Here is a 144,179-nt window from a genome sequence, read left to right as displayed (position 1 = left end):
GTGGGTCTTTTTGAGAGGGAGTGGGGAAGGGGCAGAGAGGGAGGGAGAATGAGAATCTTAAGCAGGCTCCACGCCCACGCAGAGCCTTACACAAGACTCAACCTCACAATCCTGAGATCGTGACCCAAGTGGAAATCACGAGTCAGATACTAAACCAACAGAGCCACCCCATGCCCCCATGCCCTTTACCTTTTTTGAAGAGTAAAATTACTACAACAGCAATGAAGATTATTGGAAATTTTTTTCACCTCAAAAAGAAAAAAATCCTCTCCCCACCCTCTGTACAACCAACACACGCACAATTTCACATAGCCAAATTCTTAGCACTCGTTTAAGATACTATCAGTGATCCACACCAGTGATTAGGTGACTAGCTGCTCTGCTTTTATACTCTAGCCAGATGCAGTGGAAAGGCAAGACTTGGAATTTGAAGAGAGGAAGAGAAATGCAAGGGCGAAGGTACAAAGGCACCTCAAGATGGGGGAAGTTATGTAAAGGCCTAGTTCGTAATCCTGCTTAATGTCTCTTTCTACATATTTTAACTTAAACTCAATTAGTCAGTTAGTTAACATATAATGTATTATTGGTTTCAGAGGTAGAGTTTAGTAATTTATCAGTCTTATACAGTGCTCATCACATCACGTACCCTCCTTAATGCCCATCACCCTGTTACCCCATCCCTCACTCCCCTCCGCTCCAGCAGCCCTCAGTTTGTGACCTATGATTAAGAGTCTCTTATGGTGTTTCTCTCTCTCTGATTTCGTCTTGGGTTTTTTTTCCCCCTCTATCTACATATTTTTGACCCTCATTCCCATGATCTGAGATTCTCAGAAGGAATCTCTCCACGGGGACATGGAGCCACTTGAAGATTCCATTTCAGTCATCAAAACTAATGCTGGTGTGTACTATTTGTTGTGAAAGGGAATTCAGAACATTGAGATGTGTGATACAACAAAAAAAGATGATATTATACACACATATCTCCCACATATAAACAGTCTCTTGAGCTAACTTTGTACATTTTTGGACTTCTATCAGTTTAGAAAATTAACCTAGCATACGAGAGGCATAAGTCTACATGAAACAAATTCAGTTTTAAGAGTTTAAATCTGTGGGATCCCTGGGTGGCGCAGCGGTTTGGCGCCTGCCTTTGGCCCAGGGCACGATCCTGGAGACCCGGGATCGAATCCCACATCGGGCTACCAGTGCATGGAGCCTGCTTCTCCCTCTGCCTGTGTCTCTGCCTCCCTCTCTCTCTCTCTCTCTGTGACTATCATAAATAAATAAAAATTAAATTTTTTTAAAAAAAAATAAGAGTTTATATCTGCAAAAACATTGAAATGAGGTGGGTTTTTTTTTTTTTTTGGATTTTATTTATTTTAGAGAGAGAGACGAGTGAGTTGGGAATAAGGAGCAGAGAGAGGGACAAGCAGACCCTGTGCAGAGCCCAACTCAGGGCTCGATCCCAGGATCATGACCTGAGCCAAAGGCAGACACTTAATCGACTAAGTCACCTAGGTACCCCAATGATTATCCTTCCATACAACTTTTCCTTGCAACTCATTCAAAATGTTTCCTTGTGATAGATTACTAAACATGTGTCCAGAAGATACATAACTACTCATATCCTTAACAACATATGTTCAAATTATTTTCCAAGTTAAAAATGATGCCAAGCTATAATCCCTACTGGCAGCCCCTATCAGCACCGACAGCAGGGTTTTTTTAACTTTAAATTTTGCCAATTTCATATGTAAAGAAATCTTGTTTTCATTATTCATTTCAGTTAATATTTATCAAGTACCACCATACACCAAGGATAGCTGCCGGCCTTGGACATACAGTAGTGAACAAAGGACCTCCCTGTGGAGCTTTCATTCAAGGTGGGGATAATAATTGAGTTAACACAATCTTGAGAAAAAAGAAGAGCTCTGTAGAAAAACAGAGCAAGGTAAGGGTGAACAGTGAAAGGGTAGAGGCAATAACGACACTTTAAGTAAAGGATTGGGGAGAGCCTTTCTGGTAAAGTCACATCTGAGCAGAAACCCATGAAATGAAGGAGAAAAAATGGGGAGAGAGTATTCCAAACATAGAGGATAGAAGCCCAGAGGAGAGAAGCAGCCTGTTTTGGTCAAAAAGCATCACAAGGGCCAATGTGGTAGCATGAAGCTGATGAGGATAAGAGATGGAGTAGACCAGGGCCAAGACACACCATGACATGGAGGGCCTTGTGGACCATGTGGATTTTGTTCTAGGTGTTATGGAAAGCTGTTAGAGAGTTATAAGCATTAGAGTAATCTGATCTGATTTAGATTCTTAGCAGATCATGCTTAAGAAAGCAAAAATGTATACAGCATTGTATACAGCATTCTGCTAACTGTGGAAAGAAATGAATATGTTGGTGAATACACAGGATAACACTGGAAAGAAATGTAAGAAACTCGTTGCCTCCGGAGAAAAGAACTGAATGAGATGGAGGACAGGAAAGGGTGAGACTCAGTTTTCACATTATTTATTCTATTTGGATAATTTTAAAATTTCATTTTTTTTAATGTTCAATTAGAAAGCAATTGAACCTTGTGTTTGTATTTCCTATTGCAGAGAAACAACTTCCAGCCCCTCTGTGAAGACTTACCTGTAGGGAACAAGACAAAGCAAGGAGACAAGATAGGAAGCTGTTATGGCAGCGCAGGAGGGAAGATGGAAGCCTGGCCTGGGGTAATGAATTGTGGTGCAGGTGTGGAGAAGAGATCAGATTCGGGATATATTTTGAAGGCAGACAACTGGCCAACACACTGGATGTAGTGGTGCGAAAGTAGAGAAGTCAACAATGACCTCTGGACTTGGGCCCAAAACAAACCATGTAGAAGATGGAGCCATGCAGAGAGTTAGGACAGATGTAAGAGGATAAAGGATGGTAGGTGGCCAGGGTACAAACCAAGAGGGTACAGAGTTCCAGAATCCAAGTGAAGAGAATATTTCAAAGAAGAGCATGAGATCAACATCAAATATTGTAAATAGGTCACATGAGGTGAGGGCTGAGGACTGATTTAGCCCAATGAAAGGCACTAGTCACTTTGACAAGAGCAGTTTCAGTGGAGAGCTGGAGGCAGAAGTCTGATTGGAATACATTAACTGCTCATAATTTTGTCCTATTTTTTCTGTTGAAGCTTTAGTATATTTTTCTCAAGGAGCGTGAGGAATTCTGGATATGTTTGTCATATTTATGGTAAATGTTTCCCTGGTTTATCATTTATTTTGATATTTTAAACTTTTAATATTTCTTGCCAGATTTAGATATTTACAAACATTTATAATTGCTTTTAGAATTAGTCTTTGACTCTATGATGCAGTAAATATGCACCTATATTTTTCTTCTTTCTTTCACTTGTTCATATTTCAAGTTTAATTTGAATCCATATTAAGTTTATCTGGGTGCACACAATCAACATACCAAGTTTGTTTAATAAAATATCCATCTAACTTTATTTTATCCCCCAAAGAGCTAACAAATTGTTATTGATGAGCAATTATTTCTTATCATACTACTTAAAAATATCATATATTATGGGTTGAAATGTGTTCCTCAGAAAGATATGTTGAAGTCCTAACCCCCAATACCTCAGAATGAACTTATTTGGAAATGGGATCATGGCAGATGTAATTAGTTCAGATGAGATTACACTGGAGTAGGATGAGCCTTTATCCAATATGACTCGTGTACTTATAAGAAAAAAAGGAACAGATGCAGAGAGAATTTCATCTGGAGGCTGAGAAACAAAGGGAGAAGATGGGCATGTAAAGCTAGAGGCAGAGATTGAAGTCATGCCATCACAAATTACGGAACACCAAGGGTTGTTGGCAACTATGAGAAGCTAGGAAGAGGCAAGGCCAGATTCTTCCCCAGAATATTCAGAGGGGGGATTTCCCTGCTGATAGCATGACTGCAGATTTCTGGCCTCCAGACTGTGAGAGAATCAGTTCCTGTGTTTTAAGCCACCCAGTTGTGGCTCAGCAGTTGAGCGCCTGCCTTCGGCCCAGGGCGTGATCCTGGAGTCCCGGGATCGAATCCCACATCGGGCTCCCTACATGGAACCTGCTTCTCCCTCTGCCTGTGTCTCTGCCTCTCTCTCTCTCAATGTGTCTCTCATGAATAAATAAATAAATAAAATCTTAAAAAAATAATAAGCCATCCAGTTGATGGTACTTGGGTACAGCAGCCTTAGAAAACTGACACACCCTCTTTATCATATATATAAAATCCTTGTATCAACTAATATCTGCCTCTTGGCTCCATTGATTTATTATATCTATTATTATACCAATGTCATGCTATTTGTTAAGCTTTTTACATTTATTTTAATGTTTAATCCTTTTCTTTCTTTTATCTTTTCTGAATTTTCTGTCATCCCCCAAATTATTCTTCAGAGTGTTTTCTTTTTAGAATGAATGTATCAAATCCTGTTTCCTCCAAAACACAAACCTAATTATTTTTACATACACAGTGACTTATTACTTAACAAAAATTCACAATATGATTACAGTACATAATAAAACCTCCAGCTCATTTGAAATACAATTTAGATTTTTAAAATTGATTTGCAGGGATGCCTGGGTGGCGCAGCGGTTTGGCGCCTGCCTTTGGCCCAGGGTGCGATCCTGGAGACCCGGGATCGAATCCCACGTCAGGCTCCCAGTGCATGGAGCCTGCTTCTCCCTCTGCCTGTGTCTCTGCCTCTCTCTCTCTCTGTATGACTATCGTAAAAAAAATTAAAAAAATTAAAAAATAAAAAAAAATAAAATTGATTTGCACTTAACAATTCACATTTATTGCAGAAGACTGGACCAATATGTGTTTTTAAAAACAACTGTAGATTTTAAAGAATAGTGACAAAAATTATATTCCCTATAGTGGAAGGAAACTGCTTTTAAATAATAATAATGTTATTATAGTTGATAACAATGCATGTGTCTTTAACTTCCACATCATTTAAAATGTCTAAAAATTCCTTACTGTCATTTACTTCAAGTAAATGATATAACAGACATTCTGCCTCCAGGATGTTTCTGCATTCACCACCACCAGCCCAGTGCCCCAGCTCCAATCATAAATGTTTTTCCAAAATCCCTACGCACCTCACCCAACTCCCCGCCCCCATCTTGAATGGTTGGACCCCACCAATTCTTCACCGGCCCCTCAAGTGTTAATAATACCTTGAAGCCCTGAAGCCACTCTAGTCAGAAATAATTTCTTCCTGCACTGAACTTGTCATTTGTCTATACTTCATCTTGCACTTAGCATGTATTGTGTAATAATGTTATCTTTTATCTATGTTCAAGATTTCCATTGTGATTTATTAAATCCCATTTGTTGAGCAATATTACATTATGTCCTAAATTTTTTTTAAATCAGACTCCTCCTAAATTTGTATTTCCAAATTACCTGTTGTTTATGTAGAAATCCACTATGAGAACTGGCCTCACCTAAGACATTTTTGTAAAGGGAAACACCCAGCATTTAAAATGCATCTTTATGTAGGCCAGGGTTGACCCCTACAGCTATTTTTCTACATACTACACGATACAGCATCAGAATTACAATGGTGTTTTCCAGTGTGCTTCGAACACCATTTCTGAGCGTGATAAAATAAGCACTGGGTAAAGGGTCGGAAAGACAAGATTCACATTCTGACTTTGTTTTAATCTTTTCTTCTCTGGGCCCCGATTTCTTCATCAGTATTGTGCTGTTATTGTACTAGATCACTGGGATTTTTCATTTTGTCTTGTTTTTTGCTTTGTCGTTTCTTTTGCTTGTTTTAATTGCAACCCAGTAAAGACTTATCAAAGAATTAAAGTGGAAGAGGGGCAATAGGAGTTGCCCTGGAGGGAGCTGAGGGAATGCACTGGAAGCCTGCCTCCTGGCCTTCCAGGCCCTCACAGCAGCCTCCCAAGCTCTTCTGTGGCTTGAACCCCAGGGTAGTTTCTGAGGACACATTTTGAAAACGTTTTAAACTAGGTCAGGGTTTCTTAAGCATCAGGCATACACATACCCCCTAATATTTATTTTGCCAGAATCAGCACCTACTACATGCTATTTACTCATTCATTCATCCGTTCAACAGAGACTTATTGAGGCCCTCCTCTGTGCTGGGGTTCCACGAAAACAAAGCCCCTCTATTGGTGGGGCGTGTAGGAGTGGGGGGTTTACACTCCATAGAGCCCTGTCTCACAAGGTGAGGAATCCAGACTCTAAATTCACACAGATCCAGATTTGTTCGGATTCAGACAGGTCTGCCTCCTTTCAACTGTTTGAATTTGGGCACGTTATTCAAATTTTCCTTGCTTTAGTCTGGTCTCCTGTAAAATGGAATTCCACTCCTATGGTGGCTGTGAAGAGGAAACCAGAAACTCCGTAGAAGTACCTAGTATGAGCCTCAGCACACGGCACTTCATAACAGCTGTTCTTTTTCTGACCTAGTTCCCTTTTCAACTTGAGTGATTTCTTTAGCCTCATCCTATCCTAAGCAAACAAATTTGATACCCTGATTACACATTTATAACCATTTAAGGATATATACACAACTCCCTTTGAAATGTTCTTCTTCACACCAAAAGTCATTATGGGTACCCTAGGGCACGTGTAACACATTCAGGAAGCATGGTGGCCCAATTCCTCCTGGCAACACCAGCTCATTCTCTGGGTGAATGCAGTGGAAGGACCTCATTTTCTCCCGCGTACTGCTGCCACTCCCATCCATCTTAAGACAACAGTCATTAGATGCTTAAGTATTGTGTGTTTTGTATCTAGGGGATGGCCTGCCCCTATTTCTTCAGCATCCAGATGATAATCAAAGCTACACAAGGTGTGATGAAACTACATCACCAGGTCATGCAGGCATCTTGGCAAAGACAATAAGCCAACATATGGAGAGATGGTAACACACTTCTATCCCAGATTGCTTGTGGAGGATTTTTGAGGGAGAGAGACAAGAATGGGGTTTGTGAAGTTGGCAATAGGAGCTCCAAGTTCAGATCACAAGCAAGGGCCCTTACATATACAGTTCAGATCTCTCCCCAAGGGCCCGAGTGCTGCCTAGAGAAGTCTGTAGTACTCTTTTCTTTCTCATTTCCCATGAGACAGGAGCTAGGGACTTTGCAAGGGCAGAGACAACTAGGGAATCCCAGGCCAGAGACCTTTGTAATGTCCTGTCGTGCCACCACAAGCAGACTCTCCTAGAATCCAAACCTTTCCTAGGACCTGCCTTTCCAACCCCCACCTCCTCCAACTACACACAAACTCTCTGTTACCACGACTTACCTGACAATTATGGAGGATCCTATGACAACCACACAGAAGTAGAGAATGTGAGAAGTAAACTCAGTAGTTTTCTAGTAATGGCAGTAGTCGCCTCTCTGAGTGATTCAGGAAGTCTCTACATGGACATCCAGTTTCTGCTTCAACACTAAGCGGAGACCACAGGCCTTCCCTCCCCCCACCACCAGTACAGCTTACAACCAGATTGGTGACCATATTTGGATGTAGTCAAGGATCTGCTGTAGTCCTAGCTTTGTCTATTACCAGCCAGTTGTGTGACACTGGACAAGTGTCACCCTCTCAATCTTACTTTCCCCTTTTGGAAATTGAGGCGTGTATTTGATGGGATTTCTAAGCTAGGATAATCCTATCCGTAGGTAGGATTTAACCAATCTATTCCAACCACCTCTCTTTTCCATGAGCCCTTTTTCCACTTGAGCCCTTCAAATATTTGACTGCAGTGCTCTCATCATCTCCTTCTCAGCAAATGTGCCCCTTCCCCGCCACATGTCCCTGTCACGCCTGGTTTCCAGATCCCTCTCTGCTCTGGTCACCCTCCCCTGGAAGGGGGCCAGCTCATCAGCTTGGTTCAGATAAGGGGCACAGCAGAGCCTGCCTGGGATTCCGTCCAGAGCACCTGCTTATTGCCAGAACCGAGACTGTCTGCCTCAATTAGAATATCTGGTCACCTTCCCTTGTCCCCTAATTACAGGCTTCACAGACACAAGGAGTTAGATTTAAAATATTCCCTGGTAAGAAAAGACAGAAAAGGTAGCCACCCAGACATTAATTGAAGGAAAGAGAAACATCAAGAAAACTCCTGCAATAAGTATCGTGACACTCCTAAGCTTCTCAGAGAGCCGCCGGGCTCTGACCCTACATGCGGGGAGAAACCCTCTCTTCTGCAGTTGAAGGAAAAGCACCCACCGGGCTAGTGAGCACAGCCAAGAAGATGCTGCTGCCACCCTGTGGCAGAAGCTATTTATATCCTCTCTCTGTCGATAGGACTTCACTGAGGAAATGGCTCAGTAAAACAGATCCTGGCTGGTTTTCCTAGCAGAGTCCTGACAGAGACAAAATTCATGGAGATAGCACACCTGGCCACATTCTCCATTCTTCTCATCTCCCAGACCACTGCCTTCTTCTCAGCCCTCCTTCAACAGGAACCAGATGCGAGCCATCACCTCCCCCCACACGGTGTGCACCCCAAGGTACAGGGCAGCAGCATCTGTGGCTGGCCACTTCTGACCCCCCAGGGTGTGGGGCAATTCCAGAACCACAGTGACTTGTTCCCTCTAGTCTCCTCGTCCCTACCTGAGGGAGGGGTAAGCAGGAGCAGTTTTCCTCATTATTTGCCACATCCCTCACCCTGGCCCGGGGCCTCTGAAAACCACCACTTGGAGCAAATGTCTTTGTCCTCAGTCTGCTAAGTGTGGTAAGGAAGCCCCTGAGGTCTGACTGCCATCTCTGCAGGGACAACGAGCCGCCCCCTACCTCAGCATTATGGCCCTATGACCGGTGTCAGGGAGGGTCTGCCTCCAGAGCTCTACCTGGAGACCTGCATGCTACGTGGGGACCCTGGGACACACAGCCACATATTCCTAGATGGGGCCCTCCAGATTCTAAGCCCCATGTGCCTGTCTCCATGAGGATCAGCAAAATCAGCTTTTCCCCTTACGAATGTGTCCCCTTTCCTCCCAAGTGTCCTACTGCAGGACCATGGAAGGTCAGGAGAACCAGCATTCAGGGGAGCAGGGCTAACCATGTAGACCTAGCCTAGTGATAATCCCAGGGACTGATTTCAGACAGTTTGGCAACCTCAAAATAACTTATTTTCCCCATCACTAGCTCACAGGTTCTATTAACTGAAGAAAAAGTTTGCAAAAAAGAGGAGGTAGTAAATTAATCAATAATAGAAAAATGCTATATCAGGCTTATTTTACAGCACAAAGCGATATTTACTGAAGTACCTTCTACAAAGAGAACTGTTGCTATCTCAAAGAGAGAAAAAGGACAAAAAGCTCCGGCTAAAAGATGATGAGGAGAAATCATCTAAACAAAGGGAGGGAAGGAAATACAAAACCAAATGGAACACACTGAATATTTGCTGCCTGGTCTGGAGTAGAGAATAGAACCACCCATGCATTATAAACCTGTAGTTTCTGAGAAGAAGGACTTGCAAACCAACCAGTTACCAAGCAGAGCTGCTCGGCCACATGCACTGTGCTGGCATGTGTCACAGGAAGTCACCCATGCAGTGGGGCCCATGCCTGGGGCACTATATTGGTCCCTCCAGCACAGTGGGGCACAAACAGCTATATGAAATACCTAGAATAAGATCTGGAACCATCCATGCCAAGCTGTGACTCTGGTTACCTTTGGGGGATGGGGGCAGAGAGAATAGGAATAGAGAAGGGTGATTAATGGAAATATTAACCTACAATGTTTTTTAAATGTTTCTTTGTGAAGAGAATGTATTCACTTATCCCATGAATAATTTTTAAATGCATTAAAATATACTACAAAAATCCTGCAGATGGGGCGTGGCCATAGGTTGCCCAACTGGGTTTAGATATCAGCTCTGTTGCTTCCTACTAGTGTCTATCTTGGGGCGAGTCACTAAAACCCGTGAGCCTCAGTTTCCTTGTCTGTAAAATACAGGCATTAATACCTAACTCCCAGGGTTGTCTTGTTGATTGAGACTGTAATAGGAAGTACTTGAAATTCAGTTGGTCCTACATAAATAATTAAGAAAATAGAAAGATGATTGCCCAGACCAGAGGTAATGCAGGCTTATGAGGATGGTAGGAAAGAAAACAAGAAGAGAAATACAGGAAGACATTTCAGAGACACAAAAGAAAATAAGATGATCTGCCAAGAAAACTGAGGTCTATAACCTGAAGCCTCCTTTCTTACCCCAGCTCACCTTCCCTAGATGTCTGCTTTCTCCTCTCAGGCTTCCAGAGCTGCTGCCACAGGAGAATCTGATGGGAAAAGAGCAAAGCAAATGGAACAGAATGAGTTTAAGACCAAATAAAGTCCATGGTAATTTTTAAAATATTTCTGTGTTGCATGGAATGAGCACTGGATGTTACATATGTTGGCAAATCAAACTTCAATTAAAAAAAAAGTATTTCTGTGTTGCAATCGCTATTTTGTCAAAGAACTTGCAAAGCCCCCGCTTTCTGTAAATGAGCAGGTGTCCCCATCCTGGAGACACTCCACTCATAATCCCATTCATGCGATAGCCTCCCTATCTCTCCCTCTAAGCCATTCTCCATGGGGGCAAATCACCCCCAAGAAGGCAATAATTGCTTCTTGAGGAACAAATATATATATATATTCCAGAACTATCTCAGGCAAGGGGGTAAACTCCTTAGCCCTGAAGCTGGTCCCTGACTCTCCCCCTCCCTTTCTTGCTCCCTCCAGTATATTATTAATTTAAAGGCTCAGAGGAGTGACAGGAGCCCAAATAAAATCAGGGTTCTGTGAGGAAGGAGGAAGGAAGGGATGGACACTGGTCAGACAAACAATGGAATCCACTTAATTACTGGCTGAAATGTTTCTGAGCAGTTTTATGAAGAGAAATGGGCTTCCACAATGTTCCTTCCATATTTTAATCGATGTTAACAAAGCAAATAGTTTTTTAAATTAGTTTTTTGATTATATTTATTTTGGCTAGCTATTTAATTTACACGCATGAAATATGGTTGTACCTTTTCGTGTTGTATGCACATTTTACAATATATTGTGGTCTCTTGTATAAACAAACTTTTTAAAAAAGATTACTTATTTGTTTAAGAGAGATAGAGTGAGTATGAGTGGGGGAAGGGGCACAAGGAGAGGGAGAAGCAGACTCCCTGCTGAGCAGAGAGTCTGATGATGACGATGTGGGGCTCCATCCCAGGACCCCAGGATCACAATCTGACCCAAAGGCAGACACTTAACAACTGAGCCACCCAGGGGCCCCCTATTTAAGCAACCTTAAATAAATCTTGGGGTTTTTCTCCAGGAGGGTGTATGGTCTCAGAAAAGAAACATGGATCTGAGAACTGAGGGACCAGGGTTATAGTCTTAGCTTTTCTGAGTTAAGTGGGTAACACCAGACAAGTCCTTTCCTCCCTCTGAACTTTGGTTTTCTTGGAAATAAGATTATCAAAGTCTCTTCCATCCCTAAGATTCAGTGTCTTGGGATATACTTCTACTATATTATAGATTATCAGGATTTGTGGGGTTTTACTTTTATCAGTGCTTTTGCTAAATATTTTGAGTCCTGTTTATAATTTTTTTGACATTGTGAACAGAAGTAAGCTCTCAATTATAATGGTATTTTAATAGGAAAATATAATCCATTTAACCATAAACCATGTCACATCATGGTTTCCAAGAGGGAATATTTGTAGCAACAGAAGAAGTCTGTTGGATATAGTTTTAATGATCACACTCAATCATTTAGATGGATGGATGAATGGACAGATGAACTGATGGATTGATAACTGAATGAACAACTGTTCTTGCTCTTATAAGTCAGATAAATAAAAAATAAAATAAATTAGAGAAAGAGTGAATGAGAGAAAGAACGAGAGAGCACACAAGTCGAGAGTGGAGAGGGGCAGAAGAAGAGGGAAAAGCAGTCAACCAGCCAAGCAAGGAGCCTGAGAAGGGGCCAATCCCAGGACCAACTGAGCCACTCAGGCAACCCCAAGCCTCCGACTCTTGATCTCAGCTCAGGTCTTGATCTCAGGGTCAGCCCCATGTTGGGCTCCTTGCAGGACATGGAGCATACTTTAAAATATATATATGAGATTTATAAGTGGCTACTAAAGAGTCTGTGTTTTATTTTTATGCACTTTCCCACATAAGAACAATAAATAAAGACACAAGCACAAATACTACACACACCTTGAGCCACTTACAAAGTCAGTAAAAGTTTTAGATTATTAAGAGGAGTGACAAATTGGGACGCCTGGGTGGCTCAGCAGTTAAGCATCTGCCTTCGGCCCAGGGCATGATTCTGGAGTCCTGGGATCGAGTCCCACATCAGGCTTCCTGCATGGAGCCTGCTTCTCCCTCTGCCTGTGTCTCTGCCTCTCTCTGTGTGTGTCTCCGGTGAATAAATAAATAAAATCTTAAAAAAAAAAGAGGAGTGACAAATTATCAATGTTTCTAACATGAAATTATCATCTAGGAGGATTATTTTGAAAGCAGTTTTCAATTTTAGCCTAATAAATTAACATAACCAAAGAGCTGTTGTCTTATTGTTTAAATATTCCCAACTAATATATGAAGCCTAACTGACAAAAGCGAATTCTAACATCCCAGGCTCAGAAACTCCAGGGCATGTGCTTCCTCAAGTCCCCATTCAGTTGAAGACCTCCACTGTCAACACTACCCTATGATTGTTGCTTTAGTGGCCACTTCCTGCAGCTGCCATCTGGCTGATTAGAAGGGGTAAAGGACTATAGTGACAAGCCCTCAGGGCACTACTCCAACCCTTTGGGAAACAGAAGGAAATGCTTGGGACTCTAATTAGAGACCCAGGAACCACTAATAAATAGTTCAAGCAGTCTCTAAGGGAAGAGGGTATGGGTCTGGAAGAAGAGATCCCTTCATGTGCCATATTCCACTTTCTCCGTTAGCGTCCTCCTTTCATTTTAGAAGAGTCTCTAGCTTTTTTGTTTGTTTGTTTTAATTACAAATCTGAGTGTCCAACCATGTCCCTATTATTAAGAACCTAAGAATATCTGCTCTGTGTCAGGCCCATGAATATTCAGGCATTCACTTATAAGTGACTGTTATGCATCAGGTGTGGAGTAAAATTCTGGGTATTTAAGACAAATAAGGTAAAATTTTGCCCTGAAAGTGCTTAAAACAGCTGATTCGATACTCCCTCCCCCCTGCCCCATGTTTACCTGTCTTTCTTTTTTTCCCATTTAATTTTGAATTTTAGATTACTATAGCCTACAGAATAGAGGCTCTGAGCTCAGACTGGATTTGAATCCTGGCCCTGCTTTTTATCAGTATGTGACTTGGACAAGCTACTTAATATTTCTAGGCCTCGGTTTCCTTATATGCAAAGTGGGGGTAATGATAGCTCCTACTTTGTAGAGGTGCTCAGAAAATGTTACATGAATCAGCTATGTTGGCTATTCTTACTAATACACCATATTCTCTTGAGCCATCAACAATTATCTTGCATTTCATCTCCATTAAAAATGTCTAACTGAGACCAAAAAGGCAACATTGGAATTGTCATACAATATCAGAAAGTGGCTGAAACACATTAATTGAAATTCTGATTATTTCTTCAATCAATAGAGAAGCTGAATGTTTCTTTACACATTTATTATCCCTTGTATCGAGGCAAGATTTTCTGAGTTCTCAGATGTGGGTGTTTCTTAACCTACTTTTGCGGATATCCAGGCAACCTCATTTTGTCTTTTTTAGAGAAGAGGAAACTTGTGCTTTCTTAAAAAATGGAATTATCTTCATTGTTCCCTCTGATTATAAGAGTAAGTCATGTTCATTTCAAATTTTTTGAAAACACAGCAAAGTATATATAGTAAAGCAAAAAACAAAAATCACTCAAATCCCAACTGAAATAACAACTTGGACTATTTATATATATATCTCTCTATGCATTTTTATGCATCTATAATTAATAAAATAGTAAAATATAAATTAACAATGGTTGAGAACTTGTCATGTGCCAGATACAATTCTTTTTTATTTTCTTTAAATTCAATTAATTAACATATAATATATTATTGGCTTCAGAGGTAGAGGTCAGTGATTCATCAGTCTTAGATAATACCCAGTGCTCATTACATCATATGCCCTCCTTAATGCTCATCACTCAGTTACCCCGTCCTCCTACCCTCTCCCCTCCAGCAGCCCTGTTTGTTTCCTATGATTAAGTGTCTCTTATGATTTCTCTCCCTCTCTGATTTCTAAGCAAAATAAGTCAATCAGAGAAAGACAATTATCATATGATCTCACCCATATGTGGAATTTAAGAAACAAAACAGAGGATCATAGGGGAAGAGAGGAAAAAATAAGACAAGCCAGACACTATCCTAAGCGATATACAGGTACTAACTTAATTTTCGTAATACCCCTGTGAGATAGGCTGCCAAGAGTAGCTCATTTTACAACTGAGGAAACCAAGCCACAGAGATATTGAGCAGTTTACTACTCATAGTCACACAGCTTTATAGCAACAGAGCCAGGAAAGGGTAGAGCAACGATTCAAAGCCAACCAGCCCGGCTTCTGAATTCATGCACTAAACCACTATGCTTATACTGCTTTTCCAAACTACACATGTTATTTTTACCTAAAAATATAATGAAAAATTCTTTCCAGGTTCTTAATATATATCTATAATTTAGTAATTTAATAATCCTAGTAATATTCCATCATATATATGTACTCATATTTTTATTTATTTATTATAGAATAGTATTTATTATTTATACCTTTATAGATATATATTTATATATTTAACAGACACCCTAAATTATTAAACATTTTGGCCATATACTATTATAAACAGTGACCATCAACCCTATAAACACAGATATATCCATGTCTAATTATTTCTTCAGGATAAATACCTGTAAGTAAAATGCCAGACCAAAGACTATTCATTTTTTAATACTTTCAAAGGTTGGTGCCGGGGATCCCTGGGTGGCGCAGCGGTTTGGCGCCTGCCTTTGGCCCAGGGCGCGATCCTGGAGACCCGGGATCGAATCCCACGTCGGGCTCCCGGTGCATGGAGCCTGCTTCTCCCTCTGCCTGTGTCTCTGCCTCTCTCTCTCTCTCTCTCTCTCTCTCTCTCTCTCTCTCTCTACTATCATAAATAAATAAAAATTAAAAAACAAAAAACAAAGGTTGGTGCCAAGTTGCTTTCCCTGAGACCTCTAGCCAGCAGAGTATGAGAGTGTCTGCTTCTCTCACACTTTTGCCAATACTGATAAAATTTTCCTCAGGCTAAGTGAAAATATCATTGCTTTTCAAATTTCTATTTCTTTGATTAATAATTGAATGGTTATTTTTTAGCTAATTGCCATTTATAATTCTTCTGAAAATTGCCTTATCTTGCTTTTTTCTAACATAGTTTGTCAATTTTTCTTATTGATCATAACTTGTATCTGTGTTTCAGTATCAACGTTTTGTCTGCTATTAGATGTTGAAATATTTTCCTCAGTTTTAAAGGATTTATATTTTCACTTATATTTTCTTTTGGTCTTCTCAGGAAGAGGCTTTTTAAAAATTCAGATTTTCATCCAACCACTACAGGTGTGGCTAAGAAGACTGACACCAATTAAGGAAAGATGCCAGTCCTTAACCAAACCAGGTAAAACTACCACTAAAGTTGAAGGCCCAAGATTTTTTTTAAATGTATGTAGTTATTTGAGAGAGAGCACCAGCAGGAGTAGTAGGGACAGAAGGAGAAGGAGAGAAATCCTCAAGCAAGCTCTTTAATCAGTGAGGAGCAGGAGCTGGGGCTCCATCCCAGGACCCTGAGATCATGACCTGAGCAGAAATCAAGAGTCAGACGCTCACCTGACTGAGCCACCCAGGAGCCCCCAAGACCCATGTTTTATGATACTTAAAACTCGGGGGAAAGCAAGTCATCAGGCTGATAGAGAAACAATTTCCCAGAGGACGGCCTGGAGGCTCAGCCAGCTGAGGGACTGGCGAGAGTAACGGTCTAATTAATTGATGAGACGAAACTGAACGGGACCACCTGGCTTCGAAGTCTGGGCTCAGCCACCGCCCAGCGCCTCTGAAGACCAAGGCCGCCCCTGCGCGCCCCGCGCCCCTCCCCGCCCCGCCCCTGCCCCCCCCCCCGCCCGCGCCCCTCCCGCCCCGCGCCCTGCCCACCCCGCGCCCCGGCGGCGCTCGCCCTCGCCGTGGGCGGGCTCAACAGCCCCGGGATTTGCTCGTGGTCTCCTCCCCCGCCAGGGAAGCCGAAATCGCCTGCGTGCCCGACTCCGCAGGTCAGGCAGCGTGTTCGCTTGTCGGTTCGGTTATTCTGCTTTGGTCTCTGCTGGGCAGTGGGCGCTGGCGGCGTCCAGGGCCCTGGCTCGGGGCCACCCGCTAGCTCTGGGGCGGGGCAAGATGAAAACGCAGGCCCCTCGCCGAAGGTGGGGGGGGGGAGGCTTTTTCCTTTTCCTCACAGTTTCTCTGTGGCCCTTTCGCGGTGGTTTTTTGCTTGCTTGCTGTTTTGCCACGTGGCGCCCCGGTCCCGGAACACGGGGACACCCGCAGGCGAGGTCCAGGCTGCAGCCCCGGGCAGCCGCCCCGCGGAGCGCGCGCCCCGCCCTGGGGGCTCCAGGCCCCGCGCCTGGCAACGCGCAGCTCCCGCAGGCCTGGACCGGGTGGGGGACGGGGACGGGCACCGGGGCAGGCTCCGGGCTCCCAGGCTATGATCCATGGGGCTGTTGGAGTGCCCTTAAAAGACGCAAATTCAGAGATAAATCAGAATCGCACGAAGGCCACGAAGCCAGCCCCGCCTTGGCTCATCTTTCTGCCCGCGCACCTCCCTGCTGCCGGAGCGCGGCTCTGCGTGCACGGTGCCACGTTTTATCTTTTTTCCTCCTCCCACACCACCCCAGCCCAGTACCGCCAAGCTGGCGGAGATAAGCACAGGCCGTCCGTCACGAAGAGAGACGTGCCTCTTGTGTGAGGTCGGAGAGGGCGCCGCAAGTGCTCGCCGCTTAATTACCGGGGGAAATTCTCTAGACCCGCTCTTCATACTATTCCTAGAACCGATTAAGCCGGAACCTTTCATTTAGATGCAACTTAAAGACTAAGTTGTATTGCAAAATACAAGCAACTACGGTACTGTATTTTAGCAGTTTAAATGGCTCCATTTGTTGAGTTTAAACAGATGACTAGCTTTCCAGAAATACACAGAGCAGCGCTTGGGCCTGCTGAATGCATAACAATGACAGCTGCAAAGTCACAAAGGAAGTACCATTTAGGTGGCATTTGCTAATGAGTTGTATTTGGGGAGAGATAAAAAAAAAAAAAGTTGTTAAAGTAATGACAGTCAAAGCCAAAATAGAAACCTTCTCCCCACCTACTTTATTTTATGAATTAACAGTTGAATTATCAGTTTGGAATATCATGTAGCTGGCATCAGCAGGGAGCTGGTTATAGCATTTCATAAGGGAAGACTCTGTCTCCAGACTTTGTTGACTTCTCTTTTAAGTGGAAATCATATACACAGGCTACTTTTATAATGGAGTGACTGTAACATTTGCTTTCTCTTTGGTAAAGACATATTAACAAAATAGACACATACACTTAAGAGGAAGCAGTTTCTACAAATAGGCAGAGGAGTTTCACAATTCCATTGAACATGATTTAAAGCAGTGCTAGAAAGATAATGATACTAATTTTAAATATTTTGTTCAGTTTTAAAGTTAGGTATCAGAATAAGGTAGAGTTTCATAAATTTTGAATTCAAGCAAAGATTTTAAAAATTAATTGTCATTGGGGGCGCCTGGGTGGCTCAGCATCTGATCTTGATCTCTGTGTGGGAGAGTTCAAGCCTAGTGTGGAGCCTACTTTTAAATAAATAAATAAAATAAAATTAGCTTAACTGCTTTTCCACCTAAAGAGCCTAATCTTAACATAGGTGATGTTGAATTGTGTTGATAATAATGTAAGCTCCATAGCAAACATTTCCCTGAATTCATACCGAGCTGTCACTTTGCTGATGAGAAGTGGCCTGTTGCTGAATGACACTTGAAATGTTCGTGTGTTACACACAAAATAAAGACACTTAGCAGTTTTGAAAGTGTGGAGAGATCATATACTCTGGATGAAAGATAACTGCATCATTCCAGCTCTAAGGACATTTTAATTTAATTTGAGATAAGTAAGCAACATCTGCTGCTAAAGCAGTGCAAACAGAAACCAGGGACACAGAAGTGACCTGCCCGGTCTTTATCTTAAGTCCTTTCTCCTTCTTCCAAATTGTACCCTTTCTATCTCCTAATCTTGACCTATTTTGTAAACCTCTCATTTTAATCTTAATCTTCATTTATTTCTTGATTGAAACCCTGAATAAATCAGCATGTCCAACACATCCACCACAAAAATGCTAGGTTCTAAATGTGGGAGTGAGAGTGAGTCAAAGCCCAGTGTATAACACAGTGGGGCCAGCCACTGTCAAAATGTGGCATTCTTTTGCGCCCTTTCAGTTATCCCCTATTTTCCTACTTGACCGGCGCTGCCTTCCTCCTCCTACTGTACTCCCTACATCCTACTTGAATATCCTACACCCACCCTTGCTCCTTTCATCCTTCCAAAGCTTCCTTAAATGTTCGTCATGCCCTATCCCAGTGATTCTCAAAATAAACATAGGTAGTATTGTGGGAATCAGTTCCCAGCTCTTCAGCATCCATATGGGCTTTTTATTGAGACCTTTCTACCTGAAAAAGAGCCTGTGGTCCAGGTGACCTTCTGACTCTCTGTTCCCATCTCCCCTTTTACAGGCATCCTTCTCTCACTTAAAAGAATGAAGGCACACTCTCCTCTACCAGGACTCAATACGTTTGTGGGCTTAACACTCTCTGAGGCAAGAAAGATAAAATAAATTTGAAATAGTAGTGTTGGTGTGGAGACTCTAATGACCAGTTAATAAATCCTTTTTGCAAGTCAAGTGACTTGATTCTTTTGAAAAGAAGCTGATAAATCATTAAAAATCATTTTCTCAAATCATGCTATGATTTTGTTAGAATATATCTTGGAGAAACAAGTGACTCTCTTTCAACCAAACTCTTTCTATTACCATCTACTTATTCAATGACCAAAATTTCTCAACAGGTCTATAAATAAATAAATATGATGAGAATTGGAGTTGAACCCTATCCTTTTCAACCATAAGTAATATTCATCTCTGAACATATGAAATGACTTTATAAGCACTCCACTTATCTCATTGAGATATACTTCTAATAGCATCTTATTTTTATATTTAGTAACTATTAACATTTGTACTATAATGATGTTGAGGACCCATTGAGTATGAATAATAATGGCACTAACTTAATTGCAGAAGAAAATCTTTACATTTAGAGTCCTGTGGTCAAAAATTAATTTTAATTTACATCCATATTTTTGTTGTGAAAATATATTTAAAACTTTAAAGCATAGAAAACACTAGGATAAAATTTCTATCAGGGAATAGAATAGAAATACAATTTCATAAGAATTAAAGGGGAAAAGGGTGTTGTAAAATTTTTCCTCACATATGCCATGTCTTTCTTATCACCATGTCATTTGGACTCAGTTAAATACATTGAAAATTACATATCAGGTTTATTTCAAATAAAATAAAAGTTTGGGGATCCCTGGGTGGCTCAGCGGTTTAGTACCTGCCTTTGGCCCAGGGCGTGATCCCAGGGTCCTGGGATCGAGTCCCACATCAGGCTCCCTTCATGGAGCCTGCTTCTCCCTCTGCCTGTGTCTCTGCCTCTCTCTCTCTCTCTCTCTCTCTCTCTCTCTCTCATGAATAAATAATTAAAATCTTTAAAAAAATAAAAGTGGAAATAATATTCTTTGCAACTATGTGAACTTAAGTCTAAGGTTTTTAGATATCACTTTAAACAGGTGCAAAGAATACACAACTTTTGAAAATTCTCTTTGGGGATATATAAGCAAAAAGTCGGAAGGCCATTGGACTGCCCTATTCCAATCTGCACCTCTTCCATCCCCAGTGTTACCATCCAGAACCTTCTGCTTTCAACTATGGTGCAGTGGTCAAGAGCACATGGTTCAGTCAGGAAGACCTAACCATAATTCCTGGGATACCCAGAGTGCAACACTTGCATTGACCTGCACTTGCAACTGAGAGTTTGCCTCCTTAACATCTGCGCCCTCTATGCCTCATTGCCTCACCCGAGTCCTTTCCACTTTTTACTGAGTAATCACAGTACATTATTTTGTTTATCTGAGCCTCACCGTTCCCAGTAACAAACAGTGAAAATAATGTTGCCTTACAGAGTTGCACAGGTAGGTTAACGTAGAGAACATGCAGAGTACTTTTCACCAATCAGATCAGGTATCAGTCCCAGAGGTTTGATGTTAGAAAGCCCTTGAAGAGGCACTATTTTCACACACATGCATGCCATCAAACATGTGTGCACACGTATAAACACACGTGTGCAGGTGCACACAGAAGAGGTGTTTCCTCCCACTGCCTTCTTGCCTCTACTTACACTGAGCTGTTGCCCTTTCTGTGCTCAGGAATGTCTTTATTTTTCAAAACCCATCTGAAAAGGGGAGGGAACTTGCAATAAGCATAGATAGAACCACCTAGTCCACATAATACTTCAAACACAATACAATATAACCTAACAGCATGTTCTCTATAAAGGCATCATTCACAAAAATATTAAAAGATGCAGGAAGGCTGGCTTCCACATCAGTGCAATGGATAAGTCTATGAGAAACCTAGTGAGGGTTTGGTAAATCTCCTTTTCCTCCCCTGCCTGCCTTAGTCCATTGGGGCTGCTACAGCAAAAATACCACAGACTGGGGAGCTTATAGACAATAGAAATTTATTTCTCAGAGTTCTGGAGGCTGAGAAGTCCTTGATCAAGGCATTAGCAATTTGGTGTCTGATGAGGACCTGCTTCCTGTTTCATCAATGGCTATCTTCTTACAGTCACGTCACCAGGTGAAAGGAGACAAGAAAGCTCTCTGGGGTCTCTTTTACGAGAGCATTAATCTCACTCATATGGGCTCTACCCTTATGACCTAAACACCTCCCCAAACAGCTAACTCCTAATACCACCATATGAGTCATTAGGTTTCAACATACAAATTCTAGAAGACACAGACATTCAGATCATAGCACTGCCCTCTGTTTGGGCTTGCCTGCAAGATTGGCTTCCCCCACCAAGCATCCAGTTACAGACACTGAGTGTGGTTACACAGGGCACAGTTCTGTACGAGATGCAGAGATGAGTAACAAAATGCTCACCTCCAAGTTAGCTTAAAATTAAGAGGATATATTTGATTTCTTCTCTGTGCTGCTTATTTTCTCTAGTCTCCTGACACCAAAACTGATATTTTTCCCAATAATATCCTGAGTCATGTCCAGAGTCGTAGAGCTGCTAAATTTCAGTCAACCCTGCTATGTAAGAGAATTTTCTTCACTCAAATATTCATCATTCACAAATGTGTTGGAGTACTTACTGTATGTCAGGCAACTATGTAGATGCAGAGAATAAAGTAAAGCCAAATAGGAAAAAAAAGGAAAAAAGATCTCTGCTCTCATGATTTTTTTTTTTGAAAGGATTGGGGTGGGGGAGGTATCTTTCTTAATAAAATTAAAACTCAAACCCTCAAGACTTAGGCAGCCAGGAAGATCCCAGCCTGCCTCATAAGCTATTGGGCTTTTTGCTGTGTTCTGTTACTTCAAACACCATTTACTCTGGCCTCAGGATTGTGTCATACCCCTTTATCTATAGCATTGTAAGGCCAGAGTACCCAAGCCAGCCTGCTGCCTGTTTTTGTAAATAAAGTTTTATTGGAACCCAGCCATGCTCATTCATTCATGTGTTGTCTGTGGCCACTTTTGCATTAAAATAGCAGAGTTGATAGTTGACAGAGAACATTTTTTGACAGGCCCACAAACCCTAAAATATTTACTATTCAATCACTTAGGAGAAAAGACCAACCCTAGTATAGAGGAGTAACCCAGGCCTACACCTTCCCTTAGCTCCCCCTAGCATATCTGAAAAAGACTCCAACTTTCTTTTTTCTTTAAGACTTTATTTATTTATTCATGAGAAACACAGAGAGACAAAGGTAGAGATATAGGCAGAGGGAGAAGCAGGCTTCTTGCAGGGAGCACAATGTGGGACTTGATCCCAGGACCCCAGGATCATGCCCTGAGCCAAAGGCAGACACTCCACCACTGAGCCACCCAGGTGTCCCAAGACTCCAACTTTCAAAAATATCTTACTAAATATTTTCAGAAAACAAAATGGAAATGAATACAGAGAATAGAATAAGCATACAAATATTCCGTCCCTGGACTTTGGTATCTGACCCTCTTGTGGTTGACTTAGCATAGCATGTTCTTCATTTCCTTAGTCTCTATAGAGCAACCCAGAGCTGCAAACTCATGATTTCCTCTCCTCCCAGCCTGATCCTTTGTGGAGACCATGATCTTGTGATCCAACATTTGGGAGTTACTTCCTGGGCATCTTAAGATTTGCTGGTCAAAACTTCAACAAACTCCCATTCCACAGTTTTCCAGGGACTATTTTCTCTCCACTTCCCATAAGCATTCACATGCTGCAGGTTTCCCTCTAATGACTGACCCAGTCAATGTTCCCAACTTTCAGAAAACGGTGTTGTGGGATCCCTGGGTGGCGCAGCGGTTTAGCGCCTGCCTTTGGCCCAGGGCGCGATCCTGGAGACCTGGGATCAAATCCCACGTCAGGCTCCCAGTGCATGGAGCCTGCTTCTCACTCTGCCTATGTCTCTGCCTCTCTCTCTCTCTCTGACTATCATAAATAAATAAAAATAAAAAAAATAAAAAAAAAAAAGAAAACGGTGTTGTCTAGGCTACAGAACCAACAGTATAAGAACTCATGATAAATACAATTTTCCAATTCAAGGGCCACTTTAACTGATAGAGAATGACGGTCAAGAGAAGGATGATTTTATCCATTTCTCAGCTCCCAACTTAAGAAGCCCAATCTCCTAGAGAATATACAAATTATCTGAGGAAATCAAATCTATGGATGGGCAATCATCTGAGAACTACATAAGACAAGTCCATAAATTAGTGGAGGTATAAATGCAGTCGCAGAGGTCTATAGTACCAAAGCAAAGTCAGAGGAATTGGAGGGAGAGACAAAGAATGTCTCTTTGAATGATTGGAATTTGGACAAATGTGAAAGAAGAACTGACGGGGAAGATCTGTATTACTAAGAGACCCTCTGCTAGCACTTTGCCTACCCTTAATTCTCCTCTCATTATCTCCTCCATACTAAATTATCTCAATAGCAATGGCCACATGATCAGGTGACAGAGGACCTGGTCACAGCTGCTGAGGCATTAATGGCTGTGTTTACTGAAAACAGAAGGAGAGAGAGAGAGAGAGAATTTGAAGAGATCTTAACTCTGTAGAGAAAAATGGGCTTTGGTAATCAGCAGTAAAACACATCTTGCTCAAATAATCACCCTCGTGTTCCCATTTTATTAAAAAGCACCCACTAGAAATGGAGGAATTCTGGAACTAAGTAGTAACTCCCAGAGGCCTTCTCTGATCCAGGCAAAATGAATTTTATAATTGTAAGGAAACTGCTTACAGATACTTATTTCCACAAAACGTACAGAATCTCCTCAGCATTGCATGTCCTCCATCGTTAACCATGTTTTCAGTGAGTTTCTTCAGCACTGGCTCATGAAATAAATTCCTTATAACTTAAATTGATCTAGACTTTGATGTAAAACAATAAATAGACTTATAAATAAAGATTAAATTTAGTCATTTGCTTTTGGATTTTTATCTTCCATTCTGTCTAGTATTTTGAAGAGAAAACAGATGAGGTCAAAAATATATTATAACTAGTGTTCAGTTTACTTCAAAGGAACAGAACTCTGTTTCTATGGGATTGTTGGGCCCCTACTCAGCATCATTTCATTCTAATGGGCACTGTCTTCTATCTTACAATTTACATTTAAATTCCAAATATTTTATTTTGATGCATTTCCAAAGGAAGATTCAGATGAGTTGTCTGTTTTTTTCTTTTAAGAGTAATATTAAAATCTCCTTCTATGTCACTCCTCTAGGAGCCTCATTTACATTTTTAAAAAGTCATCACCTTTGTTCTATCCATGGAGGTTTATTGAGGAGAGGGAGGTTGGAACAAGATGAAGGGGATATTTTCACCGGAGGAGAATTGTTCCCAGATGAAAAAGCTCGCAGAAATATATAACATGTTTCAGAAAAATTAAGGAGGAAAAAGCAAAGGGTAGGAAGAATCTGATCCTGTGGGTGTCAGACCCACCAGAGAGACTGCTCACACATGACATGTTTCAGATCACTTGACACAGTCACGCAAGCAACAGAAAGTTATATGGTTTTTAGTCTTCAGGTAGCAGAGAAATGATAATGTGGGTGGATAAGGAGAAGAAAATGAACTTCAACTTCTCATTTTTTATTTAAATTACTTTTGAGCTAGTTCTAGACTGCAGAGGAGTTGATAAGCCACCAGCTCACACACACACCTCCCTACTTTCCACAGCTATACCAAAGTGTTCCACAGACTTGCTGTAGCCACTCATCACTCACTCATATTTCATTCGAGGAGAGATTGGTCCATGTGGGCATCGTACTATGCCCTGGGAAAACAGATGAAAGAACAGTTTCCTGCCTCTGATGAAAAATTCAGACACGTAGGCAATCCCAACACAGAGCAGAATCTACAGATGCTATGAGCCAAGCACCCATCCCAGCTGGGGATGGGGTGTAGAGGATGAAGGAGACCTCCCCAGAGGAGGTGACAGCCAACTGTGTTTGGAAAGATGGATGGGAGCTGTGCAGGAAGGGGGAAGGACGCTTCTGGCAATCCCAGCTGTTCCCTCTCAGGACAGAAGACACGGAACGGAAACGGTAAGCTTGAACATGAAAGCAGAGCCAATCACAAAAGGTCTTGGAGGCTGTATTCAGAGTTTGGGATTTCATTCTGAAATAGATGGGAAGAAAAAAAAAAGAAATAGATGGGAAGCAAATACTAGGATTGTTAGGAAGAGAATGATCAGATTTGCACTCATGGTATCAGTGTTGTGCATAGGTTGCCACCTCCTCTCTAAATGACTCAAACCAGAAAAACCAACTAGGATAAAAGGTACAGCTAGAGCAGTGAGTGTGAGAACAGAGAAACATGTATGATTCAAAAGTATTTATAAGAAGGGAGGGTACCAAACATTTTGGTAGATTGGATGCCAGAAGTGATAGCTAAGGCAGCAGCAGAGATGCTGGTGCAACTCAGGGCGCAAGAATGAGGGGGCCTCCTGGAGGAGGAGAAGGGAGAGGAGGAAGCCACAGTGGTGGGCACAGGTGAAATGAGGTGAGTTTAATCATTGGAAACATCTCATGGACAACCAATCTAGGGCTAGAGCTCAAGAGACAGAGCAAGGTAGAAAGACACATTTGGCTGCCATGCAGGAGGTAGGAGAAGTCAGGAGGAGGTAAGATGGTTGAGGAGAGATAGGGAGCGCTGGAAAACACCTGCAGGTGAGGGACCCTGAAGAGGACACTGAGAAGAAATAGGCAGATGGGCAAAAGGAAAACCAGGAGAACAATGTAAAAGCCAAGGGGAAGAGTGTGTTTTAGAGAGAGAGTGACCAATAGGAACAAAAGGAAGGACTTGGCTTTTGTAAGTGTGACATCTCTGAGGATCCTGGAGAACAGCCTCAGTGGAATGGTCTGAGTAGAACCCAGATCTCAGTGACTGAACCCTCAGTGGGGGAAGGGAAAGCACAAACAGCAGTGCAGACTTAAATCTCAAGAGTCTTGACCTTGAAACAGCAAGAAGGAGGGACAAGAAATAGAAGGAGAGTTCAAAGGAGGAGTGTTGGGGGAGCAGGGGTGGGGGGACTTGAACTTTGCCTCAAGAATGTGCCATCTCCTACTTCCTGCCTGATGAGAACTCTGGAAGTAACCTAATCCAATTCTCAGGTTTTAAATAAAAAGAATGGTGTGTGTGCTTTAGGAGTTGGTGGAATGCTTACTCATGTCAGAAATTTTATGTTTTTCCTTTTATCACCCCAGAAGTCCTACAACACGGACACTATGATATTTTCTTCCTTAGAACAATTGAAGAAACTGAGTCAAAAAGGTTCACTGGTTTGCCCATGGCCCAGAGTTTGTAAATGGCAGAGCTGGAATTTGGTTTCAGGTCTGATCTGAAGTACCAAGGCTCTGGGAGTGAGAGAGTTAGCAACTCTCCAGTTATTTCACCTCTGGAGCAAAATGAAGCTTTGGTCAAGGTCATAGCCATGGAGTCAGGACCCAATGGTTCCACTGAAGAAGCAAAAACCACTTGGTAAATAAGCCATGTGAAAATCCATCTATTTATCTTCCTGCCACTTTAACTCTCATCTACACACCTGAGCACACAATTCTATTATTTTCAAACTAATTTAGGTATAGGAGGAATTGAGTTAGTTTTAGCACCCTTAGTGGCTGGCTCAGCATGCCAAAGGCTTATTACACAAACACCCTTCCTGAGTGGTTTCAGAAGAGCTAGCCTGGTAAGGAGATTTTTCTTCATTCTCTTTATACCAAGTTTCTTCATATATATTTTTAAATTTTAACTTTACTGATATGCAACATACATTCACAGTAGTGCATACACCCTAAATATTTAGCTTGATGAATATCATAAGATGAACACATCCATAAAACCGGCACCCAAATGGTTGACTTCTTTTGAACATTATTGTTCTTTGTTTCCACAGTTATAAAGCTTACTTGGAAATTCAACTCTCTACCTCACAGTGAATATAGAAAGGCTAGCTAATTATAGCTTTAACTGTAAAACACTTTGACAAACTTAAAGTAGTTAAAGAGCTGCTGAAATTGATTATAATGTCACATGGTTTCTACTTAAATTATTTCACCCAAGAGAATGTCAAACTGTTCTCATTAACAGATCACGAAAGAGATGTTTGAGATTCAATTTAATGGAGACTTGTGAATTTTTAAAACTGCTGGTGGCTTGTAACCTGAAATATTCCTGTTTAAGTTCTCTGAGTCAGCCCCGTCCCCTTCCCATAAATTTTTCTGCATTCTTTTTTCTGTAACAACGGGAGATTTTGTGCTTGAAAGTAATAGTGGCGCCTCAAACCTCTATGTGTTCCATGTTGGTCATATGGTTGGCTACCATTGGTCCTCAGCCACAATCCTTGGTTTTCAGACATGCTTCATGATGTTTTGTGCAAAGCCATATTCAGATTCTAACTTTCTCCAGGCATAGACCACCTTTCAGAGTCTGATCTTGTTCTAGGTCATTTCCAATCTGGAGGGGCATGGTTTGAAACAGCTCAGGTGATCTCAGGGTAGTAATGAGCAGGAAAGCAACTGGCCTCTTTTGAGGACTATGAGTCCACCTTTTCAAGGAGCAGGGGAGAGGGAAAATACTCTATGTGAGTAGGACTAGGTGAAATCTAGAGAATCCCTGAGTGAACAGTAAGAAGAAAATTTGACTCAACTGTGCAAGACTTTGGTCCCAGAAAGTCTATGGCACATCAGCCATTGTGGTTATTCCACAACCCTATGAACCAATAATAATGCTTCTTGTGGTGTGTGGAAAGGGTCTCATTTATACTAGTTATATTTACTCACACTTTGTAGCCAATCATTCCAGCATGACTGCGAATTGCTGCAATGATTTCTTCTCTTTCCAATTATTATTTTGATAAATCTAGGCATTATATGTAATCTCTGGGAAATTAGTTTTTCTCTTATTTGCTACCTGCCTGAAAGGTCTGGCTCAGAATCTCGATTTGTACTATCTGTAGACAGATACTCATTCCCAATTTATATGCCTCCAATCTCAAGCTTAGAGACTGAGGGAGCAAAATTAGCCCAGCTTTGGTAGTTACTGACTTTATCCTGCTTTAGAGCAAACATCTGTAGTTAGCAAATAAGAGTCTTTACTGTTTTGTTTTGCTTCTGATACTGGCTTATGTACCATTTTAGACTGTTAGTTCACTTGCTACATACATATTTCTTACTTTCTTAGAGATGATGTTAGCTCCTTGAGTGCAGTAGCTAAGTTTTACACTTCTTTGTATGTCTGAAGTGTCTAATACAACATATTGCAGAAGAAATATTTTTTTTAATTTTTATTTATTTATGATAGTCACACAGAGAGAGAGAGGCAAAGACACAGGCAGAGGGAGAAGCAGGCTCCATGCACGGGGAGCCCGACGTGGGATTCGATCCCGGGTTTTCAGGATCGTGCCCTGGGCCAAAGGCAGGCGCCAAACCGCTGCGCCACCCAGGGATCCCAGAAGAAATATTTATTAATTGGAAGTTTGGTCCAAGAAAAGGGAAAAACCTAATAGACCATATTAATATTTTTAAAATTTAGGAACATATTACCTAATTTTGATCTGTCATTGAAGTTATATAAATTCCTTTTTTTAATCTCTAATATCCCTTAACAAACCACTGTATTTTCACCTATTTTTAGCACTTTTGTATTTTAACCTTCATATTAGCTTTACAACAGTAGGTTATTCTGAATTTTGCTACATATTTACCTAAGTTCAAATAGAATTTTTCTAATGTAAACCACTGTTGCAGACAATGAATGAATCAACCCTTCACTAAGGTTGAGTATCACTCAGAGAGAGCCACACCTTTTCCTTAAGAATTTTAATAGTTTCAGAGAAGAACCAATCACAATCCATCTTAGAAAACGTAGGACTTTTCCCCTTTGGGCAGTTAACAAAACCATCGAAAATGAGCTAAATACTTCTCTACAAAATGTTTTAGATTATATTCTTATTCTCAGCTTTACCAATGTGTAATGTCTCAGAAAGACATCCTTTTATATATATCTGACAATGAAGATTATTCTCTCAGCAAAGTGCAACACCCCTCTTAAGCAAACCCATAAGAATGACATGAAGAGAAGGAATAAAAAATGTACTTCGGGATGCAGGCAAACCAACAATGTAGGCATTTCATTGACCTTCTCAGAGAAGAAAGTCTTTATAAATCTTGAATAGTGGTATTATTAAGTATTTCAGATGCAAAATACGAATCTGTTTTAGTAATTAAGAAGTCTGTTCAACACAAGTATTGGCATCTCATTTAAATAATTATCTAGTAGGGTATACTGCAATTCCATGTTGTATATTCAGAGTGTTCAATCAGGAGAAATTCTAGCCTGCTTAGGAATGTTTGTTAATTAAAAGATTTGGAGATTTAAGTGGAGTACCTCCAGCTTTGGGAAAATCCTCAAAATTAAGCCAATAAAAATTATAGCTCTTATTGTTCATCCAGAACTAATAGCATCCTTTGGCAGGCATCTGAATGCATCCTCAGCCACATAAAAGTAGCTCCATCAAATAGGCCACTTTTAGAAAGCCACCTTTACTATCCTTCCATTGTTGGATTATCCCTACTTGTCCAGCTTGGCTAGTTTCCCCAAGGATCTTTTTCCATTACTGAACCTGAAAACAAAATAAAGCTATTGTCCCTAAATGCCCAGCTTACATAACAATGACTTGCCCACGTTTGAGGACAACATAACTTGTAAGAGGTAAATGGCCAACTTAATAAAAAGAGAAGAATTAACTAGCTATCTGTGGTGTAATTTGGCTTTGATATTTTGACAACAATACAGTAGCAGGAAGTTCAGGAAAGATTTTCAGTGCATTACCTTTTCTCAAGGCTTGCCATGAAAGAGCCTGTGAATTTCTTCATTACAGGTATTTCTTTGATTTTCATGATAAATGTATTGTTGAAATTTAGTTTGGTTTAAACAAATAATTTTGAGGCATCTGGGTGGCTCAGTGGGTTCAGTGTCTGCCTTTGGTTCAGGTCATGGTCCAGGGTTCCTGGGATTGAGCCCCACATTTGGCTCCCTGCTTAGTGGTGAGTCTGCTTCTCCTACTCCCTTTGCAGCTCCCCTGGATTGTGTTCTCTCTGTCAAATAAATAAATTTAACTTTTTTTTTAAATAAATAAATAGTTTCAATAAGCCAGAACGTATTTTCACTATACCAGAAAGGATTCATGCGTTGAGCAAGCACTTACTAAGTGCCCACTAAGTGCTAGAAATCATAGTCGCTAGAAATACAAAGATAGACAAACCCAAGCCATGTTCTATGGCAGCTCAGTCTAGGGGACACAAACATAGATAAAAATACAACACAGGTTGAAGTCCCATAATAAGTGTTGAAGTAGAACCTTTTAGGACAGGCTTGAGGCCGTTGGACAGGCTCTTCAGATATGGTAATTTTCTACCTAGAGAAACTATGTTCAGAACACTTCTATAAAGGAAATCATTTATTTATTTTGTTAGTCCCATCTTCACATATTAAGCTTTAAAAAGTTAACAGGGTATACTCATTATTCTTAAAACTACCTTATTCTGAGCTCTTTGGTCATTTCAATTTTCAAAGAGGAAAATTGAGGCCAACTTGGGTAATAATGTGAATCTGTTGCAAAAACATGCTCATGGTTTGCAGTTCTTTACACAGCTCTTTAAATTCCTGCTAATGCAACTGGAGGACTTGGTAATTAGGTCTGGTTCCTGTTTTAGCAGTTAGCCAACTATCTTCTAAAAGAAAGGATCTTAATTTTTCTTATTGAAATATTAAACTAAAGAATTCTCCTGTACCAGGGCTCCTGGGTGGCTTAGTTGGTTAAACATCTGCCTTCGGCTCAGGTTGTGATCTCGGAGTCCTGGGATCCAGCCCCCCGTGTTGAGTTCCCAGTTCAGTAGGAAGTCTGCTTCCTCCTCTCCCTCTGCTCCCCCCATCTCGTGCTCTCTCTCTCTCTCTCAAATAAGTAAATGAAATCTTAAAAAAAAAAAGTATCCTTCTGCACCCTGAATTTCTACTGGATCCTCAAATAATATCCGTAGCCACATGCACCTTTTCCCCTTGCATTTGAGGTAATGACTTCATATTTTTCTCTTTATCATTGTGTATTAATCGGAGGTTCTCTTGGATCTGACTTAGATTGTGTTAGCTCTGGATACTTGCCACATAGCACTAATGCTATTACTACGCATCTTAGACATCTTTGGGGTCACTGGTTCACTCCTAAACCAACAAATTCTTCTATTGCCTTTTAAAAAAGCCTCCCATCTTAACAATAAGAAAACAATCCCATTATGAAATAGACTAAAGACCTTGACAGACACCAAAGAAGATATGCAGATGGAAAATAAGCAGATGAAAAGATACGCTACATCATATGTCATGAGGGAAATGCAAATTAAAATGAGATACCACTGCACACCTAGTAGAATGGCCAAAATCCAGGACACCAACAACGCCAAATGCTGACAAGGATGTGGAGGACAAAAACACTCACACATTGCTACAGAAATGCAAAATGCTACAACCCCTTTGGAAGGTAATTCAGCAATTTTTTATAAAAATAAACATATTATTATCACACAATCCAGCAATTCTACTGCTCGGTATTTACTAAAACAAATTGAAAGCTTGTATCCACACAAAAACCTACACAAAGATGTTTATAACCACTTCATTCATATTGCCAAAATTTCAAAACAACCAAGATGTCCTTCAGTAGGTGATGGATAAACTGGTACATCCAGACAATAGAATATTATTTAGGACTAAAAAGAAATGAGCTATCAAGCCATGAAAAGACACGGAAACTTAAATGAGTATTACTAAGTGAAAGAAGCCAATCTGCAGTGACTACATACTGTATGGTTCCAATTTTATGACATTCTGGAAAAGGTAAAACTAAGGAGACAATAAAAGGATCAGTGGTTGCCAGAGGTTGGAGGCGGGGAGGGTGGATAGAAAGGGATGAGTAGTGAGAGCCCAGAGGATTTTTAGCGCCATGAAAATACTCTGTATGATACCATAATGATGGACATCTGCCATACATTTGTACAAACCCACAGAAGGTAGAACAACTAAGAGTGAACCCCAATGTAAACTATGGACTTTGGATGATAATGATGCGTCAGTGTAGGATCATCAATTGTAACATCTGTACAACTGGTGAGGGATGTTGATAATGGGGAAGGCTGTGCATATGGGGGTGCAGGAGATACTTAAGAAATCTCTGTAACTTCCTCTCAGTTTCACTGTGAACCTAAAACTGCTCTAAAATATAGTCTAAAGGGGGTTTTCTGCTCATTCACCCTTTTCTGTGGCTCCTTCTTCCCTGATCCTCTTGGTTCACTTCTTGCGGTCTCTTTTCCTTCGTGTTATCCTGGTCTGTTGCCTAGCTTCACTAAGATAACTCAGTGCTAACTTAGTAGCTGTTAAGACCCGCATTTCTCCAATCATAGCATGACTAGTATCCCAGGGTGTCTTCTATTGTAAGACCCCATTAGGGAGACGGCTGGCCTCCAGTGGCTCCATCTAGTCATTTGCTATTTATTAGTTATATTGATCACCATCCCCAGAGGGATGACAGAAATCCTGGCACAGATATTAACTCCACAATACAGCATAAATTTGTTCATCCGCCAAGAGCTCTTTCAAACACTGTTCAAAAGATTAAAGAAAGGGCAGGACAACTTCACCCTCCATTTTTTGCCTGACCTATTTCTACTTTCCCTGTCTGAATTGTTAACAATGTTCTATATTATTTTTCAAGGCAAGCATCCTCAAAAAAAAAAAAAACCCAAAACAGAAGAAAGTTTCTTTATGAACATTTTTATTGGATTGAGCAAAGCAAGTCTCCTAAAACCTGACCCCATGGAGCCTCAGGGCACCAGGAGTGCTGGGCAAGAGCTCTTGTCTTAGGCAAGTAGACTTCCGAACAGCCTGCACCCAGTCATCCTGCCTCTTTGCTTCTTATTCCTTATCTGGCAGATTCAATTTGCAGCATTTTATTTTCCAAGAATGGCACTATAAGGAGACGAGGCTTACCTTAAAATAAGCTCTTAAAAGGAGCTTATAATCCACTGTAGTTTCCAATTGAATGAGAAAACTGAAATTATACTTTGATTTCATAACTTTGATTTTTTTTGTCAGTCAAAAAATATTTACTGAGTGTTAGTCTCTGTTGCAGGCACCGTGTTGGGCAGTGGGAAGGTGGAGGACAGATTAAGGCCGCTGAATGTGTGCCTTTGTGCGGTGAGCTATCTGGCCTGCTGTCACCCTTTTGGGAATCATCTCCCTATATGGTTATGGAATTGAAGGGGTTGGTATTTGCCTACAAAGTCATTCAGCAAATGAAGAAGGTAGTGCCATCCTATGATTACAGCAGCACTCTGGAAGGCCTAGGTAATATTGGGCAAAGTGAATTTCCCTTTATACCATTGCAATGACAGTAAGTGCCCATGGAAATGGCCACTCACCAAGTTGGTAATAACATTTATAAAATATATTGCAGATTTTGGAAGACAGCCACTAGGTGAATTGCAAAATAGAAAAGTTTTCCCTTTTTGCCTATCCAATTCATTTGAAAATTGAACATTATTCCTTAAAGAAAAATAAAGAACAAGCAATTTGAAGTGGATTGCTTATTATGGACTGTTTAAGGATAACTGGACCCAGAAACTATTGATGAGAGAGAATGGCAGCCCTCCGGAGAATTGTGCAATCAGTACGAAAACACTCAACAGATACCCAGGACTTTTTACTTGCAGTATTAACTCCCACTAATCCAAGACAGGCGTGCTATACAGCAGAGATGTATTACTGGTGGTGTTTTGTTATATCGCACAATAGATAGCACTCTAGACTCATCATAATTGCCTGGAAAGCCAGCACTAAGACCAATAGCACCCCTTACTCAGTCAGTAAGGGGTGCTATTGATACAAGAAAATACAAGAAAACACACACACACACACACACACACACACACACACACACACTATATGAAGCCAAATAGCCAAACAAAAAGCAAAAAATTTAATCCATTGTCCAGATAACCCTAAATTAGGTGCTCTGCATCAGAGCAGAAAAACATCAAGAGGATTGTGTTTTTTAATTTTTCAACTGAGGGCATTGGCATCAAATGATTAAAATCAAGCTTGTTCTCTTCTATCACACCAAAGAGAAGTCTGATCCAGAGGCGGGAATGGATCACACACATTTGGAATTATACCATGTGGTGGGACAAAATCAACCACATGCCCTTTGCTAGTAAAGTAATTGCTCTTTCTGTTGCATCAAGTTTATTTCATGAATTGTTTTTAGAACATTTCATTGAGGCAAATCCATTGTTACATTTTTCAAACCTCAAAGATCTACTGAATTTGTTTACAATTTGAGAAGGAATTTGATGAAAACAATGACTTCTTTCCTTTTGCTTTCATGTTCTAAAATCTTTTCTGCAGTGAAATAAAAGAAACAAATGACAAATAGGCATTACTCAGACAGCTAGGGGAAAATTGTTTTTGCTCTTTAGGACATAGCTGATATAATAAATTGACTGTTGGCATAAACCACAAACAAATTCTTTTTTTTTATAGTGACTGGGGGAACACATGCCTTTTATTGGTCTAAAGAGCATAACTAGTTAATAGGCTTGGGCAGAGCTCCCCTATCTGTCCTGGCTCCCATCTTCCCTCTCCTGGGAGTTTGTGACTCACCCCCAGGGGAGAAAAGTGTTCTGGACAGGGGTGGCAGACAGAGCCAGGATAAAAAATACAGAACTGGGGTCTGAAAGGGTATCATGGTGAAGTAGAAAACACAGAGTTATAAGATCATCCAAATAAAAAGTCCATCAGGGCATAAGAGAAGTTTCTCCACATGGGTCCCCCGCCTGCCCTTGCCAGGAATGGGAGGGGGCAGGAAGCTTTGGCTGGATATTTCCTACTGTGCCTTTTGTGCCATCAGCATCTCCCAGATGTTATCCTCAACTTCCCCCACACTCCGCTCCAGGTAGAATTTTTTCTGTTCTAGTTCTTTAATTTTTTCTTCTGTTATTTTCTGTTTCTCTAACAGTTGACTGTGAATTACCTCCTTGGACTAAAGAATAAACATTCTTCCTACACCTTCAGACATGTTAGTCTCATCTACCAAAGTCATAATCTGTATAAGATGTGCATGCTTTTTCATTCTGTTCAGCTGTTCAATCTGTATGTCTGCAAGCTTCACCTTCTGTTGAGTGTCAATAACTTTGGTTTGAAGTTCTGTGAAGGTCTTCTTCAACTCCAGATCCACGGGAGCCACCATCTTGGTTCACCCACAAACAAATTCTTACTTGAGTTCTGCTATAGAATATTGCCCTCACAGAAACACTCTCAGCTCTTTAATGAAATCAATGAAAAAAATTGAATAGTGTAGCTTATTCTTATATACAGTACTGTGCCTTCAGCAGTTCTATAAATTAAAAACAGCAGGTACAGGACATGTGGAATCCTGGCACATCACCAGTTATAAGCCGAGTGTTGGTCAAAATGACGGAGGAAGAAGTGGAAGAAAGAGAGCAAGACGAGGCCTTCCATCCTTGCCTCTTGTTTCTCATTCATGATCTTTCTCAGTGTGTGAAGTGAGTGGCAGTGTTTTGCTTAGAATACTGGCCAAGCTGCTGAACTACAAGGAACCCTGAGGAAAAAGCTCAACTTCTCTCTTGCAGTAGCCTGAAAGGAGGGGTAGGGTTAGTGGCAGAAACTCTGGCTCACGGGATCATTCAGGGCCCTCATTCTGAGTGCGCTCTGACATCCCTGAGCTCTGTCACAGCCGGGCTAGTGCCACATCTACAGTGGAGTGAGTCATGAGGCTGGAAAGAGAGGAAGGAAAGGACAGTAGGTTTCTTACCACTTTCTTACAACAGCTTTTTTTGAGACATCATTCATGTTCCACATAATTCACCCATGTAGTGCCCATTTCAATGGATTTTGGTATAATTCATTATTCATTTCAAAATCATGATAAAACATTGCTATGGACAGAAAATGTCCTCCCAAAATTTAGATGTTGAGATCTTAATCCCAGATGCAGTAATGTTTGGAGGTGGGACTTTTGGGAGGTGACTAGATTTGGATGAGGTCTTGGGTGAGGACCCCAAGTGAAATCAGTGCCCTTATAAGGGGATGAAGAGCCCAGAACTCTCTCTTGGCCTTGAAAGGACACAGTGAGAAGGTGACTGTCTACAAGCCAGCAAGCAGGTTCTCATCATGCTGGCACCTTGCTCTGGGACTTGCTCTGGGACTTGCACTCCAGGAGTGATAGATAATATGTTTGCTGTTTAAGCCACCTGCTGTGGTACTTTGTTACAGCAACCTGAGTTATATATATAACATAAAATTTGCCATTTTAACAATTTTTAAATTGGATAATTGCATTATCCAGTCCAAAGCTTTTTCATCAACAAGCAAGTTTCTTGTAACAAAATGATATGAACATTCTCCACACCCTTTTCCTTCACTTTCCGTTGGCTGCAGCTGACTACAGAGAGATAGGAGAGCAGTCCAAGGTAAGCAGCAGATGCCCAACTGAAGCACAGGGCACTCCGGTACTGAGAGGAAGAAGGGAGAAGGAATGCCTGGGGAAAACCGAGTTCCCACTGAAGATACTTATCTAAATCTTTGTCTTCTATTGCTTGAGCTATCATAACGAAATACTGCAGATTGGAGGTAGCTTAAAAACAACAGAAATTTTTCATAATTCTGGAGGCTGGGAGTCCAAAATCAAGGTCAGTAGGCAGATCCGTGTCTGGCATGCGCTCGATTCCTGGTTTACAAATAGCCATTACCTCTTTGTACCCTCACATGGCAGAGAGCAGAGAGAAGAGGCTAGCTCACTTGTTTCTTCTTATAAAGTCACCAATCCCACTTATGAGGGCCTCACTCTCAGGACCTAATTATTTTCCAAAGGCCCCTATCTCCAAATACCATCACATTGGGTATGAGGATTTCACATGAATAGGTGCAAGGGGGACCCACACGCATTCAGTCCATAACTTCTGTCTTCTACAGAAGTCCTAGCGACATGCCTATCCATGAGCCCAATGCGGGGCTCGATCCCTGACGCCTGGGATCATGACCTGAGCGGAAGGCAGCTGCTTAACCAACTGAGCCACCCAAGCACCCTCTTTGGATCATTTGTATGGGGTTTCTGGTTAATTTTTTAAAATTTTGGTGACCATGGGGAGCATTGCCCAGTTTGGTCTTTCAGATAAACTTCAGAAGATAATCTTTTTAAAGATTTTATTTATTTATTTATTTATTTATTTATTTATTTATTTATTTATTTATTCATGAGACACACACACACACACACAGAGAGAGAGAGGCAGAGACATAGGCAGAAAAAAGCAGGCTCCATGCAGGGAGCTTAACGTGGGACTTGATCCCAGGATCCTGGGATCATGCCCTGAGCCAAAGGCAAGATGCTCAACCTCTGAGCAACCCAGACGTCCCCGGAAGATAATCTTTAGGGTTTATATTGCCCTTTCAAGGAATGTTCGGTGAGTCTTTATCATCACTCCAGCCCTTTTGGACATAATTCTTCATGTATATAAAACCACTAATTACATACATTATACAGAAATATTAAAAAGAGGAAATAGACTGTTGAGAAATTGGTATGTGATATAGTCTTAACACATTTGTTGAGTCAATGCATAGATAATGGGTAGATAGATGGATGAAAACTAGTGTTGCAATGGGGACAAAATAGTTTTACTTTTCAAGTACATTTTCTTTTTAAAGCAAAATTAATTATCAAGTTGATATTATATCAGTTGGGAAGCGTTTGATTGAAAGAAAAAGAATGCCCAACTAAAAGTGACTTTAGAATAGGATTTTTTTTTCCCCTATAATAAGAAGTATGGACAGAGGCAGTACTACTGTTGTTAATTCAACAATAAAATGAAGGAATCAGTGAACAGGCTCTTTCTGTCATTCATTTCTTTTTAAGATTCATTTATTTATTTGAGAGAGAGAGAGAGTGCACACACATGTACGTGATGCGGGGGAGGGAGAGAATCTTTCAAGCAGATTCCCTGCTGAGCATGGAGCCCCAGGCAGGGCTCTATCTAACGACTCTGAGATCATGACCTGGGCCAAAGTCAAGAGTGGGGTACTTAACTGACTGACCCCCCCACCCCGGGCGCCCCTGTTTCCCTCATTCTTCTTGCTTCCTCATCAAATTGCCCTTCATCCTTAAGATTGTGTCCACTCTAGTTGCAAAATGACTACCATACTTTCAGACATCACATCCTTACCAACTGCATGCAAAGGCAGGATAAAGGGAGTTTCTTCTTATAGAGAACTTGCCCAGAATGCTTCCCTTGCACGTTTATTCATGTCTTTCACTAGCTGGGGTCACAGGCCCACCCCCAAAACAGTGACTGGCAAAGAGATGTGAGTCCACCATGATGGCTTTAGAAAAATGATGCTTAATCTGCTAGGAGGCTGGTCCACTTTCCCTAAGCACTTGCTGCCTTTATCTGAACAAATTTAGGGTTCTCTGTGTAAAGAAGAATGGGATAGGGGGTAGGGGGATGACAGGTGGGCAGGCAACCAACTTTGCATTAGTTATAAAATTTTCCAGAATAACTTTCTCCCTCTCCTTCTCTCCCTGGAGTGGAACACTAGAGGGAAGATATTCTAATAAAGCTGGCTTTTCCACATTCTAAGAAGTAGTGAATCATACTGGAGAATGATTGCTTTTTTATTGTATAGAACAGTTGTTCCCTCCAGTTACTTCTTGAGAAAAATATTGAGAAAACAAGGAACTGGGAGACTTAACTGTTTTCCTCTGGGAAATGGGACTGTTCTGAGAGTGGAGGGCCTTGCCACACAGCAGTAGGCAGCGCCCCAGGAGAGAGAGGGGGATGCTCAGGGACTCCAAGAGCAGGGACCTCTGATAGTGACTTTCAAATGTTCCTTTCTACACTGAAATGCCCTTATGATAGGTAGCTTCAAGCATTCAGTAAATCTTGTCAACTGCATCTCAATGCCAACTTCATAGTAGCAATACCTTGTGTAAAAACGGGAGTGCAGGAGCCAGCTGGGAAAAGCAGTCTGAATAAACACTCTCAGGCTAGCAAGAAGCATCCGTCCAGAATAGGCAAATCCACGGAGGCTGTAAGCAGATTAGTGATGGCTGGAGGCTGGGGGGACTGGGGACGAATGGCTAGTGACTTCTATCTAATGGGTACAGGACTTCTTTTTGGAATGATGAAAATGTTCTAGTGGTAATGGTTGTACAATTCTAAAAACATACTAAAGACTATTGTGCACTTAAAGTGAGCAAATTTCATGGTACGTAAATTGTATTTCAATAAAGTTGTTTGGGTTTTTATTTTTTCTTTAAGTGATCAAGACTGCAGCTGGGTGCAAGAAATAATCAGCTGCACTGAGCATATCCAATGAATCCTCAGGAACACCTGCGAAGGTCTATAAATCCCGAGGTTATATCTAAGGTGAAGAATGAGTTATTTTATTTGAATATTAAGAGATAGATTGACCCAAAAGGCTGGGTAGCCTGGGGATTCTGTTATAATAGCAACCGAGCCTTTCTTTGCTCTTCAACTGTTCTCTGGGTCCCTTAGTGCTTCACAAACAGAAAATGATTTATACATACACACATATATTGGTTGTTCTAGAAATAAAGTGAATCAGCAGAAAAGAATTAGGGATAGAGGCAGGCTCCCCACTGAGTGGCAAGGTCAACAAGCACTACAGCTGCTCATCACCACTTCAGCCTCATGGTGTCTGACTGGCAGTGAAACTTATGAGCACTGGAGCCAGCCTACCTGTGTTCACATGTGAACCCAGATGTACAGGTTACCAGCTCTGCGATCAGGGCAAGTTACTCAACATCACCATACCTCAGTTCACCCTTTGTAGGACTGAGATAATATTAATGCAAACCTTATAGGGATGTTGTGGGAATGAAATGAATTAGAACTTGTCAAACACTTAGAACCCCACCTATCAAATAGTAAACACTACATTTTTAAATTTTTAAAAAAGATTTTATTTATTTGAGACAGAGAGAAAGAGAGAGCAAGAGCGGGATGGGGAGAAGGAGAAACAGACTCCCCACTGAGGAGAGAGCCCTGCCAGGCTCAATCCCAATACCCTGAGATCATAACCTGAGCCGAAGACACGTTTAACTGACTGAGCCACCCAAGGGCCCCAGTAAGCACTACAGTAAAGGCATCAAGTAGTATTCTTTATAACAGTTTGCAATACACACATTCTCCTAATATCAGTGAATTTGTGAACAATGAATATAGGACTCAACTGAATTGTAAACTGAAGAGAAAGATGATAGATCTAACCTGGGTTATTTAAGACCATCGGGGATACACACATGCTAGAGGGTAATTTGCTAGAGACCTTGGAGGCTTATCTAATCCTTACTGGAGGGCAGGACAGCACAGCTTGTGTGGTGAAAAATCAAAAACAAAACCAAAGCCAATAAACAACCTCTTTTGGTCCTTTACTCTCCCTGTTGGCTGAGAACCGTTAATTTATGTTTGTGTCACTTGGGACTCTTTGGGTTACAAGTGGCAAAAATCCCAACTTGAAATGACAAAAGCAAATAATGACAACAACAAAAGGCTGTGCTGAATGGAACTGACAATCTGAGGAATAGTGCTAACTCAAGTGAAAGCTTAATTTCAGGGCCACATGAAGTCACCAAAACTCAGTTTCTCTCTCTTTCTACCTCTGTGGTCTACTTGAACTCTGTATTGTTTCCTTTCTGTTATACCTTTTCTTTGTGGTGAGATGGCAGCAGCACGTCTGCCCCACCCCACCCCATCCTCCTAGGTTCAAGTCTAGTAAGAAAAAAACACACAACTGAAGTCTTTCCAAAAGTACCCTTGCACGTCGTCAGTTCTGACCAGCTCCCATGCTGGAACTAATTGTGCTTCCAAGTAGAGGAACCCCTTTGATTGGATTGGCTGGACCACACACCAAGGGTAGAAGGATGGAATCAACAGTATCTGAATTACAGGAACCCAGAAGTGAAGAGGGGATGGTTCCCCAAGGGAGATCTGGGAGTTCATTTACCAGCCCTGCCTCCTGCTATCCTGCATTCTACTCTGCTCTGCTCACCAGCTTTCTTCCAGCCCTGCTGTCTTCCCCCAGGAACAGGACAGGACAGATTCGGAGAGGAATATACCCGGAATTGTTATGTGTGTAAGGGGTGGTGATGGGTGTGGCCAGGGAGAAGGTACCACTTCAGCAGATGCTATAACCAAGTCCAGCCTGGCAGACCAACCATGGTATCTAGGGGTGGAGGCAACAGATGAGTTAGGTCAGCAATTATCCCCAGAGATCAACATGAAAGTCATGGGTTTCATTGTAGGTAGTTGGAAGCATGGTCAAATACAACCCAAAAGTAGAAGAAATTTCCGTTATGTAGAAGCAAAGCACCCCAAAATGGAGAGGGGGGGTTGATACTAATGACAATTGCCAGGACACACCAGTCTGAATGTGCATGGACTCTTGCTCACAATGCACTTGAACTTGAAAGTTGCTCACGCTCACATGCAGCTGTCACCACGGCTTGGGTGCAGGAGTGCTCCGCATTCAACTTGAGGTGAGGGGGGCCAGGAGTTAGAAGAAGGGCCAGCAGTCTGGGATATTTTTATTTTCTTTTGGAACCTTCCTTAGGAATGTCTAGCTTCCCTTCACAACTTCTGTCTTCACAGAAATTGAGCAGGCTTTTCAAAAGTCTTTAGGCAAGACTTCTGGTTCCAGCTGTAACATGTAAAGAGTTTGGAAGTTGTCACTCTAATTTTTACAAGAAAATGATCAACCGACTGAAAATAAATGTCTTTTCAGGAACCCATGGGAGAATTGCAGTTGCAAGGTGAGCTGCCAGCCCCAGATCTGAATAGACAGGTGAATCCAGGAAGTTACAGCAGACTTTACCTGAAGCAGAAGCCATTAGAACTGTAATTGGTAAAAACACTTAAATAGTAAATGTTATGAATTCCCGCAGGCTGAATATGAACTATCATGACGGTGAGAAACTCCTAGGGCCCCAGAGGGGGGCACCCACACTTCATGGGTTTGACTTCCGGGAAACCCTGGCACTCTGGCAGAGGCAGGAAAAGAGTAATCATTGTGAAATATGCCCAGACTGTTCTCATAACAAAATCCTACTCTTCAGAAGCAAAGACTCACCAGAGCCTTACCCCATCCCAGGGAAAGAATTTCTCCTTTCTCCCACTGTAGGCCTCTCTGGCCTTCCTGTCTCATCTACAGGGAGAAAAAAAAGAAAAGAAAGACTAAGAAAAAGTTGTGAAGGTCACAACCCAGGGACATAGGTTAAATGTCCTAAAGGACTGAGATGTCATAATAAGATTGTAGAACACTTTCCCTCTGCTACCATTTACCAGCACACCAGTAATGCTCCAATATGATGAGAGTGGATTGCAGCTGAAAGTTCTGAGGTGCATCAAACTCTAAGGAGGAAGCCCAAAGACAGCAAAGAAATAAAAGCAAGGACACTGGAAGAATTTGAAGCCTCTGACACCCATGGTTTCAGCAAACATCAAACAGAGCACCTTGTAGCCATATTAACATGAAATCTCATACTAGAAGCTGATTTACCTCAGGTCCTGTTATCCCACACATCATCTGGTTTTCCAAAACAAACAAACAAACAAAAATGAAAGGCATGTTGAGCAGCAAGAACAAAACATGTCTAAGTAGACAAAGCAAACATGAGAACAAGACTCAGATAGGACACAGGCTTTGGAATGATCAGACAGGGAATTTGAAACAACTACAACTAAAGTGCTGATGAATCAGACGAAAAAAGCAGACAACATTCGAGAACAGATGGCCAGGTGAAGCAGGGAGATGGAAACTCTTAAAAACAATAGAAAGAAAATTCTAGGAGTTCCAAATACCAAAACATTGTGATAGAAATGAAGAATGACTTTGATGGGCTCATCAACAGAGTGGATATGCCCCCAAAAAACAACATATCAACAGAAACATTCCAAACTAAAGTGCAAAAAAAGGCATCAGTCAGTTGAGGACTTGTAAGTGTCACCCAGCTTTGGCTCCATGAAGCATCACTATTTATCCCACAGATGATTAGGCCCTCTGACAGCACTTTTTTGTTTGCAGGATGGCTAGTCTTGCAGAAGTTTAGGCCACTGCTGGAGCTCTGCTCAGCCATCCGCAGCAGCACACACACACCCTCTCACCTGCACATTCTGGGGAATGACTCCCCCAGTGTTTTGGATGATCTATGCCTCAAATAATAAGAGAGGGCTAAACAGCATTTAGGGGATGAGGCTAGCAGCAGGGGCAGCGTTGCGAAGGTCCGTCTGACATCATGCTGTGCTCCACAGACACAAACTCCAGTCAAGAAATAGCAAGTGAGTGTGAGGCAGGGCCTCCATTCTGCAGAATTGCTAGAGGAACAGATTATCAGGGCAGGGACCAGACACCCAGTTACATGCAAGGCGAGGACATAATCTCAGAGAGGAGACTCCAAGTTGTCTGAAGTAGGGCACAAGGACTGGGTCACTCAAGCAACAGTGGTGACTTCCATTTTGAGTCCCTCCCACTATCCTGGAATGCCTCAGAAAGTTCATTCCCACCGGACCATGGCAGAGCCCAAAGTCTGTAGTCTGTAGGTGGGCCTAAGTGCTACTGGCAGCGGAAGAAGGATTTGGAAGCCAGGCAACGCTTACCACCTGCTCATGCTCGCCTGTGGCTGAGCTCCAGGACTGACTCACATCCTGCCCTGCCTTATGACTTACTTCCTTCAGCCATGCACAGACACCAAGCTTTGTCCAAGCCAATGGGTCGACAGAACGTCTACTTCTGCTCTCCGCAGGTTTTTGCTACCTTTGCGCACTCCCCGCTATCCCCTCCCTCCATAAGTGCCTGTGATGGGTGCTTTTATGTGACAACCTGGCCAGGCTGTGGTCCCCAGTTGTTTGCTCACACAGTAGGTTAGTGGTTGCTGTCAAATCGTTTTGTAGATTTGATTAATATTTACAATCCGTAGATTTTGAATAAAAGAGATAACCCTCCATAATGTGAGTGAGCCTCATCTAATCAGTGGAAGGCCTTCAGAGCAGACTGAGGTTTGCAGAAGGAGCAATTCTGCCTCAAGACTGCCACACAAGGGACGCCTGGGTGGCTCAGTGGTTGAGCATCTGCTTTTGGCTCCGGGTATGATCCCAAGGTCCTGGGCTCCCTTCATGGAGCCTGCTTCTCCCTCTGCCTGTGTCTCTGCCTCTCTCTGTGTGTCTCTCATGAATAAATAAATAAAATCTTTAAAAAAAAAAAAAGACTGCAACACAAAAACCTTACCTGAGTTTCCCACCTGCCAACCTGCCCTACAGATTTGAGACTTACCAACCCCCACAAATGTCAATTCTCTAATCTCTCTCTCTGAGACAGATGACAGATAGATGATTGATTGGTAGAAAGAATAGAGATATGAACTTCTAGGTCCTGCTTATCTATATGTAAATTTATATAAATTATATAAATATATATCTTCTTGGTCCTGTTTCTCTCTAAGTGATAGTGTCTCTACACGTTTGTTGAGAGGAAAGAGTTCATTCTTTTGCAACAAATGCAAACCCACAGTTTTGGCCAAAAGGGAATTTCTACAGTGAAAACCAATCATGCTCTCCATTGCTCTGACAATGGTATTAACAAAAAAATGATATACTTTATTCCGCTTTGCCATCTTTCATTAATTCTGCTTCACAGAGGTGCAACAGGATGTGGTCTCCTGGCCTGTTGACCTCAAAATTAATTCTTATCTTTAAAGAGGTCATAATAGCCCTAGCCAACCATTTTTAACTACAGACATATGAGGGCTCATACATCCCAAATGGCTTGTAGAGGCACCTGTGGAAATGACGAATTGCCCACGCAACCAGCACCAATCACAAAGCACCACATTACACTTGCTCACCGGCTCATGAAGCCAAACCGATGAAGCTGAAACTTTCATTTTTTGACTTTGCTTTTTACTTTGTTTTTTGAAAAATACAGAAAAATATAGGATACTACCATCTGAGAGTCTCGCGAACATGCTGGCAAATAATAAAAGTGCCTTCTCTCAAGTTACCTCTCTGGAGGGAGCTGAAAGTACGACGTCCCTCTGGGTGCCCTCTTCTATTTCATCTCAGGCTCCGTATCAACTGATGCCAGCTGTGGTTGGCTTTCTTACTGCAGCGTGAGGCAGTATTTTATTTTACTTTATAAAGGTGTTCTTGACTGGAAAATGAGAATGCTTTTGTGGTCATTATTGTTGTTGTTTTAAAGTAAACTGCCATGCTAACTTAAGAAAGTGTCAATGGGGTGGCCCCTCCATAAGAGAAACCAGACATCACACACTAAAGACCAAGGCAAGCTACCCAGCCATGACAGAACACAAATGTGTCTAAAACAAATTTATAACACCATGTCTTTTAGCAGATCGACTCATACTTTTATTTTGACAAATTTAAGATAGAAAAATATCATAAAGTGAATATAGCAGTTGCAGTTTTTGAAACAGGGCTTGGGATGTGCAGCGTGACTCTAAAGAGCTAGCTCAACTGAATGGTCTCACTTCTATTTGGGCTTCAGTTAAGACCGAATTATTGGTTCAGCCTTTGCATTTGCTTGAAAAAATACTGGACACAGCAAAACTGGCTTTTCAAAAGGTTATGGCATTCAATAATAAATATGATGAAGCAATGAACCTAAACAACCTTTAAAACATTTTTATAATTACTAAAAGCCAACTTTAAGCTTCAGGTTTAAAGCTAAGAACTCATATATTCAAAATAGCTTTAGCATTTCCTACCAATATATAATAGAATAACAGAGTACTTATTTTTAAAAAAGTGAAGAAAAATTAGAGTAAACATATTTCAGATGACTAGAAACAGTAAACATCAATTCAGTATATAGGTGTGTGTATATATGTGTATATGCCCACATATATACATTATATGCACATATATACATATATATGTGTGTGTGTATATATATATATATATAATTTCAATAAGATACTCTTGCTCAGCTGGCCATAAGATCTGTAGTCGTAGCTGTCACTGAAGATGCACTGGGGTATGTCCTCGTTGAGCTTATTAAGTGCGGTCATCCTGTCTGTACTCCCTCTCTGGAGGGGCTGCGTCGAGGAACTCTTAGTACATGCAGACGTTTGGTTATGGTAACAAAGACATGGAATTCCCTTCCCTAAGCACCTTCACATTTGTTCGTCTCTGCCACGCCTCAGGGAAAATCACGCTAAATCATTCACACAGGTGCTAATTCTGTGGCTGTCAGCCCAGCTTCCTTCTTTGCTTCCCTTCCCCACTCCTCAAAGAATAAAATCGTGTGGCCCCTCATCAAAATACGTTATCTCTAACCTATAAAACAAGTGTATGTACATATATACATACATGCGTTTCCTTTTCAGGGACTGGGTAACTCCTCGTTATCTATCAAATAATCTTTCTTCGCGTACTTGGTTCCCCTAACCAGTCTCCACACTTGGAGGTAAGCATCCTTCAGTGACCTCTTGCTCACTTCCTGGGGGCCGTCCGTGACCTGCGACCGCCTAGCCGCCCGCGGGCCTCCTCTGGGGCTGCCCCTTGCCTCTTGCCCACTCTTGGGAGTGCAGCCACCTGCTCCCTTGCCACCTTCTGACCCGCCGTCTCCATCCTCCGCGGGCAGCTCCTCCATGACGAACGGCAGCTGATCTCCTCCACCTGGCTGCGCCTCCTCCCCCCGGGGCTGCGTCTCTAGGTCCTCGTAGTTGCTTTGCTTTCTGGTCTCCAGGAATTTGGCCACGCAGTAAATGATGGAGCCCAGGGTGTTCACCACCACGCCGGCAACGAACAGAGAGGTGGGCTCCACGTCGCTGAAGGCCACCATGCCCACTGTGATGGTGGCGATGCTCTTCACCACGCCCACGAAGCTGGTGGTCACCGCCGAGTTGATGTAGGTGCAGTGCAGCGTGGTGAAGTTCATGGCGCAGCCGATCAGGATGCAGGCCACGAAGATGCAGACCATGGCCGGGTCCTTCCAGCCAGGGAAGGCCCAGGCGCGGATAGAGTCGGTGCTGGCGAAGGAGAGGGCGACCAGCAGCGGGGTGGCCGACACGGCGATGACGTACTGCGCGGTGAGCGGCCCGTGCTCCGTGTCGGCGCTGGCCTTCTGGATGAGCACCAGGTAGGCGGCGTGCACCAGCACGGCCAGCACGCCCGCTGCGTACCCGACGGGGTCGCCGGTCAGGTCGCCGGCTCCTGGAGCGCGCCGAGCGGACCGCGGAGCCAGGGCAGGAGGGAAACAGAGAAGACACCGGGTTGGCGAGGGGGGTATTCCCTGGGGCAACGCGCAGGGTTGGTGAGTACGCGGGGTTCGCGTCCCAGCTCCGCCCGTGGGTCTAACACGGACGGGCCGAGTTCGGCCAATGCCCCGAGGCAGGCATAGTTGGAGGCGCCTTCCCGCCGCCTCCCTGGGGCGCCCGGCTCGCTCTGGCCCAGACAAAGGCCCAGGAGGTCCCCGAGGCGCTCCGCACCCGCACCCGCACCCGCACCCCCTCGGACCTCGGAGGGGCGCCGGCAGCAAGAGCGATCCCCAGCTAGCGCCCTCCAGCCCCGGGAGCGCCGCTCTCGCTCCGCCCGCGTGCCAGGGCTCGGTCCGCGCCGTCTCCCCTCCCGCCAGCCCTGCGAGCCCTGCCTCTCGGGGGGCTCCATCCGGCCCCCGCCTCGCTCCCTCCGCACCTCGCGCGGCGCGAGACCCCAAACGAGCCCTTGCGGCTCAAGCTTGGCTCGCGTCGTCCCGCGCCCCGCCCCGCGTGACCCAGGGAAGTTCGGGGCCCCCCGCCTTCCGACTCGGCCTGGGGACTCCCACCCCTCCCGGAGGAAGTGCCGCGTGGCGGAGAGGGGAGGTGGGAGGAGAGGGGAGGTGGGAGGGGAGGGGGGAGGGGAGGGGAGGGGAGGGGATGGCGGAGAGGGCGCTCCCGGGGTAGGCAGGGCGGGGGTCGGAAGCCAGGCCTGGGGGGCGGGGGCAGGGCTGCGATCCGGAGGAGGAGGTCGGAGCGCTGGGAAATGCACGGCGAGGCCTCAGAAGTCCCGTTTGCGAGCCGAGCGACCTCCCTTCAAGTCTCTCTCCGCCTCAGTTTCCCCATCTGGAAGTGAGGGCCTTGCACTAGGCGATCCCCGCAGTGTGTGTCGGGTGGGGTAGGGTGGGCCTGGGCCGGGGCCGGGGCCGGGGCCGGGGGCGGGGGCGGGCGCGGGTCCAGCTCACCTGCCAGGGCGGCGCCGCAGGTGGTGATGAGCACGGCCGCCAGCACCCCGGGCGAGGGCGCGCCGTTCTTGAGCACCAGGACGCCGATGAGCATGGTGACCAGGGGCAGGCAGCGCTTGAAGACCACGTACATGGGCAGGCTGAGGCCGCGCAGCGACCAGAGCGTGAGGCTGGACTGCAGCGTGGAGAGCACTGCGACCCCCGCGAAGGAGCGCGCCAGGCTCAGGCCGAAGGGGGGCACGGCGATGAGCCCCAGGCGCCGCAGCAGCTCCAGGCTCAGCGCCGCCGTGGAGCTGGTCAGGCACTGCACCAGGGTCAGGAAGGAGAACTGGTAGCGGCTGATGAGGAACTTGAGGAGGATGTTGAGGGAGCCCGAGAAGACCCCGTGCGCGATAGCCACGGAGATGCCCAGCACGCGGCCCCGGCACAGCTGCCGCATCGCGCCCGCCGCGCCGCGCCGCGCCGCACCGGCTGGCGGCGGAGCTCCGGGACCTGCGGGAGCAGAGCGGGGAGGAGAGCGGGGAGGAGGGCGGCGGGCGGCGGCGCGAGGGCGGCGGGGTGCCCGCCCCACGCCGCGGCGAAGGGCAGGGGGCGCCGGCTCCCGCGGAGCGCAGCTCGCGCCGTGCGTCCTCGCGGCTCGGCCGCTCCGCGTCCGACTGCCCCGCAGCTCCCGGGAGGCAGTGGCGAGGGCGGGGGACTCCGAAAAGTGGCAGGCGTGGGGGGCCGGTCTGAGAGGAGTGGCGGGAACCCTCGCGACAGCGACTTGTGAGTCTGTGACGAGCGGCGACGGGCTGTGTCCCGCGCGGCTTCCCGGTCTGGGCGGGCGCTCGGCCCCGGGAGGCCGGCGGACCCGCAGCCCCCGGGCACCCGGCGCCGCCCCCTCGCCTCCCGCAGGGCCCGCGGCTCCCGCTCGCCTCTCGGTTGCAGCTCCGGGCCCCGGAGGGCGGGTCGAGGGATCCCCGCGCAGCTCGATTTTGGAAACAGCAGCGCTCCGGGGTGGAGCCGCGTTTATTGCCGCAACAAGTGCCCGCGCCTCCCCGCCGCCCCCGCCCCCGCCCCCGCCCCGCCCCGCCCCGGGGCCAGAGCGTCCGCCGCCTTTCCCTCCGCGGTCCCTACCGCAGCGCAGCCGCGGGACCTTGTCCAGCTGCCAGCCAGGAAAGGGGGGAAAGTCGGGGCCAGCGGGCTGCGGGGCTCCCCGAAGCCCGGGCGCCAGCACCCCCACATCGGAGAAGCCCACGGCCCGCCCCCCCCCCCGCGGCGTGCTTTAGGGCGCGTTGGCTGGCCTCTCCCGGCCGCGAGCAACGCGCCCCCAGTCCGTGCGCCTCCCAGGGCCGGACCTGGGGGGTGGGGGGGCCGTGGCCTCCGGACCGCGGAGCCTGGGGCAGCAGGCAGGGGCCCTGGATCCAAGTGGGCAAAGATGTGAACTAAGCTTAAGAGCACAAGTCCCGGGACGGAGAACCCTGCGCCGTCCCGGGACCGATAGGCGCGGGCGCCGGGCGCACCGGGGGCGGGGCGTAGGCAGCGGGGAGGGCGCCCGGGCGGGCCAGGTGCAGGGGGCGTAAGGGCAGCGGAGGGAGGGCGCCCCGGGGCGGGCCACGCCGGGAGGTGCAGGGGGCCTAAGGGCAGCGGAGGGAGGGCGCCCCGGCCCCCCCGGCCCGGCCGCGCCGACGCTGGGGGCGGCTTTCCTGGATCCCCGAGCGGACCGCGGCCGGCGGGGCTGTCGTTGGCCCCTTTGGGGAGCAGACGACCCCTACCTCTCACCTCTCGGGGACCTGCAGGACCGGAGGGCTGTTCACTTTCCATCTGGCTAAGAGAAAAAAGGAAATTCTTATTTTCTGCGGGCATAAGGCTTCGGTGACCCTTCGCGCTGAATTTTTTCCCTGGAAAGGGACGCCCGGACGCCGAAGCTCAGCCTCGGTAAAGGGGTTCGCTCAGCCGAGTCACGCTAAGAGCCGCTCGCCGTTGAGTTTTCGCGCTACTTTAAAATTACGGACGTGGCCAGGGTTCGGGGGCGAGGAAGAGAGCTTGGAGTTGGGGCGCAGCCCCTCTCCCTGCCGCTCACTTCTCTTACCCACCCGCCCCCATCGGGACCCCGACCTCCTAACCCTTAGCCGCCGCCAGACCAACTAACACACAGGAACCATTTCTTTATTGATTCTACTGTTTTCTCCTTCATACTCCCCACCCCTCGCCCCGTGCTGAGCGCGACACTTCCAGCCCGGATATTGAAGCCGCGATTATTTTTGCCAGAGCAGGAAAATAATTTACATCAAGGACTGGCAGCATCGCCGCGGCCCTGATTCTGGGCCAGCTTTGCATGTGCTGGGAGCTCGCGTTGGTGGGAGCCAGTCCTGCCCAGGGCCCAGGAGGGCCACCTCCCTGGTCCCCCCAGGTGGATACGGACTGCAGAAAATGTTCGCAAACGGCTCAGTGTGTCAACTTTCCAGGAATAACACTGGAAAGCAACGTACTGAAACCCGTGATTCTGGATCCCTGGGAAATTCTTCGTTTTTGTTGCTAACAGCTATGGTTACACACTATTGTCTGTTCCATGGGCTCTGTTTTTCAAGGGATGTTCTTTCTTTAGGAAGTGGGGTATGAAGCCACAGGCCACATTATGTGTATGTGTGTAGTATAAGCATATGAACAAAGTATGTTCAGATTTAAAAAAAAAAACTTTGAAGATTAACTTTTTAAAGAAATCAGCAAATAACAGATTTCTGCTTCTGGGGACCATTCCAATTAAAGGATGGTTTCTTTAAGCCATCTTAAGTGAATACAATAAAGAACTGTCTACATAGACCTAGTTTTGGAATGATTCATTTCTGCCAGCAATTATAATTGCTTCCATTTGTGATACTAACATTAGGTAAAAGATTTGGGGCTGATTCAGCTATCTTACCCTTCTCATTTAGGCAAGAAAATTTAGCTTAATACTTGAAACCTACATTGGCATGAAACAGTTCATTTTCTCCACTTTATTGCATATAATTCTTTTCCATTAGGGCTTTCATTTAAAAAAAATTTAATACCATCTCTCTCACACCAATTTACTAGATAAGCTCCTAAAGAAAAATGGGAAAAACAAGAATACGATGTTTAGCAAGGTTAATTGAATAAGAATGTAGCTCTGCAGGTCAAAAAGCTATTTGACCTACAGGTATCAAGCTCCATTATCTTTGGAGCTATTTAATACATATTGATGGCATTAAATAAATCCTTTAGTTCGTTCATTTGGCAAACATACAGAGCAAGTATTCGGGGCCAGGCAGCTGGTTAGCCACAGAAAATTCAAAGATGAACCACATCTTAGGTCTTAGGGATTCACAGGTAGAGGTGAGGCAAACCATGCAAGAGATGCTTATGCAACAGTGGGTTCTTGTGGCATAAACAGAAGAGCAATAAAGAGGGCAATGAAATCAGCTTTTTCCAGAGGTAGCAGAGAAGACATCCTGGAGAAGGAAATATGGTTTTATTTCATTATTTTTAAGAGTAACCCATTCTCATTATAGTATGTAAAAGGAAAACAAACTTTGTAACAATAACTGAACATGTTACCTTCAGTATTCCCCACCCCTAACCCCACACCAACCCCACTAGGCAGAGCTGGCTGTTGATGCAAACCTTCAAGTTTTTCTTACGTATCTATTTATACATATTTATACTTCTTTTAAAAAAATGTTGGGGCTGAAAAAAATAAAATAAAATAAATAAAAATGTTGGGGCTGGATCCCAGGCTCCCAGGATCATGACCTGAGCTGAAGGCAGACATTTAACTGAGCCATCCAGGCACCCCTAATTTACTATTTTAAAAACATGGGCAGCCCGAGTGGCTCAGCGGTTTAGCGCCGCCTTCAGCCCAAGGGCCTGAATCCCTGGGATCCAGTCCCATGTCAGGCTCCCTGCATGGAGCCTGCTTCTCCCTCTGCCTGTGTCTGTCTCCCTCTCTCTCCCTGTCTCTCATGAATAAATAAATAAAATCTTTAAATAAAAATTAAAAAAAGGGATCCCTGGGTGGCACAGCGGTTTAGCGCCTGCCTTTGGCCCAGGGCACGATCCTGGAGATCCGGGATCGAATCCCACGTCAGGCTCCCGGTGCGTGGAGCCTGCTTCTCCCTCTGCCTGTGTCTCTGCCTCTCTCTCTCTCTGTGTGACTATCATAAATAAAAATAAAATAAAATAAAATAAAACATATTGTGGGCTGGTTAGCCTTCATGATATTTACTTCCTTGTATTCAGACCTTTGGTTAATCCCTCCTAAATTGTACCAGGGCTGGTCTATGTGACCAATAAGACACAGCAAAGTGATGGTGTCATTCCCTGAGATCAAGTTACAACACACGGAAGCTCCCATCTTGAATTTTCTATCAGTCAGTCTGGAGGAAGCCAGATGCCATATCATAGGGGACACTCAGACAACCTGTGGAGGGTCCCACATGGTGGGTATCTGAGGCCTGCTAACAATCATGAGTGACTTTGGAAGCTGATTCATTAGCCCCAGGGGAGCTTCAGATACCTGCAGACCCTGGTGACAGTCTAACTGAATTGTCATGACAAAACCTGACCAGAACAACTCAGCTACGCCATCTTTGGATTCCTATAGAGTTTTTTCCTTGGATTCCTATAGTTTCCTATAGAAACTCTAAAATAAGTGTTTGTTGTTTTAAGCTGCTACAGTTTGGGTGCTTGTTACACAGAAATAGATAACTATTATACATATTTATGACACTATTTTTTCATGTTTTTTTCATGTATTTTTTCTTTTTTTTCATGTTTCATGTATTTTTTCACTATTATACATATTGATAACACATAGTTCTACCTTATTCTTTTAAATGATTATTCTATAGTATAACCTTTCCTTCTTGAGACAGGCATCTAGATTTTACCAATGATGTAATGACTACTCTTCCACATTTGTTCTTACATATTCTATAAGTATTTGGGGGTGGGAGCACACAGGGAATTCTACAACAGGGAATTACTGGAGTCAACCAGTAATTTAAAATCTTTACTGCCAAATAGCCTTCCAAAAAGGTATATAACAGTACTCGTACCTTTTTTTTTTTTTAACGATTTTAGAACAAAAGAGAGCATGAGCATGGGGGTGGGTAGCAGGGTTGAGGGGGAAGGCCAGAGGGAGAGAGAGAGGGAATCTCAAGCAGTCTCCCCTCCAAGTGTAGAGCCTGCCCTGGGGCTTCATCCCACAACCCTGAGATCATGACCTTAGCCCAAATCAAGAGTTGGATGTTTAAACAACTGAGTTACCCAGGTGCCCCAGCAGTGCTCTCACTTTAATATTACATATTATCAATATTTTAGTGTTTGACAAACTGATAAGCAAAATATGGAATTTCATTTTAATTTGCATTTCTTTGTGGTCAATTAGACAAAGTCTAGGCACTTATTTTGAAGTGTACTAAATATTTGCATTTTTTCATGTTAATTATCTATTGATATCCTTTATCCATGTTTATGTTTGATCACCTTAGTGATTTTTGAAGGCTCTTTATTAACTGTGGCTATTAAACAGTCTGTTACATATGTTGCAAATATACCTTCCAATATATTTTAGCTTTGCTAATGGTGTATTTTGCTATTTTAATTTTTGTATTGCCAATCTTTTTCTTTAGTCATTTCACATGACTTTCAAATGATGTCAAACCAATTTACACCTGAAACTAATGTTAACATTATGTGTCAACTATACTTCAATAAAAAAATAAATGAGAATTCACTGAGCCAAGAGCAGGACAATCCAGGCACGTTGGCTGCATTGAACAAAGACAGAAATGAACACCTGCATTATTTATACGGGGAGTCTGTGAACACACCTGTGTTGTGGAGCACAAAGCTGGTGAAGCAAGGGTGCAGAGAGAGGAAGGGGCTAGCTCCAAAGGACCACAGCTGCCTGATTAGTGAGCTTAAACTTTTTTTCCTGTAGTCAATCCTATAAGCAGAGAAAGGTCTTACACTCAAATTGATGTAATTGGATTGCGTTTTTAGATCTGTCTCCAGCAGCTGTGTTGGGAAGGACGGCTCTGAGGGCACAAAACTAGAAAGACCCCTCATTTAGGGAGGGATCATCTGCTGGGATTGTCCACAGAAAACTTAACAATGGCTTGAACCAGAGCTATGCTGGCTGGATTGAAGGGAGAAGACAGAATGAAGAAGTATTTAGGGGGTCAAAGGGATGAGGATTTAAGGGATTTGTCTTGTAGTAGAGGGGTGGGGAAAAGGGAAGGAACAGGAATGGTATTTAAGTCTTAGCTTGAGCGCCTGGGTGGACAGCATTGGCAACAAGTGAGAAAGCATGTGCCAGAGGAGCCCATTGGTGAGCAAGACCAGTTAGTCTGATTAGAAGAAAATAAGCACAAAGGCTATGTGAGACCTGAATGGGGGAGGCAGGAAATACAGATCTGGAAGTTTTCAGTGAATACATGGAACTAAAAAATATTTAAGTGGATTATCTCACTCAAGAAGAGGCCTGCTAAGAAATTCATGAATTCATTTTGGGAAAGGCCAAATTATAGCCACATTGGTCAGTTAAAACATGCCACAGATCGAAGAGACTGTTGTACTGTTGGCTCTCAGCTTGGATCTTTCTGAGGGTGACATACCTTAGTAGGGTCACTCCAGACTCAGGGTCAGCGCCTCAGCAATTTAGACTTTGGATCCAGTCAAAGCAGATTTCACATTCCAGCTCTATGCTTATCGGCTCTTGGAGCCTTCATCTCTTTGTCTGGAAAACTGGGAGGACTTCCTTGTAAGGATATTATGTAAATCAAAAGGAATAACATAGAGAAATCATCTCACATTGTGCCCAGATCACAGAAGAGGTTGCAGAGGCAGGCAGGATGAAAGCTAAGTGCTCACTAGCCCAGAGACAAATGCTGTCCAGAGGCTGCCTGGCTTGTGAACTACCAAGTATTTAAAAATCTTGGGAATTCTCTTCCAGGAGAGAATCCAGCACCTTTCCTTCTGGTTCGCCAAATCCTGCTCTAGGGAACCCACTGGATAAACATTTACCCATGCTCTTTCATCCTGGGGGACTCTAAGAACCTGAGTTAAGGATTATGCAGTCAATGTCCCAAACCCCTCTAACATCCTCAATATCGAGGGGGAAAAAAAATCAAGAGAGACATTAGTTTTTAAGTCACAAGTATTTGTTTCAAAAGATACATGGTAGATTATTTTAACAAAATCTCTTGCATCCTAAAAGGAAAATAAGTAAGTAGTTTTATTTCATTGTAAATGTGATCTGGGTTAGGTATGTTTTTTAAAGACCTATTATAAATTCAGCTGATATATAGAACACCACTGTGAGCCTGCTTTTACTGAGCTGCACCTGGTGTGATGCCACTAGTTCTGGAGGGAAACAAGAAACGGCTCCATTAGCCTTATCATGACTGCTCTAAGGATGTGTTTGACCTCCTGATCCTTACATTATATTCCTATATTCATGTTAAGAAAGCAGTGTCCTCTTTCTGGGGCCTCTCAAAAACAATTTGTACTGATTGGTTTAAGAACTAAAAAGAGTTGTACTTTTCCATGAGTACATTCATTTAACAAAAAAAAAATTTTAAACAAATATTTCTTGAGCACCTTCTATGCACCACGTATAGAACCAGGGCCACGCGTGGGACTAAGACAAAGTCCTTGCCATTAGGCCTTGAGCACTGAATTGTGCACTCAAGCAGGCTTCCCATTTATGCTGCCAGGAGCAACTTTCTGGGACTTTGAGGCAGAGAAATTCAAGCCTCACTCCTACATAAAGCTTCTCTTTATGCTCCTTTTGTTCTTTTATGTGGTCTTGTTTTTGTATGTTGTAAGCTATCAACTTTATTCTAGAACAAGTAAACAAATATGTAATGTAAATACATAACTTAGATAATATACGTATATTCTAATTTTTGTGATTACTACAAATATATTTTGCTCCTTAAAAATGTTCAAAAACTTGTTAAAAATTTAATGACAATTTTTTCCTTTTATAACATTTTACTTTAACATTATATAAAAATATAAAAGCAATACAATGTTGATGGTTTTACCAATTTTTCCCTTTCCGCCTATTTTTTTTTTAGCAGATCATCTGCACCTAGGGAGTTTTCAAGGAAATTTAAAGAGGGTTATAGTATCACTTAGGGAGAGTTTCAAGGGTAACTGCTTGAAACTTTGTAGGACCTAAGACTTTTTGCCCAGTGACCAGTTTTTTAAAAAACATTTGATAGTAGAGACATAGGAAGAGAGAAATATAGGGTCAAGGTTATAGCATCTAAAAAGAGCTGAATAAATGTAAAAAACATAAGCTTTTAACTCACAGCATCCCATGTTCTTAAAACATGCCACTAGTCCTTGAGATAATCTCATTCAGTCTGTGTCAAGAACATAGTAGATGCTCAGTAAGTATTGCTGAATAAATCAAATCTATATCAGAGCCCTGTCACTGAACCACAGATACCTCTGTATTATATATAGTATTGTATTCATTTATAAATATTAGAAAAAGCAACCTTACTAGGATGTCATAGAATCATAAGTAATCGAGAAATGTAGTTTATTTTAATTTTTACCAACAGCAGTGATTATATTTTACATCAAAAATGACAAATTAAAAATAAAATATGTCACTATCAATATAATCTACAGATCTTCCATATTTTAATCCATTTTACAATACAGAGATTACATTTTAATAGACATTACAAGAGGTACTATAACATCAATTATTTCTTAGGACTGTTTTAAGAAATATTGCTTATGTACCAGGCTTAATTAGTGAACCACAGTCTTTATCAACTGTGTCAAAACTGATTTCAGGGTACATTTTCAAAAATTTGAAATCTGAATAGCACATAAAAGCATAATATCTAGGTTATGGGTAGTTAATTTATTTCCTATTAAGTAGCTCTCAACCAGTCTCCTTTGCTTATGACTGGGGGAGTGCATCTCAAGCAGGCATAGTAAGGCAAACAGGATCATATATCTTTATTGTTTCATCCCAAGCACAATCAGCCACCTAGAAAACAAAAAGCAAGTAAGAAGAAACATAATGTACCAACATTACAGATTGGCAGCAAAAGCCAAAGTCATTTAGAGTGGAAGTAGATTACCCACTGGTAAACATTTTAAATAAGAAGAAGGTCTAATTTTCCCTTTTTTTTTTAGGATACACTTCAGGGATTGTTTCTAATTGATTGAAGTTGACTGTAAGGATTTCCTGCCTCCCCACGACCTCACCCCAAAACTACATCATCTCCTGTATGTCCCAAGATAAATGCTGGAAAAACCCACTCCTAAACTGAGAACCAAGGCACCATGCTAGATATTGTGGGGATAGAAAGGAGATAAAGTACACCTCTTGCCTTCACAGAATGGTTCATTCAAGACCTGAGGTGGAAAATGCTCTAACAGATACTCTCAGAGGAGGGGCTATCTGAATCTAAGTGGGCTGGTATCAGAAGACTTCAAAAATGCTGTAGCATTCACCCTGGCCCTCTTTAGGGGCAGGCAAGGGAGACGAGGACATTCAAGTCTGAAAAGTCATGAAAACATGAAGGGAGGAAAGTCCATGGTGCTTAGGAACTGTGTGGTAACTGTGAGTATAGCGATGTTTCAGAGTATTATAAGAATATATATATAAAAAAAAAGAATATATAAAGTCAATTATATCTCTATATACTCTATACAGACTTAAAAAATTAAAATTAAAATATTCATTTAAAATAGTATCACTTAACAAAGTACTTAGTAACATATTCAATAAAAGACATGCAAAACAGCCACATAAAAAATGAAAACACTGCTGAGATAAATTGAGGAGGCCTAAATAAACAAGGAAGTATGTTCATGGGTTCAATATTGTTCCAAATTTAATCCTCCCATATAATTTATAAATAATTCATGATCTCAGCAGGCTTTTTAATGAAGATGGACAAGATGACTTTTAAAGCTTATGTGAAAATTCAGAGGACCTAGAATAGCCAAAACAATCTTGAAAAAGAACAGCAAAAATGTACTTCCTAGACTACCTCACTCGAGATTTACCACAAAAACTACAGTAATTACAACAGTGCAACATTGGCATAAGGATATACAAGAAGATTAAGGAACAGAACAGAGATCAGGAATGACCTCACAGCTGGACAACAGCTTTACATCCAATGTACAAAAACAATTCAACAGGGAATGGGAAGTCTTTTCAACTAATGGTATTGGAACTGAATGTCCATAGGGGATAAAAAATGAACCTCAGCCCCAACTTCATACCATAAACAAAAATTAACTTTAGGTTAATGAACCTAAGTATAAAAGCTAAAAGTATAAAGCTTTGAGAAGAAAACATAGAATATATTATCAATCTGAAGATTAGTAAAGATTTTATAGACAGGACACAGGAAGCAATAACCACAAAAAATTGTTAGGTGCAATCAAAAATAAAACTTTTGCTCATCAAAAGACATTGTTAAGAAAATGAATAGGTAAGACACAGAGTGGGAGAAAATACTCCCAAAACAAATGCATCTGACATCTATCCAGAATGTATATAAAGAAATACTATAGCTCCATAATAAAAAGAAAATCCAATTGAAAATGGGCAAAAGACTTTACTAATAGACAAAACAAGACATATGACGAACAAGCAGATGAAAAATAAAATGTTCAACATCATTAGGCATCAGGGAAATGCAAATAAAAACTACAATGCGATTACCACATACACAGAATGACTAAAATCAGATAGACAATATCGAATGTTGCCAGATGTAGTGCAGATATAACTTGCGCACATGCCTGGTACAACCACTTGGAGAAACTGGCTGTCTCTTATGGAGTTAAACATATACCTATCTTTAAACCCAGTAATTCTACTTCTAGAGGTTTATGCAAGAGAAATGAAAATGGCTTTATGAAACAATGTATAGCAAGAATGTGTTCATAGCAACTTCATTCACAATAGTACAAAACTGGAAACAACCAAAGTATCCCTTGACAAGAGAAGATAACAAATTGTAGTACATTCCTACAACGGGAATGCTGCTGAGCAACACAACAGAGGGAGCTACTGATAGGCTCAACCACGTGTACAAATCTCACAGACATTAAGTTGAGTGAAAGGAGACAGAAACTAGACTCCTTACAGGGCATTCGATCATGTATGTTCTAAAACAGGCAAAACTTAATCTCAGGTTAAAAAAAATTAGGGCAAATTTTTGTTTTGTTTTTTCAGATGGAGGTAGAGGTGGGGATAGGGAAAGACTGGGAAGAGACAGAAGAGAATTTTGGAGGAAGATACAAATGTTCTATATTGTGATGGGAGAAGATTACACGGTGTACCTGTCTGTCAAAACATATATCTAAGATTTGTACACTTTGATGTGTGTAAATGACACACATAGTAAGAAGAATAATGACATAGTAAGAAGAATAATGACAATAATAATAATAACTGAATGGGAGTAGGACATGAGTAGAATAAGAAATAAAACAAGAACGCTGATAATTGTTGAAGCTGGGTAAAGGAAGGAAGTTCATTATCCTATTCTGTTTACTTTTGGTATGTGTGAAATTTTTCATAATAAAAAAATACCAAAAAAATGTAGACCATGGCAAGAGAGTTTGACTAAAGGTATTTGCACTCTATTTCCCACCCCTTAATGGTTACAAAGGCTCCAAGTTTCACAAGGGAACTCACAGTCTTCGTGGGCAGTCAAATTACCTGGCTGTCAATGAGTGCAAGAATCACACTGAGTGATCTGAACATATTAACTCCTTATCACTAATAGCATTTTAGACCAGAATCCAAGCTAGAGAGAGCAGTAGAGACCTTTTAATAAACTTTTTAATGTAAGCATTAAATACCAGACTCTTCGAGATCTGGTTGCCACCCACACATGCCAGTCCCGGCCTCTTGTTCATGCCTCTGTGCTCTTGTCCTTTTCCTGATCCCCTACCCTGAGTGACCTCTCTACGCCCTACCTTTCCCTCTCCCCCTTGCCTTGTTCTGCCTGGAGATGTACCTCTCTTTTGAAGAATCTTAAGCATCACTCCCACTATGAAGTCATTCACAGCACCTATACTATTCGACTATACTTATTATTGACATGTATGTCTTTGGCTCTTTGAGGGCACAGACCACGTTTTGCTAGAGCATAATAATGACTCCATATATATTAGCTCAAAGAGTGTACTTTGCAGATTAAGATTGCAGAGATTAACATTTTCTCATGTTCATACTGAAGTAGCAGAGCTGGAACCAGGACCTAAATCTGTTGACTCTGTCAACCAGAAATAGTGCCTCACAAAAGGCAAACTAACATTCATTATCTGCCTAATCCTACAGTTCTAAGTTCTTATATCATGGGACACAAAGACCATTATATTAATTTACCCCTGTCTCATCTATGTAATCTTTTCAAGTGGTAGGCCTTTCCATATGTTATTTACTCAGAACTTAAATAAGTAACAAATGTCAAGGCCAATGAATCAGATGTTCACAAATCTATGAAGTAATTGATAAAATCAAAAATAAAGATGAATGGATAAAGAAGACATGATATACATACACACACACACACACACACTGGAATATTACTCAGCCATCGGAAAGGACGAATACCTACCATTTATACATCAATGTGGATGGAACTGGAGGGTACTATGCTGAGTGAAATAAGTCAATCAGAGAAAGACAATCATCATATGATTTCACTCATATGTGGAATATAAGAAATAGTGAAGGGGACCATAAGGGAAGAGGGGAAACTGAATGGGGAAAAATCAGAAAGGAAGACAAACCATGAAAGAGTCTTAAATCTTGGAAACAAACTGAGGGTTGCTGAAGGGGAGGTGGGTGGGGGGATGGGGCAATTGAGTGACAGGACATGTGATGTGATGAGCACTGGGCTGTTTTTTTGTTTGTTTGTTTGTTTAGCACTGGGTGTTATACTGTATGTTGGCAAAACAAATTTAAATTAAAAGACATCCTAGTAGTTTTTTTTTTTTTTTTTAAAGGGGGCAGACCTGGTGGCTCAGTGGTTTAGCACCGCCTTCAGCCTAGGGCCTGATCCTGGAGACCTAGGATCAAGCCCCATGTCAGGCTGCCTGCATGGAGCCTGCTTCTCCCTCTGCCTGTGTCTGTGCCTCTCTCTCTCTCTCAGTGTGTCTCTCATGAATAAATAAATAAAATCTTTTTTAAAAAATCTTTCTTTTTAAAAAATAAAGAAATAAATTTTAAAAAACCTCAAATTGAAATGATATGTAATAATGAATAGTTGGTTCAAATTAATGCAAATAATATTTCTCCATTAACTAATTAATTAAACCCCAGCTAGTGCCACAAGTTTTAAAAAGCTTACAATAAAAAATAATAAGAGAAGAAAAGCACTTTACTAAACTAACAAAGAGGTGCCTGACTCTCCCTGGTAGGTGCAGTGGACCTCTTGGTAAGGAAAGATGACGGTCCTTGGCACGGGTAGGCAGGGCTCTCATTGATGACCATCTCAGTGGTCCCAGGAGGCTCTGCTTCCCACTTGATTCTGTGACTGAGAGTAAACGCAACACTTTCTCTTAATGTCCCCTACTGCGGCCCCTACTGTCCCCATCTGAGGCCAGGCTGAAAGACATAAAAAAAAAAAAAAAAAAAAGACCTGAAAAATAAGCATTAATGAAAAGACCAAAAGATAAGTAAAGTGAATGGCATGAAAATAAGCAATCTGCTTTACAGGATGAGACTGACTCATTCTCTAGCTGGTCAAAGTGAGGAATCTTTCCTAGCTCCTCTCCTACTTCTTCACAACAAAAGCCATCTTTCCATCCGTTCTCTGGGAATATCTCCTCGCTATGAAGACTCCTTCAAGGCCAGACTCAAGATCGAGAATGAGAAGAGATAATAGGGTGTCTCCTTTCTCAAGTACTAAAGATCATCTTTCTCAGTTTCAGTCTCCTATATAAAGACTCACTTCTTTGCCCATTACCTTGCTGTCAAGAAAAACTGAAAGACTTCAATCAGCAAAAAGACTGCGAGGTGTTGTTTCAGTGAAATGTTGGCACTGTCCTAGGGCCCCACAGGGTTACCTCATTCTATAGGGGTCCATACCTTTCATAGTCTTTGACTGGATTATTTTACAACTCTGAAAGTTATAGAAAACTGATAGTAATCAAATGATGCTCATTCATTAAAGTTGCAAATGAATGCTATCCTATGGAGATACAACTGATACCTCCCTTTGTCCCTCAGAAATAATTCCAAACATTACACTTTATTGCCTTGTGGATATTGGCTTGGCCAGTTCTGCACCTATTAGGTAAATTTACTTCAGTATTCAGTGATTACCTGTTTATGTCTGTTCTTCTGAGCTAGTTGTAAAATCTTACATGAGTTACATAAATATTTGATACAGGTTCATGATACATCTGTGTGAGAGTCATGATCCCTATTTTGAAAATTATCCTTTAACAGGGTCACATACCAGGGTATAGCTTATTGGCCTTAACATAGAAATCATTATTTCTGTGGAACATGATAACCCTTGCTTTCTCATAGGAGATAACACAGTAACAGAAAAGCTATTTCATTAAAAGACAAACATGAAATGGAAAGAATGGGCAGATAATTATGCTAGGAAAAAAAGCTAAGAATAATTGCTAAAATTGGACATGAAATTGAGCTCCTGGCAGCAAAGGTAAAAAAGGCAAACAATACTGTAAGAAACAACAAATATCATATCAATTTACCAGTTCATCAGAAGAGATCAAGTTTTTCCTAACGCTTGTCTGGCTGTAAGAGAAATATATAATAGGATTCCAATATAAAAGTCATTCAATGACAAAAGAGGGTTTTTACAAGAGATACAAAGTCATTCTTCATATGGCTGTTTTTAGGGGATCCCTGGGTGGCGCAGCGGTTTGGCGCCTGCCTTTGGCCCAGGGCGCGATCCTGGAGAACCGGGATCGAGTCCCACGTCGGGCTCCCGGTGCATGGAGCCTGCTTCTCCCTCTGCCTGTGTCTCTGCCTCTCTCTCTCTCTCTCTCTCTCTCTGTGACTATCATAAATAAATAAAAATTAAAAAAACATATGGCTGTTTTTAAAATAAACATCTCAACCCTCAAATAAGACAGAAGTGTACTATTCAACCATAGTTTCCTGAAAGCATTTCTATAGGGTAGCGGTTCTCAAGTATTAGTGTATGTTAGAATCACCTGGAGGATGTGCAAAAACACAGAGGACGGTTCCCCATCCTCAGAATACCCTTTCTCAAAGTGGGGTCGTGGGATCAGCTTCACTGGTATCACCTAGGGCTGATGTGCAGCCCGAGATCTTCAAATCAAGTCCTCAGACCAGATTCAGAGAGTCTATAAATGCAATATTTTGTGTGTATATACATTTGTGGGGAGGAGAGAGAGGATCAATCATTTTCTTTAGATTCTCAACCCGTGATTCCAAAAGGTTAATCCAAATCATTCCCCAGCTAGCATTATAATCACTTAGGGAACATTCTAAAATGCAACCAGAATTCAGAACCTCTGATACAGAACCTCTGATGTAGATCAATTTTCTTAACTGGGCTCTTGTCATGTGCAGGAATCTGGAGTTCTTTGGTAGTACCTTATATGCAGGAATTTTTTGCTGTTGACTAAACATTAAAAAACTGAATGAATGAATGAATGAATGAACAAAACCAAAATTTAGAAAGACTCAAATATTCTTGAGGAAGAATTCTCTTCCTTCCTTGAGGAGAAAGAAGAGGTTCATTTGCAACTAACATAATGAAAAACATCTTGGCCATATTTTCACATTTATTTAAAATCTAAGTTTCAAATCTAGTAGGTTGATACGTGATAGGAAGATAGTGAATTGGGAGGAGGACTAAGGGGGAAAAGAACATGACTGAACTATTTTAAAGACAAACACTAGCCCTACCTGAAGCATTCCTATACCCAAAGTTTATGTAGCTTCCTGATCCTGTTCTGCATAAGGCAGGATCCAGAATGTCTACTTAAAACATGAGAGAAAACTATATTAATCATGTAAGCTATGGTTAAAACCAATATGTTTGTTTATTTTTTATTTGATATTTGCACCCTGTTGCATTCTAAATGGGCTTAAGTGGTTTATAGATTAATGCACAGGGCCAAATAAAATAAATACAGACTCGAGGAAAAATGTCTGTTTTAAAGGGAATAAATGAGCAAAAGCTTTCAGGTATCAGAACCAAGCACATTACAACACCTGTAGAATAACTTAGGCTCTGTGCTCTTTGGTAACTAGGGAGAAAATGAAAGCATGTTGTGTAATATGGTTTCTGTTTTCTAACATTTTTTAAAAATTAATCCTGAATAGGATTTTCAGCAATTACATATCTTGGTCAAATCAGTATTCCTGGTTTTGTGTATAGGAAACCTTTAGTAAATATTGTTGAATGAATGAATGAATGAATGAATGTGTGAATCCATGTTTGAGCAGTGGTTTTCCTCCTTCAAAGATTTTTCTGGAGTAGAGCCTCACCCATGGTAAGGAGCACCTAGTTGGGTGTGAAGTCCAATATTCCTCTGCACTACAAAGCTATCTAAAATAGTTCATATATATACATGTATATTTATAGTAATCCATTTACTTAACAAATCCTGATTGAGCATGTCCTCTGTCGGAAGCATGCCAAGGACACTACAGTAAACATGATGGTCCTGATCTCTGATTCCACAGACCTGGAGTCTGGCAAAGAAATGGATAAAGAGACACTGACAATGCAGAGAAATAGGGACAAGGATGGAAGAATTATAGAGTCTAGTAGAAACAGGGAAGGGGTCACTATAACCAAATGTGAGGAAAGTGGATGTATTCAGGAAGAAATACCATCTAAGTTGTGGCTTCAAGGACATGTGTGCCTCTCCCAGATAGCATTTGGTGTTACTATTGTTTGTGGGGTGCGGAAAAACTAGAGAGAAGGAAAGTGTTCTGGGCAGGAGAATAAATAAGAATAAATGATGAACTAGAAAGTTCTAGCATTAAGACAAGCAAATTGCATTGAAACTCCTCCGATGAAACTCTTAATTTCTGGAGACAGGCTTCTTTCTGACTGCCATCTAGGGTTTCTTGAGGGCTGGCTGCCAAGGCCTACCTTATTTGACCCTCTCCCCAGACGGTGAGTATGCATGTGGCTATCACAGGGTGGGAACCTATAGGCTCTACCTCCTTTGCCCGAGGATAGTCAAGTGGAAAAATGAATCCTTTAACCTGCAAGACTCCACAGTAGTACATATCATCCCTATGTTCTCTGAATTCCTTTTTTTTTTAAGATTTTTATTTATTTATTCATGAGACACACACACACACACACACACACACACACACACAGAGGCAGAGACACAGTCAGAGGGAAAAGCAGGCTCCATGCAGGGAGCCCGATGTGGGACTCGATCCCGGGACTCCAGGATCACGTTCTGCACCAAAGGCAGGCACTAAACCGCCGAGCCACCCAGGGATCCCCTCTGAATTCCCTTTAATCCGACATCAAATACATATCTTTTCCTTAAAACTCAGAATTAAAGTTACCAACATTATAGGAAAAATGTTTTGTCACAATATTATATTTCTTCACTTAATGTAAAACTCCAAGACAGAATCTTCTTCATTACTATTTTTTAAATCTTCTATCTTATAGGTAGCAAACAGTAACTAAACTCAGAGGATAAAATTCCATGTAAGTTCTATTTTCAGTTCTTTCATTTTCACTTTTTTTTAAAAAATTATTTATTTATTTATTTTAAGATTTTATTTATTTATTCATAAGAGACAGAGAGAGAGAGAGAGAGAGAGAGAGAGAGAGAGAGAGAGAGGCAGAGGGAGAAGCAGGCTCCATGCAGGGCGCTTGACATGGGACTCAATCCTGGGTCTCCAGAATCACGCCCTAGGCTGAATGTGGCGCTAAACCGCTGAGCCACTGGGGCTGCCCTCATTTTCACTTTTAAGAACAAAACAAGTATTTCTACGTTTTAAGAAAAAGAACATTAATGAGAAATGTGAATTTCTCGCTACATCAATTCTTTAAAATATAATGAAGGCTTCTTGAAAAATAATAGAAATTTCTTATCCCTCTCAATTTTGTGGACAATTGCTTTTGCCCTTAGGAAACTTGTTCAATTTACTGTAATTATCTGTGTGACATATGGCCTTTTTAGCAAAAATGAACAAGAGGAACAGGCAGAAGGATGAAGAGAGAATGAAAGAAATCCCTAACAGTCATTTCTAAATTTGGAAAAAGCAGCCCAATTATTATGTTGCAATGTGTTAAATTATGGGCTAGAGAAAGAACATGTTTAAGCTACTCAACCAACTTACAGTAGGAAGTGACTACAGAGAAGAACATGGCTTATTATGTTAATGATTATGGAGTTTAAGTAAAAGTAAGGAAAGAGTTGGCTGATATGCTAAAAAAAAAAATCCTTTTCTTTCTTTTTCTTTCTTTCTTTCGTACACATTTATCAGGTAGTTTGAATTAATCTACTATGTACCTTGTGGCACAGAGCTGGCATTCCAATATTTACTGAAGCAAGAAAGAAAAGGAGAGAAGAAAGAGAAGAACTTGTCCTGGACTCTTAAAGGGAGAAATACTTTGTACTGGGGGAAGTGGGGAAGAGTGAGGGAAACAGTGGCAAACACATAAAGACGATAAATAACAAAATATAATTGGTATGTAACCAAGGGATTATATAGGATGGTGGGAAATAAAAGTAGAAAGCAATACAGATTATAGTGAATCTTGAAAGCAACATTAAAAATTTAGACTTGGGGTGCCCCGGTGGCTCAGTCAGTTAAGCATCTGACTCTTGATTTCAGCTCAGGTCATGATCTTGGGGTCAAGGTACTGAGTCCTGCCTCAGGGTCCCTGCTCAAAGGGGAGTCTGCTTGGGATTCTCTCCCTCTCCTTCTGTCCGTCCTGCTCCTTCTCTCTCAAATAAATAAAATTTTTAAAAAATAAAGGCCCTTGGGATCCCTGGGTGGCGCAGCGGTTTGGCGCCTGCCTTTGGCCCAGGGTGCGATCCTGGAGACCCAAGATCGAATCCCACGTCGGGCTCCCGGTGCATGGAGCCTGCTTCTCCCCCTGCCTGTGTCTCTGCCTCTCTCTCTCCCTCTCTGTGACTATCATAAATAAATAAAAATTAAAAATATATATTTATAAAAAAAATAAAGGCCCTTAACATAAATATATAAGTCCTTTATCTAGAATCCTGCACATTTTAAATTTTCATTCCTCTGTGTATCACACACAAATGTACACACTCGCACCCAGTTGCTGCCATGCAAATGCAATTTTTCCCATTTTATTTTCCAACTCGATTACTGACATCTTCATGGTATTCATTTTTGTACATTAATTTTTACTGATCTTATTGAACACATTATTTTTAATAAGTTTAAAGCTGATATTCTGGATTATAATGTTGATGATCATATGGAGTTTATATGAATAACTATGTCAATATTTCAACCCTTTAAAGATATTTCTAGCTCATTTTGTTTTCTTCTATTACCAATTGGCTACACCTTTTAGAACCATGTTGATTACCCCAGTGAAGATGTGAATTCTCATCTTGTTCCTACCTTTAACGAAGCCACTGATATATTTCAGGTCACAGGCTAACAAAGTCAGATTTGCATTATGGAAAGCTCTCCCCAGAGGCAGCACTGAGAATCAGTGGAATGATGAAAACAACTTAGAGATCAGTTGCAGATAATTGCAGCAACCATGGCAGAGATACTAATAAATACTTATCTAAGGCAGTGGAGCTAGAAGGAAATGGTCCAGATTGCAGAGAAACTGGTGAGGAGAAATTTATAAACTTGATGTCCACTTGAATTTTGGGAGACAAGAAAACTAGGATGACTTCTCAGGTCTGGTCCATTATGCAATCAATTGAGCAGGTAGGAATACCAGAGGAAAAGTAAGACATCTATTGCAACCACAAAGCAAATGCAATTGGATAAATGGGACAAGCATCATTAGCATATAATTAAGTGAACTGGACATTAAGGATGTCTACTTTTGTCAGGATGGTAAGGAAGAAACTGGAGATGAAGACATTTGGCAAAGTGGTAGGGAAGATGAGGTTAGCATGGTTAGCATTAAAGCAATAGGATAAGAAGAATTTTCTTTTTAAAAGTCTAAACTATATAGCTAAAGAAGAAGGAAGTCTGGGAAAAGGCTAACTTGGTTTTCAGGAGTTTCCTGGTGACCTTTTTGGGCTTAACTTCAAATGAATGATCAAAGGGAGAGAGATACAAGGGAGTAAAAAGAGAATGTTGATTCTGAGAGAGTAAAAGCAACAGGTAAACCTACTAACTCTTAATGTCTAATAATGGAAGAAAAGCTAAATTTCCTGGCAGCAAGATAGGACAGTGAGGGAAAGTAAGTTTTGAAAATAGAGAACAGAACTGGCTGAAGATCTGAAGCACAGTGTACATCTGAGGAAGCAAAGATCTGAATGAGGAAGCCACTGAGAAAATCAGGAACTCACTAGAAAGGGGAGAAACAGAAATAGAACATCAACATTGTGAGGTGATAGGGATGGAAGAAGGTACCCATTCTTGTCTAATTTTATGATTAAGTAGCAAGTAAGGTCAAACGTCCAGTGTTAAAGATACTGTGGAAAGCTGAAAGAAGCTGTTGTGGAGAATGGGCTAGAAAATCAAAACAGGGCAGCCCCAGTGGCGCAGCGGTTTAGCGCTGCCTGCAGCCCAGGGCGTGATCCTGGAGACCCTGGATCGAGTCCCATGTCAGGCTCTCTGCGTGGAGCCTGCTTCTCCCTCTGCCTGTGTCTCTGCCTCTCTCTCTCTCTCTGTATAAATAAATAAATAAATAAATAAATAAATAAATAAATAAATAAATAAATAAATAAATAAATAAATAATAAAATCTTTTAAAAAAAGAAAGAAAGAAAATCAAAACAATGTCAAACTAAGTTGAATAGGATCAAGAATACAGATGAAATTTTTGTGAAAAAGTAATTTGTAGTACACCAAGTCAGCATTTTTGCTTGGTTTCTCAGAAGCAATAACAATGAATAAGAAAGTGAGTGGTTCAGTATTGAGAACTGAGGAACCAAGGAAGCAGAGACTAAGGTGTCAGTAATTCTAGAAACTCTCATTGCAAGGGTTGTTCATGAAGCACAGCGGGTAGTAGACACAGGTTAACACATCCACCTTAGGGACACATCAAGATCCTATCAAGATCCTATCAAGTTGGGCCTGGGCATGTTTTACAGCTAGGGGAAAACAGGCCCTTATTATATAATTTTAAGCTAAAAATCACACAATCATGAAAGCATCGAAGAGGAAACAACAGAGACTAATGCCTGAGGACACTGGATGCTTCTGGCACATGTTCTTTTCGACTCTAAAGCTAGTCTTTGACAGATGCTGAAAATACCACCTCAGATAAAATGTGAAGAGGACTTAGTTATCTTCACTACCAATAATGCTAGTCTTTTTTTAAAACTGAATTTTCCAACTTCATACTGAGAATTGCAAAATATATTTTTTAAAAATGTATTTATTTATTCATGAGAGACACACACACAGAGAGAGAGAGAGAGAGAGAGAGAGAGAGAGAGAAGCAGAGACACAGGCAGAGGGAGAAGCAGGCTCCCGGTAGGGAGCCCAATGCGGGACTTGATCTCAGATCCCAGGATCATGTCCTGAGCCGAAGGCAGCTGCTCAACCGCTGAGCCTCCCAGGCATCCCTTGCAAAATATTTTTATCCACAGTCAGTCTGTAAAGCTGGTGTAAATACACCAGCTAAAATTGTGGGAACAGAGATTTGAATCACAACATGAGCTGAATTTTTAAATGATGCCTAATTTTTTAAAATTTCTTTATAATTTTATGTTTTTAATTGAGGTTAAGTATCATATAACATTACATTAGCTTTAGGAATACAATGTAATGTTTCAGTATACATATATATTGCCAATAACTTTTTTATGAAAATGTCAACAAAGTCAAAGTTACTTTTAAAAACACATCTATACAACTGGTTTAAATCATAACCAAATCTAAGCATCTTCCACTGAAACAAAAGGAAAATATACAAATATATATGTACATTTCTATTTTACATATTGAAAAATATATATACAAATATATATAATGTACAAAATTTCTATTTTGTATATTAAAAAATCTTTATAAAGTGCATATATGTTCCTATCATGGATAATCTAGGATATTCACTCATTAAAGATAATGTTACCAAGAATTTTAGGAGTCTAAGATAGAATTACAAATGTAATATAACCACAACTATGAAAAATATACAAACATATGGAAAATAATCAGTAGTTTTGGGACGAATGAGGGGCAAGATGTGGAAGGAAGCAGGAGAGAACTTTCTGCAATTCTGGTAGAGTTCTGTATCTTAACCTGAATGGTGGTTACACAGGATTGATCATTTCTTGATAACTTACTGAGCTGTTCACTTAAAATATGTGCATTTTCCAACAAGGATGTTCCACTTCAAATAAAAACTTCTAAAAAACAGACTGAAGAGAAAGATATTAATATGGTATGACAGGGATCCTTTCTAAAGTGGCAGGACCATGTATAATATTTTCTCTTCTGAATGTAATTTCCCAATTTCACCATGAGAAAAAAGATCAACTTTATTAAACATACAGAGATTATTTTTTGGAATGAACTAATAATGTCTACTTTAAAAAGATTAAAAAGAGAAATAAATGTTTCCTAGAAGGAGTATGTAACGATATGTAAACCTATACCCAGATTATAAATACTAAACTAAGTATCAATGAGCTTTCAAAGGAACAGAGTTGATATTGCAGAGAACAAAGTAAGGAATTCTAAAAATATATTAATACAGAAAATTCCAATTATACAAATGGGTATATTATAGGTCCAGAAACTCAGGCCTAAAAACAGAAAAAGGGTATCCAATTTAGAAATAATAAGGATAAGAAAGAAAAGAGAAAATGCCATGGCTGTATAAATCATGATCAGAAGGGAAAAAAAATCAAAGAAAATTTTTCTGAACTGAGAGCTAACTTCAGCCTGGTTAACAAAAGAGGGCATAGAGCATTTCTCAGCAATTATCCTCAAAGAATGACCCTAGATACTTATTTGTCAAGTTTTAAACCTTTAAAGACAAGATCTTATGTCTGTCAAGAAGAAAGGAGGTATAATATAAGAATGCTTTGGATCTCATTTTTCAGATCTCAAGAAAGAAGAAGCTAAAAAAGAAAAAGGAATTATAAATACAAGAACTCAGATAAATCACTTTTAAGAGAATATATTAAGACACAAAGACTTAAAGTAACATCAGCAAAGTCTTATAAACTGTTAAGATCACAAGAGACAACAAGTTTTTGAAAACAGATGGAAAGGTACATTTAAAAAGGTGGGAGGAAGATATTTTCTAGGAGAATAAAATATGAACAAAGGGTGAAAATAACATGTAATCAGTAAACTTGACCACATATGGTGAGAATAAAGGATAAATATGTCAAAAATAATTTAAACTACCAACTATATCAACAAAATGTTAATGTGATAGATTTTAAATGGTTACAAATTCTTTGCAGCTACCCCCATCCAGAAGTGGAATCTATTTTTCTCACTCTGTGAATCTAAGCTGACCTCATGACTTGCTTTGCAACAGATGGACTGCTGTGTAAACTTCTAAGTCCTGGAGACGCCTGGCAGCTTTTACCCTTGCCCTGTCGGAAATCTGCAACTGCTAAGTAAAGAAGCCTGGGCTCATCTGGAGACATGACTCAAGAAGACATACGGCATTGCACCCTAGATACATCAGTGAGGCCATCTTAGACCACCTAGCTCTAGCTAAGTCACCAGATGACTGGAGTCACATGAAGTACCCCAGGTGAGGCCAACAGAACTGCCTGGCTGAGCGCAGCCCAAATTGCTGACTCACAGAATTGTAAGCAAAGAAAAATGTTGTTTAAGCCATTAAGTTGTGGGACAGTTTGTTAGCAATAATACCTGAGATAAAGTAAGTGAGAGAAAAATAGGGACATGCATCAAGAACTTGATTTGTATCTCTCTACAAGGAAGTTTAATGCTACTTGGCAAAAAAATTAATACTACAAACATATCAAATGTTTATGTTAAAATGTGTTCATGCTATATATGTAAAGAAAAACATTGGTTGAGGTCATCATCTTAGTTTGAAAAAAAGTTTTTAAAGATAAATTTATAGGGAGAAGAGACAAACTCATCACTGAAAATATTATATGGAAAGTAATTAGATCCTAAATCTTAGGAGTTAGCCTCTTCTTTGAATCCCAAATCCAACAGTTAACAAAGTCTGGACCAAGTGAGTTTCTCAAAGTTTGTCACATATCTACCAAATTTAATCTATCTTTTAATTTGGATGTTTAGACCATTTAAATTTTTTTCTTAAAAAAAATAAAAATAAATACATTTTTTTCCATTTCCCTTTTTTTCTTCCTTTCTTTCTTTTTCTTTTTGCAAGCTCTACACCCAACATGGTGCTTGAATTCATGACCCTAAGACCAAGAGACACAAGCTCTATCAACTGAGCCAGCCAGGCACCCCTAGACATTTATATTTAATATAATTATTGAAATAGTTTAATGTGTCCTTGGCAAAGACTGACTGCTCTAACTAAAACTTCCCATACTACATTTAATAGAAATGGTACCTTGTCTTTTTCCTGATCTTAGAGGAAAAGCTTTCAGTTTTTCACCATTGAGTATGATATGGGTTTTATTGTATGTATAAGTAAGTATGATAAGGTTTTTCCATACAGGCTTTATTATGCTGAAGTAGTTAGTTTTTATAATCATCTCCATGACTGGCTTAAGAGTTATAGCACTTTTTCTAAAAATTCTTAGAGGTTAACATAGGGTTTAACAATAAATGTCTTAATTTATCACAATCTACCTTCAAATATTTTTTCACTTTACATATAGTAATAACTTTATAATAGTGTACTTCCAATTCTTCCTTCATTTATTCTTACCATACATTTTACTTTGCATATACTATGAACTCTATACTGTATGCAAATATATTGCATACAATATTTTTTGCTTTAGGCAAAAATTTTCAGAGTGATAAAATTAAAAAGTTTCTTGTATATTTACTTCATTTTTGCCATTTCCAATTATTTTATTTTTTCTTTCCTTCTTTCTCTCCCTTTCTTCATTCTTTCCATCTTTTTCCTTCCTTTCTTCCTGCCTTCTTCACTTCCTCCCTGTCTGCTTCTTTATTTTCATTTTGGTCTGGGTATATTTCTTCTGACACTTTTTGTAGCACAAGTCTGCTTCTAGCTTTAATTTGTCTGAAATTTCCTTACTTTCTCTTAAAAAAAAAGATTTTATTTATTTATTTGAGAGAGTTAGAGAGAGAAAGCACATGAGCAGGGGAGGAGGGACAAAGGCAAAGGGAGAAACAGACTCCCTAGCTCCCCTAGCAGGGAGCTAGACTCAGAGCTCAGGACCCTGGGATCATGACCTGAGCCAAAGGCAGATGCTTAACTAAGACACCAAGGTGCCCCCTTCATTTCCTCTTTATATTCAAAAGATTCCTCTTTATATTCTTCACTTAGTGCTTTAAAAAGACACTCCTCTGTCTTGTGGCTTGCATAGCTACTGATAAGAAGTCTGCTGTAATTCATATCTAGATGCTTCCTTCTGGATATGTTTCTTTTTTTTTCCTGCCTGCTTTTCATATTTTCTCTTTATCTTTGGTTTTTAGCAGTTTGAATATGTGTATGCCTTGATGTGTTGTTTTATTTGTTTAAATCCTGCTTGGGGTTCTCTAGGATTCTCAAACCTATGGTTGGGCTTTCATTATTTTTGGAAAATTCTAAATATTACATCTTCCCTATTTGCTCTCTCTTCTTCAGGACTCCAAATACATATATGTAAGAACACCTGATGTCCCACAGATGCTAGATGCTGTTCTCTTTTATTTCCCTCATTCTTGTTTTCTCCTTTTGTTTCAGCTTGGGTAGTTTCTAGTAACCTATCTCTAAGTTTCTAGTAACCTATCTCTAAATTCACTGATGAGTCTTCTGATGGACTGCATCTCTGATACGGTACCTTAAAAAAGTTACTAGTTTCATTTGATTCTTTCTTACATTTTTATCTCTTAGCTGAAGTCCCTCACCTGTTCACATATGTTGTCCACCTTTCCTACTAGATCCCATTTGTGTAGTAGCTGTGTCTTCTTCCTGTGCTCTGCCGCAAGTAAAACACCGCTGGTGTCCCATCTCTCCTTGGAAGGAGGTATCTGTCTTCCTTGGATTTTGGGCTACTGGTTTGCCCTATCTCAGCTTTCTGATGGGTTTCTAGAGAGTCTGACTTCTTATTTTTACAATGGGAATAATGCTTTTTTGTCTTTTTACATCTTAGGGAAAATTAGAATATTCATTCCTTTTTAAAAAAATATCTTCACTGAGATGTAATTTAAATACCATAGAATTCACCCATTTTAAATGCACAATTCAATGATTTTTAGTATCTTTACAGCACTGTTTGACTATTACCATAATAGTTTTAGAACATTTTCATCACTCCCAAAAGATCCTCTGTGTCCATCTGCAGACAATTCCCATTCTCATCCTCTACCCCAGATAACCACTAATCTCCTGTCTCTATAAATGTAAATTACACATTATACACTCTTTGCATCTAGTTTCTTTCAATAGCATAATGCTCTGGAGATTCATCCATGTTGCAGCATGTATCAAACTGTTCCTTTTTATTCTTGACTAGTATCCCATTGTATTGATTTACCACATTTTGTTTATCCTTTCAGCAGCTGATTGACACTTGGACTGCTACCACTTTCTGGCTAGGAATATTCACATACAAGTCTTTGTGTAGATCTACATATCTATATTTTCATTTCTTTTGGTTAGATCATCAAGAGTGTAATTGCTGAGACGTATGGTAAATTAACATTTAACTCTTTAAGAAACTGTCAAACTTTTCCAAAGTAAGTGCAACATTTTACATTTCTACCAGCAATACATGGGAATGCCCCCTTTCTTGAAATACTTTCTTCTTTGAATTTCAAACATACTATACTTTTGTAGCTTTTCTTTTACCTCGATGACCATTCCTTCTCAATCCACTTTGCTGGATTCTCTTCTTCCAGACTTCTAGAGTTTCTTCTGAGCCTCTTCTTCATTTATATACTCTCTAGATAACTTTAATCTGCCCCAAAACTTTCAAAACCATTTTTATGCCAAAAACTCCCAAATTTGTATCTGTTACCCTAAACTCTTTCCTGAGGTAGATAAGCCTAAATCTGTTTACCTAGCATCTCCATTTGAATGTCTCCTTCACAATGAAAATGAAATGAAATATTTGTGTGTATATGTATACACACATGGTATTTTCTTTATCCTTTCATCCATGATGGACACTTCATTGTTTTCATGGGTGGCTATTAAATAAATAATGCTGCAGGGAACATAGGGGTACATACATCTTTTGAAATGAGTATTTTCATTTTCTTTGGATACATACCAGGAAGTAAAACTGCTGGATTATATGGCCATTCTATTATTAATTTTTTTAAGGAAACTCCATACTGTTTTCTATAGCAGCTAGACCAATGTACATTTCCACCAATAGTTTACAAGCGTTCCCTTCTCTCCACAGATACACACACATATATATATGTATACAATAAAATTAGGCTATAAAATATGAAATCTTGCTATTTGTGATAATATGTTAAGAGAAATCAGACAAAGAAATACCATAAGATTTCAATTACATATGGAATTTTAACAAACCCCCAAACCAAAAAAGCAACCAAACTCATAGATATAGAGAACAGACTGGTGGTTACCAAAGGTGAGGGGTAAGGATTGGGAGAAGTGGATAAAAGGAGTCAAAAGATGGGGCAGCCCTGGTGGCTTAACGGTTTAGTGCCACCTTCAGCCCGGGGTGTGATCCTGGAGACCCGGGATCAAGTCCCACATCAGGCTCCCTGCATGGAGCCTGCTTCTCCCTCTGCAGGCTTCTCTCCCTCTACCTGTGTCTCTGCCCCCCTCTCTCTCTGTGTGTCTCTCATGAATAAATAAATAAAATCTTAAAAAAAAAAGGGGAGTCAAAAGGTGCTAACTTTCAGTTATAAAATAAATAAGTCCTGGGGATATAAAATTGTGCAGCATGGTGACTATAGTCAATAACACTGTATTCTATATTTGAGAGTTTCTAATAGAGATCTTAAAAGACCTCATCATGAGAAAAACATTTTTTGTCACTTTGTGTGGAGACAGATGTTAACTAGATTTACTGTGATTATTTTGCAATATATACAGATGTCAAATCATTATGCTATATACCTGAAATGTCAATTCTACCTCAATAAAGAAAATCCACAAATCAATTTCTATCATTCTTCTGCTTTTCAATCTCCAATGGCTATTACAAAGAAAATCAAACATAGTATGGTCTGCAAGTCCCTACACAATTTGGCCCCTGCCCAATTCCCATCACACTCTGCCTCATTCAGTAGGCTCGTCAAGCTTGTCTTCTTTCTGTCCTTAATAATACCAAACTCTTTACCACCAACGACTTAACTATTGTTTCCTCTGTAAAAAACATTCTTCCTTTAGATTTTTGGACGGTGGCTTCATTTCGCTGTTCAGCCATCAGCTCACATTTCGCTTTTCTAGGAGAGTCTTCTCCAGAACAGCAAAAGTACCCTATCCTTCTCTATCAAATTCGTCCAATCTTGAATAGCATTTATTACTATACGAAGTCATATTTTGGTTTATTATTTGATTTCTGCCATAATATGTAAGCTCCATGACAGCAGGAATCTAGTCTGCTTTGTTTAATGGTTTAATCTTAGTGCCTAGAACTATACCCAGCCTTCAAATATGAATGAGGGATCCCTGGGTGGTGCAGCAGTTTGGCGCCTGCCTTTGGCCCAGGGCGCGATCCTGGAGACCCGGGATCGAGTCCCACGTCGGGCTCCTGGTGCATGGAGCCTGCTTCTCCCTCTGCCTGTGTCTCTGCCTCTCTCTCTCTCTCTCTCTGTGTGACTATCATAAATAAATAAAAATTTAAAAAAAATACGAATGAGTGTATATTTTCCTAAAGCATCCTTTGCTTCCCTCTGTTTTAACATGTGTCAACGCTGTACTGTAATCACCTGTTCTGCACAGCTGTAGTAGATACTCAATAGATGTGACCGAATAAAAGAGAGAAGCAATGAATGTCAAAAAGCATTAAGAAAAACAGAAAAATAGAGAACTCTGTAATAATACTTCCAAAAGATTAAAAATACATTAATAAAAGATACAAATTCTTCAGTATTTCATTTGTATGACCTACAACACAGCAAAAATCATATAAAGTAGACTAAACTTGAAGAATGGGAAAAAACATAAAATTTAGTTGATAACTCTCAAGACTCAGTTTTTTAAAATATGACAAATAAATAAATACAGTTTCTTAAATTCTAATGTTGAATAATACACCATCAATAAGGAAGAAATAATTTCTTTCATTCTCAAGTACTAGCCATGCTCCCGCCTATCCCAGGTTCTATGATATACTATTACTTTTGCCTATTTATGATATTCCTCTGTCTCTTCACTAGTTAACTCATTTGTCAGACCTCAAATGAGCCTCACTTCCTTACAGATGTTTTATATAGGTCAAATATCTATTCTAATTATGAACCTTTGAGGAGCAACGTATTTCTCCTTGTTAGGCTTGTTGCAGCTGTCTTCACATTCATTTGTGAGATTAGTTGATACAATAGTAGACTAAATGCTTTATGAAAACAGGGCCCATGTTTACTTTCATTCCTCATTGAATCCCCAATATCTAGTACAAGGTCCAACATATGAAAATATCTGTGGAAAGAGTAAATGAATGAGAGAGAGTGGTTTTACTTTTAAGGTCCCTCCTACTCCCAAATTTTTGTCCCATTATGAATGAACTCAGTGGAGACTTCTAGTACAATTGAACTGTATATTCTGCCATTGAACCTGATGCTTATTTAGAGTTCAAAGACTTTTGCTTCTTCATTCCTATTTGCTCTCAATAGCAACTATTTTCTTAGTACAAATGGAATTTGATTATTCAATTGGAAGAGATTACATAGAGAGAAAAAAAAAGAGAAAATCATGTAATAAAATCTCCTATTAAGAAATTTTAAAATACAATATGAAATGATTAATAAATATGATTAATAAATCCTCTGAAAACAAAGTTCCTTTTAATGGGGTGGTCTATCTGTGGAGGATTTAGAAAACACTTGGCACTCTGGACAAGAACCTGCCATGACCTCATACATTAAGGAGACCCCAGTCTTGGACTCATAAAGTATGGGTTAACAGAACTGTATAAGAAGAAAAATATTTACTTAGAGTCCTTTGTATGATATTGCCACATTTCAATAGGTACATTACAATTTTTTTTTAACTAGGACAGCAAAGAAGTATGATTATTTTACTAAAAATCATCTATAAAAAATGTATTTCTCAGAAAAGGAACTAGTTTACTTGAAGCACACTGTATTTACATTAAAGATAATGCTATTTTATCCATCACTATTACAGTTTCTTCTCAGAAGAAATGCCATTAAATCATTTAAAAACAATTATTCTAATGTTATTATTCTAATGTTAATGAGAATATTCTATAATGAGAATATGTATTTTTGGGGGGAGAATATTTTAAAATGAGAATTGTCTTAAGTTCTTAAAATTAAAAAAGTATCCATTTAAATTTAAGAATTTAAATTTAAGAATACAGTAATGAGAAATGAGGCTTGTTTTTTGTTCAAGTTCTAAAATTCATCATAAAAACATAACTTCTTAGTCATACTCTATTTTCGTTTTATGATTATGGTGTTTTCACATGGTCTATAAGTGTCTAATCACTCAACATACTGTGTAGTGTTTCTGACCTGAGTTTATAATTTCCAAAACTGAAACAGCATAAAAAAAAAACTCTAAAGAATATTTAAAGTCCAAAATAGTGACTCTCAAGTCCTCAAGACAACAAAAAGGGGAAAATATGAAGTTTATTAATTTTTTTAAAGATTACTTGAGAGAGAGAGAGCTCACACAAGTGAACACAAATGGGGGAGGGGCAGAAGGGGGGGAGGGCCAGAAGGAGAGAAGCAGACTCCCCCTCCCCTGCTCAGTGCAGAGCCCCACACCAGCTTGACCTTACAACTCTGAGATCATGACCTGAGACGAAATCAACAGTCCATGCTTCACTCACTGAACCACTCAAGCACCCCTGAAATTTATTAATTAAAATAGCAGCCATTCTACTCTACTTGGTTCCCCATCAGAACCCTCTCTTTTGACATGAAGTGTGGAGAGGATGGTGATAGTCCTGAGAAGAAAATGACCTACCTATCATCTCAACTGCTCAGTGGGACAGTCTAGAACTACACTCTTGACTCTCATCAACCTCTGGGGATAATCCTTCCCCATTCCATTCTTCTCTTGTCACCCTTTCTATTGGGAGAAGTCTACTCAAATGCCCAAGTTTATATAACAAAAGAGATTAAGTTAATTAAGTAAATGTACTTTGTCCTGCCCTAAAGGCAAAGGTGTGTTCTTGAAAGCAACATGGGCCAAGCATAGAGCTAGTTGCAAACTTTGTGGGCAGGAAAAACATCAGGAGATACCACCCATTACCTGAGTAGGACTCTGAAGACTTAAATCTAAACCACAAGTAAACTCCGTATGATGTTCCACTGTTTCAAGAAGAGGGTCAGGCTTTGAAAAGTTCCAGAATCTGTGAATATAAACAGAAAGAAATAATTTAGGTGCTAAAATTACCAAAAAATGTATCTAAGAAAAAAACAAGTATTTACCATAGCAGGGTCTTGATCAAAACAGCTTCAACCAAGTCATAAATACAGAGTCCCACTACTGAGCTACATAAAGAAAAAAATGTACTCCATTCTATTATATAAAAAATGAGGGATCCCTGGGTGGCGCAGCGGTTTGGCGCCTGCCTTTGGCCCAGGGCGCGATCCTGGAGACCCGGGATCGAGTCCCACGTCGGGCTCCCGGTGCACGGAGCCTGCTTCTCCCTCTGCCTGTGTCTCTGCCTCTCTCTCTCTCTCTCTCTCTCTGTGACTATCATAAATAAATAAAAAATTAAAAAAATATATATATATTTAAAAAAAAAAAAAATGAAATTATTAATCCATCTACCCTTGTAAAAGATTATTATATTCCCATTAGTATTCTTGTAGAATAGAAGCTTAATAAGTTTTAGTTTAATTTTTTTTATATTGCACAAGGACATTTAAGAGAGATACTAAAAAAAAAAAAAGATGAGAGATACTATGCTTTTGTAGCAATTTCTAAAAGCATTTATGATTATAAAATGAGGATAGAAGCTTAATAAGTTTTAGTTTAATTTTTTTTATATTGCACAAGGACATTTAAGAGAGATACTAAAAAAAAAAGATGAGAGATACTATGCTTTTGTAGCAATTTCTAAAAGCATTTATGATTATAAAATGAGGATATTGGATTATACAAACTCTAACATTTTGTGACTTTTAAATACTTCATTTCTCAACAACTGATATGAAAAGATCTTAGATTTAATTTACATTTCAACAGCAATTCAGATTCTTTAAAAACAATCTGTTCTCATGAAAATCTCTAATTCTGAAAATCGTCTTTTTGAGGCACAGTCTTTCTTATAGATTCTACATGAAGGTAATTTCTATAGAGTCAAGAAAAACTGAAATGTGTTTTCCTAGGCCAATATTAAGTATTCTATTTATCTATAGAAGACTGGGAGTGGTAATATTTACCATAATATGCCTCTGATTTCTACTGTACAGATAGGAACTTGGCTCTATTTTCAATACACAAAATAGTACTTTATCTCTAAAGCTGTATTTGCTCATCATCTTTCTTATTTGATTCTAAACACTCCATAGAAATGGCACATTCAGGATCATAGAGTCATACTCCAATTCAGCCTCCCTAATGATCTGCAACATGGAACACACTGAGGGTTTAGCAGATCTCTTTGAAAGAGAGTAAATACACAGAACCAACAGTCATAGTTTGTTTAACCTGGTGGTATTATTTCCCTAATAAATACAGTGTTGGTCTTATTAAGTTTGAAAAAGATTGTTGCTATGGATAAACCACTGTGTGGGTACCAGAGAGACAATGAATAAATAGCTCCTTTATCAGATTACTGAAATCTACAAAACATTTAAGGAGAGTGATTTTTACTTTTGAAAATTTCCTATTCAAACAAATGAGGGAACAGTCCTTTTCAGAAATCAAAATAGTGGCCTCCACTGCCTTTGCGTATTTGTTCCTTCGGGTCAAATGCAGTCCTTTTCAGAAATCAAAATAGTGGCCTCCACTGTCTTTGCGTATTTGTTCCTTCGGGTCAAGACAGATCTTGTACTGAAATCTAATTTTCTAGATTTTGATAATGTTTATATAAGCAAAAGTAAATAAGTCATCATGTAATTTCATTTCTAGAACATGGTTATTCACTGATTTGCATTACTTGAAACAGTAATCAAATGATTTTGTATATACCCACTATGTTCCAAAAAATATTCAAAATGGTTTTAAAAATGAGTATTGATATGGCCTAAAAAATGAGTTAAAAGAAAAGGATAGGAAAGTAAATTTGAACCTGCAATGAAATTGATAAACAAAAATAAAGAGCATCCTCAACATCTTCGAAGGAAACACAGAGATGTTGCTTCATAGGCCGCTACTCATGAATCAACGGTATTCATTCCAAAGGGTAGTAGAATCATTCTGTGGGAAGGTCAACTTCATCTATATTCAACTTTCTGACTTCATTTGGGATTTAGATTCTATTTCAATCAAATAGATGGGCATTTGTCTTTAGACTAATCATAAAAATTGGTTTCTGAATTTCAGCAGAACTTTTTAAGGATAATAAAAAGCAAAAGGATTCATTTGTACCCTCCTGACAAGTTCCTAGGATGCAGTTTTTGTTATTATTGTGTTGTTTTGAGCCAGTTAAGGAAAAGGCTGCACTTAGGACAAGAGAGGTGGGCCTTAATACAATTTAGGATGCCCAGTAAGGATGCATGTGTGAAAACATCTAACTTTGGCTTGCAAGTATGACAAAGGAAGTCACACATGCAGGAGGGCTGAAATTCTCCCCAAAAGTCAAGCTGGGGGTGCCTGGCTGGCTCAGTCAGTAGAGCGAGTGACTCTTTATCATTAGTTCAAGTCCTGTGTTGGATGTAGAGATTACACAAATAAATAAAACTTAAAAACAAAAAGTAAAGCTGAATTTACTCTAATACACAGCTTAATGGGTGTTCAAGGTACCATACAGCTCCACATCAGAGTCACACTCACCATAACTTTAACCTGGGAAAAACTACCAGGTATTTACCCACAATCTGCAAAACATTCATCAAACAAGATGCATGCTAAAACTCTAAGGATACTATTTGGTGAAGGAAGGGTTAGTGAATGCCAAAGAAGCACTATCAGCTTATTACATCAGTTCACAGCTCTCATAGAAATTACATAATACACAAACTATGCATATTATGCAACTTGTACAAAAATTTTGAGAGGTTGACTTCCAGCAGAATAGCTGATGAGGTGTCTAGACCCACATTCTTACCGAAAAAAAAATTCCTAGATAATACATAAAAACAAATACTACCACAAAAACTTCATAAGAGCATCAATGAGGGACACTCAGGTCAAAACTAAGACTGAAGCCCAGAGCAGTGTATCAACAATAAGCCAGCTTTCACCTTGACAGAGTTTGCTAAACAGGGAGAACCAGAGCTTTGACTTTAACTTCGAGGGCATCAGGAGCCAGAAAAGTCAGAAAAACTAATATTCATAATTTAAAAATAATTTTCAGTAAACTATCTTAGCAAACATATCAAGTGAAATACAGTAGATGGCACAAGCTAAATAAGTTGAGAAAACCACAAGCTAAGCAATGCATCTATACACTACCATTTATTCTTTCATCACTAAAGGCTTTTTTAATAACAAAAGAAAAAATGTATTTTCTTCCTCATTCCCCCTCTCAAATGGCATTGAACTGTTAGCAGTTCAATGTGGACACATCCAAAACTGCTCTATGTTTCTCCATTCCAGTTCCACCAGGAAGGGGCAAGCAGTAAGAAGAAGATGAGCGTTTCTCCACATTTTCTCATGTTAGCAATTAAGGCAGTAGGCAAGGTCTCTCCTCCCAATCTTTTGAAATCAAAGGTCCCAGGAGCTCTACATATCTGAGAACCTTCATATGCCTATCATACAAGTAAAATAGGCTCCTTTTATTGGGAGAAGTCAGGCTACATATATCATTAAGTGGTCAAATTAAGCATATTACTGTTAAGTGCAATGTTTGCTTTGGTCCAGCACATATACTACTTGGTGCCTTTTTGTCTCTTTGCTGATGAAATCACTGCCTATTTAAGCTCTCTCATGGGAAGCAAATATACAGGACAGGCCTCCAATGATTAAAAATATGACAGAACTGTGGGAACATATTTCATTTAAATTGGAGATGGAGAGAGAGAAATATTTATCACAGTACCAATGCCTTCTTTGGGTTCCTGTTTGCCTTCTGATTCCACACTTCTTTTTTTAAAGATTTTATTTATTTATTCATGAGACAGAGAGAGAGAGAGAGAGAGAAAGAATGAGGCAGAGACACAGGCAGAGGGAGAAGCAGGCCCTATGCAGGAAGCCCAACACAGGACTCAATCCCAGGATTCCAGGATCACGCCCTGGGCTGAAGCCAGGCGCCAAACCGCTGAGCCACCCAAGGATCCCCTGATTCCACACTTCTTTAAAAAACAAGTATGTAGCACTATGTTAAATAAAACACCCAAAGTATTTCAAAAATAAAGTTAAAATTATTTTTTACTCTACTAAAACATCATTTGGAATCCCTATACTAATACTTCTGAAATTCAGCCAACATATGAGTTCAGTAAAAGATTTATGATATTTTTCAAAATTCTTCTTATTCCTTTCCTATTCTCAACTTACAGATTGGTCCATAATTCTTTGTAAGTCTTTCCTAACTACAATAAAAAGATGGGAAACAATTTTGGCTACTTTTCCATACCTTACATGTAAATGAATTTTAGTCAAGCTGAATTTTAATTAATTTTAGTCACATTAATTTTAGTTGCATTTTTAAAATTCTAAGCAAATTGCACAATTATAATTCCCTGTTTGCACTGCTTTGGTCTAGTGTTCTCTAGAGTGATGAGCAAGAAATATCACAACAGCTTCTTTTCTTGTTGCTTAATTACTTGTCATTCAACAATTTATGAGCCTCGTATATGCTACATACTGCGCTGGCCACCAGAAGCAAGAGAGATGTGGCCTCAGCACTCCTTCCTGCAGTTCTGAGTTCAGTGGGATAAGCTGACATTTTTTTAAAAGGCCAGAGAAACACATAAATGTTACTGCAATTGACAAGTGCCCTGGAAGATAATGCAGGATGGTATAAGAATGACATCCTGGGGTGCCTGGAAGGCTCAGTCAGTTAAGTCTCCAGCTCTTGATTTTGGCTCAGGTCATGATCTCAGGGTCCTAAGATCAAGCCCTGCATTGGGTTTCATGCTCAGCACAAAGTTTGCTTGAGATTCTTTTTCTCTTCCCTTTGTGCTGTAAGTAAATAAATCTTCCAAAAAAAGAAAAAAAAGAAAAAAAAAAAGAATGACATCCTGAGGAATTGACACTGAGCTGAAATCTGAAGGTTGAAGAGTTAGCCAGGTAGAAAGTAGCTGGAGCAGAAAGGGTCAGATCTTTTAACCTACAGGTCTTTTAGCCCATGTGAGGAATTTGGGATTTTTCTCTTAAGTATAAAAAACAAAACAAAAGGAAACAAACAAACAAAAAAACTGAAGGAGGTTTATATATTTGACTTTACATTCTTTAAAAACATTTTCTTGGGGGATCCCTGGGTGGCGCAGCGGTCTGGCGCCTGCCTTTGGCCCAGGGCGCGATCCTGGAGACCAGGGATCGAGTCCCGCATCGGGCTCCCTGCACAGAGCCTGCTTCTCCCTCTGCCTGTGTCTCTGCCTCTCTCTCTCTCTCTCTCTATCATGAATAAATAAATAAAATCTTTTTTTAAAAAAAAGAAAAAAAAACATTTTCTTGGTAAACTTTTAAATCTTATAATAGTTTTAAATCTGCAGAAAACTTATAAACCAAACAGAGTTCCCTATGGCCCTATGAAATATGGGTTCAAAAAGAGAAAATACCAGCTTGGATTTAGGATGGTGACAGTGCTAATGAAAAAAGGCTAATGGATTGGAGATATATGAGGGAAGAAGAATGAATACAACAGAAGACAACAATTATTATTGGAACAGGAAAAAAAATAATGATTCCTATGTTTCTGGCTTCTATCATAGTACTTACAAGACCTCCACGCATTTAGTTACTCAGAGATCTATTTTTCTCTAAAAGGCACTAAGCTCCTTGAATTCAGGGACAGTGTCCTATTCTTTGTATCTCTAGCATATATAAAAGTATCTGACACATGGACTATCCAAAGCATGTTTCTTGAATGAATGAATGAATGAATGAATGAATAAAAAATAAATGTGAATATTAAGAACAACATAATAACAAAGGCCATTCTCCAGGTAAGGTAACCTTAAATCACCTATAGAAATGGTTCCCAAATGATGGACCAGAGACTCATTCCTCTACTTTGCTGAGGAATTTTTTCTGAAAATTCCAATTGAGTAGATCTGTATGGAATCCAAAAATCCCTTCTCAGGAAATAGTGATGCTCAACCAGCTAGGTCTGGGAATTACCATCTATATAGCAGCACTTCAAGAGATACAGATTTGATAACTTCCCATAAGAAACAACAGTGATATAAGACAGAATGGAAGGTAAGGGAAAGAGCCAGCAGGGTGGTGGTTCTCAGCCTTGGCTGAATGTAATCAACTGAAAAATTTTAATAAACTACTGATGTATGAATGCTATCCCTAGAATTTCTGATTTAATTGGCCCGGGGCAGGTCACGGGCATTGGAACTTTCAACCATTCTCCAAGTGACTGTAATGTACAGCCAAGGTTGAGCATCTCTGGGGGGCTGGGAAGTGGGGGAGTGGCAGATATAACCCATTAATTGAGAATCATTGATCTAGACCAGCAGTTCTCAGACTTAACTTTGCATCAGAATCACCTGACGTGCTTGTGACAGATTTTGGAGGTATGGACTAAGGCTCAAGAATTTGCTTTAGAAATTAAGCAATCCATCATGACATAGCTAATAAATGGCAACCCTAATGTACAGACTCTACTGGCACCATGTCCAGTACTTTTTCTACTGAAAGATGCTGCCATTCGTTTTTTTCTCTGGGGCATGCCAAGGAATCTGGAATATAAGTGGCCTAGGCCTCTCCAGGTAGTTCTGATTGACATCCTCAAAGTCAAATAGACCTGGGCCAAGTCAGGCTTCCCCCATACTCCTCAAACTCCATAGAAAATTCCATTCACAAAAGCCCATGCCAAGACTCCATTCGTTACCAGCTTACATTCAAAACCAATACTCTAAGAAAATTACAAGCTAGAATAAATCTGAACTCCTATAGCAAGGAGAAATTTTCATTTCTTCTAATATTTTTAATATGCATTTACTAGATCTCTCATCTACCTTGCTGTCCCTTCCTCACTTTTGTATCACTCAACTGATCAGCTCTTTTTGTAATCTCACAGATTCCCATCATTTTGAAGAGAATCCTCCCTGAGCAGAACACATGGAATCACGGACTTATTATTTTATTGTCTGTATTATTGTCTTATTTTATTGTCTGAGATTAAGACATGGAAATTGTAAAACTAGCAAAAACAAACTTGTAAAGAACTAAGCTTTCATTCATTAACTAAAGATTATTTACTGAGTGCTAATGCTCATTTATCTGGATGACTAGACTGGAGAGTTGTTGATTTTTGGAACTGGTAAAAAAAAATTAAGTTTAGGGGATCCCTGGGTGGCGCAGCGGTTTGGCACCTGCCTTTGGCCCGGGGCGCGATCCTGGAGACCCGGGATCGAATCCCACGTCGGGCTCCCGGTGCATGGAGCCTGCTTCTCCCTCTGCCTGTGTCTCTGCCTCTCTCTCTCTCTCTCTGTGTGACTATCATAAATAAATAAAAATTAAAAAAAAATTAAGTTTAAAACTGAAAAATACCATCTGCTAAATGAAAAAAATATGATTAATTTTAAAGAATTACTGGGACACCTGGGTGGCTCAGCAGTTGAACATCTGCCTTCGGCTCAGGTTGTGATCCCATGGTCCCGGGATCGAGTCCCACTTGGGTCTCCCTGCATGGAGCCTGCTTCTCCCTCTGCCTCTGCCTCTGTCTCTCTCTGTGTCATGAATGAATAAATAAAATCTTAAAAAAAAAGAATTACTGAATAAGTTTCAAAGACAACTTTTACAACTCATTCACAAAAATCCAGAAACCATATTTACAACTGTCAAGGTTAAGTACAAAAGTCTAGAATTAAGATTCTCTATCAAAATAAGTACAATTTACTATTTCACTTAAAACTTCAATTAGAGGGATCCCTGGGTGGCGCAGCGGTTTAGCGCCTGCTTTTGGCCCAGGGCGCGATCCTGGAGACCCGGGATCGAATCCCACGTCGGGCTCCCGGTGCATGGAGCCTGCTTCTCCCTCTGCCTATGTCTCTGCCTCTCTCTCTCTCTCTCTCTCTCTCTGTGTGTGTGTGTGACTATCATAAATAAAAATTAAAAAAAAAAAAAAAAACTTCAATTAGAGGGATCCCTGGGTGGCTCAGTGGTTTAGCGCCTGCCCAAGGCATGATCCTGGAGTCCTGGGATCGAGTCCCACATCCAGATCCTACATGGAGCCTGCTTCTCCCTCTGCCTGTGTCTCTGCCTCTCTCTCTTTCTGTGTCTCTCATGAATAAATAAAATCTTTAAAAAAAAAAAAAACCTTCAATGAGATCAGTATTTCACAGGGGCTTACTCCACTTCATCACAATAAACATTAAGCCCAGGAGCCCCATACCACAAAGCCTAGCGTATTTTGACAAATTAAAGAAAATCATTAGCTGATGGAAGGCTTGCTCTGAGAGTATTCATAGTTGCAATCCACAGAGATACAGGATGATTTTCTGAAGAATGCCACACCTCAACAAAAGGAGATAAAGAAAAAAACCCAAACACTGTTAAAGATTTTGTTTACTGCTTACTAGTACAAACTATCAAACCATGAAACAATTTTCCAATCAAGTTCAAACAATATCTTAAAAAAGAAACAAAATGGGAAGAACTCTATCTAGCATGAAATAGTATCAGTATCTCAGGGATGAGAGTAGTCTCTGTTCAACCAAACTGTAACAAGCACCAAAATGTGGCTACCTAGGTTAACTACCTACCAAAAAGTGGCAATAGGTTATCTTACAGAAGTACAGACCACGGTGCGATTGGATGAGGCTGCAGAACTTCACACCTAAGTGTTAAAAAACTAAAGTGATAGCAGCTGCTTGCCTGTGCTTTAGTCCTTTATCAGCTGTATCACTATGAAATTCTTAATGTCCTCACCTCTGCAGCTAAGCTTTTATGAATAAACCCATTTGGGTTGTCAGGTTGTGAGATGTCTACACAAGGATCTCCTTTACTGAACAACTCTCCTGTCCCTGGAGGACAGTTAGTGATGGGGTGAGGGAGAGAAGCAGACACTGATAAATGTGGGAGAAAGAAAAACACACAAAGCAGACCAAATAATTCTGCTTCTTTTCTGGTGACTGGATATGAAAGCTTAAGGGGAAAAAAAATCTGTGCAGGAAGAGGAGAAATGAGAAGCAGGCACTCAACTCAAGCAGTTTCAGTACCCTGGCTGGCCCCTGCAGCACTCCTGCCCTGGTGCTCTAAGGGATTCAGATCCTGAGTAACACCTCTGCTTTTCTATAGAAGCTAGCTCAAGATGGTTTCTGTTTTACACACGAGCCTGCACACATGCACACACATGCCCTAACAGTGAAAAAACATAAGGGACGCTGCTAAATTTTAAAGAGGCAAATAGATGAGTCATTGTTGGTGTTTATCGTTGGTATGGTTCACTCTATTAGGTCAAATTTCTAAGATTCAATGTCAGAATATATAATGTTGCCACATTCCAGACTGGAGCTTCAGAGCAGACTTCGAGGGTGAATTATTTATCCTTAAGTTCTCAGGGGAAAGAATAAAGTACTAACAGCTGGCAGGTAGTACCCAGTTGATCTAAACAAACAGGCTCGCTTTGTGTGCAAATAATTAAGGGGGGGGGGAACACTGAGGTTTTCTGCTCAATTACCTTTTCTTAAAAACTGTAATTGCACAGATTAGAGTCCACTAATTCTACAAGGCTTAGAACAAAGAACAGCAGCTTCCTGCACAGTTCCCTCTGCCCTTCACCTCAGAGCCAATCATTTTCCATATTTCTGGCTGTTTCTTCTGATACACTGTGCTTACTTCCTCTATATTTCCAAATAATATATTCACAGAATTCATTGATTTATTTTCATTTTCACATATTATCTTTTGACTTCCTACTGTGGAAGATGAGGCAAAGCATTATCTACATTTTAGAAAATATACATATACACAGTAAAAGCCACCCAGATGCCTGGTGAAACTGCACAACAGAAGTTCTTAAAAATTATAATACAAATTAACTGACAAACTCCATAAATTTTCTGTTGGAACTAATCAACATAATTCAAAGTTCAAAGCAGTGACTGACACTGCACTAAGCCAAGGCTTAACATTCCTCACTCCTAGTAGATCTATGTATTTCTTTATGTGCTTGCACTAGGTTATGAATTAGACATGGATTTGGTTTGGTTCTTAATAAAAAATGTTAGCACTAAATAGCTCTGAAAATGTTCTGCAGTTATAAATCAAGGTAGTTAGAATCAAAAGTCTTACATATTTCTTTCTAATTAATGTATGTTGTTTCATTTTATAGGAAATTACTTTCATTTTTCACCTGGCATTTAACTTGCAAAATTACTCTTCACTTCATCAAAAGATCTTTCCTGTATGACAATAATTAACACAAGACTTTTCTAATTTAAACAAGTCAAATCTAAATAAATAAATAAATAAAAACAAGTCAAATCGAAAAACTCTTTGGGACATAGGAAAACATCAATCAATCAACAAACTTGGGAGCTTCATACATACAAACACCTTAACCATGAGTTATATGAAGCTCCAAGAGATTCATTTGTAAACTGCATATTATAATTGATTGTAGAAAAAAAAACCTGTAAATTTAACTGAATCAGGTACCAATACAATGGTTCCAAATTTGTTAAGTAGTAAAATTTTGTGATTTAGTCAGTCCTGACTTAAATGCAATAGAACAGCAAATTTTATCCTTGAAAAATATCACTTTCCTATCCCAACAGGCCTTCCCACTTTAAATGCAGTTTTATTAATGACTACTTCAAACATAATTAAAGGGAAAGCCATATTAAAACACAATTGCTGTAGGCTTTTACGCTCAGAGTGAGCCAAGGGTAATATAACTTTACATATAATTTAAATTCACGTATATCTAAAACATTTCGTTAGTATAAACCTGTATCAAGTACTAGGGACAAAAGGATGAAACAGGCAACCATAGCCTTTCATCAGGTAACATGCTTTATTAACACAAAATATATTCAGTATTAAAACACTCTGATTAGTTAAGCAAATATGTGAATGTGATTCTCATCCTTAAAAAGCAAACCAAAGACAACGGCATTAAGATGCTTTCCTAATATCAGTGGCGAAGTTTAGTGAACCTCTGCCACAAAGCAAAACCTGTGATAGAGTTACAAAGACACATCTAAGATATCTGAGAGGCACAAGACATGAAACGACTCTTTGATCATTTTAGGGATTCAATCAGTTACTCAAGTGTTAAAAGTGTCATATCATTAGCCACATAATTTTTCTTGTGGTTTGATGAACAAATGTAGAGGAATTAAGAACTGTCTTAAAAGATGAGGTAAAATGAACATTTGACACTGCATATGAACTCACATTCAGCCGTGTTTCTTACCTATTTACTTTGACTGACCTTTTTTTGTGGGTAAGGGGGACTAGGTAAAGTTGAAATGAAAGGTTTGCGAGACAGAGTACATATTCAGCTATACTATCTGTTTACTTTGGCTGACCTTTTTTTATGGGGAAGGGGAAGAAAGAGAAGTATCTGCCTGTGGAAATCTCTGTGCTAATAAACATAAGGATCAAAAGAGCCCATCAGCCACACCAAAGTTAAGACACTTACTATATAAAGGAAAATCCCACGAGAGAAAATGCGACAAAGATAAAAGGTATTTCTGTGTCTGCTTTGTTAAGATTCTAAGTTTACTACAATACAATTAAAGACCATTTTCTTGCTTAAGTAGCATAATAAAGCTATTTCTTATTTTACAAGTAAACATTATCACTAAATATCACATTTATGAGAAGGTATTAGTAAGAAACATTTTCAGGGTCTTACTTTACATGAGCAAATACTGCTTACTTTTTTCTCAGATGTTTTTATTTTTAAAATCACCAACCCACAGAAAAATGCAAAGAATATAACATAACACGCATATATTTTTTGTCTAGATTCATCAATTGTTAAAATTTTACATTTGCTTCATCTTCCTCTACAAATACATATTTAAAATAATATTTTCACTGAATCATTTAAAAATAAATTGCAGAGGCCACAAGCTGAGTTGCTTTTTGTGATTCTGCTTCTTTTCTTAATAATTTTGATTAGACATATAAGACTGTATATTTATAGTGACACAGTACTATAAAGTTTGAGGAATATCTATGTGAATGAAAAAGAGAAGAAACTAAAATATATTGAGTGCTTGACAGGGGCCAGGCACTATGGGGACAGCTTTGCATTACTGATATTTAAATTTCATAAATAATATATTTTATGACTGAGGAAACAATGGCTCAGAGAGGTCAAGTAACTTTGTAAGAGATTAAATAAAACAATACCTAGTGATGGCAAATCCAGAATTTTAACCTATATTTCTTTTCCTATATCATGCTGCCTCCCTCAACAGTGATTTTTTTTAAACAAATATATAGATAACTTAGAGAAAAAGATGGGTTTAATTGAAGTAGAAGTAGTCATGTGGTTATGCATTTGAAGAAAATGATCCACATATATTCAGCTTTGTCTGTGTGTACAAATTTGCTCTGTTCCGGGTCATGCTACCCCAAATTCACAAGGTATGCTTCCCCCAACCCATCTTGACAATGTAAAAAGACTTCCCATTCACAGAGCTCCTCCACAGTTTAAGCACTATAATTATCTTATTAAAGTAATGCTAGGGAAGGCACGAATGATGAATACTTTAGCTTTCCCTATAGTACTTACATTTTAAAATAGAAAACTTATTATAACTATTCTCATTTAAAATATCTGCTATTTCTCTGAGCACTTATTATATGCCAAAGATGTTTATAGTTTCATTTAATCTTCTAAACATCCCTGCAAAGTATCATTTCCTGTATTTCGCAGCTAGTAAATGGAGGAAATGGTCTTTCACCAAGTCTAATGGACTCATAAGAACATATGTTTATCCTACTACATAGAGGATTTTTGAATCCATAGAACTTTCCTATATGACTCCAGAGACCAAGGAATGGGGAGGGCCAGTGCCCCTTCTAGATAACTTCCTACCCCCACTTAGTACTTCTTTTCACCTACTTATTAACTTAGAATTTATTAAATTATAAGTTATGAGTAGATGTTTAGAAGTTAGCAATTTCATCGTATCTTACACTTATATATTTTTTCTAAATGAAACAGTTATGAAGTCTTAGTCCTAGATTATCTACTCTAATATCTCCCAATAAAACCTTAAAATTATATAAGTTTCAGTATATTGTCTGGTCAGGAATGTATCCTATTTGTAACTTGGAATTTAAATATACTTCAATATCATAGTAATATAGTTCACTCCATGACAGATCATCAGGTATGTATTTCCCCACAGTAACATTGCAATAATTTAGAAATCTGACTTCTGAGAACAACAACCCAAAATAGAGACCCCAAAAAATCCAGAAAAGTGAGTGTATGTGAAAAATGGCTATTTTTAAGTCTGTGTATTTTATTTTTAAGTCTGTGTAGATAATAATTGTTAAGCTAAAAGTACGGCACGTAACCTTTTATGCATCTATCATTGTCAAGACCACTTATGTAGAATACTTCAATCCTGAAACAATTATAGATACTACGGGCAATACCATATTTTGTCCCTAAGGAGACAATGTTTACATAACAGGGAGAAATTATACTATTTGGAAATTAATATAAAGGCCTGGGCCTACTAGAAGTGTTCAGGTATTGAGTAATATAAAAAGTACCAGATTAGGAAATAAAAGATCTAGGTTCAAATTCAGCTCCATTACATGCCAGCTGTGTGATAATGGCCTATCTCCCAGCATCACTGCATACTTGCTAAAATGAGGAGTACACGCCCAAGGTGGTGGTGTGTGAATTAAGGGGAAACAATGTATCATTAGCATATCTTATAAACTGGACATAACTGATCAAAAATAAGAAGTCATATCATTTTGAGCACCAGGTACTACATGTAAGTAATGGATCACTAAGTTGTACTCCTGAAAACAATATCATGCTGTATATATTAACCGGAATTTAAATAAAAATTTGAAAAAAATAAGCTAAATGTAAGAATAGATACTGATGTGTTAGAATCTGGGGCATAATGAAGACTTTTTTTTTTGGACCTATTCCGCTCAATATTCCTACTGCCTGAAATCCATTCCACGGGCCACTGACCCTGGATGAAGGGGAGCCACTTCCTAACTGCAGGGCTGCCTTGGCCATTACAGCACCTCAGGACTAGTCTCTGCCCACTAAACGCCAGATGTGTCTGCCAGCATTACCACAAAATCAAATATGCCCCCACTAAGAATTACTGTAGGTTAAATTTAAAATGTAAATTAACCAGGGAAACACACATTAAGCCTCAGGTCCATATAAATAAATGGATAAAAATGTTCTTCCAAAGGGGTAAAAACCATTAAAAGGAGAGAAAGTAAAGAATGCTTACCTAAAGTTTATCTGGTATGTAACTTTCCAGACATTTTCCAGTGGAAATGCACACATGTACACATATTATAATTACAGAAGCTTTTTTTAAATCAGTAATTATTAAGATCACAGTCACCCAAGTTTAGGCCAGCCCCCGTGGAGTGCTACAGCCAGCTTGTTCTGTTCTGTGAGAACTGTCTGAGCACAGCTTCCCAACCCTGTGCTTACAGGTATCACATCATGCTGGCAGCCTGATATTGGCCATGGTGGGAGGACTTATTCAAACACTACAAATCAGGTCACCCCCACCTGCCTAGAGAGTCAGTGTTAAAGATTTTTCAGGCCACTAGTCAGCCCTTATTGAATTATGTTGAATAACAAACTGTTAAAATGGCATCACTATCTGGTCTAATAAACAAGAAAAGCACTGATAAAAATACTAGTATCTTATATTTATACTTTTAGAGCGCTAAACTAAAACTAAAAGTTATGTACTGGAGAACATGTTGACAATAAGTTGCCCGTTGTCCCAAGAAACTGAAATCCCAGGAGGCAGAGGACAATAAAAGGCCAGGTTGGGGCTGCCTGCTTTTGATGATAATAAAATACAAATTATCATCTCACCCTTGAAGGCTAGAGCTGAAATGGGCCTCCACTCCAAATAGATGGTCTTCTGTCACCATCCATTCTGGCAGTGTATTAATGACCATAGTGGCAAACACTTACACAGCTCTTGCTATGTGTCAGCATTTGTGGATATTACTCATCACACAATAAACCAGTGTGGTAGGTATTAATATCCTCTCCATTTGATAGAAGAGGACATTGAGCATAATGTTTTAAAATAGTTTATGCAAGTTTATACAGATAGCAAAAGGTGGCCTGGCTCCATAGTCTGGGTCCTAACTTCTATGTTACCCAAGAATGTGCCACCCCACAATTAGCCCATTCAACTCATATTTGTCACTACCCCCAAATCTGGATTTGTAACTACATGTCTCCCTGCTATTCCCACTAACCCCAACACATATGACATGCTCAGGATTCCCGAAATATGTTTCTACTTCTCTCTAGGCCTTTGCTTTTTATCATTTCATCAGCAAGATATTCAGAACCATCTATTACAAGGGCTCTCAGGTAACAGGCATTCTATAAAAATGCCTGAATTTTATTTTTTTATTTTTATTCTTTTTTAATATTTTATTTTTTTTTCTTTTTTAATATTTTATTTATTTGACAGGGGGAGAAAGCACAAGCCAGGGGAGCAAGAGAGGGAGAAACAGGCTCTTCACAGAGCAGGGAGCCAGATGTGGGGCTCGATTCCATGACCCCAGGATCATGACCTGAGCCAAAGGCAGACACTCAATGGAGCCACCCAGATGTCCCTAAAATGCCTGAATTTTAAAGCAGAGTACAGCCCTACCATTTTGTAACCAAAGTAGCTTTTTTCTTTTTTTTTTTTTTTTAGATTTTATTTATTTATTCATGAGAGACACAGAGAGAGAGAAAGAGAGGCAGAGACACAGGCAGAGGGAGAAGCAGGCCCCATGTAGGGAGTCCGACATGGGACTCAATCCTGGGTCCCCAGGATTATGCCCTGGGCTGAAGGCAGGCACTAAACCACTGAGCAACCCAGGCTGCCCGTAACCAAAGTAGCTTAACAGTTGATTGGAAACATTAATGTTGCTGGTATAGGCAGAGCAAATTTCGTATCATACAAGCTTGGATGAACACAGTTTGAAAACACTGGAATTAAAACTAACTTCATATTTTTCTTGCTGAAAATACTTTAAGTCTAAAAAAAAAACCACTGCTGTTTGGTATATTACTACCAAAGACTATTCACAAAGAATGTTTGGAAGGTTAGAATATTTATAAAAGTATCATGAAGCTGAAGAGTATCACTCTGAGTTTAATTTATCATATTTGTTTTATCAATTTGTAAAAGTTATATCTTTATTTTTTTTTAATTTTTTTTATTTATTTATGATAGGCACACAGTGAGAGAGAGAGAGAGAGAGGCAGAGACACAGGCAGAGGGAGAAGCAGGCTCCATGCACCGGGAGCCCGACGTGGGATTCGATCCCGGGTCTCCAGAATCGCGCCCTGGGCCAAAGGCAGGAGCCAAACCGCTGCGCCACCCAGGGATCCCAAGTTATATCTTTAAATATCTGAGAAATATTTGTTACACCTGGAAGAGACAAAATGTTGCTTTTTCTAATGAAAAAACATAATTATAACAGCCTTTCCTTTTGTTTGGCTGTCATACATACTGGATCTGCTGATTTCTGACTGTGTTTACAAAACAATTCACTTAGTATGAAACCAAACACAAGCACTCAGAACTCAAATCATGCTTACGCATGGTTGGCATAACAAACATGGCTCAGTGGAGAAAGAAGTAGCCTAATGGAGAGTACATCAGAAAAAGATAATGTAATAGTGAAAGGGACCATAAAGGAAAGGAAGGAAATTGAGTGGGGAAAAAATAGAGAGGAAGACAAACTCCTAACTTTGAGAAACAAAGGGTTGCGAAAGGGAAGGGGTGGGGATGGGGTGATGAGTACCAAGGAGGGCACCTGATGGGATGAGCACTGGGTGTTATACTATATGTTGTTAAACTGAATTTAAATTTTAAAAAAAGAAGAATATAATGTGCTAAAATCTATGGTAATAACATTCACAGAAGAATGGAAATAATTCACTATGAAATATTTTAGATTTAGTACCATATTGAGTGAGAGAACCAATGTGTATTTTTATAGAGTATATTGCCCATCAGCTAAAGGGAGTTCTGATGTTTTTCATGAAGGTTAGAGTCTTTATTAAATCTAAACACACTACTTTCAAATGCTATGTTACATACAAATTTTTAGATTTTTATTATTTATTCAGTGAAACATAATGAGCTACTATGCAGGTAAAGGACTGAAAGCTTTTTCTATTAGATATGATAACATATCCACATAAAACAAAAATATGACACTTGAATTCCATAATACTAAGATATCCATCACTTCATCAGTTTTGACATAATGTCCACAATATGAATTATTTTAAAGGCTTAAAAAACTAAACAAAATGTAAAAGTGGACAAATAAATGAAAACTTATATTTAAAGAGCTTATGTTATAAAAATTAGCCATTCAAAATCTAGAGGTACTATCTGTATAATTATCAGTTCTGAAAATTAAACAGGTTATTACTGGTCTTTTGTCTTAAAATTTTTTATGAAAATGAGTTTTCTGACACTAAAAATATCATCAATCCAATGAGATTTAAAATTCTTCAGAGGATAAATTTAACTCAGATCACATGGGGTAAAAAAATCTACCAAAAACGTATCTTTTCTGATCTTTCCACCGTGTTTTTTCCACACACAAACGAGAGACTAAACTCACAGAAGACATTACTATAGTTAAAGCACTAAAGTTGTATTCTCAGCATGTTTGAGAATTACAAAATATATAGAGTCAAAAATGAAATTTTAAAAAATGATTTTCAGGGCACCTGGATGGCTCAGTGGTTGATCCCAGGTCTTGATTCCTGGGTCCTGGGATCAAGTGTCACGTGGGGCTCCACACAGGAGCCCTCTGCTTCTCCCTCTGCCTATGTGTGTGTCTCTGCCTCTCTCTGTGTCTCTCATGAATAAATAAATAAAATCTTTTAAAAAATGATCTCCTTTTCATTTACTACTTACTTTCATTCTCTTAATAAAGACTTTGATAGTCCTATATTGAAATACACAATTATTAATTTCCAGTTATATTTAGTATGAACGTGGAACAGTAAAGTAGCCATAATGTATGTTAAAATTAAAATTCTATTTCTGGAAAAAAGAGGATGTCGCTTCTACATACTGCCTGTGATGGAATTTGACTTAAGTTTTTTTATCCACTTCATATTGAGAAAATGTTAACTAATTTTGCAGGGGGGAAAAAAGGATTCCAGGCTTCAGGCTTTACTGGGGATAATATTCTCATGAAGACCCTAAAATGGTCCTGGTGGACAGAAGCTTAGGAGATCCTAACAGCTTGGCTAGAAAGGAAAGAGCAATGTAAGAGAGAAGTTAAAAGAAGATACAGCACATAAAGTAATAAGTTACAGGCTAAGGGAGCAGTAGGGAGTTGGAGAACAACGATATAAGAGGGAAAAGGGGTGATTTCACAGAGTCCTGAAAACAACCATCAGACTCATGTCTGATGATAGAAGAGAAATGGATAGGTACAGATTTAGATCAATCTGCAGGCCTACAGTGGGCACGGAGATCATTTGTGCTTGAGCCCTATAGTTATTTATTTTTTCTAAGAGATATGTAAGGCCTTTTACTGAATAAGGTTGGTGAGGTGTCTTGAGAAGAGAAGCAAAGGTTGGGACAGTGAAAAATAAGCAGAGTATTTTCAAGTGTGTCCTCTTCTGTAATTCTTAAAATCAGTTTGTGAGGATAGATATTAATTCCATTTTACAGATGAAGAAACCTGGGCTCTAAATTATATAGGAAAACTGTATTAGTTTTTAAGATTTTATTTATTTATTCATAGACACACACACACACAGAGAGAGAGAGAGAGAGAGAGAGAGAGAGAGAGAGAGAGAGAGACAGGCAGAGAGAGAGACAGGCAGAGGGAGAAGCAAGCTCCATGCAGGGAGCCAGTCCAGGATCACACCCTGGGCTGCAGGCAGCGCCAAACCGCTGTGCCACCAGGGCTGCCCAGGAAAACTGTATTAAATGTCTTTGTCAGTTATATGTTAAGGATCTCGTATTATTTAATTATCATTTCACTTTTTCCAAATGCTTACAAATACAGCTATGACACTTTTGATCTTGCAGCATGTCAAAGAAGCCATTCCTCTCTCTAGAAGCACTAAACATCTATCCCCCAATCTCCAGTCTTGCTCAGGATTCAGGAAAGGAGTAAAACCTAATTCTTAGAAATAGAAAAGTAAGACTTCAAATTGTGATGAATTGTGATTGAACTTCAAACTGTGATGGGTTTGGGGCATGTTTAGCTACCTACAAGATTTTATAGTACAGTTCACATTCAAAGTCTAGGCTTCACAGATATTTCTGAGACAAATCTACCATCTACAAAAGTAAAGCATTTCCCAACTGGGTCTTTAAGGAAACTCAAGTACATAAATAAAAAGGGGAATGGCCAGTAGGGTTAAGATCATGATGACAGTTCTGAAAAGAAAGTACAGCTAAGTCACTAGGTTTCTCCCTTTAATTAGAAACAGGACAGAAATGGATTTAATATGCCCCTTAATAATACCTTGAAACCAGAAAGACCCAATTAAAATTGTTAGGGACGCTAAAAATGAGATCAAAAGATTAATGCCCCATCTCATTCGGTCAAATCTCCAGTGATCAGTTTCAAACACCAGAAAGGTCTTTGAAATCCAAGGACTAGATTCTATATTCAGAAATCTCTTTTGAGCCCACAAGTGACACTATGTAAAGAGAGAAAACTGAAAGTTCTACTCTTCATACTGCTGAGCTCATCCAAAGGATCTCATATCACTGGCCATCCACATCTGGTTGAAATCCTCTCCTAAAGTTTCTGTGGCATACTGCATGCTCTCTTTTAGGTGGGCTGTTTCCTTCTTTCTTCCAACATTAATTCTCTCCTGTTTTTTGCTTCTCTTTCTCTAAACTTATCTCCCTTGGGCTTATTCATTGTTGTGGACTGAACTGTCAGTAAGTTAATGGCCTTCAAGTCCATATTTATAACCCAAACCTCCAGCCAATAATCTAGCTCACAATTACAGCTTGGAAAAGTTTGGGGTGGATGGCAAGCAACTGCCAGGTTTTCTTCCTGTCTGCCATGTTGCCATTCTTTGGCTCCCATGCCAAGTTCTTACTATTTTATACAAACTATTTAAAAAAAGTACCTGGTTATGGTATCCTTTTAACTGATAGCTGGAAGCCTCAGTGTAATTATGTTTCCCAGTTTATCTTCATGCTTGTATTGAATAATTTTTTTTAAGTTAGGGAATATATTCTTTCAAGGCTTTGTTATAAATTATTCTGTTCCATAGTACATTCCACAGAACAAAGTTATATAGCTTCTGCCATACCAATTACTGACTCAGAAGTAAGATAGAGAGGAATTATGAGTAGTTGAGGCAGTGTGGCCATGCAAATCCAAAACTCCTAGAGCATCTTCACAAAAACTAATACAGAACAAGAACAAATAAAACTATACAAGACTTGGGGTGCCAGGGTGGCTCAGTTAAGTATCTCATTCTGGATTTCGGCTCAGGTCATGATCTCAGGATTATGGATTACGCCCTGTGATGGGCTCCACGTTGGGCATAGAGCCTGCTTGAGACCCTCTCTTTCCCTTTCCCTCTGACCCTCCCCCCAGGTAGTATGTGCACACTTGCTCTCTCTCCCTCTCTCTCTAAAAAAAAAAAAAATATATATATATATATATATATATATATATATATATATATATATACATACACACACACACACACACACAAAACACAGGCCTCCAACACACAAGAAATTCTAATTACAGGTAAAAAGAAAAATAAAAACAGAACCTCAATGAGCTATGTCCCATGTTCCAGCTGGCATTAGTTCTCAAAAACAATATAAAAAGCGAGGCAAAAATGAGGTAGCATTTTCAAAACACTTCAGAAATGTAAATTGAAGAGTTTATATTCAGATGAGCTACACTTTAAGAACAAGGCTATAGAGAAATAGTTTTAAACATGCAAGAGCTCCTGAGAATTCTGAACACATCAACTCTTTTCAAGGAATACTAGAAGATAAACTTCATCAAACTAGGAGATGATGGGGAAATTTCAGCAAAAAGATTGATGATATTTAATATACTTAGTTGTATATCTAACATTAAAACAAGAGTAGAAAAATAATATATGTTATATGTTGCAAGATATGACAAATTATAAATAAATAATTCAAAATTTGATGAATAAGGGAAAGGGGGGAAAAAGGAAAGTAGAATAAATTCACTGTTTGCTTTATATGCAATAAGTAGGAGTCAAAATACCATTAAAAACTCACAAGTCAGATAATGGTTAAATTTTTTAAAACAGGCAAATAAAGACATTAAAAAATTTTTAAATACCAAAGGTAAGCCCTAATATAGACAAAAAACTTACCTAAATATTAAAAAAAATTTAAACAGAAGAGCAAAAAAAAAAACCTCTAAAACACAAAAAATACATCATATACAGAAACAGCAAATATAACATAATATACATTAATAGTCACCACATAAAATAATATGACAGACCTGATACCAGACATGTTTTTATCAAGAAATATAGATAGATTAAACTTGACTATGACAATAAAAAGACTTTTCATTTAGTTCACCTAGCAAGACCCAGCAAGACTTTTGTATATGCTCTATACAAAAGACATATCAAAAATAAAATGTTTCAAAAAAGCTAAAAATGAAGGTATGGAAAAAGATGTACCTGGAATGTGGAAACAGTATGAAAGCAGGGACAAGGACACGGGTAAAAGACAAAGCACAACTAAAGCTAAAAAGGATTAACTATGACAAAGAAGGATTCTCTTTGATGCTACAAGTCTCAATTCACTATATGGTTGTTATAAATATCTATGCACCAAATAACACACTACACTATCTACCTTTATGAAATCAAACTATAAGATTTGCAGGGAAATACAGAAAGAAGCGCACTGATAATAGTTTTAACATCTCACTCTCAGTACAAAATAAATTAAATAAACAAAAAATAAAACAGGATACAGAAGATCTAAACAATCAGTAGTTTATGTCACATATTGAACTTCACTGTCTGATGATACAGAATATACCTTCTACTCAATTGCTTATGAAACACTCACAAAAACTGATCATTAGGTCCCCTCCCAAAATCAGTATATTCTATAAAACAGAATGACTAAAACTGTAATCATAATGCAATAAAACTAGAAATTTTTAACAAATTTTTTAAAATTAAAAAGTACTTTCATCTGGAAATTAAATAACTTCCTATTAAACAACTCTTTGAAGAGAAATACAAACAGAAGTTACAAATCTTTTAAAGATGATAACGAAAACATTATATATCAGAATTTATGGGCTAGAAATGAAACAGTAACTAGAAGAAAATTCATAGTCATAAACATTTTATTAACAAAATGAAAGAATAAAAATAAATTCCCAGCTCAAAAGTTGAAAAGAGAACATGGTAAGACCAAAGACAGTAAAAAGAAAGAAATAACAATGATAAAAGTAGAAATTAATGAGATGATGAATAGAAAAACAGAGTTCTAATTAATAAACCAAAATCTTGTTTGCTGAAGAAAAATAAAACATACATATACCATTAAATAACTTAAAGAAATCACAAACATACAAAATCAGAAATAAGAGTGAAATAACCATTGAAACAAGAGAAATTAAAAAGTCATGACACTATTTTACAGACATTTCTAACAAATAAATTTGAAAATCTATAAGCTAAGGATAATTTCCAAATCTGATTCCATTAGAAATGAAAAGTTTAAATAGACCAATTTTCATATAAGAAATAAAGTTTAAAAAAAAAGTAAGTTATTTAAAAAAAAAGAAAATTATCAAGAAGTAAGTACTCCACACACACACACACACACACCCAAAAAAAAAAAAAAAAAAAAAAACCATGCCTGGATGGTTTCACAGGGGAATTCATCCAAGGCTTCAAAGACCAAATAATCTCTGTTGTACAAATTGTTCCAGGGCTTTGAAAACTAGGAAAACTTCCTTTTTATGAAACAAGTAAAACACCAATGCATAAACAAAAAAATAAATAAAAGGAAAAACAAAAGAAAGAAAACTATAGGCCAATACCACCTTTGAATACTAATGCAAAAGCTCTACATAAAATATTAGCAGACCAAATGCAACAGCACATAAGAAAATAATGCACAAAGATCAAGAGGGATTTAGCCCAGGAAGGCAAGGCTGGTTCAACTCATTAATGTAATTACTTAATAGCTCTAAGGAGAAAAATCATGATCATCTCCACAGATGCTGAAAAAGCCTTGGATAAAACTTAAGATCAATTCTTGACTTTAAAAAAGACTCAAGAATTGATACACACTTACTTAGCATGACAAATATATATATATATAAAATTAACTATATATTATATAAAAACTATACATATAGTTTTATAAAAACTATATAATATAAACTATTATATAGCCCCTGAACAACACAAATTTGAACTGTGTGGGTCTGCTTACAGGCAATTTTTTTCAATATACATACAGTACTGTAAATGTATTTTCTTTTCCTTGTGACTTTCTTAATAACATTAAGAGCAAAATTGATTATTACAGGGTATGGGACCCTACAGAATGGGTTGGAAAGAATAGAGGAAACAGACCTTTCTGAATATACCTTTACATACATCTTGACTTTGGAACCATGTTACTATTTTGTCTGCTCAGAAAAATAGACAAAATCAACTAGGATGGCATGAAATCCTAAAATTGAATACAAACAGAAACAAATTAATCAAACTGTATTTCCAATGAATGACATAGCCACATTGATGGAGGGGAGCAGAATTAACCTAAATAACCTTTAAACACAGTGTTTGGACTAGGGGAAAAAAGTTCTAAAATGTGAACTCTAATACAGTTCTGTTTCACAGAGGCACAGTTTTGCAATTCTGAAACAACTTTGAGCTTTCTAGGGTTTGCAAAAAGTCAATGTATTGTGGATAATGGGAATTAGGAGTTACATATCTGGAAAAGAAGAAAAAACAGAATAAATCTTGCATAGTGTGGAACTGGAACTGGGATATATGGCTAGACACACACACACACATATTCATACATAGATGTGGATGTGCTCACACAGATATATACACTCACCTATATATATTCACAAACATACATATACCCTTGCTGATTTTTTTCAACTATAACAACATCAGCCTTAAGATTCATATAATCAGACCTGAAGAAATGGAATTTTGCAATTTTTAAAATCTAAATTTAAGATATTATTTATGCAGCCTGTTGTGTAGAAAGATGTTACTACAGGAATAATTATCAGGAAAAAAAGGCTTTTAAACAGAACAGCCAGGCTGTCTTTAAATAGCAAAGAATTTGTGTATGTGGTCAGATCATAAAAACAGAACAAATATAATATTAATACTAGTGGCAAATATTCAAATGTGCCCAGCTCAGATTATTTCCATATTAGTACAATAAATATATTATCTTTCATAAAAATTGAAAAGATACAAATGCCACTTGGTATTTCACAATGAAACTTATCAAAAACTACTGTACCTTACAGTAAAATCATAGGAGCAAGAGGCCAGAACGGAAGCATGAAATGGTGAAAACTATAAAAACAAAACAAAACTTTTTTAAGTTAGCTATAATTATACCATGCTACTTCATGAGGTCATTCCCAGGAGCGCCACAATAAAGTTTAATCAAAACCGTCACTTAAAATTACGTTTCCCCGAACCTTATATGCTTTAATTCAAGGCAAGAATCTTCTTGCCTTTTAGTATCAGCTGCAGGAAAAACATTCACTTTTATAATTCTCCAAAGAAAAGTCATTCCTCAAGCTTTTTAGCACTTATTTAGGATAAAATATTCCCAAAGAGTTGCTATTCTGGAAAAAATAAATACAATTTCCTAATTGCTATCTAAAAATGACTCAAACAAATATAAGGGACTTAAGTATGTCATCATACAAATACATAATTATATAATTTACCAATTTTATGAATACATCTTATGACTCTATGCACGTATATCAAATCATTATCTACATGTTAAATAAAAACATCTTTAAAAGAATTTTTATGCTATTTGCATATCACAACTAACAAAAAGGACATCAAGGACAAAAACTAAAAATTTAAAGACTAATATCTTTTAGATAAGTAATCAACATACTTTAATAAGCTGTCCTTTACAATTATATTTCTTCAGTTTTTCTTCTTCCCAGTACTTTAATAGCTATATAACATAAATTTTACTACATTTGAATATGCTTTATAGTTTATAAAACACTTTCAGTAAATTACCCAATTTCATTCTCAAAAGCACTGTGAAATAAATATTGAAAATATTTTTCAACTACTAAAACCTGTGTGCCATTAAAAATGACAACATGGCACTGGGTCTTATACTTTCAATTGAGACCTGTAAAATTTAAAGTATTAATTTAATTTAAATTTAGAGTTTTTGAAATGGGAATAATCCAATTATCTTGTTTAAAAGATCAATAAAGTACTTCTTGACCCTTAGTGTAATAAAACAAAGAATGAGATTGGGAGATGTCATTTAATAAGATGTTTTCCACAGTGACTTAGCAAAACCTACCACTAAAAGCCAGGAAGCTAACATAAGTCCCCTTATAACCAGGCACATTTCTCGGGAGCAGTAGAAAAAAGTTATCTTTATCTCGTCTTCTGCTGTTGGCAGAGTGGAAAATTTTCAATACCCCAAATTTTTGTGAACATTCATATTTATTATTGTGTTAGAGAAGAAGAAACCTTTCTGTAAGTTTCAACAAAGAGACCTTCCCACTGAATGCAAAATTATGAAGAATACCAAAAGTAAATTACCATAGATAAAAATATGAAAAGGAATAGTAGCATGGAAATGACAGAATGAAAAAACATTTCTATTTAATCACTGGTACCAATCAACTATATTGTCCCAATTCATTCAATAATTATTAAAATATTTTACCTAATTTTAGCTTTCATTGTTCATCACCATTAATTGGCTAATGGAGATATGCATAAAAAGAATCAATAATCCCAACCCCTAACTGTGTTTTCTATGTACTTCACTGATTATATTTACACTATATATATAAAAAGAAAAAATAAACACTTACTTTCACTCTCCTAATAGCATAGGTATGACCAAGAAGTTCAAACACGGGTTGCCGTACATTCCTCAGGTCCCAGCCTCTCAAACTACAATCAACTGCCCCCGTCACCAGCAGATTCTGCAAAACGAACCAGGGAAAAGAGAGCATTGAACATATCAGAACAAAGCCTAGTATCAAATGGCATTGTGGATTCTCCAACCTACCTTTAGTAGTATCAGTAAGTACATAGGGGTTTAAAAATGATGTCTGACAAATAAGCTCACCCTTCTCTTCAGGGTATTCTGAGGCTTTACCAGGCCTTAGAAGGCAATAGACCTGTTAACTGAGGAATATTGAGGGAAAGCAAAGGGTACAGATTTGATTTTCATGTTTTTCTAAATCTAATCCAATCATTGTTCCCCACTCTCATGGGCCATGTCTTTATACAGTATCTAATCATATCTGAGAAGCTCTGCAGTAGTGGTGAGTCTCCTATCTATTCAGGCTTTACAAATCTATCTAGAGCCCTCGGTGAATCTGCAGTTCCCGGCTGAAGAGGCCAAGTGCTGGGTACACAGTCAGTCCCATTCCATGTCAACCAGAGCAGTAACTGATTGTCTGGATGTGCTGCATTTCATGGTAAGCTCATTTGAGGAAAAATTCCAATAATTTAAAACAAAAACAATTTTAACAACTCTCAACCACATATCAGCATCTTTTTTAGAATTCCCAAAAGTATAACACATAGTCCACAATTCATTTTCTATATGGAAAACTCATTTATAATGACAGAGATTTGAACTGCAGTCATTAGTTCTGAAACTGTTATTTAGATCAAGTATCATAACTGAAAATGTACTCTTTTCTTTTAATCTATTTTATTTCGTTTCAAAGACTTCTGCCAATATAATGCTCTCTTAACTTCCATTAGGTAATTAAAACTGACAAGAAAAAAGGCATATGTGTCTGTCCCAGCCAACAGACCACTGCAGGTATATAGACACTATATCAACACATGTTTAATCCATTTCTATTCTGAATTCATATGCTCCTGTGGTTAACAGAAGCTTTGCAAAAAGGTACAAAGTGACACTTAACTTACAGGAGCATGGAGTTTGTTGGAAGATGAAATAAAATTTTAAAAACTGGTAGACTGTCAAACTGAAAAGCAAGTTACAAAGTGTTCAGGAGACTAACCAGCAAAATGAATGGGAAATGAAAGAAGAGGACACAAATTGGTGGGGTTAAGAGGAATAAGGGAAAAAAATCACATAAATTGTAAAGCAGCTTCCCAAATAAGTAAGTAAGGCTGCACTGTTGAACTTTGAGAATTTCTATTTCTTACTCTGCCTGTTTTATGTGCACTTAAATCCAATTAATGCTAATACAGGTCACTCACAATCATCAATTAGAAATGAAAAGGACTGAATTTAACATAATGGTCCATAAACATTACCAAAGTCCACATAAATGAAAAGAAAATAAAATCTAGAACATTTCAACAATAGGAAGGGCTCAGTAGCTCAGGACAGATCCAGACAGGATACCTCATTGTATTTACACCAGTCACAGCTCAAAATTTCTGCCTGATGTGCTGGAACCACAATTCTGACTCCTGTTGACTTCACATCCCAAATTCTCAGAGTCTGATCACCTGGTGAAAGATGAAGACTTGGTCACTTCCCATCACACCACTTGGATGCTCAGTGATATTGTATTCATAATGATTCACTATTTTACTGTTAGGATACCTCCATCTCTATATCATATGCATACATATATTTGTTTTTCTTAAAGAAGATTTATTCATTTATTTTAGATAAAGAAAAAGAGCATACAAGTGGGAGCAGCAGAGGAAGAAGGAGAGAGAATCTCAAGCAGACTTCACAGTGAGCCCAGAGCCCAATGTGGGCCTTGATTTCACAACCCTGAGATCACAACCTGAGCTGAAACCAAGAGTCTGATGCTTAACCAATCACACCATCCAGGCACCCCCACATATATGGTTTTGAACTATAATAATGCATAGAACTACTAAAAGTGATGAACCACAAAAAGTAATGTGTCATAACAATGTTTTTAGATCAACTCAAAACAGGAAAATCTGAATTTCACACTGAGACAAGTACAGACAAGGTGGCTGATACACACATATAGCACATGTCTCTCCAGGACAGGAAAAGGCCCTAAAAATCCTCAGTTTCCAGCAAATAACCCACTAGCACAGTCTATAAGAAACAAAATGCTGGGAACCCTGGGTGGCTCAGACATTGAGCATCTGCCTTTGACTCAGGGCGTGGTCCCAGAGTCCCGGGATCAAGTCCTGCATCAGGCTCTCTGCATGGAGCCTGCTTCTCCTCCCTCTTCCTATGTCTCTGCCTCTCTCATTAATAGATAAATAAAATCTATGTGTGTGTGTCTCTCATGAATAAATAAATAAAATCTTTAAAAAACAAAAACAAAATGCTAGCAATTTTACTGTTAAATGTGGGCAGTCTACCAAGACAAAATAGAAAAATTTTAATCTTACTGTTTATGTTTACTACATTTTAATAGGCCAGCCCAAGGCATATTTTTCTCCTTGGAAAAAATAAGTTGGCAAAATTTAGGAATTACATTTTACATTATTACAAAAATGGTTTACATTGCTTAGTTTCACAAAGTTACCCTTGCTTAAATGTTTTACAGGCTGTTTGCCTTTGATTTTTATAAACTATAAGGAGACAGCAATAGGACCAGATGACTAAAGCTCAGCAGATATGGGGGCCGGGGAGAGGAGGAGGGGGGAAGATATATATATATATTAATATATATATATATGTGTGTGTGTATGTATATATATACATATATATATACATATATATATATATAACCAGTAAATTATAGTCACTGATGCTGAGAGAAAGCTGAAGCAACTTGATAAAAAAAATGTGTGGGCTATGGTGTAATGGCAGTCAAGGTCTGGAACTCCACTTAGCAGTTACAGGACCCTGCACAAGTTACATAATATCAGACTGATCCCTCATTTCTAAAAGAGAAACAGAATGCCTACTATGCAGGGTTGTCCAAGAATTGAGAGTAATAAAGTTTCTAACACTTACCATGGTCTCTAGCACAAAGCAGATACTCTAATATATGGTGTATGATAATGCTAAAATTTTTAAGTCTGTTTTGCTTACTTATGTTCCCAATTCTAAATCATACTGTCATTTAGGTACATTTAGCAAATTTTAGACAATGTAGTTTTTTTTTTCTGATTTCTGTGGAAGTTGTTTAAGAAAGATAAGAATTCAATTGTTGGTGGCAATGAAATGCAGAGGTTAAAAATGGGGGCTCTGAAATTCCAAGGCTTTAGTCCTAATCCAACTCAATCATTTGGTCCCTGTTGATGTTTAATCAAGTTACTTAACTTCCCTGGTTCTCATTTTCCTCACCTGTGATAAAATATTTACCTTATCAAGTTTAAATGAGATGTGTTTAAAAATAAAATAGCATACCCATGATTAGAAGTCATTTCTACCCCTATTAATAATACAATGAATAAAAGCAAATATTTATTATTGACTGCTTACTATGTGCCAGATGATAGTCTAAACATTTTATTTGTATTAACTTTTTAAAACCATAATAAGTGAGGTAGAAATTTTGATAACACAAGAAGCAATTTTTGTAGCACTTTACAAATGGGGAAACTGAAGCTGGTAGAGATGAAATAATATCCTCAAGATAGTAGGCTGTGGTATCAGGATCTGGAACAAAAGCCCAGGCAGGCAGGCTCCCCAGCCGGCATGCTCTGTAAGGGTACTGTGCTGCCTCCTCAGGTTGGAAGAGACCTGCCAGACAGCCAACGTCGGCTGAATCTTGAGCAGTTCTTTTTATTTAGATGTTTTTTCAATAAATTGAGAGGAAAAAAAAAACCTCACATACATTCATGCCACACACGACATACTATCATATCTGCCCCACAGTTATCTTAGAAATGAAAGTAACAGGAACACTTGGGTGGCTCAGGGGTTGAGCGTCTGCCTTCAGCTCAAGGGCCTGATCCCTGGTCCGGGGATTGAGTCCCACATCAGGCTCCCTGCATGGAGCCTGCTTCTCCCTCTGCCTGTGTGTCTGCCTCTCTCTGTGTCTCTCTCATGAATAAATAAAATAAAAACTTAGGGATCCCTGGGTGGCGCAGCGGTTTGGCGCCTGCCTTTGGCCCAGGGCGCGATCCTGGAGACCCGGGATCGAATCCCACGTCGGGCTCCCGGTGCATGGAGCCTGCTTCTTCCTCTGCCTGTGTCTCTGCCTCTCTCTCTCTCTCTCTCTCTCTCTGTGTGTGTGTGTGTGTGTGTGTGGAACTATCATAAATAAATAAAAAATTTTAAAAAAAAATAAATAAAATCTTAAAGAAAGAAAAGAAAGAGAGAGAGAAGAGAGAGAGAAAGAGAGAAAGAGAGAAGAAGAAAGAGAGAAGAAGAAGAAGAAAGAAAGAGAAGAAGAAGAAGAAGAAGAAGAAGAAAGAAAGAAGAAAGAAAGAAAACAAAGTTGAAACCTTTATTTCCAATCCCATTCCCCATATTCCTTGCCCAGAGGTCACCACAATCATGAACTTGGCAATCCTTTAGTCTGTGCTTTTGTAATACTTTCATTACATTTTTATGGATTCATATATACCTACTATTGCTTTATTTGTGGGATTTGTAATTTTTTATTTACAAATATCATAATCTGGGATGCCTGGGTGTATCAGTGGTTGAGCGTCTGCCTTCAGCTCAGGAGTGATCCCAGAGGCCTGGGATCAAGGTTCACATCAGGCTCCCTGCAGGGACCCTGCTTCTCCTGCCTGTGTCTCTGCCTCTCTCTGTGTGTCTTTCATGAATAAATAAATAAAATCTTTTAAAAAAAATACAATCTTCCTACTTTTTTAAAAAAAATTGAGTACAGTTGATACATGTTACATTAATTTCAGGTGTACAACATAGTGATTTCACATCTCAATACTTTATGTTGTGCTCAGCATAGGTATAGCTGCCATCTGTCACCACACAATGCTACTACAATACTATTAACTCTATTCCCTATGCTTTGTCTTTTATTCCTGTGACTCATTCATTCCCTAACTGGAAGACTGCATGTCTCACTCCCCTTCACTCATTTTTTTCATCTCCCAATCCTCTTCCCAGCTTCCTACTTTGAAAAAGTTGAAAACCACTCTTATAGGAGAGAGTAACTAACATTTTTGGGTCTAGCTAAATATGGTAGGGATGGGAAGGAATGAGAAATTTCAAAGTACCAAATGGAAGCTGTTCAGAATTAGTATAGACTAAAACTTCAAATAACTCCAGGGACCCTATTATAGTCAATGTCTAGCCGCCAGTCAGTAAAATTTGTTTCAAAATTCTAAATAGCTTTGATAAAATGATGTCTAGGCTTTCCCTAGCCTTCAGAGTATAAAGCAGGCTGTAGATGTCTAGTGTTTGGTCTTCCCAGCAGTACACTTTGTGTAGGAAAAGCATCCTTTTCTCACCATGTGACTCTAGAAGGACCTATGGTTCAACACAGCTGAGCACCCAGAGACAGGTCCAAGCATGACCAGTCTTAGTATCTTCTTCCCTGTCCTGATCACAGCTGGCAGGTTAAAGGTAGATACCTGGGATTGTTTTTTTTAATTATAACTGAAAAAAAAAATAATTTCATTACCTCTCAGGATTTACAAGTTGTAACACTGAGGAATACATGGCTGCCATATGTGTCACTGTTTGGAGAAAGCCAGCTTGCAGAGTGAAGTCAATAAGCAGAGAAAAGTCCAGATTAAAGACAGAAAATGTGTCCTGCAGCTGTTCAAGTACTCCTTCCCTTTCTCAGGTTGCTTTTCAATAAATTCTATGAAGAAAGTCCATTACCTATAGGTAAAGGAGACCCCTTACTAGCCTGGAGGGAGAGAACGAAATTCCCCTAAAGCTTTAGCCTGTAAGAAGCCTAGCCCCAGAGAAAAACACTTGATACAGCACAAGGCTTCCACTAAAACATAGGAAATACTTAAATGATGTATGTCAGCTTTCAAAAATTTATATTTAACATCAAGTCAAACTATAAAGTCTGCTACCGGATTGCCTGGCTGGCTCAGCAGTTGAGCATCTGCCTTTGGCTCAGGTTGTGATCCTGGGGACCCAGATCAAGTCCCGCATTGGGCTCCCTACATGGAGCCTGCTTCTCCCTCTGCCTATGTCTCTGCCTCCTCCCTCTCTCTCTCTCTCTCTCTCTCTCTCTGTGTGTGTGTGTGTCTCATGAATAAATAAATAATCTTAAAAAAAAAGTCTGCTACAACCACAACTAAATCACTGTTTAAGTTGAATATGCTGTGTTCATCCTAATAATTACATTTTATGTGTATGTGAATGGTTTAGAGCATCAAAACATTACAATGAACATGGACTAGACCATGAGGAAGTAACTGTTATTCCAGCAGCATTATTGATTAGTCTCACAAAACATAATGTTAAACAAAAGAAATCTGACACAGAAGTATAAAAATAGGCAAAATTATTCTATGCTACTAGAATTCTGGACAGTAGCCACCCTGGAGTTGGGTGGGGGAGCCTCTCAGAATGTTCTTTCTTGGTCTGGGTTACTGGTACATGGATCTACTCACTGTGAAAATTCTTTGCACTTAAGGTAATGCACTGTTCCTTGTATTATATTTCACTAAAAGATTAAGGAATTGAACTACTAGGTATTTATTCAAAGGATACAAACAGCAATTCAAAGAGGCACCTGCACTTCAATGTTCGTAACAGCAATGTCCACAAGAGCCAAACTATGGAAAGAGCCCAGATGTCCATCAACAAATGAATGGATAATACACACACACACACACACACACACACATACATAAAAAGAATGAAATTTTGCCATTTGCAATGACATGGATGGAACTAGAGGATATTATGCTAAGAGAAATAAGTCAGTCAGAGATTTCACTTATATGTGGAATTTAAGAAACAAAACAGATGAGCATAGGAGAAGGGAGTGAAAAATAAAATAAGATGAAAATGGAGGTAAGAGACTCTAAACTCTAAGAAACAAACTGAGGGTCACTGGAGGGGAGAGTGTAGGGGAAAGGGGTAACTGGCGATGGGCATTAATAACAGACTGATGCATCACTAAATTCTACCTCTGAAACTAATAATACAATATATGTTAACTAAATTGAATTTAAATTTAATATATATATATAACATATTCATATAACATATATGTAGAAAAAAAAAGATTAAACAAAACAACAAATCCTGGATGAGTAGCTACTACATATTTCTCCGGGACAGTATTTTGGTTCCTTACCATCATATTTAAGCAACATTCCCATACACAGACAAGCCATGGCCTGGGTTGTCCCTTGCAGTTAACTTAAACGACACAAAAAGGAAAAACTGCTCTGAAGAAGCTAAGCATTCCATTTACTTTACAGTCACTTCTGTTGCACACATTTGGCAGTTCATCCTCCTCACTTTGTTTTCCAGGTAGGAGAGACAGCTTCTGACCCAATGGTACCATGACTCACTCAACTCTTAGCCACTGGGATATCTGTATTCACATTGTTTTTGTTTTTTTTTTTTTAATTGCATTTTCCAGACAACTGGCCTTTCATTGTCAGCCAGACATCTACCAGGGCCCTGTGATAGTGTCACGGACCCATCTGAATTACCAGCTTCTCTTATCAGTTGCAGACTTGCAGTGGCAGCAGAAGCAGTGAATCTGAGCACACAGTATGCAATAGGAAATGTTGGCTGCTACTATGTCCAATTTCAAACTGCGGCAGGTAGGAGAAAGGTAAGTAAGGAGAATGAGGGTCAACACTGAATCTACAATGTGAAGAACTGAGCAGCAAAAAGGATACATATTGGGTCCAAATAGCTGAATTGAACTGAAATGCCAGATGCTTATCAAATGTAATATGACTTTTTTCTTAGAGTAGAATGAAGTGTGGTTTTTTTGTTTTTTGTTTTTAACTACCGGACCCATTCATTCAGGCTTGGCTATGACTTATGCAATTACATGGAGTCTGTAATAGCAGTAACTTCGTTTTCTTTGTTCAAAAAAAAGTCTACTTCATATTAATGTTCTTTATGTAATGAGCTAAAAAATTCTTCCCTTCTATCTCATATAATTTAAAAATATGAACTCTGTCCTATTATCAACTTTCTTGAATTAGACAAAATGCAATGTCCTTAGATAACTCTGCTTTGGAAAGTAAATCTAGATCAAGTCTCTAAAAACTACCCCTTTTTGGCCTGTCTTAACTGAACCAATGATAAAAAATTTACTTTGAGATTTGCAAACACCATCTAAATTTGAAGGTGACTAAATACTTAGAAGGACTTCAGGGCTATATTCTCATGTATATTTAAAATATATAAAAAAAAATAATAATAATAAAAAAATAAAATATAAACTGCTCTGAGCAGTTGAGTGGTGTAATTAACCATATGTGTGCCACAGGATTAGACATAAAAGTACCTCTTGACTGCCTATCATATAAGCTTCTGCCATTTATCATTTTCTTAGATATTTTATTTATTTATTCATGAGAGACACACAGAGAGAGGCAGAGACATAGGCAGAGGGAGAAGCAGCTTCCTCACAGGGAGCCTGATGTGGGACTCGATCCCCGGACACCGGGATCATGCCCCCGGATGAAGGCAGATGGCTCAACCACTGAGCCACCCAGGCGTCCCAACTTCCGCCATTTACAATATTTGGAAAAACAAATATTTTACAACCATGAAATGTACAGTTGAGATTTCTTAATGTAAAGATTATGTTTCATAAAAAGCTTCTGTCTGTAAGCAAGAAGACAAAGTCGGAAAATTAATAAAGACCATAGTGTAACTCAAAACTGAGGACAAAAGCAACTAGGGCATTCTCAAACTACAGAGACCACTCCCTCTCTGAATTCAGCACCGAAACCATTCTGTCGGTTTTTTAAAAGGGGATGAATATTAAAACAAACATGCAATTCCCATTATATCAACAGAAATAAACTACCAGTTTGGCATCTCGAACAGAGCTAAGCCGAAGACTAGAACAGTGCTTTCCAAATGAGGCTGATCATTAGATTCAGCTGGGGTCATTAAAAAAATGTGCCTCCCAGAGGTACTTGATTCAGTAGGACTTAGTGCCAGAATTCTGTTGTTTTTTTAAGCTTCCCCAACAATTCTGACAGCTAGCCAGATTTCAGGATCACTGGCCTCACATGGCGTTACACAACCATGCATTCCAGATCCTACCCAGAGCAAGTTCCTCAGAAGAGTACCGCAAATTCCTACAAGCACATACACATGCCATGGTCATACAGATGTTCCTCAAATATGCTCTGTTCTCACCAGCTCCCTCCCGTTTCTTTGTTTTCCAGGTCTCACCTCTCAACTCTTAGTTGTTCCTAGGTAGTAGCCTGAACAGTATCTCCTCAGGGAAGCTTCCCTGACCAGCCTTAGCTGTTTCCACAGAATTCTGAGCACACATGTTAATAATAGAAGGCAACACTTACAGAGCTCTAACTCTGTGCCAGGTACAGTGCTCAGCCATTTGCACACATTAACTCACTTAATCCTCCTTAAAACTCCATGATGGAAGTATTATCATCACCCCTGTTTTCCAAATGAAGAATGAAGAGTCAGAGGACTGAAGTCAGGTAATACCAGTGAAAAAAGAGTTTTGTCTCAGTCCAGCTCGAGTCCATGTTCCTAACCTCTATACTTACTATTTACCTCTTCAAAGAACTTCACACTCCTTAGCATTATCCACTGCTCTAACTTTTTTTTCCTTAGAATCTCTCTTTTCCACTGGATTATAGCTCTAAGAAGAACCCTGTCGGGGGATCCCTGGGTGGCGCAGCGGTTTGGCGCCTGCCTTTGGCCCAGGGCACGATCCTGGAGACCCGGGATCGAATCCCATATCGGGCTCCCGGTGCATGGAGCCTGCTTCTCCCTCTGCCTGTGTCTCTGCCTCTCTCTCTCTCTCTCTCTCTCTCTGTGACTATCATAAAATAAAAATAAAATTAAAAAAAAAAAAGAACCCTGTCTGTTCTTCTTCAATGTATCTCCAGTGTCTTTCAATGTATCATGCAGAAAACAGTGGACATTCACTTAATATCGGATTCACTGCCCATGTCCCTCTCAACAATCAAAATTGACCTTAGATATGTTTTTAAAATCCTAATAAGATGGTTACTCCCCATATCTTAAATAACAATAAAAAATATTTTAGTGTTTACTTGTGTAAGGCACTCAGCTATGTAAAAGAATACACAATACACATGCCCTATAGGAAATGTATGAAAACAAGTAAAGAAAATATGCAAAGAAGTTCATTTGAATCCTAATACGTTGTACATAGCTTGATAAGCAAATTTTCTCATCTCACTCAGAATGGCAAAAGCACAGTGAGAGCTTCAGAGCTTGCCCCATCTTTTACTGTACCACAAACCCTCCTCCTGTAGAACAGAAGAAAAAACTTTAAATCTTTTCAACTTTATTAAGTAGGCTACTATTTGAAAATAATTATGGGGATCCCTGGGTGGCTCAGGGGTTTAGCGCCTGCCTTCAGCCCAGGGCGTGATCCTGGAGACCAGGGATTGAGTCCCAAATCAGGCTCCCTGCATGGAGCCTGCTTCTCCCTCTGCCTGTGTTTTTGCCTCTGTGTGTGTGTGTCTCTCGTGAATAAATAAATAAAATCTTTTTTAAAAAAATCATTATGAAGGAATAGCTCAGGAAAATGGCAAATGCTTAATAAATAAAACTTCCAATGAGTTTCTAAAATGATAAAAGCTGGCAGAAAAATGGCTTTACTTTATCCAACTTTTAAAAAGAAACATATTTTATAGCTCACAGATCCGGTGCTTGGTTTTCATGAAATCCCTTTAAGGGTTGATGTGCATACAATTCAGTGAATATTGGCCCGTTGAACATATGAAGCCACTTCCACCTAATCACTATTCACTCTTTCCATTCTTGGAGTCTGAGTTTCTCATTTCCCATTCCCAACTGTGGGAGCTCTACTGGGCCCAAGCCAATCAACATTTACATGCCCTTCTCCTAGGCACAGTGATTAGTTTAGAAACATTCACATGGACCATCAGATGGGAGAAAATGAAACTTTTCTAGATGTCTGAGAGGGATTCTCACACTTTTTCCTACTGGACAGAAACCAGAAAGGATAGAGGGGTTAGAGCTGCTGCCATCTTCCTTTCATATGATGCTTGATCCAAAACCAACTCAAAAGTATACAGAAGAGATGGCAAGAATATCCTCTAAGTCCTACATCCAGCCATGTGTATAAAGCCAGATGTAATTCTAGACATTTCAACCATGCAAGCAAATAAATTATCTTCTAAGTTAAGGTGGTTAGGTTCAGAATTTCTTTGACACTCAACCAAAGAGGTCCTGGCTAATATGACCACTATTTATATTTATTTCTAATAGAACACATGAAGATAATGTCATTAAACACATAATCTTTTTTTCTATTAAACCAAATGGACATTGTGATGGTAAAAGACTGTTTACATACTACCTATTTACAATGTGCAGATAGTTTTGTGATTATATTGCTAACTCTCCACATAATATGTCTTTTCCTGCTATTCAGTTCCATACCATTGAATATTCTGTATACAACATCCAAATTCATTATTATGTACACCGTGCTAACACAAAAGGTCAATGTAAAAGGCCTTATATGTGTGTGATTCAGCCCAAATGAAGGCTAATAAACAAAATTTTGCCTGACAGTTAAATGCAGATGTATTAGTTCAAGATTTTGTCACCATCAGATTTTATATTTGGTCAAGGTCATAAAAAGAGCAATGATTAAAAACAAGGAAGATAATTTTAGAGCCTTATATAATAATATACATTACCAAAATTACATACAATAGTAAGGTAAAAGAATTTTTTAAAAAGCCTATCAGTAGTTTAAGGAGTTTTACTTAATACTTTTCTAAATGTGTAAATTATACTCATTATTAATTCCATTTTATTATGAATGCTGCCAATTAGAGCTCCCAGCAGACAGGTCTTCACTGCTTCACTAGAAGGGAAGTATGTCTCATTTTGAAGATGGATCTATTTTATACCACTAATTCCATCCAGGGTTTGAAATGACTCCTTTGAATCTGTAGGATATTAGACCAAAGAGCCTCCCCACTCAAGGAAAATGATGCTAATGTCAATCTAATTCACATCCTTAAAAGAATTTTATTTGAACGTGCACTAATACTCTCTGAATTAGGGCTTTTCACCTATAGTAAAATTATAAACATTATGATGAACTGTTGTCATCATACAGATTTGATTCACTATTAGCATGAAACTCATTAACATTTACACTAAATTATAAGCATAAAGATAACTCAAGTTATACAGGTAAGCTAAAGGGTTAGTTAATTCAAACAAGCATATCAATATTGCTATCACTTACTTAATACACACCCAGCCTTACAATTAGGTGTGCCACAGAAAAATTTTAAGAAATCAAACAAGAAATTTAGGCTTTGAGAAGGAAATGTGCCAAGGAAAAATATATTACTGGTCTCATCCCAAAAGATTTGGGATCTCAGGAAAGATTTAACTCAGGTCATGGATAAAACTGTGACTCAGATAACTTAGAAATTTTTAAAATAATAGTAATAATCTTATAAGCATACTGTTTTTCACTCTAGAAAACCATGTTGTTAATTTTAATCATTAAACATCTTTTGGCTTAACTGAACTTCTATACACAGAATTTACTATTATCTTGGAATCTAAGAAATTGCTTAATATAATGGACATATTTATACACAATTTACCTGAAGATTTCCAGTTCTGAGCATTTTTTAAAATTTTTATTTATTTATGATAGTCAGAGAGAGAGAGACAGAGAGACAGAGACACAGGCAGAGGGAGAAGCAGGCTCCATGCACTGGGAGCCCGACGTGGGATTCGATCCCGGGTCTCCAGGATCGCACCCTGAGCCAAAGGCAGGCGCTAAACCGCTGCGCCACCCAGGGGATCCCTGGTTCTGAGCATTTTCAACCTAATAATACTTTAGAATTCAGGGATATTTGGTCATTTTTAATTCTTAGAATAAAAAAATAATTACATAAAAGGAAAGGATTTTTTTAAAATTTTTACTTATTTATGATAGTCACACACAGAGAGGGAGAGAGAGGCAGAGACACAGGCAGAGGGAGAAGCAGGCTCCATGCACCGGGAGCCCGACGTGGGATTCGATCCCGGGTCTCCAGGATTGCGCCCTGGGCCAAAGGCAGGCGCTAAACCGCCTCGCCACCCAGGGATCCCAAAAGGAAAGGATTTCTGTGACATTACATCACATTTAACATAGTGGAACAACTGAGGGCATTGATATAGTTTATTAGCAAGTAAGAACAATTATCCTACTGATTGCCTCTTTGGAGATGCTGGATAATTAAATGAGGAGACAATGTTAGACACACTCTACCTGCTCCTCTAGCTATTTTCTTCTCTCCTGCCCCAAAATGACCAAACTCCACAAAAAAGCTTCCACTTCTTGATCTCCCCTCAGGACTCTTTATACAAAGCGTCAGCAAACATTTTCTGTGAAGGGCCCCATAGTAAGTATTCTGGGGTTCAAGGGCCATTCCACCTCTGCCACAGCTCTTCACCTCTGCCACTATGGCACAAAAGCAGCTACAGACAGACAACCTGTAAAAGGGTGTGCATGGCTGTGTTCCACTAAGACTTTGTTTACAAAACTTGTCAGTGGGTCATTTTGATTTGAAGGCAGTCATTTGTCAACCTATACTCTAGTCTACGGTTTCTTCTATTTATCTAAGGTTTCTTTCCCAGGGGCTCCAATTGACTGGAAAGGCTTTAGTTACCATGTATGAGCCAATGACACGATTCAGTTATGAGGCTAGATTTCTCAGCTCTAAACTCAATCAATTCCTTGACAATCCCGTGTGTGCCACTAGCTGAGTGTGTTCTAAAACAAAACTTTCAAACATATTTCTTACCTCAGTTATGACATTAACCACCCACTGATTTATCCTTGGCAGGAATCTGGGAGTTACTCATCCTTCTCTCTTCATCTCTTGGACATCTTATAGAATCATTTTTAAATTTTTTTTATTTTTATTTTTTTTTTTAATTTTTATTTACTTAGGATAGTCACAGAGAGAGAGAGAGAGAGGCAGAGACACAGGCAGAGGGAGAAGCAGGCTCCATGCACCGGGAGCCCGACGTGGGATTCGATCCCGGGTCTCCAGGATCGCGCCCTGGGCCAAAGGCAGGCGCCAAACCGCTGCGCCACCCAGGGATCCCTAGAATCATTTTTAAATACTACTTGAGTTGGCCCAATTTCTGTCACCCCTTCTGCCACCATGCTTGCCCATGCCTTCATCTCTCTTAGTTAAATCTTGCACTCCCTCCTGCTCACCTCCCAACTATTCTCTACACACTGCCAGAATTCGTTTTTTAAACCTATTCATTGCCGTGCCCATGTCCATAGGATAAAATCCAAACTCGTGAATCCAGTCCATGACATGTGATCTGGGCCCTTCTCTACTGCCCAACCTCATTTTTACCACCTTTTCCTCTTATGCATGGTCTCCCTGACCTTCTTTCAGTATCTCAAATATGCACCAAATTCTTAACTTTTGGACAGCCTATTCTCTGCCTGGAATGGTCTCTCTTTCTGTGCCATGCAATGCCTCCTATTTTTCACTGAGCCAACTTCATATTCATCCTAAATGAAAGCCAGAAACTTAACAAGCATGGATTGTTTTGACTACCAAAAAACTTAAATGCATATACTAAAAGTAAATAAATAAATAAACAACATAAAATAAAATAGTTAAAAGACAAACAAAAAGTTGGGAAAATATGTGTAAGATACAGAAGACTGATCCCCAAAACTAAAGAAGAGCTCATGCATCAATACAGAAAAACAACAAACATCTTTCAGTAGAAAAATGGGCCAAAAACATGAACATGAGACTCACAAAAACATGAACATGAGACTGGAAAAACAGTAATGATCAACAGACATAAAAAATACTCACTATCCCTAGTAATCAAGTATGCAAAACAAAACAAAAATTAGGTATCATTTTTCATTCATCAAATTGGAAAACATTTAAAAGATCAAGGAAGTGCATTTATTTATCATTTCAAGGTCTAAATCTTAAAATAGGAGATCCCTGGGTGGCTCAGTGGTTTAGCGCCTGCCTTCAGCCCAGGGCGTGATCCTGGAGTCCTGGGATTGAGTCCCACATCAGGCTCCCTACATGGAGCCTGCTTCTCCCTCTGCCTCTCTCTCTCTCTCTCTCTCTCTCTCTGTGTGTGTCTCATGAATAAATAAGTAAAATCTTAAAAAAAAAATCTTAAAATAACTTTTAACATTATCAGATTCTCACTATCAGAATTAACTGGTATCATCAGGACGGGGAAGGTTGTTGTTATCATATTGATTAATCTATAAGGTGTTGCTGCTCTATAATCAACACTTTTGAAAGTCATTAGTGTCATATAGGATATTTTATGTATATACTCCCCAAATGATCTCATTTAATAAACCCTCACATTGGAATACCCTGAGACGACACATAGATCAATGGAACAGAATAGAGAACCCAGAAGTGGACCCTGAACTTTATGGTCAACTAATATTCGATAAAGGAGGAAAGACTATCCACTGGAAGAAAGACAGTCTCTTCAATAAATGGTGCTGGGAAAATTGGACATCCACATGCAGAAGAATGAAACTGGACCACTCTCTCGCACCATACACAAAGATAAACTCAAAATGGATGAAAGATCTAAATGTGAGACAAGATTCCATCAAAATCCTAGAGGAGAACACAGGCAACGCCCTTTTTGAACTTGGCCACAGTAACTTCTTGCAAGATACATCCACGAAGACAAAAGAAACAAAAGCAAAAATGAACTATTGGGACTTCATCAAGATAAGAAGCTTTTGCACAGCAAAGGATACAGTCAACAAAACTAAAACACAACCTACAGAATGGGAGAAGATATCTGCAAATGACGTATCAGATAAAGGGCTAGTTTCCAAAATCTATAAAGAACTTATTAAACTCAACAGCAAAGAAACAAACAATCCAATCATGAAATGGGCAAAAGACATGAAGAGAAATCTCACAGAGGAAGACATAGACATGGCCAACATGCACATGAGAAAATGCTCTGCATCACTTGCCATCAGGGAAATACAAATCAAAACCACAATGAGATCCCACCTCACACCAGTGAGAATGGGGAAAATTAACAAGGCAGGAAACAACAAATGTTGGAGAGGATGCGGAGAAAAGGGAACCCTCTTACACTGTTGGTGGGAGTGTGAACTGGTGCAGCCACTCTGGAAAACCGTGTGGAGGTTCCTCAAAGAGTTAAAAATAGACCTGCCCTACAACCCAGCAATTGCAGTGCTGGGGATTTACCCCAAAGATTCAGATGCAATGAAACGCCGGGACACCTGCACCCCGATGTTTCTAGCAGCCATGTCCACAGTAGCCAAACTGTGGAAGGAGTCTCGGTGTCCATCGAAAGATGAATGGATAAAGAAGATGTGGTCTATGTATACAATGGAATATTCCTCAGCCATTAGAAACGACAAATACCCACCATTCGCTTCAACGTGGATGGAACTGGAGGGTATTACGCTGAGTGAAGTAAGTCAATCGGAGAAGGACAAACATTATATGTTCTCATTCATTTGGGGAATATAATAGTGAAAGGGAATATAAGGGAAGGGAGAAGAAATGTGTGGGAAATATCAGAAAGGGAGACAGAACATAAAGACTCCTAACTCTGGGAAACGAACTAGGGGTGGTGGAAGGGGAGGAGGGCGGGGGGTGGGGGTGAATGGGTGACGGGCACTGAGGGGGACACTTGTAGGGATGAGCACTGGGTGTTATTCTGTATGTTGGTATATTGAACACCAATAAAAATTAATTTATTAAAAAAATAATAATAAAATAAAATAAAAAAGGAATACCCTGAGACATTGGTTTATCATTCCTACTACTTGTTCACCAAGGTGGGGTCAAAGTGACTCGAGGAGGCAGCCTAGCAGAGCAACCCTGCCTTGTCTATGCCAATTGACATTGTTCACCTTTGTTTCATATCTACATTTTTCACAGCTTTAATGGCATGCAGTACATTACACAAATTATCCAAAAGAAAAATGACGCAACATATGTTAAAGTGTCAGCAACTTTCAGAAAGAAATAGTACTCAGAAAATTCTTTAGCCAAATGTTTATTGATGATGGATCAAATAAAAGAAACATGGTGTACCTCTTTTTCTATCTTAAATTAGTTTCAATTCCCTAAGTTTAAGTATATAAATTTATATGTATAATTCATAAAATATAATTGGTGAATGTTCTTTTCCATCAAGTCTATTTAAAACTAGAGTCTAAGAACTCCTTCTGAATGGCGCCATGATTCACTCAATTCAACTATAATACTAGATGAAGGCTACTAAGAAATTTCCATAATCAAAAGCTGTTTTATAATAATATTTTCAATGGGGAAATGAATTTGGGATGGAGCAAATTTTATGAGAAAACTCATAAAATTATTTTCCTGTACAATTTCAACAACAAAAATTTTATAGCTATAATCATATAAACTCTAACATCAGGGACGGGGGTGGGGTAGGGTGCATGTCGCTCAGTGGTTGAGCTTCTGCCTTTGGCTCAGGGCATGATCCCGGAGTCACAGAATCCAGTCCCACATTGGGCTCCCCGCATGGAGCCTGCTTCTCCCTCTGTGTATATCTCTACCTCTGTCTCTCTGTGTCTCTCATGAATAAATAAATAAAATCTTTAACAAATAAATAAATAAAAATAAAACCTAACATCACTAAGCAAATTCAGTCTTTAAAGACATCTGACTCTTCCTCAAGAATATTCCCCCATAAACATTTTTTGTTTTTGTACCATACATTCTGGAATGAGAATAAAAATCTTTATGGAAGAATACAAGAAAAAGTTAACCATGGTTCTATGGAGGCGGAGGGGTGAAGACTTACTTTGCATTTGGCATGTTTCTGTACTGTTTGAATTTAATCACTATGCATACGGTAAGTCTAGAATAAGGCTTATCTGGGATATCATTTTTGTTTTTTCTTTATAAATTTTTTGAAAGTTACAAAAGAAGCAAAAAATAGTGATGATTTTACTTTGTCAATCATCACAAATATTTATCATTAATTAGCACATATTAACATTCTTGTAACTCTTACTCAGACTTAGCAACCTTCATTCTGATAAACAAACCAAGGATAATGCCATCTAAGCAAAGCAGTTCAGTGGCTAATAAAAAAAACTAGAATGGCTACCGATTTTGGAAGATTTATAACTAGTTATTATATGCCTAAGACAAACCATATTTGTTCATGAATAGTTGAAAAGTAGTCTAGGCCTGGCTGATTCTTGCCTAGAGGTTGATAAAAAATGAAACCATCTAAACAGCACAAATACTACTGTGGTCCCCTTTTCCTTCCAAATCTCAAGTCCACAGCGCCACCTACTGGGAAAAGCAGAGCCACCATTCACCACAAGTAAGGCTTTTTTGGTAAATACCAAATTATTTACCTGAGGCTGAAGCAAAGCAACCAGGGATGTGAGGAGACCAGATTGTGCTATAAATGACACTTTCATGGCCTCTAAAGGTGCACAAAGACTTTCCAACAGTTGGGTCCCACTACAAATAAATGAATAGATCAATTACTTGGAGGCAAATTCAAATTTATGTTTATATATAATACATACAAAAACTACATATATATGTATATATACACATATAATAGACATATATATCTCAAGGATTTTTTAAAGTCTATTTTCACATAAAGCAAAATGGTATTTAAAGGGCCAAAATAATCAATCCTGAGCTAGTGGTTAACTTATAGCCAAAAGGTTAAAAATGCTTAAATTCTAATAAATGCTTTAACATAGTTTTTTGAAAAGAAAATTAGCTGTGTAATTGAAAGATATAAAAGTATGTTCTAGAAAAGAAAAAAATTCAAGGGAAGCTTTGGGGAAGAGAATATTTGGTTTTAAATACAGTAATGATGACATACCAATTTGACAGTTTGATCCCATGAGCCAGACACTACAAGCTGTTCACCTCTGGTTTGGCTCCAATCAACACTATAGACCTAAAAATATTTTAATGTGTCATTTAGAAGGCAAAGGAGCATTAAATTCAATATTACATTTTGTCTCTTCATAATAGTGATAGCCAGTTAGAACAACTAATTCACCTCACTGAAAGTCCTACAAATCTCAACATGGTGCCTGAGAAATGGAAAGGCCATTTTGTCCATTCCTCCAGACATACTCCTTACAGATAAGATTCCATTTGGTTTTAATAGAATTCTACAGATTATTTCCAAACCTCCTTCACTAAAACAAATCATATATATTTTTAACCTACCAACAAATCACTGTTTGCAGCACCCTGTAGAAATGTCAAAGCAGATTAGAAAGTTAGTCATCTAAAAAAGCTTGCCAGGTCAGTGTTTATCAGAAAGCATTAAAATTCAATTAATATTGCTATCTGGCCTTTCTTAGAAAAAGCTTATAGGAACCAGGTAATCCTTTCAGATCTCTTGGTAAACAGCTTTAGTTATCCAATGCTGCTATTCTAATCTATGCTTTACTGCTTTTAGTGAATGATTTCAAATGAACCATTTAAAAACTTATGGAAAAATAAAAATCTTATGGAAATATTTTATTGTCATTTTATATAATAGATTATATATAGACCACTATTGTAAGCTAAGTTCTACAAAACATGTGCATAATTATTCTTTATTAAATTAAAGTAGTCCTGAGTATACATCACTAAATATGACCAGCCATATCAGGTTCTTCTGAATCTTAAAAATTCTTGCTACCATATTATTTATGTAGGAGGCAGGAGTGTCTGCAGTTTGCTGTACCTTAAGCATGGGTTCCCTGCTCTCTGCTGTCTTGCACTATGTACTATGTACTATGTACCATGCCTAGCCATATTGGAGTCTCAGTTTAAAAAAAAAAAAGTAATACTGATCTTGTTTCTGTCTAAAACTTTACAAAGTTTTCTGTCTAAAACTTTCACAGATTTTTTGAATCATGATTTTTAAAAATATTGCATTGACATTATTTGACTACTGAATTTTGGGGGTCCTCCTGAATCATGTACCTATGATGAGACCCTCACCCACCCTATCCTAGTCCTGGCTCTGCTGCTGTCCATATTCATGCAAAAGAGAGAAGACCAGGGACGCCTGGGTGACTCAGTGGTTGAGCATCTGCCTTCGGCTCAAGGCGTGATTCTGGAGTTCTGGGATCGAGGTCCCGCATCGGGCTTCCTGCGTGCATGGAGCCTGCTTCTCCCTCTGCCTATGTCTCTGCCTCTCTTTCTGTGTCTCTCATGAAAAAAATAAATGACAACGTGGATGGAACTGGAGGGTATTATGCTGAGTGAAGTAAGTCAATCGGAGAAAGACAAACAGTGTATGTTCTCATTCATTTGGGGAATATGAATAATAGTGAAAGGGAATATAAGGGAAGGGAGAAGAAATGTGTGGGAAATATCAGAAAGGGAGACAGAACATAAAGACTCCTAACTCTGGGAAACGAACTAGGGGTGGTGGAAGGGGAGGAGGGCGGGGGGTGGGGGTGAATGGGTGACAGGCACTGAGGGGGACACTTGACGGGATGAGCACTGGGTGTTATTCTGTATGTTGGTAAATTGAACACCAATAAAAATTAATTTATTAAAAAAAAAAGAAAAAAATAAATGAAATCTTTAAAAAAAAAAAAAAAGTGGGCAGCCCAGGTGGCTCAGCGGTTTAGCAGGGTGTGATCCAGGAGACCCGGGATCAAGTCCCACGTCAGGCTCCCCACATGGAGCCTGCTTCTCCCTCTGCCTGTGTCTCTGCCTCTTTCTCTCTCTCTGTGTCTCTCATGAATAAATAAATAAAATCTTAAAAAAGAGAGAGAGAGAGATCAGCTGGAACACTGAAGAAACCACAAGCCAGCAACAGAGAACAGCTCATATAAACGGGGCAGCAAAAAGCAAAGAGCTGCTGTGGCCATCTATTGGTTATGGTGGAAAAAGACAGACTTGGAAGTAGTCACAGAAGATCTTGAGAGCTCAAGAGTTTGATTTTGTCCTGTAGGCCAGGACAAGGCAAATTTCTTCTGTAAAGAGCAATAATTCAGGGCTTTATAGAACATTTGGTTTCTGTATGTCAGCCTGCTAGAGCAAAAAAGTAGTCATAGATGATGCCTGATGAGTAGACAAAGCTGTGTTCCAATAAAACGTAATTTACAAATCAGAGAGTAGCCTAGGTTGGGCGCTGTCCCATGAGTAGTAGTTTGCCAACTCCTGCTCTAGGTTGATGTGAACAGTCAAAAATAACCACAATAGCAAACTTTATTGAGCATCTACTGTGTGCCAGATACTGTTATAAGCATTTTACATATTTTCTCTCATTAATCTTAACTCCTCTGAAATATTGTGCTAAGACCCAAAAAGTTTAAATTAATTGTCCAAATTCCTAAAGCTAGTAAGTTGCACAGCTGAACTCTGCAGCTCAGCAGCCTACCTGCTGAGTCTACCCTTAATCATTACACTAGGCTGTCTCTATACCACACTACTTCACTACTTGAGGGCACTGTTGAATTGGAATGACCTTGGGCTGCAATATTAAGGAAATAAAAGCCTGCCCTTCACTGGCGATTCACTGGTATTGCCCTTCATCAGAGCCCAGATTGATTCCATTTTGTTTTCATGAATGATCCATATTCAAGAACTTAAAGCCTCTGTCAACTTAGTGAACTCCTGTTCACCTGTCTTTTATGAAACAGGCCTCCCCTGGACAAAGCCTTTGATGACTGAAATGCTTCCTTTTGTGCATTCCAACAGCATCTTGTACCTAATTACAATTTAACACTCATCATATTTTACTACAACTTGTGTTAAATACCTGCTAAAGTCTAGAAAATCCACCATGAGAACAAAACCATCTTGTATGTCTATGCTCATTGCAATATAATAAACACTCAATAAACAGGAGTTAAAATAATGTACCCAATTAAATTTATCTTTACAATCTGCATCACTAAGGTATTATAAAGAGCTACAGTTTTCATTTCAGAGGACAACTGAACAAATATAACTAAAAACTAAGACCAACATGTCAGATTTCACTGCCCCTACAGCATGACATAGGATTTGAAAGCTTATGACTTCTCATCTTTTGAAAGTGCAAGAGCTCCCACAGGCTCAGAGAGAACCCAGGCCTAGTGAGAACAAAAGATAGGAGGTAAGATAACTACGTTAATGGTGGTGTTGCTGCCAGCTATATCATCAGTCATACAACAAAGTATAAGCAGTAGGACTCTAGGACAAAACTAAGGACAAGACACACATGGTGAGGTTAAATGGGATAACATGGAAGGAAATAAAGGCAACTCAATAAATATTTTATGTGTTTGACTGTGTCTACAATTTAGGATATGGGAATGTAACAGTCCAAGCCAGGATAGATATTGTTAAAAAACAAAACAAAACAAAAAAAAAAAAAAAAACTATAAACATAAGTACAAAATGGGTGCTGGGATACAAAATTCAGCTTGATGGCCAGAAGACAGGATCCAAGCAGGGCCGTAAGGCCTGGCTAAAATATCAACAGCAAAAAGCAGAAGTGAAAATAGTGATCAGAAACTCCCCCAAAGACATACACAGGCATAGATAGCACTCAAGGGATTAGGACTGAGAACACTGCAGGATAACACCAAGGTTTTGTGCCTGGGGACTGCCGGTGGTGGTGGCACTAACAAAATGGGAAGACTGGAGGAAAGAAGATAATGTGTAATTTTAGACATACTGACTTTGAAGGGACAGCAAGATAGTTAAATGGAAATAAATGTCTAGTGGGAACAGGGTTTGGGCATTAACCTCAGGCTCTTAAAAAAGTTTACAGCCAGAGGGATGTTGGGGAGACAGTTGAAAAAGAATAGTAGATTCCATTATCCCAACTTCAAGTTACCTTACTGGGTTATTCAACAAATATTTATCAAGCACCTACTTATGTACGAAGCACAAGGGAAAGGGGGGTACAATGTTAGACAAGACAGATCAAGTCCCAGCCCTCACGGATCATAGACAAGCTATAAATAATTTCAGATTGTGAATTTAAAGAAAAGCTACAGGGATCCCTGGGTGGTGCAGCGGTTTGGCGCCTGCCTTTGGCCCAGGGCGCGATCCTAGAGACTCGGGATCGAATCCCACGTCGGGCTCCCGGTGCATGGAGCCTGCTTCTCCCTCTGCCTGTGTCTCTGCCTCTCTCTCTCTCTCTCTGTGTGACTATCATAAATAAATTAATTAATTAATTAATTAAATTAAAATAATAAAATAAAATAAAATAAAATAAAATAAAAATAAAATAAAATAAAATAAAATAAAAGCTACAGAGCACAACAAAACCAAGGAAAGAGACTGGGAAACAATGATAGAAGGAAGGAGTCACTTATTGATAGAGTGGTCAGGGAAGACCTCTCTGAGCAGAGACCTGAGCGTAGTGACGACAAAACTGCAGGTTTGAGAGGAAAGGCTTTGACAGAAGAAAAGGGAAAGACCCTGAAGCAGGAACCAAGCTTGTCATGTCTGAAGAACAGAAAGGTTAAATAGAAGGGACAAGATCCCAAAGGACCATGGTTACAAGTTTGCATATAATTTTTCTTAAGAGACTATAGTCATCAACCCCACACTAGCTACTACCTAGACCGTGTGTAGCATCCTTTAACTGCTCTCCCCATCCATCCGTGCTCACCTCCATGATCTATGCTGCATAGAAACATAAATGTCATTCTCCTGTAGAAAGCCCTTCGAGTGTTTCATACTATGAGTCTCCTGTAACCTACCATCTTCACTCAACATTGAGATTTATCCATGCTGCTGCTTATTACCGAAAGGTCAAAATCCTGCAAAACTACAAATGGTTTAGGGATGCATACATATGCAGTAAGACTAAAAAGAAAAGCAAAGAAAACAGAAGAAGACATTCAGAATTAGTGGTTACTCCTGGGAAGAAGGTAGTAAAGGCCAAAGGAGGGAGAATGACAGAATTAGGCGAAAAAGTAGATACAAGAAAGATAGCATCTGCAAGCTGGGGCTCCAACAGCATAGCAAATGCTTTACTTCTTAAGTGAGATGATGAATATGCAAGCATTCATTATATATTTTTACAGCTTACATATATTTCATAAGCATAAATATTTCTTAGCAAATTTTTAAACATCTTCAGTGTCTTGCCACCAATTTTAGCTTAACTGCCAAGATGCTAACTGTTCCAGGCACAGAGGCTCAATCCCTCCCCTTCAAGTGTGCACTTGCCTTTACCTCTAACCCTATTCCTCTGGCCTCTCCATTTGAACAATTAATTCCTACTCTCCCTGCAGACATAAGGATGCCCTCCTTGTCCCTCCCCCAAGATCCTTTCCTCTTGTAGCACTCCATGCATTCCAACACTTATTACATTATCCATGAGGTCACCAGCAGCTCAAGCCTCCATCCCTAGAGACGGGGAGGACTCATGTCTGACTTGTTCATCGTCCCCGCTAGGCCTTATGCAGTCCCTTGCACACAGTAGGATTAAGCAAAGTTTCTAGAATGGATGAAGGGACAAAGAAACAAATCTGAGTGAAGAGCACCTCTCACAATAAGTCTAGTCTTCCATCCTTTCCCTATTCCCAATTCCCCCTCTACTCCTGCTCAAAGAGTAGACATGGCTTAATGGTCAGATTAAGGATAAAAAGAGGGGTATGCAGTTATGCTTTTAAAAGCAGGGTCCTCTAAAGGCCTATCTGATATAGTTACTCTTGGCAGGAAAAAAATTAACTGAGAAACTGCAAAAAGGAAAAAAAAACAACCACTGAACAATATTTTGTGCTGTTTTATGAAATCTGAACCTCATCAAAACCACAGCGTGAGAGGACAAATTTTATTACTGAAACCAATTCCCAAAGAGCTCGTTTTTAATCTGCTGTCTAGTGTTGCCCTTTTTAAGTTGGTCTATTTAATTAAAAATCATCAAATAAAAACTATGTCCAGAATGTTCATACTTACCTGTATCAATACAAAGGAAAGGGACACTGACTTTTAATTACTGAGCGATTTAGAAAAGGCTACATACTTCTTTTAATGTGAAACAATTTTTTAATTTATCACTATAGAAATTTTAAAATGCACATAAAAGAAAAAATATCATAATAAATTCCTAGGTATTCATCACATGCTTTCCATAATTATCAACATTCTACCACTTGTTTCATATGTCCTGGACCAACTGAATGACTGTTGGACTTACTTCACTCATAAATAAGTAAGCAGATAAGGATGTTTTTCTTTCTTATAGAAGCATGAGGCTATTTTTATACCTGAAAAGATGAATAAACAGCTCCTTAATATCATCTAAAACTCAGTCTACATTTTACTTTCCTGGTTGTCTCCAAAATGTCTCTTTACAGTTGGTTTATGTGAACCAGAAACCAAAAAAAATCCACATTTTACACGTAGTTGTTATGTCTCTTAGGTCTAATCTAGGAAGATCCTCCTCTCCCACCTTGCTTTACCCACCCACCCTTCCCATGACATTTACAATTGTTGAAGACACCAAGTTCATGGTCCCATAGGCTCTTCTACACTCTGAATTTGGCTGTTTCCTCATAGTGCCACCATTTCCCTCTGCCCTTCCCATTCCTTTAAGATGGACTTTAGGTCTAGAGGCTTGATTACATTCAGTTCAATCTTGTTTTAGCTGCCTATTATATTAGGTGTATAATCACTAGTTGATCCTCTTTTAGTAATCCTAAAAACTGTTCACAAGACGTATCAATATTAATGTTTTAGCATCCATGGATAACCTTTGCCTACAGTCATTATTTCATTCGGGGTTACTAAATGGTGACTTTCTACTTATGCAATTCCTTCTACATTTATTAGCCAGAATTCTGAGAATTTTCCACATCAAGGGTCCAATTACCCCACAATAAAATTCGTACAGGGGGATCCCTGGGTGGCGCAGCGGTTTGGCGCCTGCCTTTGGCCCAGGGCGCGATCCTGGAGACCCGGGATCGAATCCCACGTCGGGCTCCCGGTGCATGGAGCCTGCTTCTCCCTCTGCCTGTGTCTCTGCCTCTCTCTCTCATTCTGTGTGACTATCATAAATAAATAAAAATTTAAAAAAAAAATTAATTAAAATTCGTACAGGAAAGGCAGAATAAGTGCCTCGATTCCTTCTCTTAGCAATTTTCAGAATGAGTCCCCTGTCCTTGTAATCACCAGTGGTGTCCAGCCGTTATTTTTTAATGATTACAACTCCATGTAATGGGTGGAAGTACACATACGTGTATGGTCTCTGTGTGTGTGTATAGTGTTCTAACATATTGTTGTCATTCTTTTTGATGTTGAAATTGTCCAACATTGGCCAATGAGAGCCTCTTTCACAGTGTCTCTTCTAAACTTTCGATGTGATCCCAGTGGTCTTTCATAGTTTTCTGACACAAGGCATCTTAGATTTATCTTGTATACTTCCTGCTTAGTCCTGGAATCAACTATCTCTCCAAAAATCCCAGTTCCTTCTAATGGGAAATGATATTTAGAAGCAGTAATCTGGGCACTAGGGATATTCACTGTGACTCAGTTGTCATTGCTTTTTGGTCTTTACAGTCCAAAGAACCAGGATATAAATATATATTTTTTTTTACACAGAGAAAAAGAAATGATGAGTCTGTACAGATATTTCTCATTCAATTTTAAGATTAAATGTCTCTTTTTAATTTCTTTATTCTTATCACTTTTTCTTATGTAAAAATTTTTGGTTTCTGATAACATAATTACTGGTATGCTTCAACCTATAAAATAATATGAGAGTTTCAAAATAATAATACTGATTTTTCTGAATGCAATTTAAAACTTCTTTGCAATTCCTTTTGTTGACATATCTGATTGGCATGGACAATCACAATACTGCATTTTAAAGTCACTAGAAATCATTATTTTCAATCCCTGATTATGACACCAATTTGATACACCACTAGATTAATTTGTTTCTATTTGTTTTCAATTTTGGCAATTTCTTTCTTTTTTTTTTTTTTTTTTTTTTGTGTGTGTGTGTGTGTGCGTGCTTCAACTGTTGTTTATTGACATACAGGTAGGCTCTATAGCAACAGGCCTGGAGGCAGCTGCAGGAGTGGGGGAAATGGAGGGTGGAGTGTTTGCCTGCAGCGACAGCTGAGCCTAGGAACAGAAGGGCAGGTGGGAGTGGGGGAGACAGGGGGGTGGAGAAGCGAGTAAGGGCCTGAGCCAGTGTAACTGGAACCACTGCCCTAGGCTGCGATTCTTGCCGGTGGTCTCTAGACCCGGCCAGGCCAGGGTTGGGAGTTCTCTGCGTATCCATTTTCTATAGGAACCGAATGGAGTACACAGAGGAGGAGAAGCAGGAGCTGCTGCCCTCCGTGTTAAAGCTCTGGGGCTTCCAGTCCTGCACCCTTCCCTCGTCCGTTGCTGGGGTGAGGTCACCTGATGTGCAGCCCAGCTCTGGGCCACCTGCACTGAACAGGGTCCTAAAAAAGTCATGTTTTACAGAGGCATTCATCTTCCCTGGCATCCCAGCCCACCAGTGCCACATGACAACCCCCGAGTGAGCACTACAAGCATTGTTGGCCTAATGGATGGGTTGGGGAAGGGGGTGGGACAGGGGCTGGAGGAGGGACTCTGGGGCCCGTCACGGCACAGGCACCACACGCATGGTATTGGTGAAGCCGGAGCCAGGGCGCCACCCGGTCAGCACAATGACCACATCTCCCTTCTTGAAGAAGCCTCGGGCCTTGCCAACATTCATGGCCAAGTTCACCCGGAGGTCCACATCCTCAGCCCAGGCCTCCTGCACTGGGTCCTTACACACCACAGGGAAGATGCCGCGGTACAGGTGGGCCTGGCGAGCAGTCTGGTGGTTCCGGGTCACAGCGATGATCGGGGCACGGGGGCGGTATCTAGCCACCTGGTGAGCGGACCTGCCAGACTTGGTGAGCACGATTATGGCCCCGCTGCAACACTTGAAGGAGGCCTCCACGGCGCCCACGGCGGCGGCTTCTGTGGGGTCGCTGGTAATGGGCGCCAGGCGGCGGAGTTCCTCAAATAATTGCAAGTGGTAGATGGCGGCCTCTGCCTCACGGGCAATCGGGTGCTGCATACGAACAGCCTCCAGGGGGTAATCCCCTTTGGCGGTCTCTCCAGACAGCATGATGCAGTCAGCTCCATCCAGCACTGCATTGGCCACATCACTGCCCTCAGCCCGGGTGGGACGGGGCTTCTTGATCATGCTCTCCAGCATCTGTGTCGCACAGATGACAGGCTTGCCCGCTCGGTTGCACCGCCCAATCATCATCTTCTGAGCAAGGAAGACCTTCTCTGCAGGAATCTCAATGCCTAGATCACCTCTAGCCACCATAATGCCATCGCTAGCTTCCAGGATCTCATCAAACCTCCGAACTCCCTCATGATTCTCAATTTTGCTGATTATCATGATGTTCTTCCCTTTCTCTCCCAGAACCTTCCTGACCTCATGGACATCAGCCGCCTTGCGGATGAAAGACGCAAACACCATATCTACGTCCTGCTCCACCCCTAATTTCAGATCCTGGATGTCCTTCTCTGACACAGCAGGCAGGTCCACAGCAGCCCCGGGGAGGTTCACACCCTTCTTGCTCCCCAAGGAGCCACCGTTCTCCACCTCCGTCACCAGGAAGTCAGCACCTTTCTGCTTCACCTACAGAGAAATAAGCCCATCGTCCACGTAGATCTTGCTGCCCACTTCCACCACCTTGCAGATGTTCCTGTAGTCCAGCCACAGGATGTTCTCGTCACATTTTTCCATGCAGGCATTGTCCAGGGTGATCTTGAGAGTGGCTCCTTTCTTCAGCTCTACCTCTGCAGTCCTGCTGCCTTGATGAGGCCAGTTCGGATCTCAGGGCCTTTGGTGTCCAGGGCCACAGCCACTGGCCGGTAGAGGATGGGGTCAGAAGCGAAGCTTTCTGTGGCTGCACGCACATTCTTGATGGTCTCTGCGTGGTACTCGTGAGTTCCATGAGAGAAGTTCAGACGAGCCACATTCATTCCAGACTTAATCATCTCCTTCAACGTCTCCACCGATCGGGAAGCTGGTCCAATGGTACAGATGATGCCAGTGTTCCGGGCCGTGATGGGCGGGGAGTCGATGTCCAGGCGGCACATGTGTTCCAAGAACGTGTCAGCCATGGCCGCGTGCAGCTGCTGGGTCTGAATGAAGGTGGTCCCGACATCACTATGAGGCTTTGACATGGCTGCTGAGGTCCTCCGGCGCGGTCCGGCTGGAGCTGCGCTGCGGTGCGGTGCGGGCAGTGCAGGCGCTGCGGATGCTGGCGACGCGGCGCTGCTGTGCCAATTTTTTTTTCTTTTTTAATCAAATGGTAATTTTTAATTTTATAAAATATTTCAACTGTTCCAAGGTCAAAAGTAATTGTAATACAAATTATATTGGAGAAATTGTCCATCTTGTCCCTTCTCCCCTGATTTCTTCCTGATGCCTTTAAGGGTAACAATTTTTATTAGCTTTTGTATTATTTTTCCATTGTTCCTTCTTGAAATATGCACAGAAATAACTATATATACACACATATATATAACACATACATATGTGTTATATATACACGTATATATAATATTCCTCCCTGTCCCACATAAAATGTAAATTCTAGATATATTTAAATAGCTCTGCCAATAATCTCATAGGATAACTTCATTTGATATCAGATTGTAGCTAAACTAAAAAGAATTTCTAGTTTCACATGATTTAAAATTATCAATTAAGATTATACCATTCTCCTACATAGATTTCCTACTAGATCTAAAGTAGGAGGGCAGCCCGGTGGCTCAGTGGTTTAGCGCCGACTTCAGCCCAGGGCGTGATCCTGGAGACCTGGGATCGAGTCCCATGTCAGGCTTCCTGCATGGAGCCTGCTTCTCCCTCTGCCTGTGTCTGTCTGTCTGTCTCTCTCTCTCTCTCTCTCTCTCTCTCTCTCTGTCTCTCATGAATAAATAAATAAAATATTTTTAAAAATAAAAAAAATAAAGTAGGAGCCACTTACTTACAACACCATGTTGTAAGTCATGAGGTACAGAAACAAAATTCTCAGTTCACCCTCTAGTCTCCTTCTTGCTGGATCTTTTTAAAATTTTCCTATTCTTCCATTCCTATTACATATTCAGCAGCAGGCTAAACTACAGGCATTTAATGGAGCTCAAAAGACAGAATGGCCTCTGCAGACACCAGGTTAACAATGGTAGGAAAATCGGATTCTTGCTTTGATGCTAAGTTTAGAAGCTATGCACACAGATAATGTCCATGTTTTCCTTTCTTTCCATTTCACCAAGCCCTTTAATTCTCAGGCCTAAAATATATCTGGGTCTTGGATTTCTCCTTTTCACTTCAGCACCTACTCATCTGATTGTCTGAAAATTGATTGTTAGGACATTTCTCAGTTATCAAGCAGTGAAATAGGTTAAGTGGAGGATTCCTAATTTGTTCTATGTCTTTCTAACCCTAGTACAATAAGATATAATAATAGCTCATATTTATACCTAGTGTCGGCTCTGTTTTAAGGACTTACAACAACCCTCTGACACAGACTATTATCCTCAGTTTGCAAATGAAGAAACTAAGTGTTAGGAGAAACAAGGAACTTGCCAAGGTCCCACAGCAGGTAAGTTACAGAGCCATGACTCAACTCAAAGTTGATTGAAGCCAGGCTATTCATCCTTAGTCTATACTATTACCCACAGGAGAAAACAATCTATTGTTTGGTATTCTTGAAAATGCTGGTAGAAAAAAAAAAAAAAAAAGGAAAATCAGCTATGTTCACTTAGTAATTTATTTAACAAATATTTATTAGCTCTTCAAAACTCTCTTGTCTGATCTTAAGTCCTTTTAAGTGTTTCTGAGTATTTGGTATGAGACATCCTTTGAATATATGCTGTATTTTCTTCAATGAAAAAATGCCAAATAGGGATCCCTGGGTGGCTCAGCAGTTTAGTGCCTACCTTCGGCTCAGAGCATGATCCTGGAGACCCAGGATCGATTCCCACATCAGCTCCCTGCATGGAGCCTGCTTCTCCCTCTCCCTGTGTTTGTCTATCTCTGTCTCTCTCTCTCTCTCGATGTCTCTCATGAATAAATAAATAAATTCTTTTTAAATGCCAAATATTTTGTATTATACTGAGCCTTAAGTCAATCATCAGAAATTCTTTCTCTTCACATTCTCTCAAAGGATGGCCTTTATGAATATCCTACAATTCTCTATTCATCACCTTGCTTGGCATACTTTGATTTTTACTAAGGACCGTGAAAAGAGAAGAAGTATGCTGTAGCAGATGGGGATGGTTGGTGCTCCAAGAGCCAATCTCCCTTTCTTCCTTGCTCACAGAACCCTAATTTTGTCCCTAATTTTTAAGGGAAAAACTCTGTCCTTTCCTCATCCCAGGGCTGAATTTTGTTTAGATGAAGGCAGGAATAGTGGCTTGTTTTCCCACAAGTGACACTGTTAAGACTAGGGATATGATACTCTTCTAGTTACAGAGATTTGAAGAGATGTCTGCTATAGAGCTTTGAGGAAGCTTTTCCTCAAAAGAAGTCCCAAGACAGGAACATTCACTTTTTTTGCCCTTAGACCTTCAAAGGTGATAAGATGATACTTGGAACTATAAGCAGCTTAAGAAGAAGAAGAACACCCACTAAGGATAACAGAGTGGAAAGGCAAAGAGAAATTGGGTTTTTGATGGCATTGTCAAGCCCTTAATAACGAAGCCAGCACCTGTTCCACCTCCAATCCTTTGTTGTGTGAGATAATAAGACGATTATCGAATCTATTTTTAGTTGTGTTCTCTATTAACACTAATAGCCAAGTCATCCTGATACAAGTGCTTATCAAAAATTGCATTTGAAAAGAAATAAAGGAAGAACAACCTCGAAAAGCAGCCTGAAAGAAAAAAACCCACAAAGATGTCTTCAGCTCAAAAAATCCAGTTACATAATTACAGAATGATATAAATCTGGTTTCACTGCAGTTCAAATAACAGAGATCAAGTACCTTATCAGTGGACTCAAAGTAACCCAATACTATGACATGGCTAAGGAAAAATCTACAGCCAGCGTTACCAATGTTAGGTAACGTTATTAGAACCAGAGGCTTAGTTTACTGTGGCAAAATCTTAAAAAGCTCAGCACTGATCATCAAATTTCTAGAATAAATAATGTATGCAATGTTAAAAGCAACCATGAAAAAGAGGAGTATGTGAAGGAATTTACCAAGAGGGTAAAAGATACAGAGACCATATAATCTGAAGACAGCCTAAAGGAATTACAAATGCATAGTCCAGGAGAAGAACACCAAAATGGGGGCATGGTGACTATTTTCAAGGGTTCTCCTGGAAAAAAAGGGACTGGACTTAGTCTTATCCCTGCAGAGAAAGGCATTAGAAACAATAATAGTTGGTTGATAGAAACAACAGTTGGTTGATAGAAGGTAGATTTGGGCTTAAGATAGCAATTTTCTGGGCAGCCCAGGTGGCTCAGCGGTTTAGTGCCACCTTCAGCCCAGGGCCTGATCCTGAAGACCCGGGACTGAGTCCCACGTTGGGCTCCCTGCATAGAGACTGCTTCTCCCTCTGCCTGTGTCTCTGCCCCTCTCTCCCTCTCTGTGTCTCTCATGAATAAATAAATAAAAATCTTAAAAAAAAATAGCAATTTTCTAACCATTAGAGCAATCTAAAAGTCAAGTAAGTTATCATGTGAGATAGTGAAATCCACTTTCACTGAGATGAAGTAAAGGTCAGGTGACCATCATCAGGAACATTCTAAAACAGTATTTCCCAGAGAGTAGTACACACGTCACTAGTTGTACAAGAGATGACTTTAACTGTACACACATTTTATTTCATTGATTGCATATTACTTTTAACATACACTGAAAATTAATAAACGTACATACTAAATTAGCCATAAATTCCACGGCTTCCTAAATAGGACTGTTTTAGGATAAGTGAAATAATAATGTAAGGGTCATTTTAAAAATATAATCAATATATGCCATTTAACATAACTAGATGTATTATTTTACGACCTATTGGTTATAGTCCTAGAATTTATGAGATAAACAATCCAAAGCACTAAAGATTTAAGGGGAAAAAAAACTTTTGAGAGAAAAATATTAAAGCAAAAAAAAAAAACAAAAAAAAAAAAGCCCTAAGTTAATTAAGTATTAGAAAAAAGCAAAAATCATGAAGGTACCACAAAAATGTCCAAATTTCAGACATGCCACTCTGTGAGAACTCTTGTATTGAACATCCTGAAACTAAAGTTTCTCCTTTACCAAAGTTGTCTTCAGTGATTCTATGAAAACATGATCATTTATAAATACATTTAGTCAAAGAGGTTTCACAATTAAATAGAAGAACTACAATTTTCCATTATTTTCAATGACAGTCTTAGAAATTTTAATTGCTATAGCTATAAGATGATTTCTGGAATGCTCACAAAGCTAATTTTTTTTTATCACAAAAGACTAATAATTCTAGCATCTAATCAGCATTCATTGGAGGCCTTTATGGGCCAGATGCTGTGGTAGACACAAGTTTGAAAGTAAATGTGCAAGTTTTCATTTGAAACATCTACTGCTACCTTGAGGAAAAATTTTAAACATTTAAGGTAAAACACCAAGAGGGATTGTCTTTACCATCACGTTCATTAAAAATATGTATGTATTTTTATAAGATCGAAAACCAACCTATTTTCAATGCCTATTTTCAACCTATATGCTACCCATACACACACACACACACACAGAACCTAGACACATGATCCAGCTTCAGATTTCAAATTTCTTCAGTAAGTTCTGTCTCATAATCAGTATTTGATGCTCTTGCTCCAAGATATTCTGAAAATCCTTAGGAATCTTACCGAAGCCCTAAAGGCAATCTTGTGATGTCTCTGAAAAGTCTACCTCTGTCTTCCGACAGCTGTAGGGCAGGCAGGCATAGCCTACAGCGAGAAGAAAGTGATGGGCTTCTCTGGAGGAAATGGTGCCACAGCATACTTACCACTGGAGGCGTTCTTACTAACTAATGAGAAGCCTGACCTTTTCTTCTTTCCTAGTTCCTTGGGCCAAGATGTACTTTATGTTTGAATAATCAAATAATAAATGACATCTAACATGTAAGGAAATACCAAAGCTTAAACTTCTGGTCTCCATGTTGCCAGCCCCAAATGGATTTCATCCAAAGAAAAACAACCGGTCTGGGAAGACTGCCTTCCTACCTCCTGAGTGTGTTCCTTGTAGACTTGCAGTGGCCCTGTGGCTTTGGCAGTGTCCCAGAGCTGCAGCGAGCCATCGCCACTACAAGTGACCAAGATATGTTCATTGTTCTCACTCCAGGTCACGTCAAACAAACCATCGTTCCAGTCAAAGCTACAGCAGGAAAAGTGAAACAGAAAATCTAGGTACACAGGCAGCTGAGGACAAAATAACGATCATAATTTTACAGCTTTTCTTCAAGTTTATCACATATTTTAACACACATTATCTCACACAGTCGTCACGACTACAAAAGTAAGTAGAGCAAGCACCTGACAGATGCAGAAATGCTTTCAGAGAGGTGACAAGAACACCCCAGGTCATGCATATGCCAGAAAACTGCAGACCTAGATTAAAATTAGGTCTCCTATCGAGAAATTTGGCTTCATTTGGCTTCAAGGCTATTGAAGCCTATTTCCATGAGGACATGATGCCACATCTGGGTGCTGTCTGGGTTCTGTGGTCCACAGGACAATAGTAATTTAGGCCAGTGGTTTCAACTTTCCACATAAAACTTTCACCAAAGCTGTGAGCAGGTAATTATCTTCTGACAGATTTCCCTTCCTTTCTCTGACATTGACTAACCCTGACAGAGGTGTTAATAAGTCCAACAGTCAAGAGAGTCATAGAAAGAAGAAAGGACAAGAAGTGCTAGGTAGCTCACAAAATGGATAATGAGCTCCTGAATGAGTAAAACTAAACTATGTAAAGAAGACAGCAAAGTTAGAAATGTCCCATAATATACTAACTAGTTTACGTTTTTTATGTTTAAGTGTTATATCTTATAAATGGACACCGAGGGAAAAAAAATTAGAAGTTACATAATTACAACTTATTGACAAAAGGATGTTCTATGCCAAGCAAATGCTTGTTTCTTTTCTCCCGCAAATTTAAAACTCAAAAATCTTTTACTCATCAAGATTCAAAATCTGTATTAAGGCTTTAATAGCAACAAAAGAATACACATGTAAGTTTAATCATTAGAACAACCTTACCTTCTAAAAAGTCTAAGCCCAGATTCATTTTGATCCAATATGAGAAGGGTCCCACAGCCTAAGGGGAAAAAAAAAAATCAGGGTTATGCTGTTGAACTTGCGAGGGGAGCGTCTAAGGTCAAAGGGGATGGAACACTGAGTACCTAATTTTACTACCACCAATTTCTCCCTAAAGTTCTTGAGACCATGCTTACAAAATGACCAGATTGTGCTCTCCATTTCTGTCTTTCTATATTGCGCCTCAACCATGAAATATTATCTCACCTATGTTTGGGATCCAGACACAGCACCAAGACAGGAGAGAGATATTTGAATTCATATTCTGTGGCCAGGCAGGGTGCCAGGCACATAAGGCTCCCAAATAGGTGTCATCATCCCTATTCACAAGTGAGAAACTTCTGACCTACAGACCCCAGAAACTACTCCCCCTACTACATTACAGTGCCAAAAATGAATTATTTTTACTAAAGGACAAGCATATCTTAAAAGTTCTGTTATGTGGACTGAGGTACGAAAAAGTCTATTTAAACATGACTGTTTTTTTTTTTAATACCAATTCCTTGTAAGTTCTTACAAAGGATTTAATTTAAAACACCAAACTCGGGATCCCTAGGTGGCGCAGCAGTTTAGCGCCTGCCTTTGGCCCAGGGTACGATCCTGGAGACCCGGGATCGAATCCCACGTCGGGCTCCCGGTGCATGGAGCCTGCTTCTCCCTCTGCCTGTGTCTCTGCCTCTCTCCCTCTCACTGTGTGCCTATCATAAATAAAAATTAAAAAATAAATAAATAAAACATCAAACTCATTCATGAGTTTCAACCTCACTAGTGGACAAGTATTGTGAATCTGAACGCGCAAGTGCAAGCGCTAAGAGCTAAGCGGTAAAATGCAAGTAAACATTTCTCGCCCCGAGTCTTAGAAATCACTTTTTTTTTCATCTGTAGGACCAAACAAAAAACGACTATCAAGAGCTGACATTCTACGATGACTTACTTCACATAGCTTCAGTATGAAAATAATAGGGATACACATTAAAAGCAGAAAATCTAAGGACCGAACCCTGCCTTTCAGTCTAGCCCTTGAAAAGAGACCGTGAACTTGCAGGTCCAACTACTTGCAATTGTCTGCTTTTTCCTGAGACGGCAAAAGGTGGGGGCAGAACTTGATCAGTGTCAGGACGCCAAGTGTGGGAGGCTCCGAGCGTCGGCTCCGGAGACGCACGGCCCGGATGGCGACCGTGGAGACGGGGGACCCACTGGCAGGTGCCGGGGGTGACCCTGCAGGCCCTCGCCTTCCAAGTCCTGGCAGCAGCGGGCACAGCCGCGAAGCCCGCGCCCCACAGGTGCGCCCCGCGGGCCTCGGGCGGGGGCAGGGGTAAAAGGTCGGGGCGGCGGAGTCGGCCGACGGGGGGGGGGGAATAAGGCAGGACGCCGGGCTGCAGGCGCCGGCCGCGTGCCGCTTCCGCACCGCAGGGAGCCACGGACTCGGTCTCCAGACCCGCTCCGCACGCGGGACAAGAGAGCGGCGGGAACTGGCGCGAGCCTAGGCTGCCCCCGGTGGCCATCTGCGGCGCTGGCTGCTGTCGGAAGCGCTTTCTGACCGCGGGGGGAAGCTGGGGGGAAGCTGGGGGGAAGCTGGGGCTCGACTGGAACCCGCCCCCGCCCCGGCGGCGCGGCCTCACCCGCGATGCCGTAGTGCTGGGCTGCGGCGCACGCCAGCCGGCCCGGCAGGTACGGGGAGAACTCGGCCGCGTAGCCGTGGCGGCCCGGGACCCGCAGCGTCCGCACCGCTCCGCCGCGCGCCCCGTTCATCCCGCCCGCTGCCTCCGGGCCTCGCCGCCCGGGCGCCGCCACAAGCCTCTCCGAGTCGGAAGCCGACCGTGCCCCCTCGGCAACTTAGAAACCCAGGAAGACGAGGCGGAAGTGAGGACACCTGGGCCCTGAATGCTGGACTTCGATTGGCTCGCAAAGGAAAGGGCCTTGACTCCGAAGGAGTCCATTTTTGTTTGGGGCAAAACAAAGTGGTTTGCGCCACCTGTCCTGAACCAGACTTAGCACGGCCGTGATTCTACGGTTAGGTGTTGGTTGCGGACGACTTCTGTCTTTGCGTATTAGCCTTCCCGGAGGGATTTTTTTTGTTTTATGTTGATCCATTGAGGTCTCGGGAAGCTGGCAGCAGGAAGGGTTTCTGATGATTACATAGTAAGACAAGCTACAGCAACTCACACCGAGCAGCGAGCCAGAAGGCGATTGAGTGCTGTGTTGTCCGGGGTAACCTGAAGCAGTATTAAATCAGGCGGGAGTGAAGCATGGCAAAAAAGATATCATAAGCAATTAACTTTAAAAAAAAAAATGCCCACTGGGACGCCTGGGTGGCTCCGCGGTTGGGCGCCTGCCTTCGGCTCAGGACGTGACCCTGGAGACCCCGGATCGAGTCTCACATCGGGCTCCATGCGGGGAGCTTGCTTCTCCCTCTGCCTGTGTCTCTGCCTCTGT

The 144,179-nt window shown here is 39.9% G+C and overlaps 2 protein-coding genes and 2 pseudogenes across 2 annotated transcripts; all 4 read right to left on the bottom strand.

The window, feature by feature from the left end:
- Positions 1-34,859: 34,859 nt before the first annotated feature.
- On the bottom strand, positions 34,860-35,222 carry LOC129509216 (prefoldin subunit 1-like; annotated as a pseudogene).
- A 9,694-nt stretch (positions 35,223-44,916) lies between these two features.
- On the bottom strand, positions 44,917-48,757 carry SLC35D3 (solute carrier family 35 member D3). The gene is made up of 2 exons (XM_055324675.1): positions 48,248-48,757; positions 44,917-47,241 (listed from the first exon to the last, which is right to left on the bottom strand). The coding sequence occupies exons 1-2, from the start codon at positions 48,684-48,686 to the stop codon at positions 46,409-46,411; spliced, it is 1,272 nt and encodes a 423-aa protein (XP_055180650.1). The 5' UTR covers positions 48,687-48,757; the 3' UTR covers positions 44,917-46,408.
- A 7,471-nt stretch (positions 48,758-56,228) lies between these two features.
- Positions 56,229-143,600, bottom strand: PEX7 (peroxisomal biogenesis factor 7). Its single transcript, XM_055324661.1, has 10 exons — positions 143,366-143,600; positions 141,687-141,744; positions 140,655-140,805; positions 125,331-125,408; positions 124,843-124,951; positions 107,757-107,863; positions 106,234-106,347; positions 104,661-104,716; positions 79,939-80,038; positions 56,229-57,269 (listed from the first exon to the last, which is right to left on the bottom strand). The coding sequence occupies exons 1-10, from the start codon at positions 143,493-143,495 to the stop codon at positions 57,201-57,203; spliced, it is 972 nt and encodes a 323-aa protein (XP_055180636.1). The 5' UTR covers positions 143,496-143,600; the 3' UTR covers positions 56,229-57,200.
- Positions 133,613-135,679, bottom strand: LOC129509246 (pyruvate kinase PKM-like; annotated as a pseudogene).
- Positions 143,601-144,179: the final 579 nt, after the last annotated feature.

This window comes from Nyctereutes procyonoides, unplaced genomic scaffold (assembly GCF_905146905.1).
Source record: "Nyctereutes procyonoides isolate TBG_1078 unplaced genomic scaffold, NYPRO_anot_genome, whole genome shotgun sequence".
NCBI lineage: Eukaryota > Metazoa > Chordata > Mammalia > Carnivora > Canidae > Nyctereutes > Nyctereutes procyonoides.
Note: the sequence above shows the minus strand (reverse complement) of the source record. Positions and strands in the feature narration are given on the sequence as shown.

Bases quoted from the DNA above. Each gene is read 5' to 3' on its own strand.
- SLC35D3 (XM_055324675.1), bottom strand. From the start codon at position 48,686: ATGCGGCAGCTGTGCCGGGGCCGCGTGCTGGGCATCTCCGTGGCTATC. The intron at 47,242-48,247 runs GTGAGCTGGACC...GGCGCGCTCCAG, and splicing joins CTGCGGCGCCGCCCTGGCAG to GAGCCGGCGACCTGACCGGC.
- PEX7 (XM_055324661.1), bottom strand. From the start codon at position 143,495: ATGAACGGGGCGCGCGGCGGAGCGGTGCGGACGCTGCGGGTCCCGGGC. The intron at 107,864-124,842 runs GTAAATAATTTG...ATCTTTCACCAG, and splicing joins TTGCTTTGCTTCAGCCTCAG to GTGATCAGACTCTGAGAATT. The intron at 80,039-104,660 runs GTACAGTAGTTT...TTATATTCACAG, and splicing joins TCCTATGATTTTACTGTAAG to ATTCTGGAACTTTTCAAAGC.